General features: G+C 41.3%; 7 protein-coding genes across 11 annotated transcripts; 4 read left to right on the top strand and 3 right to left on the bottom strand.

Annotated features, from left to right (window-relative positions):
* The first annotated feature begins 2,618 nt into the window (after positions 1–2,618).
* atp5mc1 (ATP synthase membrane subunit c locus 1) lies at positions 2,619–7,560 on the top strand. Its single transcript, XM_053444186.1, has 5 exons — positions 2,619–2,731; positions 4,154–4,201; positions 5,601–5,681; positions 5,872–6,050; positions 7,173–7,560. Exons 2-5 carry the CDS (start codon positions 4,163–4,165, stop codon positions 7,285–7,287), a joined length of 414 nt encoding a protein of 137 aa, XP_053300161.1. The 5' UTR covers positions 2,619–2,731; positions 4,154–4,162; the 3' UTR covers positions 7,288–7,560.
* A 3,626-nt stretch (positions 7,561–11,186) lies between these two features.
* On the top strand, positions 11,187–21,905 carry ube2z (ubiquitin-conjugating enzyme E2Z). The gene is made up of 7 exons (XM_053442558.1): positions 11,187–12,087; positions 12,676–12,748; positions 16,086–16,273; positions 16,418–16,529; positions 16,809–16,921; positions 17,993–18,083; positions 18,561–21,905. The coding sequence occupies exons 1-7, from the start codon at positions 11,630–11,632 to the stop codon at positions 18,741–18,743; spliced, it is 1,218 nt and encodes a 405-aa protein (XP_053298533.1). The 5' UTR covers positions 11,187–11,629; the 3' UTR covers positions 18,744–21,905.
* A 971-nt stretch (positions 21,906–22,876) lies between these two features.
* On the bottom strand, positions 22,877–32,530 carry LOC128457982 (NACHT, LRR and PYD domains-containing protein 12). 3 transcript variants are annotated; one of them, XM_053442556.1, is made up of 10 exons: positions 32,191–32,530; positions 30,431–30,716; positions 30,243–30,350; positions 27,285–29,154; positions 26,932–27,105; positions 25,929–26,102; positions 25,335–25,508; positions 24,333–24,506; positions 24,185–24,231; positions 22,877–23,853 (listed from the first exon to the last, which is right to left on the bottom strand). In XM_053442556.1, exons 2-10 carry the CDS (start codon positions 30,708–30,710, stop codon positions 23,219–23,221), a joined length of 3,636 nt encoding a protein of 1,211 aa, XP_053298531.1. In that variant the 5' UTR covers positions 30,711–30,716; positions 32,191–32,530; the 3' UTR covers positions 22,877–23,218. The 3 variants fall into 3 exon arrangements, with proteins under 3 accessions (XP_053298531.1, XP_053298529.1, XP_053298532.1); XM_053442554.1 differs by having other exon boundaries at positions 30,431–30,742; positions 32,191–32,383; XM_053442557.1 differs by lacking the exon at positions 30,243–30,350 and having other exon boundaries at positions 30,431–30,742; positions 32,191–32,529.
* A 9,463-nt stretch (positions 32,531–41,993) lies between these two features.
* Positions 41,994–65,461, top strand: LOC128458871 (oxysterol-binding protein-related protein 7). Its single transcript, XM_053443912.1, has 23 exons — positions 41,994–42,246; positions 44,453–44,669; positions 47,965–48,108; positions 48,212–48,265; positions 48,412–48,525; positions 49,458–49,625; positions 50,726–50,867; positions 50,998–51,116; positions 51,416–51,505; positions 51,615–51,771; positions 52,371–52,504; positions 53,388–53,480; positions 53,920–54,100; positions 59,654–59,728; positions 60,287–60,501; positions 60,614–60,751; positions 60,842–60,905; positions 61,006–61,084; positions 61,181–61,325; positions 61,435–61,585; positions 63,381–63,507; positions 63,776–63,898; positions 64,476–65,461. The coding sequence occupies exons 2-23, from the start codon at positions 44,505–44,507 to the stop codon at positions 64,582–64,584; spliced, it is 2,787 nt and encodes a 928-aa protein (XP_053299887.1). The 5' UTR covers positions 41,994–42,246; positions 44,453–44,504; the 3' UTR covers positions 64,585–65,461.
* A 4,882-nt stretch (positions 65,462–70,343) lies between these two features.
* On the bottom strand, positions 70,344–90,872 carry LOC128459220 (TANK-binding kinase 1-binding protein 1). Of its 2 annotated transcripts, none has more exons than XM_053444333.1 (13): positions 90,436–90,872; positions 80,017–80,251; positions 79,739–79,870; positions 77,751–77,855; positions 77,464–77,614; positions 76,233–76,426; positions 75,712–75,779; positions 75,501–75,607; positions 74,209–74,399; positions 73,840–74,118; positions 72,189–72,269; positions 71,893–72,111; positions 70,344–70,481 (listed from the first exon to the last, which is right to left on the bottom strand). In XM_053444333.1, exons 2-13 carry the CDS (start codon positions 80,242–80,244, stop codon positions 70,353–70,355), a joined length of 1,884 nt encoding a protein of 627 aa, XP_053300308.1. In that variant the 5' UTR covers positions 80,245–80,251; positions 90,436–90,872; the 3' UTR covers positions 70,344–70,352. The 2 variants fall into 2 exon arrangements, with proteins under 2 accessions (XP_053300308.1, XP_053300307.1); XM_053444332.1 differs by lacking the exon at positions 90,436–90,872 and adding an exon at positions 88,234–88,370.
* A 101-nt stretch (positions 90,873–90,973) lies between these two features.
* On the bottom strand, positions 90,974–97,947 carry LOC128459221 (ly-6/neurotoxin-like protein 1). Of its 2 annotated transcripts, XM_053444334.1 has the most exons (5): positions 97,789–97,947; positions 96,914–97,015; positions 96,345–96,521; positions 94,485–94,610; positions 91,001–93,760 (listed from the first exon to the last, which is right to left on the bottom strand). In XM_053444334.1, the coding sequence occupies exons 1-5, from the start codon at positions 97,883–97,885 to the stop codon at positions 93,585–93,587; spliced, it is 678 nt and encodes a 225-aa protein (XP_053300309.1). In that variant the 5' UTR covers positions 97,886–97,947; the 3' UTR covers positions 91,001–93,584. The 2 variants fall into 2 exon arrangements, with proteins under 2 accessions (XP_053300310.1, XP_053300309.1); XM_053444335.1 differs by lacking the exon at positions 94,485–94,610 and having other exon boundaries at positions 90,974–93,760.
* A 5,889-nt stretch (positions 97,948–103,836) lies between these two features.
* Positions 103,837–113,234, top strand: LOC128458183 (pyruvate dehydrogenase (acetyl-transferring) kinase isozyme 2, mitochondrial). Its single transcript, XM_053442898.1, has 11 exons — positions 103,837–104,102; positions 104,858–104,999; positions 106,839–106,910; positions 107,055–107,242; positions 107,380–107,469; positions 108,255–108,332; positions 108,460–108,536; positions 108,909–109,007; positions 110,008–110,118; positions 110,212–110,325; positions 111,244–113,234. Exons 1-11 carry the CDS (start codon positions 103,973–103,975, stop codon positions 111,385–111,387), a joined length of 1,245 nt encoding a protein of 414 aa, XP_053298873.1. The 5' UTR covers positions 103,837–103,972; the 3' UTR covers positions 111,388–113,234.
* Positions 113,235–130,748: the final 17,514 nt, after the last annotated feature.

Below are 130,748 nucleotides of genomic sequence, written 5' to 3' on the forward strand. Positions count from 1 at the left end.
TGATAGGCATGTAATGAAATATGCCATCATCGATGATCAGCAGTTAATCAATCAACCAATCAAATTTTATTTGTATAGCCCATATTCACAAAGCACAATTTGTCTCTTTGGGCCTTCACATGGTGTAACATCCTCTGACCTTAACCCTTAACAAGTACTACTAAAAACCCTTTTAACAGGGTAAAAAGAACGTGGAAACCTCAGAGAGAGCCACGTGTGAGGGATCCCTCTCCCCAGGACGGACAGAACTGCAGTAGATGTCACTTGTAAAGCAGAGCATCATCAACATAAAGGTTTTAGCAGCATTGATAAGGGTAAACATTTTGAAGCATAACTGAAGGTCAATGAATTGATGGATTATTGTCAGTAATGGTTGAGTATCTGAGGAGAAATACTATGTATCAAGCAGTCCAGCTGCAATCTTAGTCTATGATCAGCAACCAGCAAGATCATGATCCACTATCAAGATCGGATGCCACTATAGTCCACAGTCATTGTCCACTGCCGCTAATAAGGATCCATCATCAGCTGCCACCTCCATCGTGGTCCACCACCATTAGCAGAGGCCAACACGATAAAGGATCCGTCATTATTATCCCGATCAGCCAGCACGATAAATAATCCGCCATACTGGATCCACCATTACGATCTCTGATACATAGATCGCAATCCACGATGTGGCCGCAGCTGTGGCCCTGGATCTGCGGACGATAAGGCAAAGGGACTCCGGGGAAGGGGTCAAGTCAGTAACATGTATTGATGAGATATGAATTACGATTGAGAAGAGGAAGGAGAAGCTGGAAAGAGAAGCTCCGTGTGTCATTGTCCCCCAACCTTCTAGACCTATAGCAGCATACTAGGAGCAGGTCTAAGACAAACCTGGACCGTCTCTAACTATATGCTTTATCAAAAAGGAAGGTTTTAAGCCTACTCTTAAACGTACAGATGGTGTGTGCTTCCCGAACTGAAAGTGAGAGATTATTCCACAGGAAAGGGGCTTGATGGCTAAAAGCTCTGGCTCCTACTCTACTTTTAGAGACTTTAGGGACAACAAGTAGGCCTGATTCTGGGAGCGCAGTTCTCTAGTGGGTTGATAAGGTACTAACAGCTCTTTAAGTTAAAATGGCGCCATATTATTAAGGGCCTTGAAGGTGAGGAGGAGAATTTTGAATTCTATTTTAGAATGAACCGGTAGCCAGTGTAGCAATGCTAATACTGGAGAAATGTGCTCTCTTCTCTTGGTTCTCGTCAGGACACGTGCTGCGGCATTTTGGACAAGCTGTAGAGTCTTTAACAACTTACTGCTGAAGCCTGCTAATAATGAATTACAATAATCCAGTCTGGATGTAACAAAGGCGTTGAATAGTTTTTCGCATCTTTTTGCGAAAGGACATGTCTGATTATTGAGATATTACGCAAGTGGAAAAAGGCGGTCCTAGAAATTTGTTTTAGGTGTGAGTTAAAGGACAAATTGCGGGTCATCCAGGTTTTTATGTCCTTGAGACATGCTTGAAGTTAAGTTAATTGATTACTTTGTTCAGGATTTATTGACAAGTATAACTGGATGTCATCCGCATAGCAGTGGAAATTTACTGAGTGTGTCCTGATAATGTTTCCTAGTGGAAGCATATATAATGAGAATAAAATTGGGCCGAGCACAGAGCCCTCTGGAACACCATGGTTAACTTTGTTGCGCACAGATAATTCATCATTAATTTGCACCTATTGGAAGCGATCAGAAAAATAAGATTTAAACCAGTTTAGGGCGGTTCCTTTAATGCTAATTAACTGTTCTAGTCTGTAATAAAATGTGATGGTCAATTGTGTCGAATGCTGCACTCAGATCTAACAGGACAAGGAGAGACAAAAATCCCTGATCTGAAGCTGTTAGAAGGTCATTAGTGACTTTTGCCAAGGCTGTCTCTGTACTGTGATTAGCTTTAAACCCCGACTGAAGTCTTCATATATATTATTTTTCTGGAGAAACTCATACAGCTGATTGACTACAACTTTTTCTAAGATTTTAGACAGGAAGGGGAGGTTATATATATATATATATATTTTAAAGGACTGTGGTACATATCCTGATGATAATGACAGATTGATTGTATTCGCTGCTGGCCGCTAACACCTGCTAACATCAACTGGCAGCTGGCAACTTAAATTGTGCAGAAGACCTTCAAACGTACACAGGGTACTCACCATTTAGTCCTATATTCTTAAAAAAGAAGATCTACAATCTACAATTGAATTAACAATTATCAAAAAGGATGATTTGTTTATTATACAATATATAGATGTATAATGTGCATAAGGAATACTGACATTAATCGGTATATTCTTGTATAGGCGGGACTTCCCGTAGACTAACCAATAGCTGTATAGGACACTGGATGTGCTTTGAAAGGTCGCCTCTAGTAAACTCGTCCTTCGCGGCAATACTGTCCAATAAAATTAATGAAAGTTCCATTGGTCCCGCCTTCACAAACCTTTTGGCCAGTCAAAAGCCTGGTGCCTTAGTAAAGCTCCATTCTATTGGCTGGAAGGATGAATGTGACGTGGCGATGGGCCAATTATGAACGAAGGAGGGTTCTCTCGGACCAATGGACGTTTAGGACGCAGAGGCTGAGCTTATAAAGTACAAGGTGACAGCTCGTCTCAGCCTACATTCATTGACTGTCGCTGTGCGAGAGCAGATTATCCCGGACCCTCCGAAAGTCCGAACTAACCGGTAATGTCTGCTTCCCTCAGCGGCTGCTCCTCTCTGTAACCTCCGTGGACCGCTTCATTAATGCATGTGTGTGTGTGACGGTTAACCAGCTGCGTGTGAAGTGTCAGTACATGTTGGGAAGCTAGCTGTCTTTGCTAACGGTAGCTAGTAAGCTAGGTCGGCCATTCAATGACTTGGGTTCTTGGGAATGACTTATTGATCTGAGCAGTGTGTGTGTTCCCGGTTTATCATCGAGGCAGCAAGGGGAGCATCGCTAACATGGGGAGTGAGCGTCGGGACAGTCCAGGGTATATCTTGTGCGAGCGGCGGGTCGCACCGGGCTCAGCGCGGCCAGGCTCCGCTGACAGGCGGCTGAACGTAAAATGTCTGACACGACGGGCCTACCGTGCTCCGTGGGCGACTCGCTGCAAGGACACTCCTGTCGGATACACGCGGGGGCGTCTCACTCCATGTCATTGCACTCCCAACCGGCGAGGGGTCATTCTAGCAGGGGGTCCACTGACCCTGCTTTCTAGGCCCCATTTGACCGTCTGCGGCTCTTTTTTTGACCTTCACCGCTGCTAGCTGGTTAGCTTAGCAACTTAGCTCTCCTCTACGCTGACAGTCTGCCAAACAGTTGACAGATCGACGCGAGCTACCCCCCTTTCTGTCTTTGATATAGTTAAAATCGTGTCTGTCCTTCCTCTACATGATGTTAATGGTCAAACTGCACATCTTGGAACAGCTGAACGTTGCAAACGGACATGTCTTCCAGGTCGCAGCTAATGGCGTCTGAGAGTGGGAGTGCTGAAGCCATTCATTCTGCAGCATGTGTGGACGTTTAGCGGTTTAGTCTGGAGCTGATCCTCGCAGTAGTCGATGAAATTGGATTAGCTTCCTGGCTGAACTGGTCAGGAGCCATTGACCAGACATCCACTTCTCCTCTGTGAACTTGTTGCTAGACATTTGCATACTTACGATTACTGTCACCCGGGTGGTATATAATTCAAGTTTTTGGAGTCATGACTTTATACACCTGAAATCTATTTCCACGAGCAGATGTGTCACTTTGACCCTGAGCTGAATACAAGTTAACCTTGCAGCCATGTACTGAAGCTGCAGCTCTCACTCTTTAAATCATCTGTTCAGACTTCAAGGCTGCACACGGATTTGAAAATAATCTGAAGTCATAACCTTGGGACATGGATTGATGTAGTGTACACATTCTGTTGATATAGGACTTTTATGAAGATTGGTAGACTTTTGTGTAAGTGTATGTTATACAAGCAAGTCTGTATGACAACAATATGTCGATCTTTCTTTCATTTTGAAACGTTCCAGGTTTACGTAATGTTAACATGACTGACGTTAATCAGGTCACTGAATCAACTGCTTGATCCGCTGTGTTTGAAGACACTAATGTTGTGTTTCTTCTTTCCCCAGGTTCCAGCCATGTACGCCTGCGCCAAGTTTGTCACCTCACCTGCTGTGGTACGTAAGCTGTCTTACTTTGAACATCTAATGACATGCACAGCTGAGGAAACGTTGAAGATTGTAGCTTTGAAACTTGGTTCTAATATTCCTTTGACCAAGAGTAAGCACTAAACACCCATGTTCAACAACACATTGAAACAATAATCATAAAATATCAATGTCATTACTCCAAAGGATGACACATAGATGCTTTGGGAGTCATACACTTTTTGCCATCATTGACTTCAAGGACACACACTTCTAACTTCAGTGAGTTGTCAGTGGGGGGTGGCCACACTGGGTTGATGCTTGGAGACTATTGCATAGGCTGTGGCATTTCCATGTCAGCTGACACTGCAGCCAGAAGGCCATCCCAGTCAGGGACAAGAGGTGGAGGACACAGTTCCAAATTTAAATCTGACTTGCTGAACACCAGAGTACATATTTGCCATAATGTAGCGCCAGGGTTGGGTTGAGTGGATACACTGATTGTAGAAATAGTTTTATCTTGCTAATTTTGATTTTATCAAATGCAATTTGCCAACATGGATTTAAAAGACAAGGTTATAGAGCTGAGACAATAAGCTTTTCAATCAATAAACAAACAGCTAATCTGCAACTGTATTGGTAAATCATTATTAATTTAAATTTTGTTTGGTTAATTTCATCTTCTCAAATGTAAGGACTTTGCAGTTTACGTGATTAAAACTATGTAAATCTATTTACATGACATTTACACACATGCATTAGCAAATTAACTCTCTGTATCACTATTTTTACTTAAATTAATCTTTGCAAGGATTTCAATACTAGTGTGGCTAATAATTCTGCTGTCCTGCAGTAGTCATACAAGTGTTTACCGCCAGTTTGAGCGCTTCCTGCACTCATTAAACTCTGTATAGCTGCTTTAGACATGCATATAACTACACAGTACCTCCATATTTTCTCTGAAGGAGGTGCATGTGTGAATGTCAGATTGCGACACCCTGCAGTCTTTGCGAACTTTCTCCGCCTGGCCTCCTAGTTTAAAGTCGCACAATCTCACGTTGAAAAAGTGGCGTCATACATGGAGAGGACCGAACAGATATGTCAGGAGAGATTGTGGTGATAAGAGCCGACAAGGGTGTCTGTGTGTTAAGTAGTTAATACATTGCTTCCTCCTTCTGACTGCTCCACCTGTTGTGACCGTGTTGGTGTAGAGAGCCTCCCGCTGTGTGAAAGGTAGACTGCGGGTAAACTCGAGCCAATTCTCAGGATTTTACCTGCAGGTCATGTTTGAAAACGTCCTGTGATTCACATTACTGCTACACTGGTTAAGGCCTCTTCCATTTTGATCTTAGTTGTAGAAAATCAATTGGAGGATGCACAATTTCTCAGTGAGTTTTAATGTGTTCTTCTTTTTCTGTGTTGTCTGTAGCTGCGTGGAGGGTCCAGAATCCTCGCCCGGCCAGTCTCAGTCTCCCTTTTCAACAGACCTGAAGCCTCAGTAGAGCAGCAGGTTGGTTTTTTTTCACATTCTCCACTCAGATATACCACTAGTATCTTGTTTAGAAAAAATCTGAATAAATCAAAGGCATGAGTCTTTAATTTAACAATTTTTATGTTTCTCAACATCAGTCTGACTCATTGGCTCTTTGCTGATGCGTAGCAGAGGCAATTAATAACTACTTTCTGCTCTCCTCTCCCAGGCCTTGTTGCCACTGAGTCAATCTGTAGTCGCAACTCGCTCCTTCCAGACCAGCGCTGTGTCCCGAGACATCGACACCGCCGCCAAGTTCATTGGTGCTGGTGCTGCCACAGTGGGTGTGGCCGGCTCAGGAGCTGGAATCGGAACAGTGTTCGGCAGCCTCATCATTGGCTATGCCAGGTAACATTTTTACACATCAGAAATTTGGATGATTTGGTCCACAGCACTTTGAGGTGTTTCTCGTGCTTTTTAAACTCTTAATCAAACTAGTTTGGATAATTACAGCCGTGACTTCATCTGCATCATCAGCCTACTTGTTAAAGTAATGGCAAATTAAGCACAATATTAAATGAAAGTTGTCTGAATGTAGGCCAGCAAGTACTGGAAAGAACCCAATTTTTTCAGATTAATAACTAGTGAATATAATGATAAAGGATATTAACACTTAAAGTGCTGTTAAACATGCAGACTGAAGTTAAACCAGTATTTGTCCAAAACAAACTGCATCAAATCCAATCTTTTCATTTAAACTACATTGCCTGAAAGCTGCATGCTACTGTCATATCAAAACCTTCCTAGTGGCAGCATTTGCTGACAGTACAGCTACAACAAGATCATGTTTAGTGCTACATCCATGTTCAGCTGTTCTGAGGGGATAGGAGCATATAGAAAGAACGCAATTACCTTTTGTAGCTGACAATGTACCAATATCTGTGAAAGGAACGGCCACAACAAACTGTTACCTAAACTTGAGTTGTGTGTAACATGATACCAACGTAAGGGCTCAATAGAATGGCCCCTGAGTTATGGATTGTAAGGCTTAAAGAGTGGAGGCGCTGTGGTAGATGTTACTGCCAGTGAGTGTAAACACAGCGAGGCAAGTGAGGCCTTATGATAATCATTTGAGCACAATACATGCGCAAAACACAAGCCTTTCATCGACTGAGTTCCATGTTTGATTTTTCAACTGGTCTTGTTGAAAGCTGCAGTACTGTTGAACTGCACTGCATCATGTCTAATATGTTCAAATGAATGAAAGGCCAAACAGCAGACACTGTGCAAAACCAACTGCACATGTTTACCGATTGTAAAATGAGGAACTTTACTACACAACTGCTGTTTGCAAAGACATAATGTGATGGGAGCCTGACAAATCAGTGGAGGCTATATAGTAGTAGTAGTAGTATGGATGAGTTTCAACAGAAACTGAATCTTCTCAGTGCATCTACAGTGAATTAGTTGTGGCCCTATGTTCCTTATAGCCTGACTATATGTTTGACTCCTCTGTGCTTTCCTCCACAGGAACCCCTCCCTGAAGCAGCAGCTCTTCTCCTATGCCATCCTGGGCTTTGCTCTGTCTGAGGCTATGGGTCTCTTCTGTCTGATGGTGGCGTTCCTCATCCTGTTCGCCATGTAAATGTGGAAGCACACCCACACCTCTCTTCCCTTCACTTGTACCTCCTTGCCCTCCTTCTGCCTCCTTTCCTGGTTTCCAGAACGGGAAATCTGAACGAGCTGATGGGCCATTCCAATCAACAGGGGGGAAAACAATATTAAAGATCTGAGGTTAACAAACCTCCAATCCTACATTTTTATGTTCCTACACTTATTTTTGTTTTTTCTGAAGTTGTATGTAAGACCTCACTTCGGTTGAAAAAATCTGTCCAGAATAAATGGTTGGAATAACTGACATCTGTCGTGTTCTTTCTCTTTTTTTAACAAAGAATACTTGAAATTCATTTGTAGCTCTTGGACTCTTCCATGTGGTCATTTACCAATGCCGTCTGTCTCTACTTCAAAGTTCTAGTGTGTAAGATTTGGGGGATCTATTGACAGAAATTTTATATAAAATAATCCTAGTGTTATCACGAGTGTTTCATCTAAATTATACAAATTGTTTTCTTTACCATAGATTGGGCCCTTTTATAGTTACATACTTTATATTCTCATTTGGAGTGGATCCTCTCTGCGGACATGCAATGTTTTTTACAGTAGACAAAACTGGACAAATTAAATGCGCTTTGAGTTTTTATGACTTGCATATTTGGAAGGGGAGGATGAGGTGAGGGGTATTCAGCTGCAACACCCGACTTCACCACTAGATATCACTAGTTCCTACAATGCAAATTTAAGCCTCTTTATAACAATTCACATTTGAGGGGGAAAAAACGTCCTCCTGTGAGAGTAAGTGGTCATGTTCCATAGTGTGCTGTAAGAAAAACAGCTTGTAGAGATTGTAAACTTGATTGGCATTTTGTTAAGATTGTTTTGGTTCAAATGGTTGGGTTTTTTCTACCAAACCTAAATGTCTAAATTAGGAAAAGAATATTTTTAGTGTCTCATTAAATGGATGGGTGGCAAATCGTACTTACAGTTGATCAAACATTTGTTTCCCTGTTGGCTAATGGTATCCCTTCAGTTGAAGAATTAATCACTTATCAGAGCTGACATGTAATGTAGTCAAACTAATGGAGGAAACTTTTTAAACTTAAAATACTACAGGAAAGCACATGACTATGTATGTAAATCTTGAAAAGTGTTATGTGGTATGTTAATGGTAAGCATTGACAAAGCAAAACCTCAGTTTTTGTTCATAATATGGATGTATGATTGTCATATTCAATGATAAATAAAGGCAACATCAGCATTATTGATTTTCCTAAGTTATGACTATTAAACATGGATGTGAAATAGTGTTGTAGCTGTGGAGACCTGGTTTTTACTTAAGACGTCATAAATTGAATTACAATAAATGGTGTTTGTTAGATAATGGTCATCGGGCATTGTTGCCTCACAGTAAAAAGTACGGTGGCCCTGAAAGCTCAACGAACGGCAACTTAAGAAAACACATGCAGGTTGACAAAACACCAGCAAAATAAAAAAACATCTTCATCAATTTCACAACACAACACATTACAGCAACGCTCTGCAAAAAAAGAAAAGCGCTACAAATAGAGAAACGCGCAGCAAATACCGGAACGCGTTGCAAATACCGGAACGTGCTGCAAAAAGCCAAACGCGCAGCAAGAAGCCAAACGCGCAGCAAGAGGCCACAACACAACGGAAGTGTTTCCAGGGGACAGCTAAAAGTGATGGACACTGCTGCCACAAAAACGTCCAATACACCATAGAAATTCGGTTCCACACAGGGTTCGGCCACCCGCGGCTCTTCGGCCCCTCTGCAGTGGCTGTACAGTACAATGTTGTGCATATGTTTCGCGAACGCTGAACTTAACGAATCAGTTTTCATATTATTAACGTGAACGTAACGATGTGACATGAACGTGAGTGAACGTCACGTACATCACCGTATCAGGCCATCATGAAATACCAGGAACGGGCGAGTGTGTGTGTGTGGGGGTGTGTGTGTGTGTGTGTGTGTGTGTGTGTGTGTGTGTGTGTGTGTGTGTGTGTGTGTGTGTGTGTGTGTAGCGAGTGCTCCGGTCCCGGGCATAAACTGTATATAGGTCCCGGGTCCCGGGGCTCCGACCCCGCCCACCTGCTCTTTTGATAGTAAAGGTTTCGTACCCCTGCACACTATGGACAATATATTGCCTCACAAACAGGGGCTTGCTTGTTAGCGCTGTTTATTCAGTTTAACAGGAGAAGACGACTTGTCTCTAGATCGGATCATCTTCCCTGATCAGATGAGTCTCTCCGAGTGAGTGGGCGGGGTCGGAGCGCCGGGGGACACACGCACACACACACACACACACACACACACACACACACACACACACACACTCGTCCGCTCCTGGTATTTCATGATGGCCTGATACGGTGATGATTTAAAAAATGTACGACGTTCACTCACGTTCATCGTTACGTTCACGTTAATAATATGAAAACTGATTCGTTAAGTTCAGCGTTCGCGAAACATATGCACAACATTGTACTGTACAGCCACTGCAGAGGGGCCGAAGAGCCGCGGGTGGCCGAACCCTGTGTGGAACCGAATTTCTATGGTGTATTGGACGTTTTTGTGGCAGCAGTGTCCATCACTTTTAGCTGTCCCCTGGAAACACTTCCGTTGTGTTGTGGCCTCTTCTTGCTGCACGTTTGGCTTCTTGCTGCGCGTTTGGCTTTTTGCAGCACGTTCCGGTATTTGCAACGCGTTCCGGTATTTGCTGCGCGTTTCTCTTTTTGCAGCGCGTTGCTGTAATGTGTTGTGTTTTGTTGTGAAATTGATGAAGATGTTTTTTTACTTTGCTGGTGTTTTGTCAACTTGCATGTGTTTTCTTAAGTTGCCGTTCGTTGAGCTTTCAGGGCAACCGTAAAAAAGGTTTCTGGTTCGAATCCTGATTTGGCTGGGGTCTTTCTGCGTGGAGTTTGCGTGTTCTCCCTGTCTGCATGGTCTTTCTCCAGGTACTCTGGCTTCCTCCCACAGCTCAAAGACATGCAGACTGGCGTTATGTGAAATGTAGACTCTAAATTAAGTAGGATGGAAAGCGAGAGTGAGAAGTTGACTCTGTGTGTAGGCCCTGTGATTGACTGGTGACCTCTCCAGGATGTATCCGTCCTCTCTCGCCCACTGGGATTGGTTCCAGCTCCCATCGTGACCCTCAAAAGTATGAGCGGTAGCCGATGGATGGATTGGTAGGATCTATGTGCATGGTGGGAATCAAAACAAGCTCTTTTCTCCTAAGGTGATTTTAATTCACCATGTGATCTGAACTGATGAAACAAGGCCCTGCTTAGCCCGGCTGCACTGAGGAGAATTTGAATGTGTCGGTGCGGTCTCAAAACTGAGCGGACCAGTAACGTCCTCTAGATTGGCAGTTATAGAAACAGATACTTTATTTGTTTATTTTTCTTCTTTTGTCATTTACCCCTCAGTATTATTACTTGATTTGTTCAATATCATTTTGACTTGCCTCAGGAGCTTTTCCTAAATCTCAGATTCACCACTGTAGGGCAAAGATGTCACCCACAATATTGTCTTATCTGCAGGTGTGAAATTGACTTCACAATATTGCTGAGCTCATGCGGGGCTTGTACAGGAACTTTCATCCAACACTTTCCATACATCCCATACACTGCATGACAGCAGTGTATGGGACTTCTGACATGAGCAGTGGATGGACACCACCACAGACCCTCCATCCCATTGTCCCACTATCAGTCAAAACACATTGAATCACCAAAACACATCACAGTCCCATGTTGTCCAGTCAGGGCATCCGGATAATCGATCGCAACAATATGAAAGGATTTCAGTCGATCTATATAACAATTTGTCACTAATATTTTACTTTGATAGCACTTTCAACAGTCGACACAGCCAGAGGGAACCTTTAACTTGAAAGTTCACACCGGATGTCGTGTGTGTGTTATCGTTGAGAGTAGCTTGGTGAGAATCGGATCCTGAAGTTACCTTGTGTTTACGGACTTCAGAGGATGCGGTCGGTTTTAAACCCTTTATTCTGACACCACATCCCGGTAAACCGACAACCCCCGAGCCCTGGAGTGGCTGACGAGGCGGAGCGAGGTAGACTGAGTCATTTCTCTGACAGCCTCTTACTTTTTGGAGGCCTGGGGACAAGTGCAGTTCAGCTAGCCACAAGTAGCCACCATGTCGTGGGAAGAAATGCAGTGTTTTGTGGCGTCACCCCTGCCCCGGCAGACGGCTCTCTGATCCCATCGGACCGGAAAACTACCAGACGTAACTCAGCTGTCATCTAAGCTAACGTTAGCCAACCATTAGCACTGTCTGGCTCTCAACACGGTAGCTTGTGCTTTAGCCTGCTAGCTTCAGAGCTATGGCGGACAGCTTCGGAGAGAAGTCCAGTGGCGGTGCCCTTGGCTCAGGCGTCACCGGACATGGCAGCGGAGCCCCGCTGCTGCCGACTCTGGCCAACTCTCTTCCCGGGGGGGGCTCGGTAGCCACCGGTGATCACCCGAGCTCCAGCCCGGCCTTCCCCCCTCCCGCTGCGGTCGTCCACAGTGGCCTAACCACGGTAATGGCACCCTTGTCCGCTGTCACTGCTACCGCTGCCGGGTTTGGGACCACATTCAGCTCCGGTAACCTGCCACCGATCGTGGCCGTGTCGCCATCCTTACACACCGTCTCACCTCTCCCCGGTATCGCGCTGGGTGTCGGCGGGGTGGCAGGAGCGGGCCTCCTATCCCAAATCCACACCACTCCCTGGGACCCGACCCTCAGTACGGACTGGGACAACGAGAAGGCTTCCCAGCAGTGCATCCTGAGGATAAAGAGGTAATAACCACAAGTGCAATGGTTGTTCGAAAACACGCATTTAGCAATTTCCAGGTTCGTATAGACGCCCGAAAACTCAACGATGCGAGTAAAAGCGAAAGTGAAAGCGTTCTATAAAGTTTCTACGATCACGTACTTGAATCAATTAGCCTAGTACAGTAATACACATGCCACATTAGCATCATATCAGGACAACCTGTTGCTTAACTTTGTTTTGATCTACACTTACATTCAATTCATGTGTTGTGTCAGATCTTAATTGAACAAGACTACAAAGTTATTAAAGGGTCAGTTCACCCAAATTACAAAGAGACGTGTTTCACTTCCTCTTTGTAGTGTCAACCCAGGTATCACAAGTTGTGTGGAAGTTAATCAGGAGAGTCGTTTGGAAAGTTTGAACTAAGTGCGACTTCTTCGACTAAAGAGCTAGTACCTATGAAAAACGTTGACAGCAAGTTGTTTGTGGAAAAGCATTTCATATTACCAAAAGCTTCAGTGATGTATATATCTATAGACTCCTCTCTCTGATCACCCTGCCATAGTGGGAACTTCATCCGTGTCCCTCGCATTCTCTCTTTGTATCTGCAGGGATATCATGTCAATCTACAAGGAACCTCCCCCAGGGATGTTTGTCGTTCCTGATCCTCAAGACATGACCAAGGTAACATGTCCTGTCTGAGAGAGCATTCACACTATGGCCCTGTTCAGACCTGGTGTTAACATCCGTTCTCAGATATCCGATCACATCTGAGTTTGGTGTAGCAATGTCACTCTTGTCGAACATCAACAACCTACTGTACCATGACTTAAATTTTAAATAGCGGATCTAAACAAAACAAAAATTGTTTGTACTACTACTACTACTACTACTACTAATAATAATAATAATAAACTTAATTAAGGGCTGCAGCTATTGATCATCTTAGGTCTTGAGTATTGTATAGATTATTACATATGGTAACCCCTTAACCCTGAGGGGTGTCTGTATCTCCGTTATCAAAAGAGCATGTTAAATATGAAGCATCATAGTCATGCGTAATGGTCAGAAGCGCTGCTAAATGCCCGTAACAACATTTTCACCCAAATCAGGGAGTCACCATTTAGGTTTAGCCACTAATTCAATGTCATCAAATTGTGTTGTGCTGTCCGACACAACCAGAGTCACAGACGGTGCATGTGTGATGCAGATGTAACCGTAACAAGCAGGTAGTGCTGTGCAAACAATTTTCCTCTAAACCAAACGCAACTCAACCCTAAACTAACTAGAGAGGCGGTGGACTACTGGCAGAAACTTGGACCCTGGGCAGAAAAGGTCTCTGGTTCGTCTCTGGTTCGACTCCACGGAGAAACAACAAAAAGACGAACCTGGATTGATCTGTCCAAAAATCCAAGAGGATTCTCCCTACCCTGTCTAGTGCCCCTGAGCAAGGCACCTTACTCCCCCAACATCTGCTCCCCGGGCGCCGTACATGGCTGCTCACTGCTCTGTGTGTCCTGCACCAGATGGGTTAAAAGCAGAGGTTAAATTTCCCTACCTGCATGAGTGTGCCTGTGCATGTCTGTGCATGTGTTTGGGACAAATAAATGCATCTTAATCTTAATCAGCATGTCAACGAATCACAAAAACTATACATATCCACAAAGCCAGTACTGAAGATCATGCTAGTAACTCAATTATTTCAAATCACAGCCTACTCCACAGATTCCAAAGATATCATTATTATCTTTCCAGAACCAAAACTCACTGAACCAGCAGCTGAAAAAGAGCAAGAAACTATAAAGACATCCATAAATTTTGTCTTACCATTGTTTTTGAAAGGACAAGCTTTGTTTTAGACCATAACTGAATGAAACTGAAAGCGTCTGCTCCGTGCAGAGAGTATTATAACCTGAGGACAGTTGACCAACACCATACAATGAATTTGGTGCCAAAAGACTTTGTGAGTTTCTGGAAACTGGTCAGCATAGACTCAACACAGACGCTCAGATCTGTAAGAGAGAACAATAATAGAGAGAGAGAGAGAGACTGGTGCAGCGGCTCGCATGAAGCACTGGTAAAAAGGGGATTAATGAGTATTTGAAGGCAAAAAATAGGAGACAATTTAAAGGAAACGTAAAGCTGGGCCAGTTTTCAAAAAGATTTTTCCAGCAATTATCATCACGCATATTTACATTTCTAAAAACAAATCTCAGTTTTCTTTAACAGTGCACTCTGACATTAGCAAGAAGAAAAGTTAACCCGATTTGCTCACAGTGACCACACAATGCACAATACAAAATAATAAAAAAGACTGTGAATGTGAATGACAGGAATGTAAGAGAACGATCTGTGAGCTAGATGCTGAGAAGTAATTTCTCTCAATGTGAATTTGTTTCCTCAGTGGTGGCAGAACATGTTGTTGCAGCATTCACAGACTTGACTAACTGAACACTTTATAGGCTCATATACTGTGCAACACTCACTACAGATTGACTTGACACTTGTTAAGTCAAAGCCACACCACTGAATAATAAGCATACAATTCAGTGGTGTGGCATCATGTGAAGCAAGTCAAAGAGTGCTTGACTCTCGGCTGAGGGTGAACATAGTGTTGAAGAATTAACCACCTCACTCCAGTCTCAGATTTGATTGGTATTCTGCAGCACTGTGTACACGTGAAATATAAGACAACCCTCAATTCATTTTCCTCATACAGTGATCAGTAGCCCATGTATGTACGTTTTGGTTCAAGAGCTGAACTCAAAAAAACCTTATCTAGTTTCTTTCATAAACTTCACAGTTATGTTCATCGGGTAGTGAAGTGGTCCTTTTTTAAATTTGGGGTCTCTTTTTTACTGTATTTCCATGGTAACAGCTTTAATTTGGCCAAATTAAGGCCCAATCCCATGTCACCCCTTCTCCCTACCCCTTGTGTTCGAGTTTGTTTTGCTCAAAAAGGAATCAGGCCACCCTACCTCTACGCGCCAACACACACAACGGAGGAGTAGAGCTAAGGGGTAAGGAGAAGGGGAGAAAGGGTGAAATAAGATGGAGCCAAACAGTGGGCTTTCGACACAGAACATTTCACTAATAATTAATTGAAAGCTACCACACAGCATTCTGTTTACAGAGTCTGGAGCTATAGGGATTACCTTGTTATCACAAGCACTAAATGACCACTCAGTACTTGACACTTGAGTGGGTCCTGGGGGGATTGGTCATCTTCTGTTAAATTTAAGTTTCAGGAAAAAAATCCTTTAAAGTTCTATAAATGGCCAACAGTGTCCTTGTCTCTTCATTTGCAGCCTGAATCAAAACCCTGCAGCAATAATAACCTTTTCTTCTGTATAAAAAAAAAATACAAAGATGAATTTCACAGAATTACTACATCTCCCTGAATTTGTTTCAAGATGGGCTTTGCCCATGACAATAGAACAAACTCCAATCTTATGCCAACAAAGACCAAGAATGTCATGTGAAAGCTCCATGAAAAAGGTTGTAAGTGAAGTGAACCGTTGATTGATAATGAAATCCCACCCAAGTTTCACGTGTCCAGGTACTTGAGGCCTATATTTCATCGACTTTGAATTCCTCATAGATTGCCTTATGTTTGTTTGTTGAGCAGTGAAAGGGTGCTTTCCAGCATGTGTCACACTTTTACTGGCACAATGGGCTTTTCCAGTTCAACTTGTGTTGAATCCAGACCGGAAATCCTCGTTGAATAATCTGGTAGAAGTGATATTTTTAGGTCTGGAGATCACTGACTCTTGTCAATGTCCTTATTTGTACCCTTGCTTCTCTCAGAGTTGTATGAAGTGGATATTGTCAGTTTTTTTTCTAGGTCAAATTTTCTGCCCCATGATCTCTTTGTCCCCAGCATCCCTCTCTGCCTATGTACATTTCTCATGGTCTATTATTCAACCCACCAATCTCTTCTCCTAACATTCTTCCTATGTTCTGTCCATTAAACCAACTTCTCGACTTAACTAACCTTTACATTTTCTTTTATTCCCTACAGATCCACGCACTTATCACAGGGCCATTTGACACTCCATATGAGGGCGGCTTTTTTCTCTTCCTGTTCCGCTGCCCACCTGACTACCCCATCCACCCACCCCGGGTCAAGCTCATCACCACGGGACACAACACAGTCCGCTTCAACCCCAACTTCTACCGCAATGGCAAGGTTTGCCTTAGCATCTTGGGGTAAGTCGTGGTCATTCCTTTCAAAGTCTGGATTATTTTTCTCACCAGGATCCATCAAGGATGGTCCATCATGATGAGAAATAAGGTACTTCACTGTAAGCTTTTATATAGTGCTGTAAGGTGTGTATTTGTGTTTGTGTGTAGGACATGGACTGGCCCAGCATGGAGTCCAGCTCAGAGCATCTCATCTGTCCTCATCTCTATCCAGTCTCTGATGACAGAGAACCCCTATCACAACGAACCTGGCTTTGAACAGGTAGTGTGTGGCTGACCTAAGATGGAGTTGATGCACATTGTTTTTAAAATGGGCGAGGGTTTAATTGATGAGTGGGTAATGCCTTATATATTAATTTTTTTGTTTATTTGTTATTGACGTGTGTGTGTGTGTGTGTGTGTGTGTGTGTGTGTGTGTGTGTGTGTGTGTGTGTGTGTGTGTGTGTGTGTGTGTGTGTGTGTGTGTGTGTGTGTGTGTGTGTGTGTGTGTGTGTGTGTGTGTGTGTGTGTGTGTGTGTCTCTCTCTCTCTCTCTCTCTCAGGAGCATCACCCAGGAGACAGTAAGAACTACAACGAGTGTATCCGCCATGAAACCATGAGGGTGGCAGTGTGTGACATGCTGGAAGGCAAAGTCTCCTGTCCAAAAGCTCTGTGGTGAGACTTACACCCCTGAACAGACTTCATATAAATATCCATCCTGAGTGATCCGATCCCAAGTGAGCCGCTCTACAATGCACCCATGTGTCCTGGGCCACACTGATGGACCACCTAAATACATTGATTGTTTTTTGGCCACTGACACATTATTACTTTGACATCCTGGCTCCTCTCTCTCCCTCCTACCACGACACAAAGACACCTACTTTCAAACTGGCTCAAAAGAGCAAGTGCTCACTGGAGACTTGTTAAGAAACATTTGAATGCAAAGTGTGAACAAACAAACTTCAATTTGTGATCTGATCACTCAAGATATGATGTTAATATCAAGTCTGAACAGGCCCTTACATAAATGTCTGATTCATCCTTTTTTCCTTCTGCCTGTAATATATTTTTATTTGTGTAATGTAAAATTTCTTCTATATTTCATTGTCACTCCTCTCTTCATAATCAGAATTAGAATTATTTTGTTTGCCAAGTATTGCACATACAGGATATTGCCTTGGTGTGGTTGGTGCACTGTACATAAAACAACAATATAGAACAACATAGAACAACTTCTTTGTGCTTATTAACTAAAGCTGCTTTTAGACATGCAACGAACTCCAGATATTCCCTTGAAATTATCTGGAGGGGCTGTTTGTGACAACGCAACAATGTCCAAGTTAGTTGCTCTGGACAATACTCGGAGTTTCTCCTTTGAGCCTTCAAATAATAACTGATAACCCCCCAGAAAGTTTACTTGTATCTCAGGATGAAAAGAGGTGCCATATACAGTATGCAGTTCATGAAGATTTCAGCTTGCAAAAACCCTGAGATTCAAGCGCTTTTGCTGATAAAGGCGAACGTTGGTGTCAAAGTGCCGGAAATAAAAAACATGATTTCCACTTTGGAATTTACAGTCATGTCCTGCCATCTGAATGCTCTACCTACACGCCACATGCTCCAGACATTTTCCTGTTATAAGCCAGTCTGACCGGAGAAGCTCTTGTATTTTTATTTGAAACACATTTTCTAGAGTTCATGCCAGGAAAAAAACTGAAATGGTGCATGCATGTGTGTTTTTAGGAGTGTGATGGAGAAGTCCTTCCTTGAATACTACGATTTCTACGAGGGAGTCTGCAAAGAGAGACTGCATCTACAGGGACAGAACATGCAGGTGACTACATTTGTTTCTTATCCGCTTTCTTCTTATCGGCCTTTTCTCATTATACACTTTTTAAATCAATGACAACTTATATCTCAAAAATGCAAATAGTTTGGGAATTTATTTGTTGCTATCAGCCATTAAATCCAAGCAGAAATGTTGGATGGATGTATATCACTGCTTTTACTGTGTTTAACCATTCTGAGTCAGCACAGTTTGGTATTCACCTCAGTTTTTCCTCACAGGCCAGTTAGTTTTAAGAATGAAAATGCAGACGGACAAAAAAGTATAATAGATCATTCATTGTCTTTTATTTTGAAATATTTTACCAGTAGATAACACACAATTTGTGTTTTAAATTATGTAACGGTAGCATGTTTGATTATACCTGTGGCCAGATGTAAGCAGCTATGGTTCAACATCTGAACCTGGTGTTTCTGTCTGTTCCACCTCTCTCTGTTGGCTTACTTCTCTGTCTCCTCTACCCAGGACCCATTTGGTGAGAAGCGTGGTCGTTTCAACTACCAGGGCCTGCAGGCTCGCCTCAGCACCACCCACAGGCAAATACGGGAGAAAAACCTGGCAGAGGGCGACCCCAACAATGATGACTCGGACTCAGACACCAGCTCCTCAGGGACAGACCCTGACAGCCAGGGCAGCACTCTGCCCTGACTCTCAGGACGGTTCTGGACTCAATGCCAGGCCGATAACTGGCCCTTTTAAAGGGACCTTTTTTTTTTTTATTTACAGTGGAGGAACAAAATCACAGAGATCGCAACACCAAATGTTTAAGGCAGCCTAGACAAAAGCATACTTCTTATATGCAATTCTCCAGCCTTGCTGCCGTGGTGGGCCTGTCGCCCTCCACCCTGGTGTCACTGCTGGTCTTGGCTCTGCGCCCGCCCTCCAGTGGCTAGCCTCGATGCACACCGGCACTGAACTAGCTTCCCACCCATTATGGTCAGAGGTCCTACATTTTGTTGGGGGGAGAGCCTCCCTCCATTTGCTCCACTCCACCTTTAGTTCTCTCTCACCGCTTCATGTCACTAATAAGGCTCTGGTCCATCCCGGTGATGCCACTGCCATCCCACTTCCACTTGATTGAGCAGACTCCACTCAAGCTATAGCATCTCATTTCACCTCTGCGTTTCAACCACCCGTTTCCACAGTATATCAGACTGCATGCTACTCCTTGACTGGAACCAAGCAGCGTAGTATGCTTCAAGAAGCTGTCAAAAGATGCTAAAGAGGTTTTCCTCAGCGAAGCCTTCTTGCCGCCCCCTACACAGACCCTCCAGCCTCAACCACCGTCCTCATCATAGTCGGTGTGCCTGTTACTCAGTCCGGGCAGCTTGCACACATCTCCTCCCTGCCCTAACACCATCACACTCGTCCCTTGGACAAACGTACTTATGACCTCCATCACAAGAATAGCGCTGCATGTTGGGCTGAACACATATCTCATCAGGAGTCTGAGCCCATCAAAAACTAAATGAATCGTTATGGTGTTAAATGATTGTGGAAAATTTGTTTTCATGTCTCTAGCCCCATTCCTACCCTTGGTCAAGGAGTGCAAACCTGCCTCCACTCCACAGGGATTTTATAGACTGTTGCTGTGTGATCGGGCTTTGCTCTTCAGAAGAGATGGGATTCATCCCAACAGGCAGGCTAGCTGAATGGCGTCGGCTAATATTCAGCATGCGGTCCAGTCCTCTCAATGTGCATGACTGTTTGAGATCACCAGCCCACGTCATTCATTCTTAACAGCACATAGTTCTCTATTCTACGCTGCCATCTAAAATCATTAGCTCCCCCTGCCTGAATTGATTTCAGAAGAGCAAAAATTAGCAGTCGTTGGTGATCGAATTACTTGGGTGGTGAGGTGTCTGCATGGGTTTTATTTTATGTTCCAGCTTCCTCCCACAGTCTGAAGACATGCAGATTGGGCTTAGATTAATTATAGACTCTAAATGACCATAGGTGATATCGTGAATGCTTGTTTGTTTTGGGTCTGTAATACGCCTGCGACCTGTTCAGGGTGTATCCCGCCTCTCGCCCAATGTCGGCTAGGATCGGCTCCAGCTCCCCATGCAAACATCAATGAATGAATCGCAGTATATATGATGATTTCAATACTTCCTATCATGTTATGTTTTGTCCGACAAAATGCATCAGCCAATTTTATTCCTCATGGTCTACCCACCCTCCATAACCCAACGGCACTTTCATCTGGGAATTCTCAGACTAGCTGATGCTTTTTGAGCCATGTGCCTTGTCTCCTCTGGCCAGGGTGAAACCACACCTCACCTCTTCAGACTGGACTTCAGCTGCCCTCACGGCAGACCGCATTTAATCAGCAGCTCTGGACTATTCGTAACAATGATTCCTGTGTATTATGCAGTTCTGCTTAGCTTTCAGTTAATGACTCTGTTTAGCAGAAAAAGAAGCTGTTAAAGAAAAAAAAAAAACAGACTTCATAGTCTGTTTGCTGTTGTTTTCTCAGTGTCATGCTGAAACAGATGATAACTTTCTATGTGTCGGTTTTATCTGTGTCCATCGCTGCTGCTTGTGAGATAAAAAACAGACCACGCTGTTCTTCAGCAGGTATATTGGAACTAATGAAGGCCGAGAAGAGGGGACCTTTCTGTTGTTTATTACACTGCGGGTAACTCAAGATGCTCTGTCTGAATAAGGCCTTGTTGCATCTGTGCAAAGGTACACAGGATTATTATGCAAATGATTTTGCTGAAGATAAACTCCCAACAAACCACAGCAGTGATTTCAGAAGCATCCTTTTCAACATTAGATGTCAGATTCGACTTCGATCACGTCTAGTGTTACAGAATCTCGTATAAAGGGCAAATAATGCTGTCAGCCTTTGAATATCCACTTTTCACAGCTGACTTATTATTTGGTCCATGCAACAACACTACAGGAAATTAAATGTTCCTGACAGGCAGCATTGCTTGCATTCTTAACACAGTGGAGATGTGTCCTCTCGGAAAAAAGTAAGAATCAGATCTGGCAGAGTTTGTATGGCCTCCGGTGATGCTCATTTTTTACAGTCTCTCTTAATTGAGTACTCACAGGTCCATTTGTACGTAATCATTCCAACTTATCGTTTCTGGTTACAAACAGATCTCCCTCTTTTTTAACTCGACTTTTAAAGGTACAAGAAAATCTAACGGCCACATTCCAGCTGTGCCGAAGCTAATGATGCTTCAGCCATCTCAGTCCCCCTAAAGCAATCGAGTCTCTTCATCCTGCTAATCAGCGGTACGTTTGTTTATCAGACTCTAAACTGACTCTGCGTTCCTCTTCAGCCTTTCTCAAACTCTTTTAAAGAAGCTCTTCAGCGTGAGACATATGGGTCAGATGCATGAATACCTGTTGTGCTTGTTGTAGCTCCTCCTCGTATTTTGTTGCCCCTCCAGTGTGGCACTCTACATGCTTCATGTTGGTGAAGAGAAGCAGTCTGCCTTTGCTGTCAGTGTGTTTGTCAAGCACGTGCATCTGACAGAGGTTGGTGAACATTCAAATTGGATTACTAATATAGGGCATTTCTGTTTCTTTCTCTTATAGTTTTCTAGAAAAATAATATGAGAAGCAGCTCCTAGCAGAATGATCTGACTGTCAAAGTGTGGATTGCATCAGACTTTCTGAAGAGAAGAGTCCATATTCCTGTTTGTTTGTGTTGTGTTGTGCTCGAAGCAGGGTTCTTCTGTGGCTCCAAAACAGCTGGATTACTTAGAAAAGTGATCATTTCCGGGTCTTGATTGTGTTGGTTATTGTACAGAAGTTCCGAAAAAGTACCGAATAAAATGTTAAGTCCTACTTTTAATGAAAGTCAATCCTTTTGTCTGCCCACTGTCAATTTAAATGTTTTTCATGAGTAAATCCACATTCCATAGAGTTTATTTCATGACACAGGATAGTCAGTATCTAACTATAAACAAGATACAAATATCATAGAAGCTGCAGCTGCTAACAAAAAAAACAATTTTTTGTTCTCTACCAACTCCTTAAGAAAACATTCAGCTCTCTTTATTCAACAGTTAGCTACTAACTTTCTTTACTGCAAGGCGGGGAGCAAACACTACCAGGGCTTTGTCACTGGAAAGAGCTACCCATCCACTACTGCTAAGAAAACTAAACCAGTGAAATCCCAGGCACAGAAATGGCCTGGGAACCAAATTCGATCACATTTTTTCTTTTAAAATACATCTGTGCATGGGTCAGAGGTTTTATACTTCTTTGTCTTAATTAATCCTGGCTGTGTGGACATGCATCAATTAGACTGCTGTCCCTTCAAGCGAGCTAGCACTTAAGCAGAATGCTATAATAATGATGGACTTGCCATGTAGTAAAAGGGAACAATTCTCTGCAGAGGAAATAGTTCCCTTTGTGCACAAGGAGATAATTTGTGTAGCAAGCCTAAGTGTCAATGTGGTGTGTACTTCCTTATATAGGTGCATGTCACTATCTTGATAATGTTCCCAAAAAATACCAGACCGCTGACTTCAGACCAGGTTGTTGTTGATCACAGTTGTTGATCACAGTTGTTTTCTAGAATGGCCGAGAGCATGTACCTCGAACAAAGTCTTATTTGGATCTGCTTCAAATTGCAAAATTCTGTGCTTATCTGTCCAGTAGTTTAGTTTAGAATAATCCTAAACAAACCAACACAGTCAAACACATAACCTCTTCCAGTGGTAAAAGGACATTGACCAGTGTTATGAAAGTACCGGCTTTACTGTATTTATGAGGTGTAAAAAAATTGTTATTGACACATGGGAAACGGGAAGCAATGTTAAATATTTTTTTTATTAAGTTGTAGAGGATAAAAAACATTACACAAACAGATAAATAAGGTCAACAATGTCAGCCTTATCTTTTAAAGGTCCAGTGATTTATCGGCAGAAATGAAGCAGGATTTTTATAATGGTGATTTCATTTGTGTACAATTACCTGACATTGTTGTGTTTTTGTTGCATTAGAATAAATGTTAATCTACATCAGGAGTGGAGTCCGCCATGTTACAAGTTTTGGTTCCCCTACATACAGTACTTGGGTTAGGTGAGGTGGTTGGTTGCAAGATACAATGTCACCGCTAGGAATCTTAAACAATTGAGTGAGAAACATGACTTCTATTTAATAACATATTTTAAACTCCCTGTTCTTGTCAAGGATTTGCTTTCCATGGGATCTTGTCTGTCCGCAGGAGGTGACTCTCCCTCCTGACACAGAGACACTGTGGAGTCGAGCCTGATCAGATGCTCAAACCCGAACGCAGGGTAGAGAGGTTCAGTGAATGTGCAGTAGAAGGTGTGGAGGTGGAGCAGTCTGTCAGAGGAGACTCTGTAGAAGGACACAGAGCCAGCAGACCAGTCCAAGTACACCGCCACTTTCTCCGAAACAGTTCCAGGATCACATATGCATATATTCGCGTGGATTTTGTTGTTGGTGAAGACAGAGAAGCGGCCTCGAGAGCAGCACACGCTCCACGACTTGTCATTGAGACCGAGGCAGCATTCGGAACCTTTTCCTTTTCGTCTGATGCCTCTGTAGGTCACTCCCACGGACACCCAACCTTTCCTCTCCACCTCCCAGTAACAGCGGCCAGTCAGAGCATTGGTGCACAGCAGCTGCTTCCAGTGGAGGAATCTCTCTGGGTGATCAGGATACGGCTGCCTCTCCTTCACCAGTGTCACTGTCCTGTTGTCCTCAGCCAGAGAGAGGTATGCGTTTGCCGTGTTAGGGTCCAGGGTGATTGCACATGTGTCTGAGAGAAAAAGCGAGACACTGTTCAGATGCAGGCAATGAGGCAGGAGGAACAAATCAGAACCCACATGTATTTAGCACGTTGCATCCTGTCCTGCAAACTGATGAAATTTAACTCTGTGCAGTAGGTGTTTCTGATATTTTGTCTGCAGAACAGGAGACATGACTACAATAACAACTATAAGATGACACAGTGATGCTCCTCCACCCTGTTAGAGATCAAAGTGACAGACTCGAGCTCTGTTTTCCCAGAGATTTTATGTAGTGAATTATTATCGAATAGACTTAATTCGAAAAATATCTTTACATTCGTGAGTCAAATACACACTTACACTTCTCTAGTCCAAATTTCAACCAGTGCTCGCCAGTATGATCCACACTAGGTAAACAAACAAACACAATGAGCAGACTTATCGTATTTTCTTTTTACAAGCAATATCAGTTTCTTCCAGCCTTCGTGCAGCCTTCAGTTCCACAAACCTGAGAGTGTCCAGTCTCCACTGTGGGTCCTTCACTCCAGCAAAGAGCTGCGTCAGCCCTGAGTCTCCAGGGTGATTGTATCTCAGGTCCAGCTCTCTCAGATAAGACGGGTTCGAGCTCAGAGCAGAGGCCAGAGAAGCACAACCTTCCTGTGTGACCAGGCAGCCCGACAACCTACACACAAACATTGTGTGCTTAGAATTAAATCGCACCTAAAGATTGAACTTGCATGTAAATAAATGAAAACGTGAAGATCAGGATGAAGAGGCTTCAACAATCATCCCATCTGTTGTAGCTTCATGTCATACATTAATTCCAACAGATGCACACATACACAAGAGAGTCATGGTCTTACCAGATATATGTCAGGGAGGACCACTAATAAATGAACACAGAAAATTATTCCAACACTATGTGCAATATTACATCCATTTTACTTATTCCTTTTATCATTGTTATAAAGACTGCCACCTAGTATTAGTTTTAATATGTCATGTAAATTATTTTCTATTGTTATTTCTACCAGGAACTGTGTCTGCATTTACTCTGAATACACTTTTTGATTAATAATTGGATTAATTAAGTCTATTTTATCTTATTTATCCCTTCAGGGTCGCAGTGTGGTGGAACCAATCCCAGTTTACACTGGGTGAGAGAGGTGTGGTCGCCAGTCCATCAAGGTGCTGACATACAGCGACTAATAATCCCCAGTTAATCTATGCAGCATGTCTTTGGACTGTGGGAAGGAGCTGAGCCCAAACAGACATAAGGAGAACATGCGAACCTGCCCAGGTCGACTGGCAGATTCAAACTCAGAACCTCCTTGCCTTGAGTCAGCCATGCTAAGAATGGCACAAACAACCTCAATGGTCCAAACCTTGGCCCACAAATATTTATAAATTGTAAAATGCAATTTAGATGAGATAAATTTGTGAGGAAAATCGTAATTTATGTGGAATAAAGCATTATACAGCCTTACAAGTCAAAGATGGGATTCCTGACCTGAGAGTTTCCAGTCTACAGTGAGGACTCTCCAGTCCACCAGAGAGCAGCTTCACTCCTGAATCCTGCAGGTCATTGTTACTCAGGTCCAGCTCTCTCAGACTGGAGGAGTGGGAGCCGAGGACTGGGGACAGAGCTGCACAGCTTCTCTCTGACAGGTTACATACATCCAACCTGAATCATTCATCATAAAAAAAAATGTAAATGCTATATATTTATCCAGAAAGGCAGTTTAACGTAAAACAAAGATAAAGTTATGAAATGTAGTGTCACTCATATTATGTATTCCCTGATGAAATTCATCACTTAATCCAAATCTGTCTGCTTCTGGTAGTTCGGGTTCAGCAAAGCCACCTTCCAGAATCAGATTTGTTGTCATGCTATAATTTTACCACACACTGCCTCTGATTGTCATGACAGCCAAATGAGCAGGGATGTGCTCACTGGAGTCATCCAACATTTGTATTACTTAGGTTAATGTGCTGATCATTAGGTTAATTGGACATGTAATTAGTCAAGCTGTTGGTCAATTTGAATAATGTTCTGTGCTGGACCACATGGAAAATGTTAACTCGCTGTTACAAGAATCTCAACCTGATCATTTCTATTTTACAGCAGCAGCTTATCAGTCCACCAGAGAGCAGCTTCACTCCAAAATCCTGCAGGTTGTTGTTACTCAGGTCCAGCTCTCTCAGCCTGGAGGAGTGGGAGCTGAGGACCGAGGACAGAGCTGCACAGCTTCTCTCCGACAGGTCACAGCCACTCATCCTGCAGACAAGTCACAAACAAGATTAGCTCACAAACATTTAACTTGACATCCCTGTGAGCTGACAAAGAACACACCTTGTGTATCATTTTCTATGTTAAGATGAAAAGCATCAGAGGGGCGACAAATTCTGTGTGTGCACACTGTTTATTGGCCCCAATAAAGACAATACAGACAAGGCTATGTTTTTTTTGGGAATAATGCTACTTTAAACCATATAATAATGAATTATTGGTTAATCTATATAATTATTGGCTGTAAAAGTTAATGCAATACTGAATTATATGTATATTATATGTAATTTTCTGATTTCACGCTGACATCATGATGATGTCCTTCCTATAATATCATAAATCATTTTGTGATCTATATAAGCTTTAGTTTTTTTCTATAGACTTACAGTTACCTTGAAAAATATATCTAATTTTGTATTATCTTAATTATCAGTCTTTATGGTGACTTATTCATGTTGCTTATTATTTGACACCATATGACGATGAATCATTTTCTGATCTTTATAATCTATTGTTTCGCTATTATTTGCAATAATGTCTTGGAGAATCTGTTTTTTTCAGACCGTATTTTTAGGAGCTGGACCTACAGTCAGTCCCACCACGTGTGGGGAAAATTCATCCATTTGTTGTTGAGTTATTTTGTTCAGACACACACACACACACACACACACACACACACACACACACAGACAAACAGACAGTTATCCTATGCTGGCATGGGGTAACTAACTGTTTAGCTAATGCTGCAAAAGAGACTGAAGTTGTAAAAGTATGTAAAAGTGACATTCAAGTTGTTGTTAAATTGAAGTGAGCTGACCTGAGAGTTTCCAGTCTACAGTGTGGACCCTTCAGTCCACCAGAGAGCAGCTTCACTCCTGAATCCTGCAGGTTGTTGTTACTCAGGTCCAGCTCTCTCAGTCTGGAGGAGTGGGAGTTGAGGACTAGGGACAGAGCTGCACAGCTACTCTTTGACAGGTTACAGCCACTCAGCCTGAAGAATAGTTTGTGAAAACATAACATAACCTCAACTGATAGAAGTAAGATGACCAATATTGACCAAGAATGATTGTGTATAGAAATTACAGGTAAAAAAACAAATACAATTTATTTTTTAAATCACTATATATAATCAGAAATTGATTTAATTAAAATGAATATCGTTACACCTACAAGAACACAACAGATGTCTTGACCACTGGAAGCAGCCTCAGGAGTCCTTCCTCTGAAGCAGAGTACTTCCTGAGGTCAAACTCATCTCTATCTTCTCCTGAGGACTGAAGGATGAAGACCAGAGCTGACCACTGAGCAGGAGACAGATTTTTACTGGAGAGCCTTCCCGAGCTCAGGTACTGTTGGATCTCCTCCACTAAAGAACGGTCATGTAGTTCATTCAGACAGTGGAACAGGTTGATGCACCTCTCTGGAGATGGATTCTCTCCGATCTTTTGCTTAATGTACTGCACTGTTTCCTGATTGGCCTCTGAAGTACTTATTGAGTGTTTCAGCAGCTCTTGTAGGTTATTCTGATTGGCCTCCATGAAGAGACCCAGAAGGAAGCGGAGGAACAAGTCCAGGTGTCCATCTGGGCTCTCTAAAGCTTTGTCAACTGCCATTTTTTGGATTGAGGCAATGGACGGTTTGCTAAAAAGCATCTGCACGTTTTGGAACTTAAGCTGTTGCGGCGCCATTACATTTTTCTTCCTGTTAATGAGTGACTGCACGACATAAACTGCCGCCAAAAACTCCTGAATACTCAGATGCACAAAGCTGAACATCTTATCCCCATCCTTGTCCCTCCTCCACCGCCGCTCTTTTTTAAAGATCTCTGTGAACACCCCAGAGTAAACTGATGCTTTTTCAAAATCGATTCCGCTCTCTTTAAGATCTTTTTCATAAAAGATGAGGTTCCCCTTCTCCAGCTGGTGAAAAGCTAGTTTTGCCAGTGAATGTATGTGTGCAATGCTCTGCTCTGTGCCATACTTCTGCTTTGTCTGTCTGATCTGAAACATCAAGAACTCTGTGTACAACTCCGTCAGGGTCTTGGGCAGCTCTCCTCCCCCACTGGTTTTCAACAAGTCCTCCAGAACTGTAGCAGTGATCCAGCAGAAGACTGGAATGTGACACATGATGTGGAGGCTGCGGGATGCTTTGACGTGGGAGATGATTCTGCCACACAGCTCCTCGTCCCTGAACCTTTTCCTAAAGTACTCCTCTTTCTGTGGGTCCGTGAATCCTCTCACCTCTGTCATGATGTCCACAAAGTCCGGAGGGATCTGATTGGCTGCTGCTGGGCGTGTGGTTATCCAAAGGCGAGCTGAAGGAAGCAGTTCCCCCTTGATGAGGCTTGTCAGCAGGACTTCTACTTCCACTGAATGTGTCACATCAATGCAGGGGGTTTTGTCAGCAGTGAAGTCGAGCTCAAGTCGACTTTCGTCCAGACCATCGAGTACAAAGAGAAGTTTCAAGTTACTCTTGTCGTAGTTGGTGTTTCCTGAGGCCTGTAGGGTTGTGAAGATCTCACTAAGCTCCTCCTTCTTCATATCTTTGGTTTCCCTGATACACTTGTGAATAAGCTCAGCAAAAGAAATGATCCTCCCCTTTAGCAAATTCAGCTGGCGGAATGTGAGGGGGAACATGAGGTGCACATCTTGATTTGCTCTTCTTTCCGCCCAGTCTAGAATGAACTTGTGTACAAGGAATGTTTTGCCAATTCCTGCAATCCCATTGGTCAGCACTGTTCTTACAGGTGTGGATTTTCCAGAGGGGTGTTTGAAGATATTGTTGAGTTTGACCGCTTCCTCTATTTGCCCTGGTTCTCTTAATGCCATCTCAATTTTCCTGACTTCATGCTGCGTGTTGATGTTCACCACCCTCCCATATGTGATGTAGAGCTCGATGTAGATGTCATCTAACTGTTTCTTATCCATTCTTTGAGTCCATCCTTCTTGTGCACACATAAATCTGTTCTGGAGGTGTGATTGGAGTGAGTGCTGGTGCGATGCCATGGGTTGTGGAGGTTTAGGTTGTGGCTGCAGGAAATCTATTACACATACAGAGAAAATAAATATCAAAACAAATATCAAGCTTAGTATATAAAAAAAAGATCATATTCCATTATATATGGTATATATACCGTATATAATGGAATATGGTCGAATATGACTATAAATATATTTAGCATATAAACTGGAAGCAAAAAAGATCCAAGACCAAATTTTAGAGTAGCAGCTATGGTCTAGGAGGGAAAGTGGGTTGACCATTAATTGCAGTGTTTAATCTTATCCAATTGTTAATGTATCCCTGAGCAAGAACTTGCTTTATTGTTGTAAGTAGAGTCAATTTAGCACACCCTGGTACTTGTGAGTAGCATCTCTTGCAACAAAGTGGGATGCCCCATACCGGTTTCACCACTTTCTGACATGACTTTGTTATTTCCTGTTTAATATTTGAATTTGTTTGTTATTCTACTTCCAGTTTTTGTGTGTTTTTCCTACGAATTGTCTGTACCATCTGTAGTAAGTTTGTTATTTAAAACCATGACTTCCTAGCTTTCAGGGTACATCTCTTCTTTACCACCACTGTATTAACTCTGCCCCAGCACCTATATTTGGGTCCCATCTCTTGTTGCTGCCCATGCTTTCACAAGGCCTTTGTCAGGGTACAGGCCAAAAATAGTAAAACGCTGGTGTCGCAATGAAGCTTTTCTTTACATGTGAGTGTTGCTGGACATTTGGACTCTTTAACTTTACTGTGACAGACTCCTGGAAGTTGCTGAGCCCGGCTGATGTTCACTTTAAGAGATACCGCATTGAACTAGTTTCTCTACCTTTTTATGTGTATATGGATTTTTTTCAAAGAAGTCATGTGTCAATTATACCCCTCACACGAAAATGTTATTAAAGTTTTTTTAAAGATTGGTAAACCTTCTATAAAGGTGTTTGAATCCTTTGCCCTTTTCAGTAGAGAAGTTTGCCTCTCTGTAAGAACCACAGCTTAGCCTGGCATCTCCAGACCATTTCACATTTGCAAATGGCTGTGGGATGTCTTGATTCCTTTTGAATGTTATCAATGTTTCATTGTTAGTTCCTCTTTCAAATGTTTAAGAGCTAAAGAAGAGAGTAGCTTTACCTCCAGTCTGACTGCTGTTGGTGGGAGGGTGAGGAAGACATGCAGCCTGTGCTCCAAATGAAGACACTTTGCTGCTTTCTGAAATCTCTCCAACATCATGCACATGTACTGAGAGATAAAGAGACAAATAAATGCCCTAAGACCTTCATGTAAATAAAAAAAATCCCCATGATATATTTTATACTTACATTTGGATCCTGAGCTGATGCAGGACAACCTCTGCACAAGATCGTTCCTGCTGATCTTTGTCAACACTTTCATGGTCACCTCCATAGAGTCCTCGTGATACGTGTGCACTATGAGGTCGAGTGTGTCCAGCCTGTCTGCCTTCTCTAAATGGCTCTTTGGAATGGCTGGGAAGCCTTCCAGGATTTCAGCCTGCTGCAGGAACCATTTGAAGGTTTTGAGTTCTTCATCTGTCAGATCCTCCAGTGTTTCTAGGAGCAGCTCTGTAACTGCCGCCATCATTGGTTCCTAATAAATCAGAGGATGTTTTACCTCTAAAAAGGACATGATGAAAAAATCATTAGATGATTATGGTTCCCTGTACAGTGGGCTCTGTCTATTGTTTGATCATTTCTAATAATCATGGTAATAATAGCCTTGAGAAAGAGACAGAGAGAGAGGGAGAGCTTTTCAAATCTCTGATTACAAAGTGATTGACAAGGAAAAAAAAGTAATCAGTATTGAAGAATAATTGTTGTTAAAGTTTGAAGATGGTAGAGAACAAGTATAAATTGTAATCTATATTCCAGAAATTTCAGTCTATATGTGGATCCATATCTTGAGAACCCCTTATCTTTTCAGCTTCACACTTGGCATGTGCATTGTTATGGTGCTGTGGAAGTGCAGTGTTGAAATTGGTATGATTCGGCCTCAAGATAAGTTCAATAATAATAAACTTTGAGGCGACAAGTGCTCTGTATTAATTATGGCTGGGACTCATCAACCTAAGTGATATTGTGGACTATGACACCAGTGCTTTCATGACAAGGGCCTTGTCCTCTATGAGAATGGATTCTCCAGTTCAAAGTGGTGGGCACAAGGTGTGGCAAGGTTTCTGGGACTGCTTTACTTAACTTTTAACAGTTTCAGAGAGAACTGCAACCAGCTTCACCACAGGCCAAGCAAAAAGCCTGTTCCAAACTCTGAGTTCAGTACAAGCAGGAAAGCCTCCCTGATAACAGTATAACTGACTGTAAAAGCTCATGCTCTTTAGTTTTCAGACTAGTTTTCAGACTTGGTTTATTTATAATTATCCAGACAGCACTATGTTCCCTAAAACTGTCAGGTCTTGGAGAGTAGTTCACACAGTGATTTGCAAGTGTTTTACATAACCTGTTTGTAACAGTCCAGTTTTACTATATGTCAGTAGAAGTTACTTAAAAGGGAAGTAAATTAACAGGAACCAAAGCCTTTGGCGTCACTCCAAGTAGATTTCACAAGCAACACAAGCTTAGACAAGGTTTTCAATCATTTAATAAAATATTCTTCTGCAACACTTAAACTATAAGGAGAATAGATAAGAGATAAATAAAATAGTCTTTCAAATATTTGACTGTTAGCTCTGATCTTAAGCATTTGCTGTTGTATGTACTTTTCTGCTATGTCGCTGTGGAAGTTTGTCATAATTAGATTAACTCTTAACCTTGCATAGGAGAACTGATCTGAACCATGAATGAAATATCAGTAATGATATCAAAATATCCTTCAGTCAAAAGAACCTGACCTGGCAGACTAGCTCTGCCATTTTGTCAAATACCACACGTTACAACTTAAGTGTAACAAAAAGGACATGTCAAATGTTGCTAAAGAAGCTCCATTTTTGTCCCAGAGTCACTGCATTTACCTAAAGTGGACACTCAGATAGAAGCTACCCTGGCTCACATCCTCTACGTAACTGTTGAATAAAGGTCAATGACATATTTGTCAAACAACGATAACTTACATCCAAATGAAGAGATTGTCATTGTTCCTCTGTGTAAGAAGCACACAGTAAGTTTTGACGTTTGTGCCTCAGTCCTCTGTGCCTCATTGCTCTTGATGTTTGCTTTCCCATCTGAGAAGCCTCTCCCGTGACAGTGTGGAGCAACTGGTGTGAGCTGCGCAAGTCTGAGGTGGAGGGATTGTCTTAAAGGTTTTACTTCCCCCCGAAATCAGTCTCCCACGCAAAATGCCTTTACATCCAGGTCTCTCTACGTTCCGTGTGAAAGGCAAGTATTCTAACACGGTCGTTATCCAAACCTTAGTTTGCAACGAACAATCTTATCGAGTCATTATTAAGTGTTTATATTTTCAATCACTATCTTGCTGACTGCAGAACACGGAATGGAGTGCCTGTCACAAGACTGATGTAGCTTTACATTTTGTCCACCAGGTGGTGAACTATCATCTACTGAAAAACAGCTGCTTGAATAACACGCAGCATCCTGCCCTTCCCTAGATTCCTGCTCCAGGAATTTAGAACCCTGACTATAGACTCACAGGCAGAACTTCCTTTTTGTTGCAACTCAATTTCTACTTCATGAGACAGCCGTCAATAATTTCCAGATCCCAAAGGAAATACATTAACGACATTTAAGAAAGTAAATAACAACCAGATGCCCCGTTCCATTATACCTCGGAATTATTGACCCCCATAGTAAAAGAAAAGCGGTCATTAAATTAGTTGCACAGATAGTACTGTTTATTAACTCTCTGCGGACGTGTTACTACGGTGTTAGTGGCATCAAATGCCGCATATTGAATTATTATGAGCTGGCTTTGCTAATAATGGCTAGCTGGCTAACGTAAAACATTTTCCTGTGCAATTGGAATGCCATCAACTCGGAAACCATCATTGAGAACTCTGATTTTCTGAGTACTATGTCCCCTCCACCAACTTGAAGGGGACATGGTTAATGACCTGTACTGCTGCCAGCCACTAGGGGGTGATTGTAACACTTAAGTTAAAGTCAGCAGCAGAAGCTATGAAATATGAACTCACAAAGAACTCACCTTTGGCTTTACCTTCGATACCAGCACCTCTTTGTCTTCATTTTTAGTGCTGACTTGGTTCTGCTCATTAATGTCCACTGGTTGAGAAAGTTGAACTGTGTATGTTCAGCTACAGATGCATATTGTTGAAGAGTTTTTACACAATAACAGTGAAGATGAAACATTGACATTTTGACATTATTGTAAAACTACATTTTAGTTCCACGAACACATTTCAGCAAAGTGGGGGTTTTCATGTTTAAATAAAAGAGGACAGTGTTTCACGCAGTCTTTATTTACAGCATTTTTGATTAATCTAAGGATATGTTTTATTACTCTATTAATATAATAATGAATTTATAAACAAAATAATATGACAAAAAAACAGGTATGCATTGTAAGTCATTATTCCACAGCAAAATATAGCCCAGTCTGAACTGCTAATCTGCCTTTACAGTCCCATTCCAAATCTCTCCTAAATAAAATTAGTGCAAGAGGTTCTTCCATTCAATTAAAAGGAATATATCAGATTTCTACATTAAGCTACAACAACAAAATATATGAAAACCAAAATGAATTTAAAGTAACTTTCTGGAGTTACTTTAATTTCCGGCCCCCTAATTTTAGCTCCTTCTCCCTCATCCCTTTCTCCTTCTCTCCTCCTCTCTCTCCCTCCCATAACTTGCCCGTGCATAGCGGTTGTGCTGCTGTGTTAAGACATTCCTAATTTGCAGAGCTTACAGAGCACCATGTTGTTCGCTCTCTGACTAAAAACTCCCACACTTTAGATCAGGGGTAGTCAGAGAGAGAATTTCCTCAAGCAAGGGCCTGAGACATCATAAAGTAATACAGTTTGCATTTAAAAATAAAAATAAAGAGCGTAGGAAAAAGGCATCTTCAAATAAAGGGCTTAATTTCAGAAAACATAAATTAAAATGATGTAGAGTTTTCCCTTTTCTTCTTTTTTCTATATGTATATCTTAATTTCACCTATAAACAATTTCAACAAATATCAACAACTATACAGCTTAAACACTTCTTTTCTATTTGTTCCCCACTTTCTCTAAAAGTAAACTCGACCTTGTGCTGACAGGATTTACTACCGAAAAGACGAAAAAGCTGCGCAGGTTAATATAAACGCTCCTTCAAAATCTAATAATAGGTCCTGGTACGTATAGAACGGCATCTGTGTCCGGTCCGGACCGCGGTCCATCTATTGGGGACCTATTCTTTGGAGGATCATGGGCGATTTCTTTGGCTTCACCTCACTCTTCAGGTGAATCTATTCTTTGACTGTGCGCAACCACTTTCCATACGAAGCGTCGACACACGTTGCGCAAATCAAGGTATTTTACGTTATCTATGACGTCTATTACCTCGACGTGTCGTCCCAGCCCTCTTTTGCATCTAGATTATTTTCTATTTGTTGTTATGCGCAGAGTTATAAAAGTTTGTTTGATCAAAACAACTCGTTTTAATCTTTGCAATGTCCAATTTTATGAATACTTAAATTTGAAAAAGTCTTCGAACTAACGATGTTCCCATGATGCACCTGGTGCACCCGCTGAACTGCCATGTGTGGCACGCGCACGTAGAGTTAGAAGTTAGCAGGTAGCAGTTAGCACAGGCTGCTGGAGTCTCCGCGCTTCGCTCCTTCAGGTGTTTGCTCCTGTCGGCCTCACGCTGCTTCACCTCAGGAGCCTCTCAGGTCAGTTCTCCGGCCCTTCACTCCACCACTGTTTGGAAATGTGAGACACTGTTGGGAAATGTTTGTTGTGTCAGAGGCCCGTGACTTCACAGGTTGTTTGGATTGGGAAAATAAGTTGTTCAATGTGCGCTTTTTATTTCTCAAAGTGAACATCTTCCAAATTACGTCTTTAATTTGCCTCGTGAATTAAGCCTTTGCCGACTATTTAATTCAGTGTCGGTTATTAAAAACCCGACACATCTTTATTTTCTGTTATATTGTGTATTAGCTCTAATTGAATGATGCTACGCGGTGAATACAATGTAAAACACGCACTTGTTTGTTCTTCTCGAACCGTCCTGAGACTGAAGTCACGTGATCCAGCGTTTGTGAAAACCGAGTGGTCTGAAGAAACGGATGCTTGCCGCAGAAACAAATATTCTTTAATAAAATCCTTATAAGGTAACTAATATATTTAAGCTCTGTCTTATTCATGGTGACCCCACGGTCAGTATGTGGAGTTTCAGAAGATTCGAATGCAGAATTCCTAAGAAAGTGACAGGGAAAGTTTGCTACTTCATTATATTACTCATAACTTTATCGTATTGGATTTTTTTTTTTTTTTAAATCCTTATGAGGTGACAGAATTGTTCAGGATGACTCCCACTCTCTGTGTGTGGGGTTTCAGAGGATGTTACTAAAGAAATCATGAGAAAATTAATATTAATATTTAATTTATTCAGTCCATCCCAACTCTGCTTACTCACTTTTCTCTCTCACACGATGTAACTTAAATTTACCATGAGAAGTGGCTGAGTTAATTATCAGGTTGAACTACACAATACAACCTGATTTGCCAGTCGCTGACGAGTTTTGGAAGTCGCCAAGAAAAGCTACAGATTCGGGCTTGATCAACAGGCGCCAATCGCTATGTGCAAACTCAGTTTCAGAGGCTCGCTGCCCCATCGTAGATTCTGACCAGATCTCCAACTTGCTGGAAATCTAGTCAGAGTAGGTGACAACTCCAGCCACCAGGAGAAAGAGGTTTTATCCACTGCATTGAGGTCATGTTTGGATCGAAAAATGTGGCCCAAGCCGCACTATGTTCTATGTAACTGCGATGTCGTCTTAAGCGTTTCCCCGCTCCTCCACCCTGTTGTGTCATTCTGAGCAGGATGACACAGCGGATCAGGAGGATCACTGTATTCCCCTTGTCTCTTCTCTCGTGTTTATGTGATTAAAAATAGTTTGATGACAAGTCGGGAGTTTCTCCTGATGAAAGATCACATAGTCTAAGTGACCCTCCTGTGGTTACAACTACAAGACTTCAGATCACAAGACAGCAAGTCTTATTGTGTGAAATGCAAAGTGATACAAGTCTTTTGTAGCTTAACAGCTGTAATCAGAGCCAGCAAGTTCAAAACAAATGAGGTCTACATAAGTTAAAGACTGAGTTCTAAAAGTAAATTTCTCTTCAAGCTTAAGGACTTTTGAAAAATATGGACAATCCTAAACTGAGTTTTTTTTTATGGAACTTCCAGATGAAGCTCTAGAATTCCCCCTCCTATCTTGTAAGACAAAACTGCAACCAGAGCTCTACTGTTTTGTTGTGAACCTTGTTGAGAGAATTTCTATCAGTCACCTGTGGACATGTTGCTCTGGCACATTCCTGGAAGAAGGGAGGCAGAGAGGCGAGAGAACCAGTCTGTTCAGGTCTCAGGCTTGTCTTTGACATCACAAAGGCATGTACATGATGGCACATATTGTTCTAGACAGTAATTCTCTTTAATAACAAATCCTTGATACAGTGTTTGCATCTGACATTCAGTTACCATAGCTACCATTGCGGTTTTCATACCGAAACATTTAAATGGGATAGAAGTATCCCTGTTTTAGATATTATCTTGTTTTATCTTGGCCGGTCTGAGTTCGGTTTCATGTTCATTTATAACACCATGAAATGAACAATTGTTAGATGATAGTGAGTCGTCGTTTGACATTTGTTTGTGACAGTAACACTATGCAGAGTTTTCACTTTGCTACCCTTCATCTACTAGGTGGTATGTAGGTCGTCCAGACATGACGGTGCACTTCAAAGAGGAATGGTGCATTTATGAAATAAAAAATGTATTAAAATAATTATTATATTGCTGTCCCATTGGACTTGGAGACAGCAATAAGGTGACCTCTCAAAGTGTTAAGTCAGGAAACTTTAATATTTATGGTGACTTCTGAAGCCCATACTACGAATACATTGACATTAGGAGGACTGGATTAACAGATTTTTAAGATAACCGTGGTTTCTTAACGTCACGGTTTCATAACCGTGAGAATTGTAAAAACTATTATTTAGCTATGGTGTCCTGCCTCTCGTGAGTCATGTTCTCTGTGTGCGCTTGTTTGTGTGAGCAACTTTACTGAAACGTTAGTTGACAAGAGGGAACTGAAGTAACAGCCTCATATCCACCACCGCTGGAGTTGCTCACAAGCTCGGAAGGGGCAGCTGATGGGCTGAGGCACGCACGCACGCACACACACACACATCTCTCCCTCATCTCTTCCATTATAAATGGAGCCGGAGTGTAGTTCACCTATACCAAGAGGTAATGATAAAATATGGAAACAGATAATGTGAGCTTGAACCAGGACAGTATGACCGTATACTTTTTCACAATTAGAAAAAACTTTGTTCCCAAAACAGAACAACTTCCATTGCTGACCCTTCACAATAAATGTCCCATACATATACACTGCTTATGATGAGAGGAAACACAAATTCACTGACCAACCTTCCACACTAAGGCAACTAAATAATATAGCTTGAATAAATGGATTTTAAATAGCCAAACGTTGCATTAGATTAAGACATATGTATAGGACACTGCCATATAAGCATTTTCTGATTACCGTAACCCAGAAAAAGTAACCCAGAAAAAGTATTTTACCTTAAGTCAGCAGTAATCAAATTAAGATGTGGAGTTTTCTGTCCTTGGTGGCATTATGTACCTATGTATAAGTCTTAATCACAGTATAACATCCTCTAGGAGTATTCACAGCATTTTGTGACATTGACATATGTCAGTTGCCTACTGCGCATTTCCTGGGTGTAAAAAAGGACAATATGGTGAATATCCCTTTAACGTTTAAAGGTCTTCAGCACATATTTAGTTAGGCGGTATTTCAAATAGGTTTATCCAGGAAGAAAATATTGATTCATGATGATAAATATTGTGATACTTTAATATCCAAAGAACCAATGATACCTGTTAAATAGTCAAACTTCACAATTCAGTACCACATACAGTGCCTTGCATAAGTATTCACCCCCCTTGGACTTTTTCCCATTATGTACTGTTACTAACTGGAATTCAAATAGACTTAAATAAACTTTTTCCCGTTTGATCAACAAAACATGCATAGTACTTTGGAGGTGCAAAATAAATTTTATTGTGACACAAACAATAATGAGAACAAAAAAGTTGACATCTGTTGGGTGCATAAGTATTCACCCCCCTGTGTCAATACTTGGTAGAACCCCCTTTCGCTGCAATTACAGCTGCAAGTCTTTTGGGGTATGTCTCTACCAGCTTTGCACATCTAGAGATGGAAAGGTTTGTCCATTCTTCTTGGCAAAAAAGATGAAGCTCAGTCAGATTGGATGGAGACCGTCTGTGAACCGCAATCTTCAAGTCTTGCCATAGATTCTCTATTGGATTGAGGTCTGGGCTTTGACTGGGCCATTTTAAGACATTAACATTCTTTAATCCAAACCATTCCTTTGTAGCTCTGGCTGTATGTTTAGGGTCATTGTCCTGCTGGAAGATGAACCTCCGCCCCAGTCTCAAGTCTTTTGCAGACTGCATCAGATTTTCTTCAAGGATTTCCCTGTATTTGGCTCCATCCATCTTTCCCTCTATTCTGACCAGTTTCCCTGTACCTGCTGAAGAGAAGCATCCCCACAGCATGATGCTACCACCACCATGTTTCACTGTTGGGATGGTGTGCTCAGGGTGATGGGCAGTGTTGGGTTTTCGCCACACATAGCGTTTTGCATTGAGGCCAAAAAGTTCAATTTTGGTCTCATCTGACCAGAGCACCTTCTTCCACATGTTTGCTGTGTCTCCCACATGGCTTCTGGCAAACTCCAAACGGGATTTTTTATGGATCCCTTTCAACAATGGCTTTCTTCTTGCCACTCTTCCATAAAGGCCAGATTTGTGGAGTAGACGACTAATAGTTGTCCTGTGGACAGATTCTCCCACCTCAGCTGTGGATCTCTCCAACTCCTCCAGAGTAACCATGGGCCTCCTGGTTGCTTCTCTGATTAATTTTCTCCTTGTCCGACTCTTCAGTTTGGGTGGACGGCCTCCTCTTGGTAGGTTTGCGGTTGTGCCATATTCTTTCCATTTTCTTATGATGGATTTTATGGTGCTCAGAGAGATGTTCAAAGCTCTGGATATTTTTTTATAACCTAACCCTGCTTCATATTTCTCCACAACTTTATCCCTGACCTGTTTGGTGAGCTCCTTGGTCTTCATGATGCTGTTTGTTCAGTAATGATCTCCAACAAACTCTGAGTCCGTCACAGAACAGGTGTATTTATACTGAGATTAAATTGCAGACAGGTGGACCCTATTTACTAATTATGTGACTTGCAAATGTGACTTGTGAATGCAATTGGTCGCACCAGATCTTTGTTAGGGGTTTCACAGTAAAGGGGGTGAATACATATGCACTCAACACTTTTCAGATTTTTATTTGTAAATAATTGTGAAATCCATGTAATATTTCCCCCCACTTCCAAATGATGCACTACTTTGTGTTGGTCCATTACATAAACTCACGATGAAATAAATTTTAATCTGTGGTTATACCATGACAAAATGTAGAAAAGTCCAAAGGGGGTGAATACTTATGCAAGGCACTGTAGTTCCGCTGGTATAGGGGTGTAACGGTACATGTATCCCAACTGAATATTTGCAGTACAGGCCTTTCGGTTCGGTATGGATGTGTACCGAACAAATGCAGCGGGTATGCATGTTGAACTTATTTGTGTGTTTTAAAGGTCCCAAATTACAAATGCGTGTCATAAACTCTAGTGTGACTCAAACAAACCCAAAGTAAACTTCATTACAGTTCAGGTCCTAATAACTTCTCATTAGTTATGGTGTTAACTGTAAACGTGGGAGGTGAGCACAGGCAAGCGGGGGAGGGAGGAGTGAGGACATGCGGCAAGATAATTTAATATGGTACAAGGTTCGCGGCCGCCGCTGCAAAATATTCGTAGGAGAAACCTGACAGTTTGTGAATGCACGCATTGGGGAAATTAACCTACATGAGCAAGATTAAGTCTGCTAGAGGTTATATTTGGTACAGATACATTTTTAGTTTATTGCCCAGCCACTGTGTTGCATCCATTTGATTTAAAAAGCAAGGATGTTACATATGATGGCACATTTAAACCAACAGTGAGCAACGAGATGCCTCCAAGACTTCATAGAATTCTTGACTGAACTGTCACAAGACCTTATGGAATGTTAAGGTTGTGTAAATTATTCTGTCAGGGATGAATCTCACCCCTGCTTATTATCTGCTTCTCTGGTGAAACCACATACCTCATGTTCTCTGTCATACCTGGGTGACAACAACGGCTGTAAGGTATTTTTAACCAAATTGTTCAATTAGTGGGCAATGTTAATTAGTTACAGCTTAAGGGGATCTGGGATCGCTGAGAGGTGATTTCTGAAATACCTGCCAAATAGCAGATAAGATGATCACTTGTGAGATTTGAGTTGTAGATAGCAGCCTTGTAGTTGTCTTCTATATACTGTAGGTGTATCACAATAAATTCCTACAGTCTCCCCCTGCAATTGAAATTCCTTAAAGTGACGCATCATGTTTATGCTTTAGCATCGTAGACTCCTGAGTTCAACAGTGCTTTCAGTAAGTATTCTGACCCTTCACGTCTCAAAACAGACCCTTTGGACACACCATTGGGGTGCTAATGGTTGTAGTGTAAGTGTAAATAAGGTTGTATCGAGTCGAAAATGAGCGCCTAAGTGTCCGCGGCTTGCAGACACTTGGGTGACACCCCAAGGGCAGTATTCTGTTTACTTAAATTTGTACTGGATTTGGCTTGCGTGCTGTTTACCTCTGAGACTCAGTGTTTTCTGTACTCTAACCCTTCGTCTACCCCTCCATCTGCATAGTAAACAACATGCTTTCATATCATGTTTTCTGGACGTCCATGTCATGTTTCTCATCGGGTTATGCAGCACACTGCCCTAAAAGGTATTTTTCAGTCAGAGCGTGCAACAATACTTCATTCTATGTTACGAAAGTTTTACATATTGACTCTAACAAAGCATGCAGGGAATGTTGTTGTCTTCAGCTCACAGCATCCCCAGGTCATAATGCACAATAATACTGATGGAATGTCAATTTTGGTACAATCTATACACAGTTGGCCTTGTCAATCAATTCAATATTAAAGCAAACAGGATTGTCCTTAGCATAACAAAGGATGTGAAGATAATTATAGGTAGATGTACAAATATCATCAATAGAGCAACTGTAGATTAAGATGTTTTATTTTTTCTGAATGCCTTGTATTTTGAAAAGAAGCCTGTAAGGCAGCTTGTACACCTTATTTTCCCCTCCACCTGCAGCATTACAATACCTGAATACATGGCGTTATTGGGATTGTACATGCAGAACCATAAACCTCATTACCTTACTTGGGTTCCTAGTACTGAGGAGAAATTTATTTTTATTTTAAATGCCTGAAAAAGTAACCTTCATTTGTAAACTGTAGTATTGAACAAACTTGACCGTATTAAGAGTTAATAGTGAAACTTTTTTGAACTATTTTGTGTTGGATTTTATTTTTTTAAGTGAACGCAGCAATATGCAAGTAGTATTAAGAACAAAGTACAAATTTAAGCTAAAGTTTCTAATGTACATCCAGTGTGACAACAGATCTGCTGTAAACCTCGTGGTGACAGAGCGGGCCGGCCTGTCTGGTTAGGTAGAGTGCTGCTCTACTTTCAGCCCCGCCCAGATACCTACCGGTTTTGAAATGCTGTTGTCTGACGAGACAGGCTCATTCAGGTGTGGCAGTGCTCTGTCTAACACGGAGAAGAGCTGAGCGGAGTTTTACAAAGGACACTGAGATACTGAAGGAGACGTACAAGGAGAAAACAATCCCACTGTGGAATATTATCTCTTACTAGGAACTTTGAGAGGAATCTTGCAGCTTTACAATTATTCTTGAGCGAAAGCTGAAGTGATCTCATGAGAACCATTGGGGAAGTGGCGTGTTGAGACATCAGGCCATCAGAGGTGTGTTTCTTTTGTTACTGTGCTACAAAGACTTCTGATTTCAACTGCTGATGCTTTATTGCTTGGTTTCATGTGCTAGTGGTTGATACGTTGTCTTCACTATTACTACTTGCTCTTGTGCACTTTTTAATTCATACTAAGAGTAAGGCTGGGTTATATGGCACATGATAAATGAAATGTTAAAATGTCAGTATATTTATTTAAGTTTTAACCGAAGTTGACCAGAATGACAATTTACTTGGATACTAAATTATTTATGATATAGTAAAATTTCTGAAGGTGGACAAATGTTTGCAACAGTATTTGTATACATTTGTAATGTACACATTTGTTCAATTGTAGGTCAGGGCTGCAATTCAGTTTTTGCACTCTTGAAGACATTTGATAATGCAGTTATAAGTTAACCAATAATCATCAAGTAGGAAATGAAGAACCCAGTTGATGTTTGGTTCAGGAGTAGCAGCTAAACGGAAGTGGACCGTCGCAGTTTTCTGTGAACACAACCTGTGATTGTGTGATAACTGCCTCCTGCCATTAATATCAAACTGCTTCCACAATCTGGTCAGGCTGCTCAAAACTTTAACTGGATTGTCAACTGCAAACTCTTCCTCTTACAGGCCATCATCACCTGCTGAATGAGACACGTGAATACCAGCAGTTGGGGGGGTGGTGGTGTGTTGCTTATTTATTTTTCCAGTGGAGCAGGATGAGCCACTAGATTTGCAATGAGCAATGCTTATCCTATTTCATCATTGTGTTTGTTTGGTGACTTCCTACATAACCATGAAGATTTTAGGTAGTTTTTTACTTTACTTTTACAAATGTGTCTTACATTTGAAGTTACAAGCCTCATCTTGTATACTCAATTATCCTTTCAGTTTAACGGACTTTGTTTAAATCATGAAACCCAATACAAGCTGAATAAGGTATACAAGTAAAAGGGTCTCCGTTGTCTGACAAATGGAATGGTTTAATACCTTCACATTTGCATCGATTGAAATATATATTTATTTAACAGCGTTGAGCTGGGTAGGACAATATGCAAAACAACAATTCGATTAAAACAGAGATAAGAAGGAATATATTATAGGTGACATTTATGGCAGAGTGCAAGATGTACAGAGAAATTACAAGAAACATATTCCAAAAATATTTTGACTGTTACTGTCTCTCCCAGCTGTCATTGCATTCACGTGTAGTACACTGTGTACTGATCAGCACACTGCCTGAATTCCGATGGTGTAGTGCTGTTCAAAAACACTTGAGCACTCAACGGAAATGACTATCGCAACATGTGACCGCCATTGTTGGCTGCCAAAATATCTGCCGGCTGCTTGGCTAACTTGGCCCTGAAATTTCAAGACTTATGAATTGACGTTTTACTTTCACGTCTGAAAGTAAAACATCATGCCATTCGACATAGAAATTGACATATTTTCCGTTCTCTCTCACCATTTTCACAGATTTTAAAGTGTTTGTAAGTCCCATGCTGCTGCATAGCTATGATGTCGATTGTTGAGACTCAAGTGCGCCATCGAGGTGCTATTAGTCCAACGTGTTGCCATATCTGTCAGGATGAAGGCCCTCATGCGCTGAAAATGGCCTGTGAACATGGAAGTACAAAAAACAAAACGCGTGACTGTACCAACAAATTGGAGCACACCAAAAAGTATTCACAGGCTTACTCTTTTTATTTTTTTTATTCATTATTTAGTTTAAAGAGAATTGTCCTAACGATTTATTTTATTATCTATAACTCTAACGATAATTTTTTCCGATTTCAGAAACTCCTTGCGGTAGCACGGTTGTTCTTGTTAAATGTTGTGTAACGCTGATAATCCAGACATGAGGCTTTTGGATATTGTTCTTCTCTTTGACTAATACAACACCTTTTTGTTAGAGCACAGTTGATATCGTACGACTTGTGGCTTCTACAGCACTATATAAAATTGTTTTACACAATTATGCAGCTTGTACTAGATGGGGTGGTCACAATATTATAGCTAATAATTAAAATCTCTATTCAGAAAATGGACTACATTTTAACTTCTGGAACCGTTGAGCTCAGTCGTATCTTCATTTATTTATATGTACTGTTACACAATATGGCTAATAACATTATCAGCATAGTCTCAACCGTTACAGATCATTATGGATTGTTTTACTTCGTGATTGATTCATCATTGTAACTTGTTGTTCTGTGCAGACCCATGCACTTTGCCATGAGACGCGTCCTGCCCTGAAGATCCTTCGATTCAATGCAACGACTTCCTTTTCACGTTACATCAATGGACCCTCAGGTGTGCCCCCTCCGACTGGACAGTAGCCAGTCTGTGATCAGCCTCGACAAGTCCCCTGCCAGCACGTTTAAACCTGCCCATTCACGGAGCAGCAGCACTGGCTCCTCCAAACATTCAAAGCAGGTAACCACTCTAAAGAAGGATATTTTACACTATTTTGGCACCTTCACATTCATTGTTTCCTGTATTTGAGTTGTCTTTTTGTTCCTAAAATGTAAAAGATTATAAGAGACTGGCTCACATCTAATTATACTTCAATATTGTTTCACCATGGATAGGGCTGCACCTATCGATTCATCTAGCTATTAATTCTTTGATTAATCTATGTATTTTTTTTCCACTCATAATGAATTTATCAAATAACATGTAAAAAACGAACTGACTCAGAACTTTTTTCACAGGAATACTTAATTTCTCTAATATCATTTTCTCTTTTCAAGTAAAATAAGTATCTTATAATAAAGTGCTTAAATTAAGAAAGGAAAAAAAATATGTGTTTGCGTTATCCCTTTTCTTTTTCTAAATATATATATAACATTACACAAATAAACAATCAACAAATAATAATTAAAGAGCTTTATCACTTTTCTTTGTTCACCACTTGCTATTATTCAGTGAAAGAAGTAAACTGTACAAGCTGCCAGGATTTACTACCGTAAAGACAAATGCTGCGCCGTTAAGTAAAACTACCGTAAATGCAAGAAAAGTTTTGCGGGTTACAATAGAAAAGCTCTTAATATTTTATTACAGGTCTGGGTCCATATAGAAAGGAGTCTGGGTCTGGACCTCGGTCTGCCTATTGGCGCCCTTTGCAATAGACCAGAGGTCACTAACAGGCGGACTGCGACCCGGACCCAGAAGCCGTCCCGTACGGACCTGGACCTACAGCCAAAACAGAACGTTCTGATTTAAATCCTGACGGGCGCTTCTATTTGTAACCGGCGCAGCCTTTGTAGACTTTACAGTAGTGGTTTAGCAGAGGAAACGCTAAGACCAATTGCATGTGACTTAAGCCATCCCACGTGATACTACTCAGCCAATCAAGTCTTTGCATTCCAGGCAGTTAACATTGTGACTCTACAGTGCAGACAGATGAGAGTTAGAGGCAAGTTAAACATGAAAAGGCGGTAGAAAGAAAAAAGATAGCGATACAGGTAGAGAAAACAAAGGGAGAGAGACAGACGACTGATTATTAAATTGTTCTGAAATTAAGCCCTTTTTTCTGAACATGCAGCCCTACTTTTATTTAGTTAATGAGAGAATATTATACATATCTGCAATCATACATGACATTAAATATTGTCAGTTTTTCGAATCGTACTGAATTCATTTGATTCAACAGTCAGGTATTTAGTACATGCAGATGTTGATACAACTACTAGGCTATCTAAATGTATATCACACTGAATAGTTAGACATTATGATCTCCCGGACCTTTGCTTCAAGAATTTCTCTAACTAGAGCTCTTTAAATTTTAGTTGAATACCCCTGCTATAGATGATTTTGGCTTCAGCTTGCTCTACAGGTGAATTCATGCTTTGACTGTGCAAAACCACCTTCCTTACGATGCCTTGACACACAATTGATATATTATGTTATTGATGATGTTGATATGTAATCCCAGCCCTATCTGTAGATTTTTCCCGACATTGGAAAAGCATTGGAGGAAATTGAAAATAGTAAACTGTGGCTATGAACATTTTCTGATAGTGTTAGGGCTTTAGTAATCACTTTGCTTGGCATTAATGTTCGTCCATACAGGTTGTCCGCCGGCCGGCTCTGATTAGTTAAATGTCTCATCTCTCATCGTCATCCGCTTATCCGGGGTCGGGTCGCGGGGGGAGCAGCTCAAGCAGGGGGCCCCAGACTTCCCTTTCCCGGGCCACATTGACCAGCTCTGACGGGGGGATCCCGAGGCGTTCCCAGGCCAGTGTTGAGATATAATCTCTCCACCTAGTCCTGGGTCTTCCCCGAGGTCTCCTCCCCACTGGACGTGCCTAAAAAACCTCCCAAGGGAGGCGCCCAGTGGGCATCCTTACCAGATGCCCGAACCACCTCAGCTGACTCCTTTCTAAGGAAAGGAGCAGCGGCTCTAATCCGAGTTCCTCACGGATGACTGAGCTTCTCACCCTATCCCAAAGGGAGACGCCAGCCACCCTTCTGAGAAAACTCATCTCGGCCGCTTGTACCCGCGATCTCGTCCTTTCGGTCATCACCCAGCCCTCATGACCATAGGTGAGGATAGGAACGAAGATCGACCGGTAGATCGAGATCTTTGCCTTGCGGCTCAGCTCTCTTTTCGTTACAACGGTGCGGTAAAGCGAACGCGATACCGCCCCCGCTGCTCCGATTCTCCGGCCAATCTCACGCTCCATAGTACCCTCACTCGCGAACAAGACCCCGAGGTACTTGAACTCCTTCACTTGGGCTAAGGACTCATTTCCTACCCGGAGTAAGCAATCCATCGGTTTCCTGCTAAGAGTCATGGCCTCAGATTTAGCGGTGCTGATCCTCATCCCAGCCGCTTCACACTCGGCCGCCAGCCGATCCAGTGAGTGCTGAAGGTCACAAGCCGATGATCCAATGAGGACCACATCATCCGCAAAAAGCAGTGACGAGATCCTCAGACCACCGAACTGCAACCCCTCCCCACCACGACTACGCCTCGATATCCTGTCCATGTATATCACAAACAGGATTGGTGACAAGGCGCAGCCCTGGCGGAGACCAGCACCCACTGAGAACGAAACTGACTGGCTGCCGAGGACCCGAACACAGCTCTCGCTTTGGGAGTACAGAGATTGGATGGCCCTGAGGAGAGACCCCCTTACCCCATACTCCCGCAGCACCTCCCACAGTTTCTCCCGGGGGACCCGGTCATACGCCTTCTCCAGATCCACAAAACACAAGTGGACCGGATGGGCATACTCCCAGGCCCCCTCCAGGATCCTTGCGAGAGTGAAGAGCTGGTCCGTAGTTCCACGTCCGGGGCGAAAACCGCATTGTTCCTCTTCAATCTGAGGTTCGACGATCGGCCGAACCCTCCTTTCCAGCACCTTGGAGTAGACTTTACCAGGGAGGCTGAGAAGTGTGATACCCCGATAATTGGTACACACTCTCTGGTCCCCCTTTTTGAACAGGGGAACCACCACCCCGGTTTGCCACTCCTTTGGCACTGTACCCGACTCCCACGCGATGTTGAATAGGCGTGTCAACCATGACAGCCCCTCAACACCCAGAGCCTTTAGCATTTCTGGCTGGATCTCATCAATCCCTGGGGCTTTGCCACTGTTAGTTAAATGTGATTCATCGAATTCCTTTGTCTCAGAATATATTCACACGCTCTTATACTTTTTTTTTTTTTAATTCTTGTGTATTTCCTGAATGTGGTTTATTTTGCGATTTCTGTCTGTGTTAGGCCCGTAACTGGGAGGTGATGGAAGATATGCAGCCCCTGGATCTGGGTCTAGTTTCCGGCTCCTCTCTGGAACCTGCTATCCCTGGGATTTGTGAGGGCTACTTGATGAAGAGGAGGAAGTACCCACTAAAAGGCTGGCACAAGGTGAGCATAGCATGTGCATGTTTCTGTTCTGTTAAGTCAATATTGCATTGAATCATGCCTGTCCTTTAATTTTCTAACATCTCACTGTGATCGCCCTTTTCAGAGATACTTCCTTTTAGAGAAAGGAATTCTCAAGTACTCAAAAGCACAGCAAGATGTAAGTAAACAGAGCTGCACCTTCCTGGCCAACAAACTTGAGCTCTTGTGTTAATACATTGATTCTGGTGTGGCCTCAGATTAATGTAAATTAGTTTGATGGGTAAAAAGTGAATGTATAAAAAAAGCGTTATTATTGTGTTTTAGATTCAAAGAGGGAAGCTCCATGGCTCCCTTGACGTCAGTCTGGCTGTTATGTCCATTAACAAGAAGTCCAAACGCATAGACCTGGATGCTGGAGACAACCTTTACCATGTCAAGGTAACCTACACACTGCAGACATGGTTACACTATGTTTAGGGACACAGTCTAATGCAATTAGTTTAATGCAATTTCCAAAACATTGTTTGAGGATCACATGAGCCTCATAAGTTAAACAATTAAGACCTAAGCCGCCAAATATAAACGCACTCTGTTATCTAAGCAAGAATACGAGCACCTTGAACAGCGGACAGAATTGAAGCGTTAAAATATATATATATATTTTTTATATTCCTCTGAGGCAGTCATGAAGAATAACATTTGATAGCTTAAACATTTAGTTTAATTGTAAATCATTGCCTTTGCCCAGAACTTAATGAAAGCCGGCCAACTCAGAGTATGTATAGTTAACCTAACCCTCTTAAGCTAGGCTTACACTGTACAATTTAGGCCAGTTTTTGCCCCAATCTCTGTGTACAAGGTGGAGCGAGCAGCGGTAACTTCATCCTCTCGCAAAGTTGAAGCAGAAACACAATGTTTTTTTCCATTTTCTGCAACATAGCAAACGCAGTGAAAGCCAACTGAAGAAGCCTGAAGTATTAAACAATGTGTAGTTATCTCAATGCTAAAACACCAGGCACACCTGGTCACTTCAGTGTCATTTGAAACCCCACTTAAAAAACTTTTTGGGAGGCTCAGAGCACTTAAAAATAACAAACCATATATCGCCGTTCCAGCAAATATTTCAGCCAATGACAATGTCTAATCTGGCTCTAAAGGGAAAGGCATGCAAATGCTGCAGCTGGTCTTGATGTTATATATCTGCATATGTTGTATCCCTTCTATATATATTAAAGATCCAAATGAAGAAATTAAATGTTCAGTACCTGTTTCATCTGATGTAAACAAACGTGTATTACTTTCTGCTTGTTCCCCCTCTTTTTAGTTCATGTATAACCTCCTTTATTCTTTCTCCCTCTCCTTTCTGTTAGGCAAAGACCCACGATATCTTCTATATCTGGTTGACCAAGCTGTGCGCCCATCGTGTATTTAGGAAAAACGAGGCGATGAATGTCCATCATGGCGTTCTTCATGCTCTCTCCATGGGCCAGAGTACCCTCCCAGGCATGGCCACCTTTGCCCAGAAAAGCAGAGCAACAGTAAGTAGAGATTCCTGCTGCAGTTAATGCAAAATTTAACAAAACACATTCCTGATGATTATTCCTCTTATGGTAAGATTTTAGATTTTTAAGTTAAGCCACAACAGACAAACGGGAGTGTGAAGACCCTCCCTCATTTATGTCCGCTGTGTGGGAACACTTCAGTTTACGGTCGAGGTTATGACTACAGACAAACACAAGTGGATCGTACGAAAGACATTTGCCGACATTGCATTCAGATATGTTGTTGGTAGCACAAAGTCGTTTTATTTTTTTTAATTACTTGGGTAAGAAAGATGCAGCCAAAGTTAACCATGGTTTAATAACGAGAAATAAAAATTTACACATTTTATAATCTCATGCATTCAACCTTAATAGTTGTACTTGAAGGTAGGGTTGTTAATCCCAGAAAAGCTATCTAAAGCAGGCTACATTTAGAAATAATACAACCAATACATCCAACCCCCTCCCATCAGCCCTTTCGTCAAAGTTACTCCCCCAAAATAAATGAACATGTTCCGTCTGACAACAGCTAGAGGCAGACTTTTCTGTGACTCAATCACTAGCTTCTGGGTATTATCTCTGCTTCATTGGTGTATGTGTCTCTGGCTTGTGAAGACCTGTGTGAGGTGAAAACACAAACGCGGTGAAGGCAGGTTGGTTAGTGACAAATGGGTACACTAACCAATCATTTCATTTGGACTGACTATTTATTACAGGTCTGTGATGGCTGAAGATACTTTGTTTTCAGATGACTATTTATTGATGGCAATCAGGACGTGAAGAGGAATTCAACTAAAGTGTTTCAAAAACAACATACAACTTAACAACCCTACTTTTAAGGGACTGTATTTTAATGTTCAAACTTTATCTTCCTTATTTCAATTCAAAACGCGATTTTTTTATTTTTTATTATCAATTATAAGATAGTACAAATTTTATTATACCTTGCACACATGTGCCAGTGTCGCAGTTCATTAGGTGAAGAGATTTGCATTCTTAATACACCAAGTAACTCAGATTCATATCAAATTGAAGAATCTAGACAGCAGTCATTGGTTTTTATCGCAGCTGAAATTGTGATGGGTTTAATTTTCCAGCCTCCTCACTATGCCAGCTCAGCCTCCGTGTACCAAACAGAGATGGGAAGCCCCTCACCTGCTATGGCCTCCCACCCAGCATTGACAAACAAGGTGTCAGCATGGCTGGAGCAGACCCACAACATTGATTCAACCACTAATGGTGAGAGCCACTAGAAATCCTGATCCTCATATGGAGGCTGTACTTAGTGACGGATGAACGTAACAGAAGCAAATCTTTGTATACGCTTCGCTTGATCTCTAATCTGACATTCTGACCTTCTCTCTGTTAGACCTGGCTCGCTGTCAGACAGAGATGACCGAACTGGCTCAGCTAATCCAGCGACTCCATTGGCTGGAAGGAGGCCTGCCAGTCACTAACTCAGACCTGGAGATGCGAATCAGCATGCAGGTGAGTGTTGTGGTTCCTTAGACTACTTCACTGGAAAAGTAACTACGGGGTCAGATTATTTGACGCATGTCTCACCCAAGATTGTTTATGAAACGGCTGACAACAATGCCCTGTATAGGATAAAGCATCACTGATCTTCAAGGGGGATATTTAGCTAAGTGAACCAACTGATTGAATTCAAGATACCGTAGATGGTCTGTAATGCGTCAGCATACGAATACATGTTCAGCAACAGAATAACTGGGGTTTATTTAATTTTCTTTGAAAGAGGCTTTAACAGTCTTGGCCTTTCGTTATAGAATCTTTCCCTTGAAAAACCCAAGAAGAAGACGGTTAAGGGCTTTGGTCACTCCAGGACTTTATCCCGTGTTGAAGCCATGGGGGGAATGGTAAGACTGACTTCACTACTTTAACCTTATGTGCTCTTGTTATGATTGAGTCATGTCAATGTTTTTGTTAATACGTTGAGTCCACCTCTTCTTCTTCTTGTGCTCTCAGTTCACTTCCAGCCACCTGAGCACCAATCCCAGCTCTGGTTTGGGAGCATCGGTTCAGTCTATCCCAAACCATGTCTACTCTCAGCTGTCCAACCCTCAGGTCACTTCACCCGAGGCCAAGAAACTCCACCAGGACATCTGCACTGTCTCCCAGAGAGGTACAGACTTCTGACTTCGAACATCTCTAATTCTCTGACTAAGTTTGAGTTAGTGTTTGATGGTCAATGCATTTACTACTTGATTGTTCTGAAATCCAATAAAAAAAAAAAATTGGATTAAGAGAAACATCAGTCAACTTTAGACACTGATCAGGTACGGCTCTGTCAATACCTTATTGAATCTCTATATGTATTTGCAAGTAGTTTAAGTTTTAATTTAAGTTCCATTAAAAAATTTCGTCTAGATCTGTCATCACTTTTTGGCCAAGAAAGTAGAAATGCTAGTTTTTAGTTGGAGCTACGAAATGCATACCCATGAACATTCAGTAAGTTAACTTATTTAATTTACACAACCTGTCAAAGACCAGTGTTTCCCACCGAATTGCATTAAGTGGCTGACAAAATCTGTTATTGGTGAAAGAATGAGCTAAATGGGCTCCACATTTCTATTTGATCTTAATAGTAATTGTTTTAAATTGTTTTAACGCACCACAAGCTTAAGGGAAGAGTAAAATTACAATGCAAGACAAAATCTGAGATTGAGAGTAAAGTTGTAATATTCTGAAGGTTTTTTCTAAAGTGTTTTATCTTTGTTGCAGTTCATTCTTCTCTCAGAACCATTCATGATGTTTTATCCTTGGAAAGAGAGAGACTGAGGCAGGCTTGGACCAGCCCTGACCTGAGGCAGAACACCTCCCACCAGCTTGCCACACTGTGCAGCACACTGTCAGAGGTAACACAAACACGGACAAGATTGGCATACCTACAAACAAAACTCAAACCGTCAGATGACGCCAACAGAATGACATGAATTAATTAGTTTTTGTGTCTGATTTACCCTGCTGGAATCCCTGAGTGGAAACACAGATTACCTGTGCAAAAAATATTAGTATCTACCTGCAAAACACAGCTAGGGCCAGGCCCTCATGGTGTGTAGGAGAGGTGCTGTGTGAAACTGTTTAGCAGGTTTGGGCTGTATCTAGACAGGATAGACACAAGTTGTCACAGGTGTGACCTGACAGAACACACCTCAAGTCTTTCTCTCCCTCTTTCCACACACAAAGACTTCAATAGAAGAATCGCTTTCACATACTGAAATTGAGCAGTTTCATCAGTCGATGGGCGTGTTAATACCTGCTGTCAAACTGTCGCTGCTCGGTAACAGTTGTAGTTTGCTGTTACGTGAGGTTTCATCTCCACTGCCTGTCTCCTTTCTTACTGTGCTGCATAGCTCTGTGTGTTTTAACGTGTTGTTGTGACTTTGAGCTTTGCTTCGTTGTTTGTTGCTTGGTAGCAGCCTGTCGACCTGCATTCTCACTTTGAGCAACGCACGCAACATTTAACAAGTCACTTAAATTCCTGTTCTCTTCTCTGCACTGAGCTTGTAGATAAAGTAATTAGTGTTTATTAGAAGGGGATGATTAGATGGAATAATATAATTGAATTACATAAAAGGATGTAGTTTCATCCTCCGGCCGCATAAACATGTAGAAAATAGTGACACGTTGCTCTACACTACGTGATGTGCAGTCTGCATGTTTCTAAATTTCTCTGCTTCCTCTTCTTGTGTCCTGCATGGCTGCTCTATATGTGTGCATGTCCATGCTCGTCTGTAGCTTGACATACAGTCACATCTGACCAAAGTCCATTCGCTTTCCCTGTCCTCTGACTCTACTGAAGAATCCTTCTGCACAGTCCGTCCAGACCAGGTGTGTACTGCGTTGTGCTTTTGTATGTGAAAGTCAGTTTGTCCCTTTGTGTATGGCAATTTGGCCATCTGCATTCATCCTTACCTTGCATGTCTGATGTTTGTTTAAAAATTATGGGCAAAGTGTTGACATGATCCCAGAGGATATCACAACAGAGCACAATCTGCTACAAGCCAATTCAAATGAATGAGTTGTCATGTGGTTCGTATGATTGCGTAGCGATTTACACACTTGCACTAAAGTGTGTTGACGTTTGGTGGGTTGTACCGTTATTATCAAATTGTGTGTGGGAGTTGATTATGTCTGATGACGGGTCTCCTCACATGCCTGTTGGCTAGTGATCTGTCTCCTCTTTGTACTTTGCACACTGCAGAAAAATAAGTGTGTTGATCCTCTTCCACTCATTGCTCTCGCCCTCCTCCTCTGCTCCCCCCAACAGAGGACACCATCTATGGGTCGTCACGTTCAACGTGCGCCCTCAGTGGCCGAATCTATGGCAGAGTATTTTGACGCCAGTGAAGTGATCGTGTGCGAGAGCTCGTCAGAGGCCGAGGCTTCGGATGAGTCTGGCCTAAGTGACATCACCACCACCAGCAACTCTGAGCCGGAAGAGGGACACAGTGAGTGTTAAAGTGGAAATGAATCACTTAATGTATTTAGCATAATTTTAAGGGGATTCCTGCTCTAAAAATCCTTTGAGATTTTGACAGTAAAGCTGAAGCGACAAGAATATCTGTATATTCTGCTAGCCCTGGATGAGTACTTAAAGTACCGGAAATGTACTTATTCTACAGAAAAAACCTTTCCAGAATCATGTATATATAATTACTAATGCATTTTATGTTGCCGGATACAATATCAATTACTTTATGTACTAATGTGTAGCTTAACCTGCAATATATACATTTATTAAACATATATTTGGTCACATGAATATTTTTTTTTGAAAGTTATTAATAGGGGCGGCTGAGGGATAGCGTGGTTGTCCTCCAGAAGGTTTGGTGTTTCAATCCTCAGTCTTCCCCATCTGCATGCCGAAATGTCCTTGGGCAAGATACTGAACCCCTAAATGACCCCATGTTGAATGCACTCATTTTAAGTCATTTGGAAAAAAGCATCTACCAAGTGACATGTAATATAATAACTACCCAATATCAAATAATGTTATGTAGTATAAGTATTGCATACATCACAAAGGAATACATAACCACAACTCTTAATTTTTTTATTTGTATTCATCTAAGCAGAAGTCTAGGTACATGACCTGACGGCCTTAGCTGCCTAATGTGACTACTGCTAGCTAAGTTTGGCGAACTGTCTGTCGCTAGCCTGCTAATTAAAGAGTCTACTAATGTCAGCTTCCAAACTGAGACTGCAAAGAGGGATATTAAAGTTAATTTAAAATGGTGACTTGGAGAAGCACGTTGTTTCAACATTTCAAACAATATCTCTTCCATTTTACATGCTAGCTAAGCTAGCAATGTTTTGAGCTAGTTAGGTTACCTGCTGTTAATGGGCCGCTCCAGGGTCTCTGCACAGACTTTAACATAGGGAGAGCATAGACACCTCCAATAAGTCCCTCTCACAACAGGGCATCAGATGGTGTATATCTGCCTTCTTGCAACAAATCGACTTGCTTGCGGTCTGCATTGCATTGCAGTGCAGCGACCACACATGCGCCATGTTGTGCTGCCCACCCTCAGGGCTCCTGTGGACACTGATTGCTGCTCGTTCCAAGTAAAATGAAGTTGGGCGTCTGCACTCTCTCCCTCCTCCTCACAGGCTCTAATGAATACTCCATCGGGTTTCTACTTATCTCCTCAAAATCCCTCTGTCTAGTCTTCTGACATATTTTCCACAAATTACCGGTCAAAACACGCCCTCTCTTCTGTTGTCGTTATGCAGGCCCGGTTCCAGAACAGAATGCCTTGGGGTGCATCTGAGATTACAGGGGGTGCACCAGTACTATACAAACCAGCTACCCAGCTTCAGTTCAGACTTCGCTTTTTTACACACAGGCCTTTCTACCATAGACAAGCACTTCTGTGTAGTTCTACTGACATGTTGAGACAACAAACAATTACTGTGCTTAAAAGATGGTATCATATCATGTCTTGTGATGTGGAGAACATTTCAGCTGCAACATTTGCTTATTGATATCTTAGATAGCTTTGAATATGAGATAGGTTTTTGATATGTGTGATGTGTGAGTTGTAAAAAAGAACAGAATTCTACACAAAAAAAAAAACATGTGACTGCAATTCAAAAATAACGTTTATTTTTTATAAATTGGGGCAGGATATTTGACATAACAAATAATTTTACATTGCCACTTAAAAATAAAACAGATTTTAGCTGAACAAGGAAAGAACACTTTCAGATTTTGAACTTTGTCCAAAAAGTAATCAGTATAATTCTTAAAGTTAACATAACAGTAAATAAATACAATAAAAAGAAATATGGGTTCTTATGAACATAATACATTTAATACATTAATAAAAGAAGCTGTTGTTGACATATATGAACAAATAATTTTACAATGTCATTCAAATTGTAACAACTACCAGTATGTAGACATCAGGCTGTCAGCAGCCATTTTCTCAAACTGTCCCAGGTTCCAAGACAGGGGCACACTTGATCCACCAGGGGGCACAGGATCCTTGTTGGACAGTCAAAAGTCAAAGGTTAAACTATGTACATAACAAATTGTACATTATTATATTTAATACAAACGAGGTATTCCCCCCTCAGTAGAATAAAATGACTAACATTACCCAACAACTATAGCAGTGTAGGATACATAATCATGTTAAAATAAACATAATACTTGATACAATAAAATCTGAAATGTGATTACAAAAAATATTTCTTACCCTCAGAAGAGCTGCAGCCTCCTTGAAGCTGTGCTGAATCTTCTTAGCAGCGTCTCTTTCCACTCTCCAGTTAACTTCTTGGTGAGGTCCTTCTCCACAGCAATCTGGATGAGACAGGCTTTTCTTTTGTGGAGCATGCTCCTTCTGTGTTCACTGAACACATTTTTGAGAGTTGAAAATGAATTTTCACATGTTGCAGTTGATGCACCGAAGGTAAGGCTCAGCTTGAGTGTTTTTAGCACAGTAGGCATGGCTGCTAGAGGCTCACAGTATCGTATCAAAATGTCCTGTGTAGTCCAGTTTTCATTTGATTTGGCCATTTCGTCCTGCAGAAACTGCTGTGCTACAGCAAACTCAGCTTCCTTCATCTCTGTGCCTGTTAGGTCAAGCAGTGGTCTCACTTTGTTTGTGTTCAGGAAATCTTCACTCCCTGGGTGTAAGGTGCAGAGGGCCTGCACCAGTTGGCTGTTTCTTATGCTGAATCTTGCTTTAATCTCTCCCACTACAGCATCCAATGTACTGAAATACAGTCTTTTACACCCAGTCCTCTCTTCCGCTTCCTTTTGACGGTGACCAACTGTGGTGTCCACCACATAGTCACTCAAGTGGCTCAAATTTCTTGGTCGTTTCTGTGGGGGTGCTGCTGCAGGAGGTTCTGAGGTCTGTCTGTCTTGAGAGAATTTCTCCCAAAATGTGTCAAACTGAGTATCACATCTCAGCTTCTCAACACACGCCAAGGCACTTTGGACCAGTCTGACACCAGTGTAGAGGTCTGTGGATTTGGCTTGGAGTGCAGTGTTGGGAGGATCAAGCAAACTCAATATTTGATGCGTCATGCAGGCAATGAACAGGAAGCTGGGCTGGGTAATGGCCTTCAAAAGCCCTGTGGCCTCCATTCGCACCTCTGCTGCACTGGTTTGGGAGCCTTCGATCCCACGAAGCAAGTGGACAATGTTATCAATTGATTTCAGGATCACCGTCACTGTGGCCAGGTGGCCTGTCCACCTTTGCTCAAGCAACCTCTTCAACTTCTCGCCCGTGTACACTGCAGCCACTGTAGGTTTCTTGAAGTACTTGTAGAGTGAGGTGCATACACTGAAAAAGTTTTCCAGTGCGAAATCAGAAGACATGGCGTGCACCACAACCAAATGCAACTGATGATTAAAGCAGTGTACGTATGGCACCTCTCTCTGCAATTCTTCCTGCACGATTTTCTGCATCCCTCCGTGTACTCCAGACATGACACTTGCCCCATCGTAACACTGACTGAGCACCTTCGCTGTATTTAGCCCAATGTCTCTCAACTGTGCCAAAACCAGCTGAGTCAGAGACTTGGCATCACATTGTTTGGTAGTGGCCATTGAGACAAGTCGCTCCCTTACAGTGTTGCTTGTGTCCACGTAGCGAAGCACTATGGATATATTTTCGCAGCCAGTGGGATCTTTGGTGCCATCAACCTTTAATGTGTACCAAGCCTCTCCTATATCTTTCACTATTTCCTCTGTGATGATTGTTCTCATGATTTCAATAATTTCATTTTGGATGTGATGTGATGTGTATGTGGCATTCGCAGGGATGGTGCTAAAAATCCTAGCAAGGTCCTTGTCCTTTTTAAGGGTGTAGTCCATCAATGCAAGAAAAATGCCACTGCCCACCTCACCTCTTGCATCCAAAGCATCATCTGAGCCACGAAAAGGCAGCTGGTTTAAAGCTATAAATTGAATGATGTCAACAATAGCTGCTACATAGGTGCTGTTCCTCTCCAGTTGTGCTGTATTTACAAGTGTGGAGATCTCTGTACCAGTCACACTCCTTGTACGCCTCTCCTTCCACAATGCCACTGACTTCATGTGCTCTTTGCTGGACTCGTGCCTTCCCAGCCCCTTTCCACGTACAAGAGCATGGCGCCAGTTGTTGTAGCCAGTCATGGTGAAAGCATCGGTGCTGTTTTTATTTGACCCAAAGTTTCTGCAGGCATAGCAGAAAATTGAATCTTTCTCACACGAATACTCTAGCCATTCTCTAGCAGCAAACCACGAGCTGCAAAAGGACCGCTTTACCCCACTGTACAGGCGAGTCGGATATGTTTTAAGAAATACCTGGGTAGGCTGTGTTGATCCGAGATCCCCTGGCACTTGCGGGCCGCCAACGGGTGGCAGTGTCGAAGCCGAAGGCTGCTTGTCCGGGAGTGAGGGCGGCGCAGGCAAAGGCAGCGAGTCGGGCAGGATTGAGCTGGCGTTGCTAGTGCTAGCCTCCACAACGGTTATAGAGCTGACGTTGACAGAAGCCAAAGTAACGTCAACTGTTCCGGCTGCCGCGTGACCCACATTGTCTCCATCCTCCTCCCTGCTCCGGTTAATGTCTTCTGCTGTGTTCTTTTTTAACCATTTTCGGATATCCATTCCTAAATGGATATCCAACGGATATATAACTGTTGCTGCCGAAGAAGTTCAACGTCACTACCGTGCGCGCTATAGATATACTATGGGTGAGTGCATTTTGCAAACGACGCCGGCATGACACACGATGCCGGCCGGCGGCCAATCATATAGAGCGACAACATTGCGCCCTCGAGTGTGATATTGCTTTATACAACAGTATAAAGCAAAATATATACTAGTAAAATGTACTGTTAATAATAATAATTGACAATAGATTGTGATTTGTTTGTTTATTTAATCATATAAACGAATGAAATTGCTTCCGGCAACAAAAATAAATTCCCACTGAGCGGACTGTTGCCAAGCAACATATAAACAAAACACCATACATAAATGCGGAGTGATTTTGTCAGTTTGTTGAACAGTCAGAGTGATGTCGGATGCTCATATCTCAACGGTATTTAATGGAAATAGTCACAAGTTTCATTACAATTTGTTTTGTGAGCAAGTATTTTATTATTTTTATCATATTTATAAAAAAAAAAAATCTTTATTTTTTTTCAATTGAGGGTGCAAACAATTTTTTTGGGGGTGCAATGCATGCTTATGCACCCCCGTAGAACCGGACCTGTCGTTATGCCTCCTCTCCAACCAACCAACCATATGATGTGGTCAGTGACGTAATATCAAATTGGCGCAGATCACACGCACATGACAGTAACCGCAATAATTTTTTTTATAAATTACTACACACTTAAATCTGTATAGAACTAAAATAGACTGTTCCACATTCTCTTTAACACATGCATCCTTTAACCAGGAGCAGTCAAATAATCCTGCACAACCACAACTTTTTCTTACCAACAAGACATAAGATGGACATTGAATGGAAAGAATGACTCTCCTCCTCCTTTTCCAGCCACTGCCACCCTCAACTACAGAGACAGTCTGAACAACGCTTCTAACGGATCCAGCCAAGCGCCCACCGATACTGGTAAAGCCACCTACTCACACCATACTTGGACCATATCATTTACAGTTTTAGTGATTTCAAGTCTCATGTCTTAGTTAATGTAATAAAAGACTACTATGTTTGGTGAAGTTTGCAGATTCAAGTTGAAAACATTAATTGGAGGAAGACAAAATGCTATTACTTTCTTAATCTGCAAGCATGACTCACTTACTTTAACTGTGTTGGTCATGAGTGAAACTGCTTCCTGATTACATTAAAGCATACATCAAACTTTTCCCTACGTTCAATTATGTATTTAACATTCAACTGTGTAGCCTCAGAAACAAATGTATTTAGACATGTACTGTTTGCTGTTAGTGATAAATAATATATATATATATAATATATATACACACACACACACACACACACACACACATTTCAGTGTAATAGTTTTAATATATTGGTATTTATTCTTTCTCAACCTTGAATTTTTTTTTAATATGTATTATAAAAAAACAAATTGTCTTTGCATTTTTGACTCATGAAGCATTTTAAGATGTTAAATTCCCTTGAATTGTACTTGTTTGTGTTGTCCAGGTCGTCGCAGCACCCTCCCTGCCCCAGGAGCAGATAACAGCCAAATTGGAATCATGACCATCCTGTACAACAACATTGGCAAGGACCTGTCCAGAGTCTCCATGCCGGTCGCTCTAAATGAGCCACTGTCTCTGTTGCAGAGAGTCAGTGAAGAGCTCGAGTACTCAGAGCTGCTAGACATCGCCAACAGCATTGACGATCCTTATGTGCGAATGGTGGGTTGGTTTGCTAAGATCACTAATCAGCTGGATCTGTGAAGGAGTTAAACTCAATGCTAACTTTATTAATTTTTTTTTTTTTTTTTTTTTTTTGTAACTATGTTAACAGGTTTACGTGGCAACATTCTCCATCTCTGGCTACGCCTGGGCGTCCTGGAGGAATCATTACAAACCCTTCAATCCTGTTCTAGGAGAAACGTATGAGAGTCACAGAGAAGAACGAGGCTTCCATTACATCAGCGAGCAGGTAACCACCAGGAAGGGAGGAACAAATATATTGACAAAATCTTTACAATTTGGGTTTGGAACCAGATGTATGCATGTGTGTTGTTTACAGGTCTCCCATCACCCACCCATCTCTGCCTGCCACGCTGATTCAGAAAACTTCACTTTCTGGCAAGGTAGGATCAGTATGTGTGTAATAAGTGCTTGATCCACCTGTTCTGTATGACCACCGTTAAACCTAACACAATTAGTTTCTGTTGGTCTGTCTGCTCTTAGATCAGAGATGGAAGAACAAGTTTTGGGGGAAATCAATGGAAGTCATCTCTAGCGCACTAGTCAACGTTGCCCTGCCCAAGTGAGCCACTGCTTCCTTTAACAAAACCAGTCACAAAATACAGTAGAGAAATGAAAATAGACATTTTTGATTGATTGACCCGTTTTGTGTGTGAAGGTATGGTGATCACTATGAATGGAACAAGGTAGTGACATGTATCCACAATGTGCTGAGTCAGCAGCGCTGGTTGGAACACTATGGTGAGGTGGTCATCAAAAACACAAAGAGCGACGTCTGCACCTGCAAGATCACCTTCGTCAAGGTCAGGATACCCGCTGTCTCTCGCTGCTTAATCAGTGAAAAGTCAAAATCCTGCACATGGACTCTTCCTGTTCTACTGTTTAACCACTCTGACCCTTTTTATATTCTAGTCTCGATACTGGAGCTCAGAAAACAGTAAGAACGAGGTGCAGGGTGTGGTTCTGGACAAGGCTGGAGAGGTGGTCCATCGCTTTGGAGGCCTCTGGCATGAAGGCATCTTCTGCGACACACTTCCTACACCAGCGTGCATCTGGAAGCCCAGTGAGTAGAGTCCTGTGTGAACATGTAAATGTCCTGACAAATTCAGCTTTTGACTTTGTGATGTATTTAAAGAGTCTTAGTAAGGTGTTGGGTAGGGTTGTCAGGATAAACGGTTTTTCAGTGTTCACGCACACACTGATTACAAAATTCGCCCACTGGCCACACCATCTACTTAATTTTCTTAGTAGGCATCAAACCCATTTGATTTTCACGTGGTAACACCCACGTTCATCAAAAAACTTTTTAAAATAACAGACGCAGTCACACGATGTGTCCAACCCATGCAGCACCAGTCACATTGGTGCAGTGGATTCTGATCATGTGTTGAGAGGAAGGTTGACGGACAATGGATTTAGTGAAAAAAAACAAACCAGGCATGTATTAAGCCTAGTTCTGCCTGCTTGAAAAATACTTTTAACAGGGAAAGGATTTCTCATTGGTTATGTCATGGGAAGTGTAAAAAATTGTTATGAAAGTTTTCATGATAAATTAGATACTTTAATACATAATTAAAGAACACCTCCAAGTGCAAGCAATCTAGCCAAATCAAATGACAGATCAAGAGCTCTACAGACACTAAGCTGACACATCCTTTCCTCCCTAGACCGTTCATTTTTAGAACATCTTGTCTTACAAAGTAGGGCTGAACGATTAATTGCATTTGCGATAAAATCGCGATATGATAAAACGCGATTTTCTAATCGCAACGTGCGCGATTAAAACGTGCGAAAGAGAGTAGGGCTCTGGGATGCTCTCCTCACCCGCAGCAAGAATGCCGGCATCACCTACAGGGTCCCAAAGTCTTCGGCCGACGTGTCTGCCACACAGTGCGAGCTCATCTCGCCAGTGACCACGGTGCGGGCGGCGGACCTGAAAATCGCTCCCCGGAAAAGCAAGCCGAGCTCCGGGGCGGCGGGGCTCCAGAGCCCCCCGGTCACCTACATGTACATCTGCGAGACGGAGGTGTTCAGCATGGGGGTGTTCCTGCTGAGGCCCGGCGCCTCTATACTGCTGCACGACCACCCGGACATGAACGGGAATCTACGGAGCTACTGATCCGCAAGCTGCCCTTCCAGCGCATCCAGCTGGCCCGCCGCATCCGCGGACACAGAGCTTAAACTGCTGCTGCTCCATTTACTATAACAACGCCGCATTCCTACACTTATAAAATGCAATTCAATGTGGAAGTAATCCAAGAATTCAGAATGTTACTCAGATTAGTTAATGTAACGGAATACGTTACAGATTACATTTTAGGCATGTATTCTATATTCTGTAACGGAATACGTTTTGAAAGTATCCTTCCCAACACTGGCAATGTTACTGACTTGGGAGCAGTAACACACCTATAATTAAAAAAATGTTTTTCTCAAGATTTTGTCAATTTTGCACACAGGTTTTAAAAAGTGCATGGCTTGTGTTTATACTTACAATGACTTTGATTAAATTACTTAAATGCACACCGATTTGTTGTTGTTTCTGTAATGAGAAGTTAAATAAAAATGTGGGAAAGAATATTGTACAGTAAATGTATCTAATATTGTGTTGGTCATATTTAAATCATTCATTACGGTTTTTTTGGTGGGGGGGAAAAGAGGACAAAATAAAAAATCGCATATTAAATCGCAATCGCAATATTTTGGGGAAAAAATCGCAATTAGATTATTTTCCCAAATCGTTCAGCCCTATTACAAAGATAAAGAAAGAATTGACCTATACTAGTTGAAATGGTAGGTTTTCTCCACATTGTCCAGCGGTTGAGTTCTTGATATTGACAAAGTTCTTTCCTGTTTAGATGTGCAGCCTGATGATCATGCCCAGTTTTATGGATTCTCACATTACGCCAGAGAGCTAAACGAACTAACACCTGAGCTGAAGGCTGTTCTTCCACCCACTGACACACGCTTCAGACCAGACCAGAGGTACAATATTTTGTATTTGTTTAAAAAGATAAATGTTTTGCTGTCCTATTTTCCATGTTGCAGAGTTTAATTATGTGGAGGCTTTTGCTCAAGAGGTAGAGCGGGTAATACACTAAATTGGATTCTCCTACAGTTTGCAGTGTTAGTGTTAGTGTTAGTTACTTTGTGCATGAACATGTGTGTGACTGGATGTGTAACACTGAGTAAATGTTAAGAATATAAATATAGTCGGTCCATTCACCATTTAACTCCCGTTTCTCTTCTTCAGGCTTCTGGAGAATGGGGAAACGGCAAAGGCAGATAAAAAGAAGGATGAGGTGGAGGAGAAGCAGCGGGAGAGGAGGAAGGAAATGGAGAAGATGGGGCAAGAGCACATCCCCAAGTTTTTCAGGTGAGCCGCAATGCTTTTTAACACTAGATGGAAAATTCAAATAAAATAGGTGTACATTAGACACAACTAAAAGTTGCCTCATCGTCATTATCCTGGTAAAGAAAAGTGTGGGCTTCAAAGATTTTCATTTGTTAAGATGTTTTTAAATGTTAGAAAATTGGTTGAGACTTTTAATTGAAAATTCAACAAAAATAAGAAAGGGAAACTTAAATTACACCTTTACTTATTAATCTTATCCATTTTATTTTTAACAAGAGAAAATAACTTATTTCTTATAACTCCAATTAGGTAAGAAAACTGACCATAAATAATGTCAAAATATTATTTCAAGTTGTTGACACCTAAGTTGATACATCTAATATTTTTATATATTGCACTGATTCATCACGCCAGTTGGACTTTATCATGTTCTGGACGTTACCTTCAGGGAAAGTTCAATCTGGACCTCTCTGCTTTTAACTGAACCCCCCTGCTGTACAGATATATGACTCAAACTACTCCTTTTGGAAGGTTTCAGGTTACTTTTTTTTACCAGCTGAGTAAGAAATGGTAGTGATTTCCTTTTTTTGTTTTCCAGGAAAACTCTTGATGAGGCCGGCAGAGAAGCGTGGGTGTACAACGGTACATACTGGAAGCTCCGCAAAGACCCAGGTTTCTCCAACATGGAGAACCTGGACCTTTGGTAGGATACTGCACCCGTTATGTGAGGCTCAGTCAAACCAGCCAGGAGATAAAATGAGAAGATGAATTTGGGAAAGCAGCCCTCTATTGATAAAAACGACCATTTGTGTTCATGTAAATCCAGTAATAAATGCCTGAATATACTGTAAAGTGAATGGTGTGGAGGAGAGGGATGTTAGAACGCATCTGTCAACCTCTCATTGAGGTGAGGTGCCGCAGTGGAACAAATGAAGACTGATTCCGATTTTGCCGGATGTCTTTGCAGCCTTTCGCCTACCTATAGCAATAACGGTAACTATGATCATTCACAATTGAAACACAAATCAATCCTCTGTAAAATGTAATCACTGCCCTCCAGAAAAATGTTGGTAAATTGTTGAGTTTCCCTCTCAGGACTGATGAGGCCTATCATCATGTAAAGTTCATGTATCATATTTGTGGGGAAAATATCATAGTTTGTTATCCTATTTTATTCGTTTTTTAACATTTCTATAAAAATAGTAGTCGGGCTCTTTTTGTATGACAGAGTTCAGAAATGAATTCAGATGCATATTTTCCTGCTGAGGACTTCAGCATACGTGGAGGACTAATCGGGTGCTTGTGGTGTATGTTATAGGTGAACTGGTGCTGTCCTGCTTCTTTTTTCAGTGAGTCTTAATGTGTAAACTCCTATTGATTTGTAAAAATGGTGCGTATTTTATTCTCTGATTTGTTCTGGCACACCGGTTACAAAAATTTGACGGCTAACTATTCTTAGTTGATGCAATGAAATATTTTTTTTATTGATGTTTCAACAATGGATTTTAATAAGGAAAAGAGACTACTGTTTAATCAAATATTTTTTTCTTTGGTTTTGTTTCAAATAAAAAATTCCACAATCAACATTGTTTCTTGTTCAAATAATCTTCACCTTCTGTAAATAATATTAAGTAGAATCTGGATGAATTCAATATAGTTGTAAAAAGGTTATTGTAGTGATTAACATTTAGAATTGCAATCTGATTATTATTATCTACTCGCGAATAGTGTCTAAATTCCACAGATTCTGCCTTCTCTCTAAACAGTACCCACATGGTATTGTCTACGCTTGGGGACTTTCATATCTAACTGAGACAGAGGTACCAACTTAAAGTCTTTTGCTATTTCACCGGTGGCAAGACGTAATGAGATCTAGTTATGCATACTTTAGACTTAGCTAACCAATAGGAGGCAAACACCTACATGTAACAGAGTGACAGCAATTCTAGCCATTCTTGGATGTGCTGGTAGATGGGTGATGCAAGATACAGTGCCTTGCATAAGTATTCACCCCCTTTGGACTTTTCTACATTTTGTCATGGTATAACCACAGATTAAAATGTATTTCATCGTGAGTTTATGTAATGGACCAACACAAAGTAGTGCATCATTTGGAAGTGGGGGGAAATATTACATGGATTTCACAATTATTTACAAATAAAAATCTGAAAAGTGTTGAGTGCATATGTATTCACCCCCTTTACTGTGAAACCCCTAACAAAGATCTGGTGCGACCAATTGCATTCACAAGTCACATTTGCAAGTCACATAATTAGTAAATAGGGTCCACCTGTCTGCAATTTAATCTCAGTATAAATACACCTGTTCTGTGACGGACTCAGAGTTTGTTGGAGATCATTACTGAACAAACAGCATCATGAAGACCAAGGAGCTCACCAAACAGGTCAGGGATAAAGTTGTGGAGAAATATGAAGCAGGGTTAGGTTATACAAAAATATCCAGAGCTTTGAACATCTCTCTGAGCACCATAAAATCCATCATAAGAAAATGGAAAGAATATGGCACAACCGCAAACCTACCAAGAGGAGGCCGTCCACCCAAACTGAAGAGTCGGACAAGGAGAAAATTAATCAGAGAAGCAACCAGGAGGCCCATGGTTACTCTGGAGGAGTTGCAGAGATCCACAGCTGAGGTGGGAGAATCTGTCCACAGGACAACTATTAGTCTTCTACTCCACAAATCTGGCCTTTATGGAAGAGTGGCAAGAAGAAAGCCATTGTTGAAAGGGATCCATAAAAAATCCCGTTTGGAGTTTGCCAGAAGCCATGTGGGAGAGACAGCAAACATGTGGAAGAAGGTGCTCTGGTCAGATGAGACCAAAATTGAACTTTTTGGCCTCAATGCAAAACGCTATGTGTGGCGAAAACCCAACACTGCCCATCACCCTGAGCACACCATCCCAACAGTGAAACATGGTGGTGGTAGCATCATGCTGTGGGGATGCTTCTCTTCAGCAGGTACAGGGAAACTGGTCAGAATAGAGGGAAAGATGGATGGAGCCAAATACAGGGAAATCCTTGAAGAAAATCTGATGCAGTCTGCAAAAGACTTGAGACTGGGGCGGAGGTTCATCTTCCAGCAGGACAATGACCCTAAACATACAGCCAGAGCTACAAAGGAATGGTTTGGATTAAAGAATGTTAATGTCTTAAAATGGCCCAGTCAAAGCCCAGACCTCAATCCAATAGAGAATCTATGGCAAGACTTGAAGATTGCGGTTCACAGACGGTCTCCATCCAATCTGACTGAGCTTCATCTTTTTTGCCAAGAAGAATGGACAAACCTTTCCATCTCTAGATGTGCAAAGCTGGTAGAGACATACCCCAAAAGACTTGCAGCTGTAATTGCAGCGAAAGGGGGTTCTACCAAGTATTGACACAGGGGGGTGAATACTTATGCACCCAACAGATGTCAACTTTTTTGCTCTCATTATTGTTTGTGTCACAATAAAATTTATTTTGCACCTCCAAAGTACTATGCATGTTTTGTTGATCAAACGGGAAAAAGTTTATTTAAGTCTATTTGAATTCCAGTTAGTAACAGTACATAATGGGAAAAAGTCCAAGGGGGGTGAATACTTGTGCAAGGCACTGTATATGGAGACTCTAGGGGAGACATCTTCAGACTTGGAGCTGACAATTGTTCATGATGCTGTGTTAACATTTGTATATTTTTTCACCTTCTGGTCCCCTTGATGCATCAAGTCTACATTAAAATCTCGGTAAGACATCAGCTGTTGCCTGAGTTCTGCTTTCACCAGCTTCAAGAAAACTTCAATAACAGTCTTTTATTCCTTTAGCATTACTGAAAGTTTAAGAAATCAAAGTGTACCCAGGAGCCTAGGTAGCCAAACCTAGATCGTCTGTACAATAAATGTGAGCAGTCACACAATAGGAAAAGTTGAAAACCGACCACAGTCTAGTCAAACTTAAACGGAAGTGAAAATGAAATAAAATGGAGATTGACCATACTTCCTAGTAGCAGGCTGTAGGGGTGGGTCTGATGTTAAGGACACCACTTTGTTGACAAAAACCTTAACACCAATTAAATTCAGTACAATAATACCATGGCTAAGGATCCACTGGGACAGTAGAAGCAAACTAACACAAAAGTAATGAAGAGGCTAAAGTGACATCTCTCTGTAAAACATATTTTAGCCTTACCTAGTATGCCTGTATATATAATTCAATTAATGTACAATTGCACATTATTTTACTATATACACCAGTGCATCTGCAGTTAAAATCAAAGGTGCCAAGTCCATATTTTCAGAATAACTCGTAAGGCTGGCTGCATCCAGAAGGTTGTAGATCAGCACACTGACGCTAATGGCAGCATTCAAACGGAGCAGAGAATCTGAGATCATGCAAATTTACACAGCTACAGTTTCTCACCAACCTCTAGTAGCATCTAGTCCCATTTATAATGGAGCAGAGGAAAATATGACAGATAAGTCAAAACAGGTTAAACCAACGTGAAAGTTTATTCTCGATCTTCAGTAGACATCTGACAAAATCCATCCTTGCAGAAGTCCACCTACCAGCGGTTTCTGGGGCTTTCAGCTGTATCACATTGTTTTCATTAGCACAATTAGCCAGAATTAGCTAGAGCCATTGACTTAATGCTATGTGATGCAGTTACAAGTTCAGGTACAAGCTGGAAAACAAACCTTCAAGTTGGACCATTTAACTATATAAACCAAAACTACTGTATCTTCATGGCTTAATACCACCGGGGGTTTATTTATTCTTTGGATGAACCAAACCTGAAAGTCTCAGGTCGAGCATCTTGAAGGATTGATCCCTTGTTTGAAAATGGCAGAGTGAGCAGCAGTTCGAGCTTTGCATGTGACAGTGTCGAATAACGCAAAGTTTGATATTATCAGAGCTACACAGGTTGTGAAAGTGTATTATATGTACGCTAACAACACCACACACACACACAGATCAACATGGCAGCCTGATGTTGATGATTTCCGAGCGACGGTTAGGATAAAATGAGGAGGTTGTATTCCCTCAGAGGCTGATCTGGAGCCAGCTCTGTTCTCCCATAGCTCTCTGTTAGCTTTGAGCTTTGAGAACTCAGAATCCCTCCAGCTTGATTTCCCAGCAGCCAGTGGACGTCCACCCACGGATTAGAGCTCTGGTGAAGTGCCCTGAAGCAAGGCAGTGAACCCTTGCTTGATGACAATGCAAATCCACCAAGAGCCAGATGTATAATCTCTGCTGTCCCTGGATTGACTCACGGTCAAAATGAGAGATTTTTTTGTTGTTGTATTAGTTAGATTTATTCAGATTTGATAAATATTTTTTGCAGTGGAAATGTCTTTCCAACGCAGCAGCCCGCATGTGATGATACGTGATGACATGTTCAGTGACTCATCGTTGCTCTGCTCTGTAGCTTCAGTACATCAGGAACCCTGTGGGTAAAGTCGCATATGTGGAATATCTCTAGTGTAAAAATGTGATTAAAAACAGGACACCACGCCTATTTTTTTCCCTTTGCTATTATAGAAATGTAAAACAAGAATTATTCTTACTTGTACTATGTTATAATAAAAAGGAATTCTGGACAGTTAGTAATAATCATGAGAAACTTTAAAGGCCTTGTCTCATCCACCACTCAACACATGATTGTGAGTTAGAATTGATCTTTGAGCAAGGCACTTTCATCACCACATCAGACCAGAAGATGGCAGTACATGATGTTTTTTTTTATGAATCACATTTTTACCTTTGGAGCATTTCACACAGATTACTTTACACACTCACTTTGAAACTCCAGCCAATAGCCCCATGAACTGTCATCAGCGTCCAGACTTATATAGCTGTTTAAACTGCCCTTAAACTTATGTCTTTTCCAGATCACGTGGTGCTTATATTCTGTTATCCCATCTTTAACAAACTCAAATAACTTTCTAGTATCTAACTCTTCACCTCATGAAATAGTTCACTCTGGGTCCAGAAACCTTCACTAAATCTTCATTTGAATCCTCCGAGACAACGTGAGAGGGGACATCCAGGTGCTCTGATGCATTCTGGGACATGAAAGCAACAGGTGACCTTACATGTGTCCACAGCTGCTCTCAGACCACCATACAGTTTTTCTTTCACACCATCAGCAGCTTTGGTCTGCTTCGCTGAATCTGAGATATAAAGTACTGTCTTTTCTATATCCTCTATTTCCTCAGCACTCAGTTATGTACAAATGCAGAGTTTGGTTATGAAAGGAGAAACAAAACACCATTTGATACAGAATTGTTGATGTGGTGCTTTGTGAGAGATTAGGCAATACAGGTATGTCCGGTGAACAAAGATGAAGAGTCTGGAGTGTAGAAAAACAGACTTGCTCCGTCTCTATGTAGAAGTTTGACTGGGAGCCCTGAAAGAAGCATGCAGGCTCGCTAAATCTTTACCGTGTTCAAATCAGTCAAGATTGACAAAAAAAAAACAAGTCAGATCTTGCTGTTCTCCAAGTGTGAGTCGATGTGTTTTATGAGGGCGTCATCAGGGTAGCCAGTCGGGAAGGTCAGCTGACACAAAGGGCAGCTGCGAACCGCGCTCTCCTCCGACTCCATCCAGAGCTGCAGACAGAGGAAGACACAGGTGTGAAACCACTGATCCTGAAGAGAGAGGGAAATCCCCAAATCGAATCAACAAATATGGAGAATGTGACTCGGCTTAGTTTGATCTGTCTTTTAACTCCCTGTAGACGGATGTCGCAAATTTGCCTCAAACCCCATTCTGGTCTTAATGCCGCCGAGGTGACTATTGTGCATGATGGTGCAAATACTACACATACCTAGGAAGGTATTGGAAGCACTCTGCCGCCATCTAGTGGTCGAAGTGGAAAATACATACTAGCCCCTTGGGACTGTGCAGCAAAGTTATTTTGAGGTATTAAGCTGTATTTTAAATACTATGATGATGGAACAGCAATGATTGTACAGAAACTTATGTTGTTATTCAATTTCAATCAAAAGCAGCATCAATCTACATACAGGAGACTGGAAAATTTGCCTCATACCTTAATTTTATATCTACTGTAAATGTTATATTGAAATTAACAATCTCCACTTAATTTAGCATCTTTATTTATTGGAAATTAATTCAGGCAGTAAGGGGTTAAAGCGACGGCTCAACGTGACCTTCACATTAACTTGTGCAGTGCTCGTTGTAAACCTGCCTGTTTTCTTGGTTTGTGGTAAAGCTCCGGAGCTACTAAAGAAATATTCCTTGTCATTAGTGAGTTCGTCTCCAACTGTTCTTTACCATCACTTCTTATTGTTTGTGTGCTAAGGTGCCTAGAGAAGACGGTCTAAGGTGCAGAGAAAAGTCGTAAAACTTTGTGTAAATGCTTTCCTGTTCATTCGCTTTATAACTGGACACCCGTGTTTCATATATATAAGTTTGAATGATTTACTGAACTGCTTTTATTTTTTAATACATTGCATGTGGGACATCTCAGAGTTCGACACAATCATCAGACCCGAGTTTACAACTTTTCAAAATAAAAGCTATGTAATTCAGCTTTTGACCCAGTCGCCAATCTCTGCTGCAGTTTATCGGAAGACTAGAGAAGAGGACAGGTTACACTAGATCTAGGATTTTTTGTATTAATATTAAATCTACCCCATGTCTAAATTTCTCTGGATCACTATGAACACACATTGGGGAGACACATTGGAGACAATGTGGACATAACTCTTCTTACTCCCCACATTTTGTATCAGTGGAGCAATCACTGAGCACGCACACGTGGGTGCTGCTCAAATGCTTAAGCTTTGTTGACACCTGACTGGCCTCTCGAAGCATTGTAACATTATGGGAGCGAATGCTACAGGGTGGTGGTCTTAGATAATGATAATGAAGTTCTAATGATTTGTGTTGTGTAGAAGTTGTGTATCCTTTTTTTTTATTGATCCTCTTTTGGCTGCGGCAATGACCCGTTTTCCCCACTAGGTGCTGCTAAATGTAATCCTTGCTGCTACTCACGTTAATAGAAGGCCATGACTGAGCATGATCTGTGTTCATGTAGGGAGGCAGATGGCAGGAGAGGGTGGCAGGGCCCTCGGGGGCAGAGAAGGAGGGATGGTGGGGCTGTTTCCTTGGAGACGGGAACGAGGGGTGTAGGGGCTGTTCTCTTGGTGATGATGAGAGAATCCCAAGAGTCCGAGGTGGGCTGGAAGCCGGCGACAGATATGCACAAACATCCTGTGATGGTACACAACACAAACAGTTTTAACAATAAATAAACCAGCTTAAAAGTCACAAACATCCTTGGTTGTCACCTCTTCATCATCAGACGACTGTGGAGGTGTCACCAGTGGGGTGGGTTCAGGTGGGTCATCAAGGCGACAGAAGTGATGACCCTGAATGAAAGAAGAAGTGAAGGAGAGCACCATGATTACTCCGATTTTTTTACTGTATTACAGAAATTTGTGTGATGCTTTCAACAGCCCCGAAAAGGAATCACATATTGTATTGTACATTAGTTAACAGAAAATAGGACATGTTGAAGGTGAACTTCAGCTTCTGTACTGGTACTTTGCTTTTCTTACTCTATGAGATTCAAATCTATACACCACATTTAGGTCTGAGGAGAATCAAACTGTATCTACATAAGAGGTGATATCAAATTTGATATTTTATTTGCCATCCTCAGTGTATTTGTATGCTCCGGATTTATTTTCCTCTGTATTACAATCGTCAATCTAATAACTTTGTATTGGGCTATGGACACCTTGTAAATGTGGATAACCTTCATTCAGTAGTGTGCCCAAGCCCATCCTACACACGGTGTAGTGGGTGGATCCCTGACTCCAGACCAACAAGACCCGACAGGGCATGATGGAAACCAATGGGTCGTACCAGGTTCAGACAAATCATTCAAAAATCCACAGGCGTTAAACGTTCTTGGTATTTGGTTGATAGGCCATCTACCCAGCACCTTTCTAAAACAATGGCCACATGGTAACTGCGTGACAAGGTAACTGGACATGCTTCAGCTTACATCAACTGTGTCAGACTTAAGTCAGGTTCAAACATAATTAAGAAAATAAATAAAAACTTCTGTATAAACATACTGTTTATACCATACCATTTTCACCATCTTAATATGGCATGTTAGCATGCTGACATTCAACTCTAACCCAAATCACAACATACATTATCTTAAACCACTTAAATCAGGTCAAGAGCTTAGAATATTACAAAAGAAACGCACTAGTTCCCACAAAGAGCAAGGAATTACTTACAGGGTATTTTGTTATAGACCAAATTCATCCACCTATCCATTATCTATACTGCTAATCATTTAAGGGTTGTGGTAGTCCTTGGGCCAATCCCAGCTGACACTGGGTGAGAGGTGTGTGTGTGTGTGTGTGTGTGTGTGTGTGGATGGGGGGGGGGGGTACACCCTGGACAGGCCACAGGGCCAACATACAGAGACAAACTACCATTCACATTCATACTCAAGTTAGTGTCTGCAGTCAACCTAACCTCAATCTGCATGTTTTTGGAGTGTGGGAGGACCGAATATCCAGAGACAACACACACACGGACACATGGAGAACATGCAAACACCACATGGAACTACCCGACCGAACCAGGATTCGAACCAAGATCATTTTTGAAGACATTACTATTTCACCATGTTGCCCCAGTAGATTAAAATATTGGACAGATTGAATATTTGAGCAGAGGGTAGTGCTCGAGGAATTATTGAGGAGCACCAAATTTAGTTGAATTCATCCTGACAGGAACCTCAACGTCTGTAGCACATTTCCTGGCGATCAATCTTCATTTTTCACTCTGAACTCTGTCAACTTCGTGGAAGTCTTTCCTTCTTGTAGTAAGTCATTCACTAAAAGTAATGATGGAGGCCGTATAAGGTTTGTCACAATACGGGTGTCATTCACTCAATCAAGCCAAATGTCTCACCTCAGCAGCCCTTGGAAATCCCAGGTCCAGTGCACAGTGATGAGGACTGCTGGTCAAACTGCTGCCCCCACCTCTCTCTCCTCCTCCCCCTCCTCCCCCCCTCTCCCCTCCATGAGCTGAGGCTGGTCTGACGAGGCCCAACAAGGCGGTGCGGAGTTGATGTTTGTTTTGGCTGTAGCCTCGTGTCTCGCCCAGCAGTGGCCTGGGCTTGGGGAGAGTGGACACCGGGTCCCTCATCAAGCGTGCTGAGGGCCTGTGGATGGCTGACGGGTCGGACACCTGGGAACAGGAATTTGTCAAATATTCAAGTGACTCCACGATGCAATAATCTAATTCATTGCAAAGTTATTATAAACCCAAATGACTCACCTCCGAGTAACTGCGGCGACCTTGGAACTTTGCTCGTAGGCGGCTGCTGGTTGGCTGCTGAAAGTGAGAGGCAGGGCTGTCGCATAGGGAGAGTGGAGGAGAGGGGGTGGGCAGACGCCTTTCAGGGGAGAGTGAGGGGCGCTGGGGGGAGGTGGGGGAGAGACGCTGCGGAGTTGCAGGAGGACGAGAGCCTGAAGGTATCAGAGAGAAAGAGAGAATGGGAAACACATTAAGCTTTCATCTCATTACCACACCCCTGGCCCCCAACTCCCTGTGTCAGATGCCTTCAGTTTTAAGAGATCTCTCCAAAGCAAAGCTGGGAGGGAAAGACTCAATGAGAGATCCCTTGTAACATGAACACTTTGTTAGAAGTGGAAAGATGCCACGCTTCATTTCCACAATATCTCACAACACATGGCACCGAGTGACTAATGTAAGTCTGCATAACTCTAATCTTGTCAGTGATGTGTGTACAGGTGCCTCAGTTGATTGTGTGTTAGTGACGTTGAACAAGACTGACCAGGGAACAAACTGAGAGGACAACTGACTCCACTGGCAAAGGAGTCAATCGCAAAGTTTCACTGCATTTCATAACCCACATGGACCTGCTTGGTGTAAAAGAGGTTTAACAGCCATCACATTGGTTGATCACTGTATCTACCTTCCTCTTGTATGAAATGGCTGTAGTCTCAATTGACTTTATTACTGTCAGCTATGATCAACTGGTCATGGGCTACATCTCCATCGTCCCCGTCCGTTGTCTCCTTCCATCCATTCAGTTTTCATATTTGACTTCAGTGTTGTTGCCTGTGCAGCAGCTGCTGTCCTTTCTCTGTTTGGACTGAAATCTTCTCTGTTTTAGTTTAAAATGTGGTTGATATCTATTAGATCATCATAAATCATCATGACCATTTCAATGCACTTCCAAAATTATGAAGTTTGTGTAGTAGCAGCACTTAGTATGTAAATATTTCCTGTCAGTAGGCTACCCCTCTGACTGACATCCAGCATCCTAGAGACGATGTGACACTTGACTTTGACGTGGCTTCGCTGGCTACATGCTGTGTTGAAGCAAATCCAAACTGAAATACACACTTATTCCAAACTCCCTACATGTGTTTATCATTTGACAGAGCCAGTGTTGACATTAGTTTGTTTTAACCAGCAACACCAACAGTTGAATATGTGACATTTCTGGTTCGATTTTGGTCCAAAAATGTTTTGACCCACTTGAACTGTATGCAAAATGCACAGTGACGTTCCTGAACCTGTATCCTAGTCAGGTGACCTACCAGGCTCCTGGGAGACGTGTCGTAGCAGGTCACTCTGTTTTGCAGCCAGACTGCGAACCCGACCCAACTCCTCTGTTAGCTCAGTGTAGGCTAACGCCAGGTTCACCCTGCAACACACAGAGAGAGGGACTGAATGAATACAGTAAATGCATGTAAATGACAAACTGACAAGCACTTCCAGAAATACGTTTTTGTCAGAAACAAGACTCACTGTTCATCTCCAGCTTTCTTTATCCATTCTACGTCACAGTGCTCACAGTGTGGGGCCAACTCCTGTGACTGAGAGGGACAGACCCAGAGCGGTGGTTAAGGAGGCAGCACTGAACAATACATGAAAGATATTCTTATTTGTCTCCTACATGTGGGCCAGCTTTAAATTCTCCATAGAGCTATTACATGAATTGTTATATCTGTATCTCGGAGCCCAAACGAGACAATTAGCATGCTTAAGCACACTGATGGCCAACCAGCTCATCCACCTCTATGACAACTGTGCAACCATCTGCTGAAAGCAGCTCTTTCTTCTTGTAAAATGTATCTAAAATGTTGTTAATAAACTAAAATATACCCAACATTAAACCCTGAGCGTTAAATCAAAGAACGACAGTACTTCCAGGATCAAGAACCTATACGCTCGACAAATTGGATATCAGTCAAACTATGCAGACAATGAAATTCCATTTGCAGAGATATGGAAGACGGTGACTCTTGTATCACGCCTATCAGCTGTACCTGTCTTTGTGCTTCCTGCAGCTGAGATGCCTCCTGCTGCAGCCTCTGAAGCTCAACCCTCAGCCCCTTCTCCCTCTGACAGGCTCCCTCGGCATGGTGCCGTGCTCCATCCAGCTCTGCCTCCAGTCGCTGCAGTTTCAGGTCGGAGAGGGCGTCCAGACTGCGGGAGCTCTGCAGCGTCGGCCCGCGGCCCTCTGATAAAAAAGCAAAACAGCTTCAGTCTGTTTCCTTGTTTTTCTCTCAAGTTCAATGGCACCAGTGAGCTAGAGACTTCAATGCCTAAATCATGAGTACAGTAATTTTTATATATGAGGCGTTTGCAATCATTAATGAGCAGTTATGACTGAACTGTAGCTAATGATACATTTTACCACATTTAGGGTCATATCTTATTTTATTGACTTAATGTCAGGGTAACTGTAAACTTGGAAAATGTATAAACCAAAAGAATTTGAACCACCTCATTGCGATTTTAGCTAAATTTGCAAGCTGGTTGTAATTGATCTGCCAGTGACAGGAGACCAATCAGTGAGAGCCTGAAGACTTTATAGGGGGCCGGGCGAAGAAAGTCTGGAGGAGCTGATGTTAGAACACAGCAGGAGATCCTCCACAGGATTCACCGGGAGCAGGTGGGAGGGTTGATGACGCTTCTAACACGCAACAAATGCAAAAATGAAGAAAACAAATATGTCTGCATGACAAAGCGAAGCCATACATGTAGAAGACGAAAATACAAAGGAAGCTTTAGGTGATAAGAGCCAATGTTTGTGCGGATGTGCTGTAAACACAAACAAGTGATCGCCACAGCAGAATTTATATGTTACACCCTGTCTCTGCCTGCTGCACCACCCCTCACCTGAATGCTCCAGAGAGTTCTGTGTTGTTGTGAACGCGGCTGGGAGGAGAATCTCCTGCTGCGTTATTCATGTGTGAAAGGAAACCTCTGGAGAAAGTCTGGACACAATTCTCCGGAGTTGTCTCAAAACAGCTTCAGTGGTGAAATCAAGGCAGCAGTTGAATCAAGTCTTGTGCTAGAAAGAGGTTAGTTTCATCCTGCTTTTTTAACTAGTTATATGAGCACCTAATAATTGTCTGGTAATCGCCAACTATTATGACTGGCTCTCTAATACTTATACTTACTTATATGAGTAGTACTACTTAATTGCATTATTCCTCCTACTATTCCATATCTGATTGGGTGTAGTGTTCTCTCTGTCCAGATAGAACTCACCTCTGGGTACACCCAGGCTGGCGTGGAGTTGAGACTGACGTGCCTCTTTGCTGCGGATTTGAGTGCCGAGTTTCTGAAGGGACGTCTGTCTCTGTCTAAGAGCCGACTCCAAGCTGCAGATCCGCTCTACATGCTGCTCCGCTAGAGTCGTCTGAGGGACACACACACAAACACACACTTATGCTCATGTGGCACCACAACTGCTATACAATGGCATAAAATGCTCTATCTAACAAATAACATGACTGTATGTGTGTGTGTGTGTGTGTGTGTGTGTGTGTGTATACCATTTTGTCTAGGTCTCTCTGGACATTGCTCTTCTCCAAGTGAATCTTCTCATATGCCTGGATGACTTCCTCCAGCCTCTCCTCTCTGTCCTTACTCTTCTGAAGCTTAGAGAGGTAAACAGTCACCATAGACACATTATTTCAGACTCAAATCATAACCCCACCAATGAAAACATCAGCGTCAAACATCAGAAAGGACAAGAAAGTCAGATGAGGAAATGCTGCAGTTTCTAAACCAACCTCAACTTTGGTTGACCCTGTTATAAAGGAAATGTAGATACACAAAAAAATTACCACTATCTTTTGAAAAATCCACCCTTTAGTAAAAGAACTACAGAAATTGTGGAATTGAGTTCTCACAACGATCAGCTGGCTGCTTGTGTTTCTTCTGGTACTATTGCGATTCACGTTTATCCTTTTCTTTGCATTGACCCTGTATGTAAAGTCATCGCTCTGCTTTTGGTCTGAACACAGCGACATTTAAGGGAACTTTTTTCACAACTGGCATGTAATTTCTTGAGTTAGAGCCAAAAATGGGGTTTGTGAGTGCACAGTGACTTGAACCTTTATGCCTCAACCTCCAAGATTTAATCAGTTTGTCTTTGAGTCCAAGATAACATTTGTGCCAGATGTAATGACATTTCCTGGAGCCGCCCCTGATACATCATATTCACAAGAATGGCATGGATGTTAGGTCACAGTAGCGCTGCACAATTAATCGAATTTTAATCGCGATCACGATTTTGGCTGCCAAAATTAAATGAGCACTATCGTCAGCGATATTGACGTTTAAAATGCGTGCTCTGCTACATATCAAATCAGGCGCTTCTTCAACTAAGAGTCAGCCAACCACCAGAGGGAGAACGAGATGGGAGGTGTCATGCAAGCAGCCTGCAGCGGCAGCCTCAAATAAAGTTCTGTCTGCAGTCGACTCCGGTATTGGTAGAAGAGGAGAGAGACAGAACAGAGAGCAGACGGGTGTCGTGTGAAAGGTAAATCAAATGTCAGGAGTAGAAGGTGAGCAGCTAGTCCCTCGAAAAAGAATCATCATCCGTTGTCTGGAAGTTTTTTGGGATTTAACAAACAAAGCATATCCACCGAGTGCGTTAGAGTAGTGTCTGCGCCGCATAGCAATACAACTAACTTGTTCAACAACCTGAAAAATCAGCACAAACCACAGTACGACGAATGCATTAAGGCCAAAGCTAACGTTACCTCACTGAATCTCCGTCCATGTCCCACGTCTACCCAGAAAACCACAACAGCGACCATGCATAGCGCGACAGTGTATCCATCCACCTCCCAAAGACACACTGAAATAACGGACGCAATCGCATTTCATTTGGCCAAAGACATGTGTCCAATAAATAATTTGCCAAGTAACAATAACTGTAGCTTTCTTTTAAAATGAAGCCTTGAGGTGAGATTATGATGCTTCAGTTTAAGGGGTGATAAATTATACTGTAACAGTTACAGTATAATTTATCAATAACACCTTGTTATTGCCTTGTCTGCATAGGCCTGAATTGTTTTCATCTGGTTGCATTCTGTGATGACATATTTATTTTTAGTTAGCCCTTTATTTTGGGGAAGATATTTATTTATATTTCGCTTCAGGTGAATAAGAACGGTGTAAGTTCTATTTTGATGCAAAGACGTGTACATTAGCTGGAATGTAGCACAACAATGGAAGTGGAAGCAGTGTTCTTGTTCATTTAAAAGTGCAATAAAAAGATGTTGTCCCTAAAATTAATGAATAATCGTGATAAATAATCGTGATCTCAATATTGATCAAACTAATCGTGATTATGATTTTGGCCATAATCATGCAGCCCTGGGTCACAGTGACCTTTGACCTTTAACCTCCTACATATCTCTATTGAGCAACTGTCACTGAACTAAGAGTATTAATATAACTTGTGCAATTTATGAGAGAAACAATAAGATCCACTATAACTAGTGGTTGCAAAAATATTATTAATTCGTACCTCCTGAGTGAGAGAGTTGATCCTCTGTTGTAGGTTAGTGGTCTCTGATTGAATGTCACTGGCATCCTTGATGATGGGCTCACGAGAATAACACACTATCCTCTCCTCTCCAAATTCACTGATCATGGGAAACTGGAAGAGATAAGAGGAGAAGAAGAGTTTTCAGGAAAGAATTCATTCAAACTGTAAAAAAGTCATAATTTGTATTCTTTGTTGTACATTTAAATCTGTGTGCAAGCTCTGTGTGTGTGTTCTCTGCGGCCGCTCTCCACCGTCACCTCATAGTGTTTGAGCTTCCTCTTGATGCTGCTGTTCTCCCTCTCCAGACTGGCCAGCCGGGTCTTAATGTCATGATAGGCTGCGGCCAAGGCCAATCCTGATGATGGGTACATGTCCTCTGACAGTCGATTAGCCGACCAGCTGATCCCAGATCCGCCCATGTCATCTCTCAGGCTCTCCCCTCCACCCAGCAGCCCCAGCTCTCCTCTGCCGTATAGATCCATCATCAGTTAGCTTTAAGGGAGGAAAAGAAGGAGGTGTGGTTGGAAAATCCAGTGAGATATTGGAATGGACTTTGGACGGACTCATCACAAGCTCACTCTGTCAATCCGCATGTCCTGACCAGAGCTGACAGCCAGAAAGTGTGTATGTACGTGTGTGTGTGTGTGTTTGTTGTGACGATTAAAAGGTTAATAAGTTCTTCTCAGTCCATTTGAGTTACTATTGTGCACTAACAATAATAATCCTAATGAGCAGCGACGAGTGATGTGTTTTTGTCCAGAGTTGATTGTAGGGGATGTTTGCATGACATTGCTCTGGGTTGAAACAATACCTGGTTATATGTCAGGATGGTCTCTCTGTGCTCAGTGGTTAGACTGGTCTGGGAAATGATATCGTGCAGATTAGGTGGCAGATTCTACCAAAATATTAACCACAGCCTAGTTGGCGATTCGTTAATTTTGACTAAGGGAGGTGGTCACCAGGTACGGCCGCATATGTCTAAATTTCACATCTCTCTTAATGGGAGAGACGATCGAGTAAAGGACTATGACCGTTTCTTCTCTGTTCAAATACAAAAAATGTGTCTTGTGAGTTTGGTGGATTTGGAGCTGTTTAAATGGACCTTTGTAGATAGTTAAAAAAAAAGAAAAGCAACAAGCAATGGAATCCTAATTTTTCTCATTTGGGTGATTAATAATTGAACAGTTTTGTGACACTTTACTTAACACTCCACTTGTGACACTTTACCTAACACTTCACTTTTAATAGTGTTGGCGTTTTGACTGGCTTTCAGCAACATTTCTGAATACTGAGAATGTGCACAATAAGCTGTCTTAACAAAGAGGCAATGTGATAGTTACAACGTGTGCACATTGTGGTGTGTTCGTCAACAGGAAACTGGCCACAATGCCACAAAAATAGGAAAAAACCTTTGAAATGATCTGAAACATCCTGACAGACACCCAAGGTTCTAGTTAAGAACACAGCATGGTACAACATAAACGAATAGAAAAGATGATGTGATTCAGCAGCAGCAACTCTCCCTTTATAGTGTCCTTGTGTGTGTGAGTGTGTGTGTGCATGTGTGCAGAGCCTAAAGACATGTGCAGTGGCAGAGAGGAAGAGAGGTCTCACATCTCTCCACAGTTACTTAACTCCCCCTCTTACAGCCCACACACTGTCTCCCACACATGCAAGCCCACACAAAGACACACACACAGATACAAGCACACACACACACACACACACACACACACACACACACATTCAGCCCACATTCTACTATTGTCTATGTGTCCACCTCATAGCCTACATCTCCCTCGTACTTTTCGACTGGGTTCACTCAAACTCGCTCGATTGCCTTTTCCTTGCACACACTGTGTGTCAGCCAAGGGCAGATCAGAGAGGGGCCATATGTCTTTATCATATGGTTGTTTCATTTATTAATGGACTGACGGTTCGCATTACCCACAATCCCTGGCAGTCAAACACAAAACCCAGTGATTTGCCTCATCATCAGCATGTGAAGTGATGACATCTTTGTTGATGCACAATGCAAAATTTAGCACTTGCTTTAATTTACTGTGTTCGTCATCTAAGATTGTGCTTCCATACTTAGTTAGATAGTTTACCACTTTTAACAAACAGTTTCTAGTTGATCATGATTCATTATTATGTCCAACAGCAGAAATTCTCAAAATCCATCAAAGGGATTCCGGTAAAAAAAAGAAATGGAGAAAGATTCTACTCAGGGGAAAAACAACAATTTGTTCCTGAATTAAAGGGGCACTCCACCAATTTTACTCATTAATTGAAAGCAAACTCATCACAAGGAGTAATACTCAGCTGGTTTGATAAAATATTTTCTTTACAGCTCAGGGGGGATTTGATACCTAAAATATTAGAAATAAAAACAAAGCCTTGATAACAGACCACGGTGATGTTTGGAGTTAGAGATGGTCTGATGAAAGACAAAATCCAAATGCATTGTGGGACATGTATAATCCAACAATTTACAGCGTTAACTATATGCAGAACTACTGTGTTTGTCTGCACCTCAAGCTGCTAGTACAGCATCTGCTGTCAGCTTGGGTTTCTTAAGCCACATTAAATTAAACATTAATTTGCTGCTTGTGCACAAATTATGGAAATCAAGACCACACATGTGCTCAGCAAAATTCATCTTAGAGCATGAATGAAACATGCAATTGCCCAGAATATGCCAACTCACATTACTTTACAATGAGTATATGTTTTTAGACCATGTGACACAGTCAGTACAACAGCAGTCAGTGTGGACTAAACTATGCATCTAGAAAACAGGAAAAAACTGAAAAGGACAAACACAGCAGATTCCCAGTTAAGCTGATTTTAATTCCATCCGTATCGGAAATAGTTTTTCTATTTGAACATGGTTATGCACAGAGAAATGACTGGAAGTGGAAGGAGAGTGACCAGTAAAAGGACGGGTATATGTCTAAGAGGAGCAAGACTCAAGAGTGGTATAGTCCCTGATGAGAGAGGAAATATAACTGATCATGTTGTACATCATATGGTTTATCAGTGAGAGAGGCTGGTCTGTAGCCAAATCCAACATTCTACAGGATTATCAGTTGCCAAAAATGTCTAGATAATCAATAGTTATACTACATATTTTAGTAGTAGCTTATTATACATGGATCATTTGTGTGCGATTTGGTGTTTGTGCTTCTGGAGGTAGCACTTCCCTCCCCAGAAATGGAAGGACTTCAACTGCTGAACAGGAAACTGATATGGACATAATCAACAATAGAATAAAACTCCGAAATGTAGTGTTTGCAGATGAATCTGGATATGTTCAGAGGACAACCACTGAACAAACATTGAATCAGGGTTATATCCTGATAGCCTGTCCTCTCTGAAACGAACTCTGAGAGTGTTGAGGAGCTCAGTACCAGTTTGTCCAGGTAAGAGGACCTGCCTCACCAAACCATGCTCAGGAACTACATGTTTATTTATCATGTTTGGAGCTTGGTGCCAGGATAACAGCTCACATAATCCTTTATGTGTATGAGGCTGATTTCAACCTGCCCGAAACATGAGAAACAAACCTCACTGGAAACAACAGCAGCGAGGTTCAGAGTGGTGTCACATCCTCTGATGGTCTGCTGTTACATAAACTGTCAGCTGGACCATACCATACTGAGAGACTCATTTTATTCCTTCATGACCTTCATTGATGATTTGTGTCAGGTGAGGGAAAGAGTGGAGTGAGGCTGAATCCAGACCTGTTCGTTATTGTGGGATAATCTGATGATTCACCACTGTCTCCCAGTCACAGAGTGACAATAGAGCGTCTACCTACACCAAGGCCCAATTAAGTTAAAGAAAGAAAAAGCTGCTTGGTTATGATAAAAGCAAAGTGAGAAGAGATGACAAAACAGACAGTTCTTAAGGACATGGCACCATATCTGTGAGCAAAGCCAAGGGCTAATTCAGTGTGTGTGGGGGACACACACATACACAAACACAAACAAACACAGTAGAGTAAATACATTAAATCAAACTCTCCTGATGGGTTCAAATCTGCATGACAATTTAAAATGTTACATGGTTAAAGCATTAAAGTCATTGATTATATAGCAATATCATCAATTATGTTGCTCTGTATGTCCCTACGGCTTTGATATGATATGACGTGCAACATGAGGTCAATTAGAATGAGTCTTTTAGATTGATGCAATTATACAAACGTCTTCATCAAGGGATTATACTGCTCCTCAACATCCGGACATCAGTAACCGCAGCACATGAACTTCAACCAAGCAGAAGCACAGGGCAATCCCTCTGCTTCCTAGTGTGCTCATGGACTGTACACTGACCCCGTCACACCTCTGGTGTCCACATAATGCAGCAGGACCAACCCTCCACTTCTTTTCATTTTTACTATTCCTATCTATTTCCATTCTTTTTAACTTTTAGGTTGTTTTAATTCCCCTATTCACAATTTCAGATTGTCATTTTACAATAGTCATTACAATATCTTAAGGCTAAGTTTTTACATTTATCTATGGGCTCATTATCCTGAGGAATAAATACAGGGGTAAACGTACCCTCCACAAAGAGAGAGACAAAGAGGACAACATAAAATAAGAGGCTCAGACACAGAGAGATATGAGAGAGGGCATTAGGCTGATGACATAATATGACATGAAAGACTGAGAGAGAAAGAGAGAGAGAGAGAGCGGTGGAGAGGGATAGAGAGAAAAGAGTGGGAGAGTCAATGGAAATGAGGTCGCTAGGAGAACTTTCTGTCCTACTACTCTGAGCACGTGACGTTTCCTACATGTACAAAATGTGCACAGATATTTATCCTGAGAACACTGACTGTATTAATTTCCCCTTGCGATTCAAGTCCATGTCAAACATCTGACATGTGTTGGGTGATGGTAAACCTTCTAAATATTATCCTTTTTGAACAGACTAATGTGTATTTTGTCTTAGAACCATCTCATGCAGGAACCATGAGCCATTGGTTGTACTAGTGCAGAGCCCGTTGTAAACCTGTCAGTTTCCCTGTCCTGTGTTAATGCTCTGCAGCTACATCAGAATTATTCCATTGTCATAAAACAGTTGTACAATATACTGTAACTTTTTTTGTTCGTGTGCTGGATGTTGTGTGCAGAGCTTTTTATAAACAGTCTATAGTTCAGAGTGAAGTTAGAAAACTCTGAGCTCATCCTACCTGGTTTATCTGCAATAAATATTTATAGTCATTGTTTTTCATAAAATGAAACTGAATGAATTTATAACTGTTAATGTGTGTGGCTTATATTTAAGTTTGAGTGACTGACTGAACTGCTGTTATTGCTTATCATACATTGCTTGCAAGGATCAGCACCTCTGCTGTGTGTCTGTGTCTCAGTCTGTTCAGGTAAAATACAAATAATCAAATTACGAAAATGACCTGGCAGTGATTATTCAAATATGAATACGATTATTCGTCTGTTTATTCAAAATTTTAAATATTGAATGTGTTGTGTCTAAATCGCACCAAGTTTGACACTGCACCTGGGGCAGTTAACAATACACATGCCAAGTGTGAAGCTGATAAGTTGAACGGTTTCTGAGATATATGTTCCACATGGACAGAGATACACAGACATTTGTGGAATTAGGAGGAAGTTATTGTGGCTTATGTGAGCAAACTTCAAACACATATATAGGCTAAGTGACATGAAACAGAAGCCGTTGTTGGATTTCAGTTGGAATGTTTCCACTCAAGTTTTAGTTTGTACAAACATTAAGAAAGTTGACAGAAGTTGATTAAATGCTTTCTGCAAGAATGAGCCAAACTATATCACGGCTAACAAACATATTTTTGTCCCTTACTGTACTTTCTGTATTTGTAGTCAGGTACTGGATACAAACGGTGTAGGGCATCCTCTGCCCTCTCCTCCCACACATGTACACACAAATACCAGCTTGAAGTATTTGCTCTTCAAGCCCCTTGATCTCCCTCTACCTTCTGAAACAAAAAGCACCGCTGTTACCGCCAACCACATGTGAAGCAAAGCTCTGTGATACTTGTGGCCCTGTTGGACCTTATCCAGCTGCTGTAGAGAATGACTGAGCGGACCACCCACCACCAGCTAGTTTTAGGTTTTCAGATGCAGTGTGCAGAGAAGAAACAGCAGGTAAGGCCAAATAAGTTTCAGTCACCCTCTTGAAAACCAACGGTATTGCTAATGCAATGGGGATAGGACTTCATCTAGTGAAAGGCAGAGTCGGAGGTGCTGAGAGAAAGTCTACAAAATTCCTATTAAATGCAACGTAGCACCAAAACAAGATTTTAGTTTGAGGTTAAATTGCATGAACAATATTAGCACTTGACTTTTGAGGAACTATAGATTTTTTTTTCTGAGACATACCTAACCAACTCTTCCGACTGCTAAAAGCTCTGTTCATTCCCTACACTATTTGTAGGCTACACAGAAAATACACTGGGTTCCAAGAAAAAAATCACATATTGCAAATAAATAAAATAAATAAATAAATGGGTGGCCTACTAACCCTAATACAACACTGGTGGATGAAAAGCCCTGGTGTTCAGAACAGAGGTATTTTCACACTGTGATGCACCAGTGCTTAGTATGAAGGGAATTTATTATACGTCGTGTTATGATCAAATTAATTATTGTTTGTTTCAAATTATCTAGCATGCAAGACTTTGTGTCAGACACCCAATATGCAATGCATTAGTTGATACTGTAAATCAATCACTAGATACATAGAGAGATAGATGGATTACTTTATTCATCCCCGAAGGGAAATTAAATCTTAAACTACATCTTAAATATGAATAAAACTTTGACCATTGCATTGTTTTTTTAAGGCTGGATGGTGGGTGGCTGTGGCCTTGGAGGTAAAGACCAACCTGAAGGTCTGTAGTTCCTTTCCCAGCAACTCAAGTCTACGTTCTAAAGTGTCTGGGCAAGATACGAATCCCCAAATTGCCACTGACAGTTTATGAATGGGGAAAATCCATTTATATACTTAAAACTGTGTATTAGGCTATTTAAGATTAAGATTAAGATGCATTTATTTGTCCCAAACACATGCACAGACATGCACAGGCACACTCATGCAGGTAGGGAAATTTAACCTCTTCTTTTAACCCATCGGGTGAAGGACACACAGAGCAGTGAGCGACCATGTACGGCGCCCGGGGAGCAGATGTTGGGGGAGTAAGGTGCCTTGCTCAGGGGCACTAGACAGGGTAGGGAGAACCCTCTTGGATTTTTGGACAGATCCATCCAGGTTCGTCTTTTTGTTGTTTCTCCGTGGAGTCGAACCACAGACGAACCAGAGACCTTTTACTGTATGAACTCTGAATATTCTACTTCATCGCTTGAATCACTACAACTGCAGGCGGAGCTAAACAATACAAAAGAGAGAGCTGTGTTATGCTGTTGTTAGGTCACGTCCCATACACAAGAGCAGTATAGGTTAAATTGTTTTTAATATTGATCTGAGCGCTTGGGTGTGTGACATATAAACAAATAAATAAATCTAATATTGTTGATATATTAATTATTGATTATGTTCTACATGTTACAGCCTGGGTGATAAGGTGTTAATAGATTAGTGGGTCAGCTGGAACACAAGTAAATAAGATTGATTGGGTTTACCACTAGAGGGCACTGTGACATACAGCCCTTTCTCTGTGCAAGTGTAATATGGATGTATCCCGTCACCTTTAAGCACAGTGCCCACACTAGACTGTACATGACTGTTTTATTTTATTTCCCTAGCAGCCCAGCATACAAACCAGTTTGCGAAGATCATTTAACATACCAGTTACTACAGTCTTCAAACATGCCTTTAACCCACAAAATGAAAATAATATTCTGCTGAACAACAAATGTTTTTTTTTTCGTCAGTGTGGAATAAACAAGGAGTTATAATGGCTCCAGAAAATCACTGTATTGCTCAGATGTGTTCAAAAAATCCTACAACACCTGAACTCAACACGTGCATCCATGCTTTCTGTCGATGCACTGAGGGAAAACAACATGTCCTCATTCTGCATGTTACAGTCAGGTCCCCAAACCGGAACACGCACACTGAAACCAGGCTGCGCATCCATCTCTCCCTGGCATGTCCCCACACAACGCGTCTGTGGGACTGACAGGTTTGGAGGAATTTGTCTTCAGTGCAGTGTCCCTGTCGGTTCTGTCTGTGGTCTCCTGCTCACAGGCCATGCATGACTGTAATGATTTAACAACTCATTACAGCGTCACTGCCGAGCCTCTCCCCCTGTCACCATCCATCCCTGCGCAAACAGTCCCATCCTGACCCGCTTAGAAACACTGACATCTGATTCTCACCGGTAAACCTGCCTATAATGTGGCACAGAGCATATAAACACACAGACACAAACATACACGCTCACACACACACAGTCCGAAGTTGAAGGAAGGGACACACACGACGGATGAAGCCGGTTTACTTACGTCTCAGTAGAAAAACCTTGGAGATGATGGTGCTGACGAGGGTCGACATGACTGGAGTCTGACATCAGCAGTGGATGCTGCCGTGAATGTGTGTGTGCGCGTGTGTGAGTCCGCCCCCTCCCCTCGTTTGACCATAGGGGGAGGGGGGAGGGGGGAGGAGATGATTTTCATCAGAAGGAAAGTAGCTCACATTGGTTCTGTTCTCCATTGAGCGCTATTATACAATCACTGAGGATATACCTTTTCACACATGCATTTTAAACTCGGGTCAATAGCATGCTGACACAATTATAAGGGCCCGAGCACCTACGATGGGAGGCTCTATTGTATTTAGAAGGATTTGTATTTACCTTTTGGGCTTTTTCAGGGCCTAGACATGCTCAAATTCTTACCAAAGTTTGCAGATAATTCAAAACCCAAAAAAGTAATTGTATTCTTGAGTAATTTGAAATGGGCGTGGCAAAATGGCTCAACAGCTAAGGAAAAAACCCTCAGTTAGCTTTCACCGATCTTCACAAAAATTGAAGCCCAGGTGTATTATGACACAAAAAAGTATTGCAGTGCAATGGGAAAAACGCAGCAGGAAGCCCGCCATTTTGGATTTAGTGGCCATTTTGGCCGTTTTCTAAATTTTTTCTTTGACGCACTTGTCCCAGGATTTTCGTCAGATCAACTTCATATGTACATGAGTGCCATCACAACAAGATGGAGATATTATCTACCTCGAATTTCGAGTTATCATCAAACGGTGTGATCGTGGCATGGCGTCAAAGTTTGATTACACGCCATCAAAACACGATGTTCAGTATTTCAGACATACATGGTGCAATCAACTCCAAACTAGACATGTAAGACAAGAGTCCCGACCTGATGACATCTACACAGAAATTATTAATAAAAATCACAGCGCCCCCTGGTGGCAACAGGAAATGTCTTGTTTTTGGAACATCTTACACTTACACTCATCACTGATTGCAACCATGTGAAATTGTGTCAAAAGTGTCAAGTTTGCTGAATAATGCGCGTGAGATAACTGTGCACTGATGTTGACATGTTTTATTTCGCTTCCCGCTTCCGTCTCTCTGCCCCGCACACCAACATAGGGCTTCCCCATTGGCCAAACCCACATGTCAATCAACTATTACAGGTAACATTGAACAACACCACAAAAAGGGCCTCAAAACATTGATAATGGTATAAGATTACTCTGTTTTTCGTCAAACGCCATATTAGTGGCGTGGCATCGAAGTTCATCAATTCACCGTTAAAAACAAAATTGCTGTGACATGTTTTAAACTTTGATGAACTGCTCTTGGCTGCTTTACAATATACAGCTCAAATGAGCTGTACATATAAAAGAACACTTCACAGGATTCCTGAAGCAAATTCTTAAGCAAGTACTGTGAATGTCATCTCAACATGATGGAAATATAAACTACTTGGGTGTATATGATTTCATCAAACGGTGTGACTGTGGCATGAATGTTGATGATTCGCCAAAAAAGAGTGATTTATTATAACTTTTTCATTTCTATTTTGATCAAAAAATCAAAAACTTAAACAATTAGGCCCATTTAACCCCTTGGCCCTACCCCTGATCCCTTCCCCTTCCTTTTGCGCATTCACGTGTGGGGGTAGTGTGTCCCAATACCTGTTGGGACTGAGGGGTAGGGCTCAGGGGTGGGGCTCTATGATCCTCCAAACGGACATTTCTCAAACCCTCACTACAAACCTAGAATGCCTTGCGATAACGGGCAAGGTGGGAGTATTTTCTCCATTAATACGGTTTTAAAAATTAAGATAATAACTGTAATATTTTAGTTTAATATCATTTCAATGTTTTATGGTCACTGTTACTATAATCGCGTATTTTTGCATCGACCACTGATGACGTGTCGCGTTCTCGCACCGACTACTGATGACGTAACAGCTTCTTGAAGGGCTGTCCCATTTCGTTGGGGGAGATTTCAACCACTCCCCCTTGTGACTCCGTTTCAAGGGGCTAGATAACCCTCGAAAACAAGGGGTATAGGGCCAAAGGGTGAAATGGGATTGGGCCTTAATTTGCTAAATAGTATGGTAGCCACACATTTGATTTGGTAAAAGTAGAGAATTACTGTATAAAGAGGTTCATTTTAAAGTATATGTACTAAGACTGTTTCTTTGTGATACAATTATTGAAAATAGATGTTTGTCATTTACCTTAATGTAAAATTCAATCTGGTTTGCGGTCTCTGTGGTTTTGAGAGAGTGTGGGAGACGATCATGCTGTTGACACCAGCACGTGGTGGTTTACAGTGACTGTGACCCAACCGGTTCTGTTACAAGATAGGCTTTTGTATGAACATGCAAGGTGGTAAACCTTGTACCTGGCGCCACCCTGAGGACAAATTGGCATTACATTCAATTTTACAGTTATATAACAGATCCACCATAGATTTTAACACTGTTCTGAGTGTGGAGGTAATTTCCTGCCAAAACATAAACAACACTTGATTACCTACTGTGTAGTATAACCTCTTACAAGCTCAGTCTTTTATGTCTTTTTCCCGATTTTTAATCCATGACAGCCCAAAGTAAACAAAGATTGCCCGGGCACACTATGTGAAGCAATTTGGTTGCTTGGTTTCTGCTTTGTACCTGCCCAATGCAAGTCTGCCCAAAGAATACTGAGTCAATCAATCAATCAATCAATCAATCAATCAAATTTTATTTGTATAGCCCATATAGAAACCTCAGAGAGAGCCACATGTGAGGGATCCCTCTCCCAGGACGGACAGAGGTGCAATAGATGCCACGTACAGGAAAACATCATCAAGATTAAAGTCTTCAAGATTAAAGATTAAAGTCTCTAGCAGCATTTGATGAGGGTAAGCATCCCGAAGGACAACCCCAACATGACATGCCAAGCAGTCCCGCTGCAATCACAGAGTCCAGACCAGGAGCTGTCCATGCAAGCTAATATTCGTTCTCTTACATGAGAACTTACCTTTCACTCTTCAGTCTGTGCACCTGTCACATGAATCTGTTGCGTTTGATTGACCTTCATGCGTGCACACCGCCAATGATTGAATGAATTCTGTGGGAAACAATTGGGGATGCACTTGACCTTACTCCGCTTGTCAGTTGTGCCTCCTCTGCGGCCTCACTTGGGTGGAAAGGAAACAGGTGAGCCCACAGATTAAATAGTCCAAACAGGACAAACAGGCATAACCTAAGCTCTGTACTTTACTGTCTAGAGTGTAGAAACCAAAATACCTCCAGACACGGCTTCTCAGATGCTTTTCTGTCGTAATTGTCTACTCAAGGCGTCTTTTCTTTCTAGCGTCCTCCACTTTCATATCAAAACAACGCAGCATTACTGGCTTACTTCACTGAGAGGCAAGAGGTCCAGCTGACAGCAACCGCCCGCTGTGGGGTCATGAGGCAAATTACTTCAGACAGTCTGATGCGCCTGTAGAGTGAATATTTTGAATTCGAGACGGCCATTACAGTTCGAATGTGAACTTGTCCTCCCAACGTTTGAATGAATGTTCCAATTTCAAATAAAGAGTGAGGGTGGGTGTGGAGGTGGCTCAGGAGAGCACCCCCAGCTGTGCCTAAGGAGTGATTTGTGCAGCAGTTAGTGAATCACTCAGTGTTTAAAGGTGGCGGCATGGCTGGACGTGGAGACTAGTGCCACAACACACAGAAAAGAGATCATAAACCATAGAGATCAAATACATGCATGAAGAGAAGCATGCGCCAAGGGAGCCAGACGGTAAGGGGCACGGTGGTGTGGAGTTTTTGTGTTGTATTATGTGTGCAGCAATCAAATCTGAGATCAAAGCTCTGTGTTGTGTGCTTACTGCTGAGTCAAACCACCACAGCAACCACCTGTGTTACACCATGTAAAATAAATAGTGAATAAATAACTGGAGAAATACAGTATGTTGTGAGTACGGTCATGTCGGGTTGTTTAGAGCCGAGCTTCTAAAAGCTGTGGATCGATATGGTTCCCACACAAGTCAAGAAATTATTAATCGGCTAGATTGAAGAAAAAGCTCTAGTGGTTTATGGTTTGTATTTATTCATAGCACTTTTCTAGTCCTAATGACCTCTCAAAGCGCTTGCCATTCACCCATTCACACACACATACATACAGTGCATCTATAAGCAGCACTTTTTTTCCTTTGGTTCAGCATCTTGCCCAAGGACACTTCAGCATGCAAATGGAGAAGACTGAGATTGAAGGACGGCCACGCTACCCCTCAGCCACCACGACCCGGTTCATGTGTAATGCTACTAACTAACAAACGCAGATTAACACATTGCCTCTTCTGGTGCAGGTAATAATGCACAGTTTTAGTTTTGTAGTAGTTCTGAGAGTACCCTGTATGGTCATTTTCACACGAGTGGTTGCACAGGGGATGTCTGAGACAATATCTAAGAAGTTACTCTGCTCAGCTGCACATTGAAATGATCCGTACAGTATGTAGTAAAGTATACAAGTGTTATTAGTTCGAGGTTTAAACTCCAGAACAATCATGAGCCATGTTAGATACAGAAACTCTGCTCGACACTTACCTCAAGTTGTGTTTTAATCTCTATCTCTGATGTGAAGATTTGAGAGAGTGTATATAGTTAGATCTTAATGTGTGTGGTCTATATCACTTATGTTGTGGGAACTTACAGTCACATTATGGGGACTAGTCTTACGATCATTACGGTAAATTAAATCATTACATTTTAAGATGATTATAATATTATATTATTGCCCTATAGTGGTAGGTTTGGTTCATTCTAAGGTTAGGCGAATGGATTGTGTTTGGCAAGTACACATTATGGTTAAGTCTCCAGGAAATTAATGAAACTCAATGCAATGTCCTCAGAAGTCACGCAGACGTGTGTGTGTGTGTGTATTTGTGGCTTGCAGCACATGCTTTTACTGTTCTTCAGCATAATTGTGTGCCTCCATACCTGTCGGTTTATTACATTAGATTACATGTCATTTGACACATGCTTTTATCCAAAGCGACTTGCATTTAGTGCATTCAACATCTACAATCTATTTATCTCTAGGATTATATCTGTTTGTGGTGCATGTGCTTGGTTTTGCCTGTGTCTATGTGGGTGTTGTTTTGTGTTATCAGTTCTCTATTGTGACATTCCATGAATGCATAAGTCCTGTGATAAATATCTTTGTCATCCATTGTGTTCAGTGCAGAGACAAATATTTTCAGAAGAAAAACAATGTTTTTTATTTCTGCATTCCAGTGAGCGACTGCCTACTGTATATGTGTGTGTGTGTGTGTGTGTGTGTGTGTGTGTGTGTGTGTGTGTGTGTGTGTGTGTGTGAGCACATGTATTAATTAAACAAGGATTTTATGCAATGCAAGAGCAAGGGTCACCAGCATAGCGCTGATGCTGACACTCCATGGTGCTTCACATGTGATACTGGGGTAATTAGCAAGCATGGCCAAGATAGCAGCCCCTGGGCTGCAGAGGTATCTGGTCACACAGCCGAGCAGCAGCATGTTCGATGTAGCTGCAGAGAAAGGACATGAATTATCAAAAAAATAACATTTAGATATCACTGAAATTACAGCAGGGCAAAATTCTGCATTGAAAACTATGTGTCTGGATTTGTTTAGAATTTTCCTCTCTTCAATTTGCACATGGTCATTTCGAGGTGTGTGATTTCCGAAACATGCTTTTAGGATGCTCACTTCCGATGCTAGCCAGGAAGCGATTAAACATTTGTTTCATGTGGGCGAGGCAAATTGCAGCATGGCTTCGCCCCATGAGACATGTTGTAAATTAAATTAGTAAATTATCATTATTATTATTATTTATTTTATTTTACACTCAGTATTAACCCTTTTCAGTAAAAAGTTATAGTTTGAATAACTATGACCTCGGCCTCCTTTCAGTGAAGTGGTATTTAAATATCATTATCGAGTATGGGATTTTCAGTAGTTATTATGGATTTCCTTGCTTTCTTTGTGAAAAACAGACAGACAGAAATAGAGGAAGTTATTGTCCTGTCTTTGTATAACTGAGTGACCAATTAGAATGTGTGTATTTCCCATACACTGTTATCTGAAATCCTGGTCAATCATAGAATCTAATATTCAAATTGGTAGCTATTTTAGTTGCTTGTGTATTACATGTTTTATCGCGGTAGGCTCAAGTTTGCTGTTCTAGCTTGGACATCAGTGGCCACTTTATCAACTGCATCACTGTACCATAATTTCACTGCAGGAACTCACTGTTGCCATTGAAGCAGCTGTCTTCAGCTCCCACACAGTTCAATGTTGTGTTGCAGGTCCCCGACGAGCTGTCAGCTGAGCTCGCACAGGCCGGACACACCTTCCCATTCATGAAAGAACTGGGAGCTGGAAATATGTAAGATGAGGAAAAAAAAGTGGAGACATGTTTAAAGTGCGCGTCTTTAGTACATGTAAGAAAACCAGACCCCAAGCTGAACTGACTTTACTGAATCGTCACTGTGGCTGCACTAGACATCCCCTCACTGGTGATAAGAACCTCTGTTGTCATCTCTGCAGTTTAACTGTATGGGACACCTGTCTCTGTCCAAAGCCAACAGAGCACAACAGGGACCTTCCACTTTTAGAATGGCTCCAGTTCTGATTAAATTCTCCTTGATTTTCTCCCTTGATATTTTAGCTAATCTGGAACCAGGCTGACCAGATGAATCCTGACCATAAAACATTTTATTAAAACATATCAGAAAACGGAAATAAATTATTTGAAGGAACTACGCATCCCATAAACCGTCGCTAATGATCCCTTTCCAGTAACTTCCAGCACTTCTTCTTGAATTTGTTGCAATATAGTGTTGTTTGTATCTTGTACATATACAACGTTTAATACAATGTATAGTATAGCAACGGAGCGTAGTTACGAGCCAATCATACCTGATTGTAACCAATCGTAGCCAACATTTCGCAGTTGTGGTAAACATTTCCATGGCAACAGTGATTTCCACCAATCAGCGATGTCAATATCACACCTAAAGATTTAGGGTAATGTACTCCTTCTTCTTGACATCTTGAAAGAAACTCTTCAAACGCAGTTGATAATTGTACAGACTTGTGGCTTTTACAGGAGCATATAACGTTGTTTGTCCATGTGGTCGCTTGTGGTAAGTCTACCTTGGATACTTACATTATTATGGCTAATAATCAAAACCTGTATTCAGAAAAATTGCGTTTCTTTTTACATCCTTAACCACATTGTTGAGCTTTATAAAATCCAGACTCCGGTGCCTGTAAAGCTCCAGGAAGTAGTAACTTCCTGTAGTACTCACCAATAAAAAACATAAGAAGACACTGTTCCAGCACACAATGAGTTTTGTACAGATTAAACAAATGCAATATAAATTGTTAGTTACTGATCTTTAGAGGAGTTGATATGTAGATTTTGTCATCTTTGGAAAGAGGCAGGCAACTGTTCCACTTTATTTTTAATGAAGAAAGATGATTGGTTTGGATTAGTGAAGATTAGACTAAACCAATACGAGGCAGGGTAGGGGAAGGTCTCTGCCCAGCTCAGGTCCAAATAATGAAACGTTACTTTTACCCTGTTTACAGTCTTTGTGCTAAACTACACCAAATAGCTATAAATAATAGTTTCATAACCTTCACATCTAACTCTTGTGAAAGTCTTTTCCTAAAAATGATGAACTGTTCCTTAGAAGCTCACTGAAAGAATGATTGTGATATCCATGTCAAGTCTGTGTGTTAGACACAACTGAGTTTCTAAGCCTAGCTTGGCATAATAATAGGGAGCAGGTGGAGGCAGACTCAAAACGAACCCCAACAACAAGTTAGACAAAACAAGGGTGTGAGTTGTGTGCGAAACATTTTTCAGCTTATGAGACACATGATAGCTTTTTCCCTTCCTTAAAGTCTTTGTGCTAAGCTAAGCTAACCACACCCTGTCACCTGCTCCATGGGCAACAAGACTGGTATCAGTATTCTCTCAATCTCAGACAGATAGCAAATAAGTGCATTCGAGACAAACTTGCCCTGGGCTTGGAAATGCAATTGATAAAGGTTTTACAGAATTTCTTTATGACCTTTGATAAGAGTTGGATTAAATCTTACTGGGCAGCGTCCGGGAGTTGCAGTTGTCGGTCAAGCAGCAAATCTGAGCGTGGGCCTCCCGTGAGTAGCCGAGGTTCACTGACCATTCAGTCTCAACGCCGAGCGGAGTGAAGCAGGACAGCAGGGAAGAACACTGTTTATTCACTGTCACAGTAGCGGATGAACCGGTCCCCCTCACTGGAGGGAAGGAAATACAAAATATGGGAATGGTAAATAAGCAAAATGTTAATGGTTAACTGATTCAGTCACTCCTGTAACAATAACCTACTTTATCTCATCACAAGAAGATTGAATTATTGATTCGGTTTGACTGATACTTCATTAAAAGCTTGCTGTGTAGGATTTAGTGGCAGATGCAGCCAACTCATTACCCCTCCACTCACCTCTCACCTAGGTTGGGTCTCGGGTCACAGAAAAACCTGCAAGGCCCTTTCCCTTCGATAGGAATTGGTGTTTTCTGTTGTAGGCTATTGGAGAAACATGGTGGTGCCACATGGCAGACTATACACCTTTAACTATGCTCATGTAAAAGCACTTGACTCAGAGTACTATAGATTAATGGCACCTACCTGAAGTGATAGTTTGGCACATTAACCTTGTGGCAGGACACTGGACAGAGGTTGTGTTGGAACACATTTCGTTTTTACACACATGGCAGTGCAGTGACTCAGCTGGAATGCAAAGAAAACATAATTTGTGTTTCATTTCATGTGTTCCATGGCATGTTCATCTTCACTTTTATAGCACACATCTTTGTATTGCATGTATCAAGTACTTTTTTTTCATGTAAAACTCAGGAAATATTGATTGACCCTTCTGATGAGATACTTTCCAAACATGCAACATACAAACAGGGAAACACAACAACCCTTTGTAAAAGGCCTGCATCAAAAAAATCTTAACTTATCATCAAAAATTTAAGCTGGTCATGAAAAGTCATATGTATCTAAACCTGATTCAAATTGTCACATGCAAACAATTGTAATAGGGCTGCTAACAATTATCAATAACAAATAATACATCCCCCAAAACCCTACACTGTGTTCAAATGACAGAAAATATATATAAACATCATAAAATAGAACTAAACCTCAACATTTGAGTTTGAATTTGAATTTGAAGATGCTGATTGTATCGTTTTGTGAGTCAAATCATAAAGGAGGTACATGAGGTGATAGAGGTACAGTACAGTAGTGTTACTGTAGCAAAGTAGTACTGTGTTTATCATATTTTCACAGATGTTTAATCTATTGCCTTTTGGAGTAGACGGTAGTGAAATTCCTTTGTAGTTGATGTGATGCAGGTGGAAAAAAGATGCCCGATTGAAAACATTGAATGGCTGCTTCTAACAAATGACCAATCCTATGACACTTCAAAAGTATAATTCTGTGTGGATACAGATAACAGCGTAAGACAAATCAGATGCCCAGAGAAAGTCACTTGCCTGTATAGAGCAGAGCCCAGGTCAGACAGACAGTGAGCAGCAGCTTCATGTTTGGTGGAGGTTGGTAAGTGTTTGGAAGCGGAAAACACTGCAGCATATATAAAAGTCCCCGAACATAACTTGCTAACTAATCATTCAGCTGTGGAACCAGTTCATCTGCTGTTTATCTGATCATTTACTTTGATATTCTCTCTATCTAGCTCCAGCTACTCTACTTTGTAGTGCAGGGGCAGCTCCAGTATTCAACTAGATGCTGAATGTAAAAAGGTAAATAGACAGACATGGTGTTTCTGGATATATTCATTTCTTAAGTTATTCTTGATATTCTAACTGAAGCACCTTGAGAGTATCTATTAAATAGATGGACCTTTCTGAGGGAGAACTTTCGGCAGGGATGTCGCACGTGCGCTCTGCGCATACCCATCATGCCGTAGACTGTGTGTTCCCGTATCATAGGCTTATTATCTCACAATGAATCTGAGTTTCAGTCAGGAGTCCTTGATAAACCATCTTTTACTCGTGCCTCATTGCACATAGAGAGCATCTGACCCCTGTTCTTATTAAAAATCATGGAAAAAAGCAAATGACCGTTGGTCTGAACTTGTCAGCACACAGTTGAATTAGGTAAAACATATAGCCCACAAGTTGCTCTCCAAGCCACATCCTCCCGGTCTTGTTGGGCGGTCCAATGGGGGTTCTGGGGCCAAATGATATGTAAAAAAAAAAGTATAATCACTTGAGCTTGTTCTGGCCTCCTCAAATTGAGACATGGACTGGAAAAACAGCCACCACAATCAAATGCCTGAATAAACTGGGTCCTTCTAATAGAAAGAGAGCAGTAGCTTTACTCCAAGTTCCTCACCTCCAGTCCAGCCAATCTGTAAAAGTCATACATAACATGTGTTGTGATGGTGACTCATTGGAGTGTTCTTCGCTACTCTTCACAGACCACAGAGAGAGAGAGAGAGAGAGAGAGAGAGAGAGAGAGAGAGAGAGAGAGAGAGAGAATGTGAGGGGAAAAAACACAAAGTTAGTGACATGTAGTAAAATATGTCAATAAAAGTCAGGAAAGCACATGATTTAGAAATTATTAGAATTATCAAAATTATAAACTTTTTATTATCTGTGTGGATTCCCTCAATTTCTGTCTTTGTAAGAAATGGGGATGAAACAATTTTGCCCCAATATTATACCAGCCACCTGAAGATAAAATACATATGGTGCTGGAGTCAAAATCAACAATTGTTGCTGATCTATAATAATCTATACTGAGTTGGTGAGCAGCAGCAGGTTAGGAAGTTACTGTGTAAAACACAACGCTGCCATCTATCGGAGAAACAGAGCAATGATCACACTAAAGCGGCTCCCGGGACGTTTACACAGGGGATATTTATTTATCTTGTACACACAAGATATCAACTTGTTCACACAATAAAATCCCCTTGTTGGAACATGTTAAGGCATGTGCAGCAAATTATTTCTGCTGATTACAATCGCATGTGTTTCCTTACATTCCAAGATGAAAAAAACTTTGTTCTCTCCATCTGAAGTTATAACAGGTTCATGTGAATTTTTACTAAATCATCTTTTGAGCACAATATATTTATTCATGTTAACTTGTTGTGTGCTAAAGTTATCTTGTGCGAACAGGATTGAAAAATATCATCTGTAGGGACTTTAAGGGCTCCATGAATTCAAATGTTCAAGTTAGCCTTTTTATTATTTCAGCAGAACAGTAGGAAGCAAAGGAGATGTGGCTTGTTGTGAGCGCTCTATGTCCCAAGAAAGTCTCAAAACATCTTCAGACACATGAGTAGTTTAATCTTCGTCATTGTGTCGTATCTCGTACTAACTCACACATTTTTCAGCATTGCTGTATTTCCAAAAGTTGACGTTCCATGATCTCAGAAAAAGCCCCAAAGGAGCAGTCACACCTGCTGCTGTCCACCGATGCAGAGAAGGGACCTTAGTAAAGAGGATAGTACATTCAAAGCCAATTATTCCTGAAAATATTCAGGTTGAGAGGTTTAGATCTCTGAAGTGAAAGTACACACTTGTGCACAGTATATTCAGACACAGGCATGGAATCTGTCATCTTTGCTCTGTATTTCACTACATTGAATCTAAATAAAAACAATTGTTACTTATTTTCAGATGTATCAAGTGAAACATGTAATCACAGTCATTTGACAGACTGCCAATTTGAGAGGAGAAAAATGTGTGACCCAAGTGCCATCCATCCATCCAGTATCTATACTGTACTATTTAATCTGCACATCTTTGAATTGAGGGATTGGGACTAAGGACCATCTTACCATGAGGCAACAGGTCTAATCACTGCATCACCATGCTGTCCACTTCAAAATAAGCTAAAGTTGAATGTCTGCACCTAAAGCTCGAAACATAACTTCATATCCAATGAGCTGAGGGGCAGAACCAAAATAGGCAAAACTTGCACCAGTGTGTATGAATTCCAAATCAAACTTGCAACTGTGGGCGAGACAAACAATGTAACTCGATCCTCGGATGAGGGTTGGGACAGCCCTATTGTCCTGTAGTCGTTCTTCTGTACGCAAACTTATTTGTAGTTAATGTAGTGTTAAGGAACATTAGTATAAATAAGTACCTCTGCCAAGGAACATGTGTTTTCATCAGAATTTCAAAAAAACGACTGAAGTGATCCAGATGAATGATCATATCAAGGATTTTTGCAGGCATAAAAAAACAAATAGATTTTTTAAGTGTATTTAGCTGAGGGCAGTAAACAGTAAATATACCACATTATCCTTCTAAACCGTGGTTTGATGCCAACTGTTAATAACATCTGAAGCTATTCTGTCTGTCTCCACTGCAGCAGTCACCTGAACTGACCTCGCCGCCTGAGAGGAAAATCAACTATCTGGGCGTGGAAACACTCCTGCCGTGACTTCTGCTTTTCCTGGAGTGGAGTGTCTGCCGTCTGTGCCTGGAAACAGTCCTGCTGTGACTGATGGCCTGTTGTTGCTCTCTGCCACAAGTGTTTACTGCATGCGTCGTTCTAATTGCAGCTCTGAGTGTAAAATATCATAATGATAACATCAGCGTCATACAATTAATATCAGTTTATGTGGATCACCATTAGATACATATTTGCTGTCTTTCTGAAAGCAGGTTGACTCATCATCATGATTATTATTTGGGAAACACATCAGACAAATAAGTAAAGTTCTGTTATATTTGATGAAGATACCAGGTTACAAGAAGAAGTGAATTTCAGTGATTTGTGGTTTTATATGATTTGGAACTTTTCACCTTTGAGTAAAACCATACCTCCACAGCTGTAGCTACTGTTGAAGGTATTCATCTGCCTGTTTGTGAAACCTTCCCCTGTCCCTTCAGCATCCCCAAATATAGCTTGTTTACAGTGTGGAAGCCTAAGAAGGTCACAGGGGGGAGGAATGCATTAAAGTTTGAATCACTGCCAGGGACTCCACACAAACACACACAGACACTTTCCACTGGGTGAGGTCAAGTTCCATGAAGTGACTCAACTGTTGATCTAAAGAGATCAGTTGCAATTTTGAAAATATGTCCATCTCTAACAATAATATATGTGTCCGTATGTTATGTCCTCAGCACCCTGTTGTGCACATCACTACACATTTCTGAAAATATAAAAAAACAAAACATGAAACACTTCTCTTCAACCTGTGAGATCAAACATGTGTAACATAAATGGTACTAACACAAGCAAAGATTATATTTCAGGTTGTGGTGAATGTACTTTTGGTTCCTGCGACATCCACTTAATGTTATTCACAGATGTATAATAACAGTTGTGAAAATAGTTGTAGCTTGTTATGGGGTGACACATGTCATGTTTTTTTTAAAACATACCTGAGATTTTGAGGAAATGTGGTTTAATTGATTCAGGGTCACATAATAATGTAAAAAAAGAAGAAGACCAAAGCTGATGGTGCGTCCTTGCTATGACCTTATAAGATTAATTAGATAAACTAATGAGACTGTGATAAATGTGATTAAATAACCTCATGTTTCATTTTGTGGATATGTTTGTCTCATCAAATCTTAGAATAAGAGCAATCTTTTAATAATTTTAGTTCAGACTAAGTATGAACATTTTCCTGAAACTTCAGCTAACCACATTTTGTGATTTCATCGAACTGATTTTATCAATTAAGTCCGGAAAGATGCAATACCACAAGCAAATCCAATCCAATCTAACTCCTACAATAAGATCAGAATGTAAGAAAAAACCCTTACAATCAGAAAGAAGGCTTCCCAGCCGCTCCTCCCTGTATAATTTTCTGATTTGTAAGAACTGTGACGGAAAGATGATGATTTTGTTCTGTTGTTTCATTTGCTACTGGGAGATTGTGTTGTACAATCACTCTCTGCTGCCTCAGGAAAGTTCATTCATCAACATTTTCATTGGATGGGGAAATTACTTCATGTGGGTATAGCGAAGACACTGTCGGACTTCTGCCCCTAGGATGCACAATTTCAGCATCTTTGGTCCGGGCTCTGAACCCCAAGTTTCCCCTGATGGCTCTGTGTGAATGATGTAGGATAGAAAAGTGCAGCAGAAGAGCTAAATATGTGTGTAAATGGATGAATGCAATTTAAATGCTGTGAGTAGTCTTTAAGACTAGAAACATTGCTACATAAATCCAGGTCATTTGTGATTACCAGTTAGCCTGATACACTGTATATTGGTAATGTTCCCTAATATGCATATTTTCTAGGGTTGTAAAATAAATATTGATAATGAAACATTAAACTGTTGAATCCGTACCTTTCTGTTACATCTTATACTGTAAACTAAAGCTGCACTATAAAATCATGATGGTAGATTTAGCAGGTCAGAGGAAATAACTCAACCCAAGTATGGCTGCTGACCTTGTGTCAAACCCAGTTTGCATGATGCCCAACAATCAGCCTAGGTACACAGATCCGTGAGAACAGACATCGACAGCATAAGTCCACAATCAGCAAGAATGATAGATTTAAGATATACCAGTTAGAGTATTGTTGCCAAACCCTAACTGCCACTGCCACCATTTTGCAGCAATCAGCCCAGAACAAAATAGCCCATAAAATCTAGGGTGACATCTAGTGGTGGAGCTGCATGCTGCAGCTGAATACCCCTCACCAAGCCCTCCCATTCCAAACATGAAAGAGAACATGTGGTTGCCTTCAGTTGTCATAAAAACTCAAAATGTGCTTAGATTGTCCAGTTTGGGTTACCGTATAATATAGATATAGTAAAAGGGGCCCATTCTAGGTTAAATAAAACAAAATTTCGTACAATTTAGATTATTACTAGTCAAAATATGACTCAAACTATTTCATGTTAATTTTCAAACCAATAGATCCCTTTCCCCTAAATCTTACACACTGAAACTTTGTGTACAAGCCTTAATATATGTAACAGATCAACACTGTTTGTAGTTTTCAATTATTATATTATATGTATATTATTAAATATACTGAACATATCAAAAACTGTATATTGACATACAAAGTCATGTTGTTTTAACGTAGGGAACTTAAATATATTCAACATTAAAACATTAAAGCAAATCTTAAAATGATCATAAATGATCCACATCTGTTTAACAAATGTGTGTATAACATAAGTCAAATATTTTAAATTTTTGCAACATTGGGTTTACACCATGGACTTCTTTCAGTGTATTTTTGATCACAGCTGGAAGCCAGAGCGAACAGCTATGTTGTGTAGTACTTTCAGCCACCGGACACAGTGTTGTTGTGTGAATCGTGTACGTGTAAGTAATTAGCAACAGAGTCACTTCCAGTGTTTGTGCTTCTACGCTTATCATGTGTCGATGTGATGACAGCACACACGGTGACATGTCATTGACTGAGCTGTTTATCTTTCAGAATGGACGTTATGTAAAAATCTGTGTGACGGGGTCACGTCTTGTTGACTATCTTTCTACAGTGAGCGCGGACCGGGAGTGCTCGAATCCCATTGGCCGGCCGCCGCCTACCCCGCCCCGCCATAGGCTGACGTCGTGTGATAAATAAGAGTCTCGTGCGGAACAGCAGCAGCTCGTAAGGGATCGTCTCAGTGACTGTCAACGAAGTCGTCTCACTCCAGAGGATTTCACATCCTGTTTTCTTTTGTTCCTGTTGTTTCTGATAATCCATCTTTTTGAGGATGGCCAGCAGGATGAAGCTGCTGCGCTCTGTGGTGAAGGCTGCAGCTCTGGCCAACGTGCCCAAACACATAGACCACTTCTCCAAGTTCTCCCCATCTCCTCTGTCAATGAAGCAGTTCTTGGACTTTGGTGAGTGTGACCCATCTTTCACCCACCTACCTTCATTGGATTGATTATACTCAAGTTGAAATGCTGATATAATAGTGCGTTTAATATAAAAGAGATACATTCAAGTGCAGGATTGAAGCCTAATAGAGATATTCAGAGTCCTTGTTACAATTTAAAACAAAATGATAATATGATTGAGGAAAGATTTGTTGAGAAACTCTGAAGTTCAGTTGCATCTTTATGCTACAATCTCAGTGGTGCAGTAGGGGCCACAGATGTCCACAGGTTATCAGCAGGAAGAGCCGTCCTGTTATATGATTCTTAATGTGTCTCATTGGCTTGATTTCATTATCATTGTCAGTTAAGCTGAAGGTGTCAGATCAGTTGTGAACTCCCTGATGTCCAATGATGATGTTTGCAGTTAGAAACAATGAACGTTGCTCGTGTTAATGCACTTGACAGTGAAAACAATGATGATGCATGTGAAGATATGTGAGGCGAAGCCATGATGTTTTTTTTGTAGCTTATAACAGTTTTGCCACCCATATTTGCAAGTTTGTAACTATTAATAGCTACATAACTGGCTACATAAAAAAAAAAACTTTCATGGAGCATGGACTCAGCTCTTTGTTTAGCAGCCTGTCCCTTGAATGCACAGTTTCATTCTCGCAACTCTTGCAAACCTCACGAGTCTAGATGAATGTGAATCAAATCGTTATGTAAACCAGTCATAACTTTTACACTTGTTTGTTATCCCGCTCGTCTCTGCCCTTCAGGTTCAACCAATGCCTGTGAGCGCACGTCGTTTGTTTTCCTTCGCCAGGAGCTACCTGTGCGTTTGTGCAACATCATGAAGGAGATCAACCTGCTGCCCAACCGGCTGCTGGCCACACCCTCCGTCCGGCTGGTCCAGACCTGGTGAGAAACAGCAGCTAACTACTGAGCGCTCACCCAAATGTTTAGGAGAACACTTGATTGAACAGCAAAGGTTTTACTGACTTGTTTACTGACAGACCTGATGTGTCCCTGCTGTCCTGGAAAGAACTCCCGGTTCATATTTCTGAAAATACTGTTACTTGATGCCTCCTTTTGTTTTTCCAAAATGAGATCAGTAAAAAACATTGAAAACACATTTGAATTATTGGTTTTAATACTTTAATGTAACTTTGCACACTTTGATATTGTCATGTTTGAGCAAAAAAGGCATGTTGGATGATTCACATCTTTCAAACCTTCATTATGAAGTATTGTCAGGTTTTTAATCCAATTGCTATTAATAGCAGGCCAACAGTGTAAGCCCCAACAAAATCCATAATTACACTAGAGAGCAAGGCAGGAGAGAGGGAGGGTGAGAGGGTGCCTGAACTTTGTCCCAGTTCCTCCTCCAGCCCCCGCCTTTCTTCTTACGTTTTCGTCTTCCTTGTTGTTGCAGCTGAGGGGAACATGATGTTCAGAACAGTGATCTCTCTGCTGAGCATCAAAGTAGTAGTGAAATGAAACTTCCACGTCATCCATGAGAAGGTGTTAAACACCAACATTTCAAGATCCTTCAAGATTTTAAAAAACAAGTCAAGAGTATTTTGAAAACTGATGTTTGACTGGATCCTAAAAAAGTTCTGCTATTACTTATTGTTAGTGTTTTAAGGCTAATTCAAGCTTAATTTCATCTTTTGTCATAAACATTTGACTTTTTTCTCAGATCTCAATATTGGAAGCTTGAAATGCTCCCGATCTGGGAAAATTTGCGAAGTTGCTTATGTAGAATATTGCAGAGAAACTTATTTAAAAATGACCCTGAGCTCAAATCACTGTTACTTAGTTCAGAACAAGCAAAAAAACAATCGTGCAGTGGACCGGTTTAGGCCAGTTTAACAACAGCATCTGTGTTTTTTCAAAATCCTGACATCCTGCTGTGGTGTGCTTTCAAGGAACTGCTCCCTGGAAGTAGTTTCTCAACACACTCACACAATAGCAGTATATCCACATACAGACAGACATAGAGACGGAGAGACAGACAGACACGTTTGTAAAATTACTAGGTAGATTAGTTGTTTTTGTGGTTTGGGAATTATCTGAAATGAGATTTGGTCTGTGACCTTGTTAATGCATTGATATCCCGAGACCTTGTAATGTGATTGATCAACAAAAACCTGGTCTGAAACCAGAGGGTCAGGAGGGTTTTAATCAATACATTAACATGCCCCTGAACTTCATAGGAACGTGTACAACACACTTACACAGATGATCTGATAGTGTGCAAAGTGAAACAGATTTTTTTCTGCAGAGTAGCAAGTTCAGAGTCTGTAGCACAGACACTGAGCATAGTTATGAAACCAAAAAAAACATTAACTACAAAGTTCTTGGTGGTTTCAGAAGTTGTTTTTCTTTAATGAGTAATCCCATGATCCACAGAGCAAATTGTGTTTACATGCCATAACAGGAAAAGCATGCTACTTGCTGTCCATGCGTCTCTAATGACAGACAGCAGGCAGGACTAAGGACTACAGGGTTACGTAAGCATCCGTATTACATGTCAGTACTGGTGATGGATGGCAGTGTTTACATTTTTCTCTCCACAGCCCAAGCCACTCCTCTCTGTTTTTTTGCCTTGCTATCCCACTAGACTGTCCCGATGATTCAAACTGTAGCGAGGATAATCTGTATACCAGTGTGTTTACCATGCTGTAGCTACCACTATCCCCGATGGCTGGAATTGGCCAGATACTCAGGAACTCTTCTGTGTTTGTGTTCTCTCAGGTACAACGACAGCCTCATGGAGATCCTTGAGTTTCTGGACAAGAACCCTGATGACCACAGTGTCCTCGAGACGTGAGTACAAGACAGGGCAGGACAGAGCAGAACATGATAGCACTTCTTTCACTTTCTTCTACTTTAACCTGACCCCTGCCTCCTTCCTCTCCTTCTGTCACGTCCCCTCCCGTCGTCTCTCTCCTCTGTCTCCTCCACCCTCAGGTTTGTGGAGGTCTTGGAGTCCATCAGGAACCGGCATAATGATGTCGTCCCCACCATGGCTCAGGGAGTTATCGAGTACAAAGACGCCTTTGGCCAGCACGACGCCGTCACCGACCACAACATCCAGTACTTCCTGGATCGCTTCTACACCAGCCGCATCTCCATCCGCATGCTCATCAACCAGCACAGTGAGTCCCCCCCACCATACACAAACAAAACAAAGCAACGATTGGTTATAATATGTCAATATAGAGCTTTTCAACCTCTGCGGCTAGTGGTATTGCAGTAAGAAGAACTGATGTCCTTTGTCTCTGCTCTCTTGCAGCTCTAGTCTTCAACGGGAAAACAAACCCCACCCACCCCAGCACCATAGGCTGCATCGACTCCATATGTGATGTGACAGAGGTTGTGCGAGGTATGGAGAAATTACAGGTTTTAAAATAGATTTTCTTTTTTCAAATGCACGTTATTTAGAAGGTCCGAAGTTGACATTAAGTTTTCTACTCGAGAAAGAGTAAGTAAGTACTTGCTTTTAAATATATACGTAAATTATTAAAAACAAAAGTGCTCTTGGAGTGTAGCCGAAGTACAGATATTTGGGGAGGACTAAAAGTAAATATTAGCCAAATATAAATCTACTCAAGTTACATGAAAGATGTACCGTAACAAACTAAATATTATATACTATGTGTCATCCCACCACTGGCCAGGTCTTAAACATAGCAGATACAACACCTAATTTCCCCTCCAGGAAGCTCTAGTGTGTTTATCCAGCCCTGATCGGATGTCAGTCCTTATACAACAGCAGTACAGTGTACTCAGGTTTTGTCCAATACATTGCAGAGGAGGAGCATTTCAAAACTGCTAGCTCCAACTGTAAGGGTCTTGCTCTGTTCAAGCAAGCCAGGACGTTGTGTCCCCACGGCCATTATAAACATCCCATAGTGATTTACTTTCATATAGTAAAGTGTCTGGGTCACTTTGGGGGATTCATAGAGGAACAAAGCTCCCCACCCCCTGAAATGAAGTCTGGCAGGCTGCTAGTACAGGCTTGTTTCAGAGTCAGAGCTGCTGATTGAGGTCAATGATAATACTGATGATAAATGTATGATGTACATATGATGTACAGATGTATTTATCACATAGGTTTATCATTAAGTTTATTTTATGATGTTGTTTTTCCTCTCCCTCGCTCTCTAGATGCCTATGAGAGTGCAAAGTTGCTGTGTGAGCAGTATTACCTGGGATCACCAGAGCTGGAGCTGAGGCAGATGAATGGTGAGATAAACACACACACGCACACACACACACACACACACACACACACACACACACACACACACAAACACACACTTGCTGATGGGTGCGCCTACAGAGCATTTGACCGATTTTCTCTCTCCCCCAGCCAACAGCCTCAGAGAGCCTATCCAGATTTCATACATCCCTTCTCACCTGTACCACATGGTCTTTGAACTCTTCAAGGTAATTAACGATATTAGATCTGCACAGAAAAAAAAACCCTCACTAGTGTCTTATTATTGATCGATCTGCCACAGGCCAAGGTCACATCTTCATTTATTTATCAATTAGGCAAGACTTATCTTAGCAGCTTTTTTCTATAAACATCTATATGCAGTGGTTGCTTGTGTCAGGAATGATGTTTGAAATGTCTACTCTGTGGAATCTACTGTTATAACAAGGTGCACCCACAACAATAGCGATGAGGCACATTCAGTATAGTTTTTATAGTACATCACACTTCATGCAGCATCTATAACTTGCTTTTTAATATCATGTCAATATAATCTACTGGCTATCAAACAGCTTGTAACTCTCTCTGTGTCCTCTCTGTAGAATGCAATGAGAGCCACCATTGAGAACCATGAGGCCAGCAGGACCCTCCCACCTATCAAAGTCATGGTCGCCCTTGGTGGAGAGGACCTGTCCATCAAGGTGAGTAAATCTTCTGTAAAATGCAGAGACTCTTTAATCGTCAAGTTAGTAACATAAATGCATTTTTTACTCAGATGAAAATATCTATGTCAATGTTTGCTTATAGGAAGAGTTCATACATATCAGTCAATGCAATACTATGCTAAGTTTTCTTTGGTGGGTGGGGTTTAATTTAATGAATTGACATTTTATTTAAAATCTCAATTCAAAAGATAATTACTCAACTGTTGAATTGGTGTGATCCTAAACATTTAAAAGTTTAAAAGTTAAAATGAAATGAAACAATATTTTCCAGTGAAATTTGAAGTAAACATACTTCTAGTTATTGGGGGAAAGGTTTGTTGAGTTCACTGCTGAAAAAATATGCAACAGTACTTTGCACAACTTGAAAGAAGGATAAACAAACCAAGAATAGAACCAGAAATGGCACAACTAAAACTTGTCCACTTAAAAAAATCACACTAATCCATCCTGTAAAACAGCCCTACGGAAGTATGTTACACACACATCATGTGTCCTCTAAGAAGATTATGTAAGTGAGGATTGTTAAGAAAAATCTATGAAAAGAAAGAGAGAATGTTTTCCTCTAGTCCTCGTTCTGAAGTGACATGTTTTCACAATTGCCCCTTTGATCTTCTGTCCCTGTCCCACCTCTGTACAGCGGTGATTAGGTTATATAAACCTCATAAACCTACATTATCTGCCCAGATACCAAGCACATTCATGGTAGACCACGCACACATATTTAGACAGGATCAACTCTGCACATAGCTGTTTTCTGCAACCTTTGCTCCTCAGACAGAGACACACACACACACACACACACATAAATAAACAAACACACTGTTACCTGTTGTGAGTGCATGTCTCTGTCAGTGTCCTCAGAAAGAAAGATGATCAATCCTGTGTTTATGTTTAATAAACAGTGTACCAAAACTGTAGGTTTTCTCTTCGCCCTCTCTTAATGAGCCGACTCTATAATATGCGTCTCTCTCTCCAGATGAGTGACAGAGGAGGTGGCGTTCCTTTCAGGAAGACAGAGCGCTTGTTCAGCTACCTGTACTCCACAGCGCCCAGGCCTTCCATAGGAGACAAACACAGAGCCCCACTGGTAAACAAATCACACACGAGTCACACCGTTCAAACCCAATGTTAATATGTGAGAAGAGCTAATGTGTGTTTTTGTGTGTGTGTGTGTGGGTAGGCTGGTTTTGGCTATGGTTTGCCCATCTCTCGGCTCTACGCTCGCTACTTCCAGGGAGACTTACAGCTCTACTCTATGGAGGGTCATGGCACTAACACTATCATTCACTTGAAGGTAATATATGCAGCTACACACACGTTTGCACCAACATATTGCCTGATATATGAAAGATGGACTGATTTGCTCTGGGCCCCATTCTCTGCATATGGCTCAACTAATCCTAATATGTCAGATAAAGACACTTATTGTCTTAGCCAGCTAACTTCAAATGTAACTGGAGGATTAATATATTACTTATCAGTCAAGTCACCTAAATTCAAATGTAAAATTTGAAATTGGATCGATTGACTATTTCCCTTTTTGTGTAAAGAGATATGAGAGTAATAATTCACTCAATTCAAACTGGAGCTTGTTACCTTAACTTCAAGGCCTCTGCTGGTTTCCTGGCAACAATCTGGCAGTGATGTTAAGAGTTCCGAAAGTCCTTGATACCGACAATAAATGTTGCCTTTATACTAATATTAGTTTAGTTAACAGACTCAAACTGTTTCCCTCCTTTATGCTTAGCTGAGCTAACCAGCTCCAGAATACACATTTATTGTGGTATCAATCTTCTCTTATTCTTGACAAGAAAATTGGGACTATACAATTAAGAAATCCTTTGTATTTCGATGAAGTTGTACTTGTCATTTTTATTAAATTAAATGGCAAAATTCTCCATTGGAGTTAGGTACAATGGAAAAAAGATATTATTATTTCAAATTACCCCTGTTGCTAAAAGCACCACAAACTAAATTTAATTTTTTTATTTTGTCTTGTTGTATAGTTCTATTAAGAACTTCCTCTGAGATCTAGATTTATTAGCTGGGCCTTTAAATCTCGAATGTCTAAGCTTTTCTGTCATATAGTCAACCTCACCATGGTTTGCAGCATATAGAGCAATGGTCCAAGGTCTAGTTCAGACAAAGGCATAGTAAAAACTAATGGCAAATGAACACTGCACTGAAGTCTTTTCCCTGTGTCTGTGTGCAGGCACTTTCTACAGACTCTGTGGAGAGACTGCCAGTTTATAACAAGACTGCGCTGCGTCACTACAAGCTGACTTTGGAGGCGGACGATTGGTGCAGTCCCTCAAAGGAGCCGTTGGACATGGCTGTCTACCGCGCCACCAAGTGATCCAGACGTGATGCCATGTGACTTTTGGCACAAACATTTACAAGGCGACCATTAAATGTCCTTCAAAGGCAGGGCATTGTGGGACCAGAACTATAAGCCCGGCAGTGGACGGGGGCAGAAGTGATCAAGTGTGGCCAGGCAGAGAGAGAGAGAAAAGGCCGAGCATTGCATGTCCAGATCATCCAGGAATTTTCTTGATTAGAGCGAGCACCTTCTTCCCATATCTTCCCCTCTTTTCTTTGCATGTGTGCTGTAGATAAAAGAAGAGACAGGGCTGATACTGTGACTCAAGATAGTGGACTGAGAGAGAGAGAAAGAGAGAGAGATGTTGAGCTAAGATATACAGTGGTCATTTTCTGGCAATTAATAGGATTGTGATTTAAAGGTTCAGAGTGTAGGATTGAGGGACATCTAGTGGTGAAGTTGCATGTCAAAGCATGAAGGAGAACCTAATGTAGCCATCAGTCTAGGCTACTGTGAAAAACATCCATAGAGAGGACCTGTTCCTGATATAAATTTAGAGTATTTAAATATGAAGGGCCCATTCTAAGGTAAAGGAAGTTAGTTAGTTAGATAGTTTCCATTTTATCTGAAGTCAGGGGTGTGCCGGGAGAAAGTTGACCCCACGTTAGCCAAATTTGGCCACACCTGACTAAATTCACCATGCGCCGTTGTCTTAATGACGAGGAGAGTCAGTGGTTACTGACTATAACAACGCTAAACCTTTTTTACTTTTTGGAAGCTGAATTTTTTTCATTCTTTCAAATCTTGTTTACGAACAGGTTTAAAATGATTCATCGATCAGGCCTAAATATTGGAGATAAATGGTTTCATTTTAAAAACCATTTTAAACATTGGTAAGCATTCCAACTCTTTGCAATGTCTGAAGCCGTTGCATCAGTTCTAGCATACAAACTGTTAATATACTTTCAGGATCAGTTTTCTTTGAGCCCACATGATAACAAATCTGATGGAATGGGTCCGACGAGGGCTTCTCAGAAGAAGTTTGAAGAACCTTGCTAAATCTAGGACAGATAACAGTACACATGTATTTCAGCTTTAAATCAATGCACCACTTACCTCAGAAGAAAAAAGGCATTTCACATAAATGTTATTGTGTCTTGCTGTTCTTTTTAAATAAAGATGTTTTCAGTCTTTCAGTTTAAAGACGCCCTAGGATGTTTCCCTCCGCTTGTGCACTTTAACTAAAAAGTCGTTTTTGCTATGAGAAAACAAAATACCTTCTTACGTTGTGTGACTGGTTAGTTTTCCAGGGAATCAGTCAGACAGGACACTTGGCTGATTTTAAATAAGTTTATCTTGAACAAATCATCTATGTAAACCCTCTCTGGAATTCCTGCATTGTTGTTGTTGTTGTTGTTGTTGTTGTTGTTGTTGTTGTTGTTGTCGTCGTCGTTGTTGTTCAATTGTCCAGATACTGATAGTACACGAGAATCAAAGATCATTTAGTTCGAGATAAGCAAGTACGTGTATCACTGTCAGAGAGTTGTATAAGCATGTCTTCTATTGACAGTTGTGGTTATCCATTAAGTATCAGAACTGTGTGGAAAGTGTTCGCCTCAATCACTGAGTTGCAGATGACCTGTAACAAATCCAAACTGAAATGTGTTTTTCAACTCTGTGCTGTATATTGTGTCACAGATACAGATTGTGTGTGTCTCAGACACTATTATTGTGTCTTTTTTCAAGTGCCTGTATTCTCTTGTAAATTTGAAGTTAACTGTTCATATTGGACTTCTATTTTTCTAAAGAAAATATAAATAATTCTGAAATGAATCAAACTTTTGTCTTGTATTTCAATAAATATTGGGGGAGGACTGTGTGTATTCCAGGGTTTGAAGCTGTGTGTCTCACAGAACAGGAATTTTAAAGCAAGTTGCACTAAACCAGAACAAACAATGAACTACAAAACAAAGAGTGGGAAGATGTGTGTGTATGTCTGTGTTTGTGCGTGTGCGTGTGTGCGTGTGCGCGTGTGCGTGCGTGCGTGTGTGCGTGAGTGTGTATAGATGACCTGGAATAACTCTGAACAGTATCAGGGCCAGCACAGGGACTTTGGCCACCATGCAGGGTGTGTTTACTGGCACCTCAGTTACCACGCAGCGATATGTGTGTGCGTATTACAACTATTGACGTCCTATTCATAAAGTATTGATTGGACTGATGATGTGACGGTTTGTAGATATGGTCCAGCATCAAAGCAAAAAAGATTGCAGGGTTGGATTAAATTACAGCAGGTCAACATCTACAATAATAATAAATTGAGGGTACTATTCTCCATTTGAATGGAGAATAGTACCTCAGGTGTCACTGGGTTCTGATATAAAAAAGTATGACATCTTTCAGTTTTGATAATTTGTAATCAATGGTAACAAGTGCTTTGAACTGATTCCTCTCTGGGTGGCACTTCTCACATGGCCAGAGCGGCTGCCGTTGCCATACCAGATGAGGATTGTGAATCTTGCCCATTATGTCCCCTATGCCAAACTTAAAGACAAAGCATGATTTCTAACCAAAACTCAATTGAAATGAAATTAATCGGAGGGGTGACGCACACCCTGCATGTACACTGTTCCCCTTACAAGGCGATTCCGACTTTTTAATATTATATTAATACTGTTTCTTATTGATGTCAAATATCGTTATGAAATGCCAGTGGGTTTAATTGATCATGGATTATTTTTCCAAGCTTTAATTAATCTCTGTTGCCCTCATTTGCAGAGAAACCTTGAAAAATGTTTTTTTTGATGTATTCATTACATTGTGACTCTTCATGATGCCACTTATCATACGATATCTCATAGAAATATTCTGATCAATACAAACACCAGAGTGTCCCCAGCCCAGTTATTTACAGACACATCTTGCAGACATATTTATGTTGACCTTGACCTTTGACAGGGGTGAAAACACTACTCCTAACATTTAAAATGGCAGACTTAAGATAAACACATATCATACATTCTCTGGGTGAACTTCATGTTTATGTTATGCAGTGTTTATGATTGCAGAGCAAAATAATGGTTTTATTCAATTTCCCTAAGGTGCTCTACCCACATACAAATTATTAGGCAATAACACAATTATTATGAATCCAGTTTATGATGTGTCCAACAAAAAGGTTAAAAAGTTTGGCCTGGATCTCGACCGTGAATCAAATTCAACCCTCATGACCTCAGTCTGACATTAAGTATTGACTGTACACAAACACACAAATGTACCCAGTATATTTGACCAAGCCAGGTTCATGGCAGAAGGCCGGAGGACTAGCTTGAACCAGTTATGTTGTGGGATGAGCCAGAACCTGTCCCTGTTGCAGTGGAAAGCTAGGCTCTTCTGTCTGTACGTGATATCTGACACGTCCATGATGTCTTACACAAACAAAACAAAGCAAACCCCTTTTACAATTGAGTTCAACACTATCATGCTTTTGGAGGTTCTGGAGGCCATGCATTCCCTTTGGCGTACATTGTTTATATTATTACTTACAAATGTTATTAGAATTACTCAAAATCACGAGTTAGAAGTCAGATGATGAAGGATTACACTGAAAACCCAGAATGGCAGTAGGAGAGCAGATACCTCTGTTCAGGCCAATCAGTCTCTTTTTTTAAATCACATTTAAATTCACTAGATTGATTTAGTTTTGTTTTGGCACCAAATTTAACACACTGATAAATACCAGCCCCCTAAAAGTGCCTGCTTTTTATTAAGTTCCATGAATTTTTCTCTGAGAAAGCAACAAAAATGTTGTAAAACTTCTTTCTAGATTTTTAAAATCCTAATTGTGTCGTTGATCTGTAAACTTAATTATGGCTCCTCTTTGAAATACATCAAGGCTCGTTTTACAATCACATTTATTACCAACTTTACAAACAAATTCTACATGTATGGGTCTGAGTGTCCCAGCTTTGCATTCTCAAGCCGTTTTTTGTCCTGACAGAGACACTCCAGCCAAAATTTAGGGGGTGAACTAACAAATGAAGTTCTTGCGTGCAGTTACAACCTCTGGCCAGTAAGAAGCGCTGCAGCCCCCTCAGCACACCCACTTTCAGCATCCTTGGATTTTATGGTTAGAGTAGTGGTGCTGTAGAAATGTAAAATAATATTTTTAATTGCCCTCCTGCTTCCTTTGGTGCTATATCTACGTTTGAATTTCTAGGTTTGTGTTATATTGTGAACTACCTGTACTGACCATCAAGTCAGATAAAAAGCCCTTCTAAAATAATTTTCCCGAGCGTCTCACGTCTCACGAGAGGCTAAAGTGATTTTAATATTCATGTTTTCTGCTCCAGTGCATTTCTTGACCTGCCCACCACATGCAAAACCTATTTAACTATGTTCCAGTCAGGGAGAATAAACTCTGTTTATTTTTTTGATTTTTATTCTGTTTCAAACTATTCCTGTTCTCATTGGGAAATCATTTCTATGACTCTTGATTAAAACTACTTCAACTTTTATGGAACAGATTATTTAATGCTGTCCCAAACATGAAAGGAAGAATATGACTATACCATGGTCTGAATCCGTCTTGGTTTGATCTGGTGACTGTGCACATGATCCAATCTGAGTACAGATGGTCCAGACATCTGAATACATACTAGACAAGACAAGACTCTATTGTAAGACACATTTTTTTTTAAAGATGTAGTCAATCCTTTTGGCTCGATAGTTAGGCTACTCCTCTGTTTCTGTGCTGCAACAAGATTGAAAACACTAGGTTTCCACAAATTTGAGCACTTCCATATTAAATTCAGTTTACTGCTATGTGAAATATAAGCTTTCCTCCAAACAGAAACCGATTTTAGATTTGATTGGAAACAAGTCAATGTCAGGTGTTCATTCGGCCTCAATGGCCTTAAACAGTGCTGCACTCAGTTATACTTGCTGGGATTTATTCTAACGCTTTACAGGATTGGTGTAAAGCATATTCTCCCACCAAATGTTTAAGCTTCTTTTTAAACTTCCTAGACTTTTCAGGCAGTAGACAGAGTCAGATTCCTGGACTTCTGTATTTGGTATTTCTAACAACAATATACCTGGAGCCATAAACATGACTATAGCTTTCCAACACAACTTGCACATACTGTGGCTAACTTAACAGAACTAGAGAAGCCCACAGTCGCCCTCTGCATGAGGTCAGTGTGCATCATGGTTCTTAAGGCACAAATGTATCTATTATGCAAAGGTTGGAACTCTGTGAATCTGTACTAAAGGTAACATAACACATTTGCATCATTTGTGAACAGGATTGGCAATTCATTCTAAATAAAAGTCCAAAAAGCAAGACAAATGAAAATGAGTCTCATTAACTCCTGATGATAAAACTGAAGAAAAAAAACACACAGATGGTAGAAAGGGGAGAAACATGCAGTTATGTAATGATTTCCAGGTTGGTCTGTTGTCAGTGGTGTAATTATAGATTGAGCAGTGACCCCATGTGGTGGGATTTACAAATTAAAGCATGTTTGCATGGTTGCATGTTTATTGTTCTCTGTGGGGCAATCGGTCAGCGCGTTCAGCTGTTAACTGAAAGGATGGTGGTTCGAGTCTATCCAGGGACGCATGTGCTTTAATTAAATAGGTAGTTTGATCTTTGGGGGCTGTGGCTAAGGTGTAGAGGGGTTACCAGAGGGTCAGCGGTTCGACTCTCAGTCTTCCCCATCTGCATGCTGAAGTGTTCTCTGGCAAGTTACTGAACCCCTAAACAGCCCTTCATAGATGATGAATGCACTAATTGTCAGTCACTTTGCATAAAAGTGTCTGACATGTCATTGTTTCTTTTTAGAACTAATCTATCTTGGTCACCTGAAGATAACAGCAAGATTTATCAAAGCTATTCTGGAGCTAATCAAAGGCCAGTATGCTGCTCACATAGTGTGGTTACACACATTTAGAGTGGACTAGTTGGTCCTTTGGTATTCAGCTGTTAAACTAAACACATTTTCCAAATCAACAGAATCTGGATTCTTTTATTAATGTCCTAAAACATGTCGGGATGTTTGTTCTAATGACAAAAACGGATGGCTTGCAGTCATCTTGGAGAACCAGGGTCCCTCAGGGTCTGCGGCCCTGGAGCAGTTTCCTAATTTACCATCTCAGTACCGTGGCCGTGTGTGACGCCCCCCTCCACTCGTTTAAGTGAGCGAGCTCTGGGTTGGAAAGACCTGGCCATTAACTGCTTTTCTAACTCTCTCTTCAGCTGACATCCATCCTGCGTCAACCACTCGTACATTTTGCACCATGTCCACCACTCTACAACACGTAGCCCACACTTACATGTCCTGCTTTCTCTGCTGCTGGTGTTTTCTGATCCACTCAGTTAATAACACTAAGTACATGATGCTCATGAGGTGTCACCTTCCTGGAGTCAGTTTTTGACAGTTGAAATATTCTAATGGTGTTTGTGTCCATCAGAGGGGGTTCTAGCAGGGATCTCTGATAAGAATGTGTGTATGAAAAGGAAATTTACAGGCAGCTCAAAAAAAAGGAAAAAAAAAGAAACATAAAAACAAGCACAGGACACAAATGTAAAATTTTGGCATAAGCTTTTAATGTTTTTATTACGTTTTTGAGGTTTTCTCATTAAATTTTATTTTAGCTTTTCCCAGTAGTTTTGTTTGTTTGTATGTGTTTTTTTATTTTTATTTTTTTTAATTATAACTCATCTGGTTTTATTTATTCTATTAGTAAAGGAGGAGAGTTGCTCAGGTAAATCAGCATTCACAGTCAAACCTTCATACATTTTAACAACAGATCAGATTTTTTAATAAGTCTCTATTTCACAAATGCTGTTGAATTATTACAGTTTCACCTTTTTTCTTCTTTTACATTTTTCAAAAATAGAAAAGGTAAATAATAAACATTCCATTGAAATATATTTTATACAGGTCTTTATACTCTTCATTTTTTTTTATTTTTCTCTCTCCAGTGTAGTGACAGTAAAATTATCCAGCATCAGTTTGTATAGCATAATCCCCATTTATTAATGGAGGGAAGCCTCTTGTCCATCTGCCTGTCATCCTTCTGGTGTTCTCTGCCTCTTTCCATTGGACATACACCAACAGGTTAATCCTGTTGTGGGACCATCCACAGATCAACCAACGAATATGTCAATAGTGATATGAACCCCAGAGTGTCAAAATTCAACTTAGTAAATAGCTGCATCTGGACTTTTGGCATGGTGTGTTTTTGGAATACATGAAAATCCGCAGCATTGGGTACATGAGGAAGAGAAGACACAGCAAAACGAACAGGCCTGAACAGACAGGCAGAGAGGCAGGCAATGAGTCGGCAGCTTGCCAAACAGTGAAGCAGAGTTCTCCTTGGTGTCAGCATCCATGTTTCAGTGAAGTTGTGACAGCAGTGCCAAAAGCAGAGATACCCTAGAATATATCTGTTGGAAATGTAAGGAGACTGTTACATGGGAAGAATCACTCTGCTTGAAGAATCACTCTGCTTGAAATTCCAAACAGGCATCGAAGCCTCAACTTTTGTGTTGGTGAGCTTCTGGAGAGCCAGGGATTGGACTCATGAAACTGAGCCTGTTTTGCCGTCAGAGAGTGATCACGTCTGTAGCCAACCAGGGAAAAATGAACATGCCTATGCTACAGCATGAAAATAATTCCAATAAATAAAAAAAATTGAATTAAAGGGGCGAAACGTGTGTGTCCCACAATGTGTCTTCTAACCTGTCAGAGAAAAGAAGGAGGGAAGGCAAGCACCTTTGTATTTTTTTGTTCTTCCATTGAGGAGAGGAGAGGCTTCCCTCCACATGGCCATTCGCAATTGAAGTTAAAGTCATTTTAAAGTTTCCCACACATGCATTCAGAGTTCATCTTGAAAAAATAGGATAGAAAAACACAAGAACAAGGGATGCAAAAAAAGCTTCTTCCTCAAAGTAAGTGGAGGAGGAGATGGAAAAGAGAGAGAGAGAGAGAGAGAGAGAGAGAGAGAGAAAGAGAGAGAGAGAGGATGGGATGGAGGGGGAATGCAGACTGGAGTTTTAGAGCCCAATTTTCAAACCAATAAAAAACATTACCGAGACGGCGCATGACAGAAGTCACCTTGACAAAGAGAACTGCTGCTCTCCATAGGTTGAGACTTTTGACCACACCCAAATCGGTGATGTCACACCTCGTATTTAACTGTTTTGGGAAAAGCAGCAACTGTGACATCACTGAGTGGTGTGAGTGTGACTTAACCCAGTGAGAACTGCCCGGCAACCATGTCTGACCACGTGCCGTTTGTGTAGACCTTACAAACTCCACTCAGCGATACAGAATGGCGGGGGTCGTTGATAATTGAGGGTTGGGGTGGTGGGGTTGACGTGATAGTGGGCGGAGCCGTTCATCTGCATATTTTCCTGATATGTTTGCTCGTCAGTTGGGTTTCAAGTAAAGTTGCACTATTGGTTAGTTCAGGTCTCCTTTTTATTCACAAGGGGGCGGGGGGGGGGGGGCTTAGCTTGGACTGTACAACATGCTTCCTCGCTTACAGTGTAATTTATACAGACAAACACACACACACAGTCCCTTACACACCCTTACACACGTGTAACCAAAACCAGAGACCCTAAAAAAGATCTTATTTCATTATTGCTCTATCCCAGCTACGCTGCAGTGGAATAATCAAGATTTCTATGTTTTTCTACAACTGTGCAACAATAACTTCTTCTTCTCCTACTGTCCGACATGTCTCTATTACATCTTAATCAAGCTGGTTTATGGAGCAACTTAACTTATGAAATTCATGGGGAGCTGTTGTGGAGGTTGGATTCCACCATGATGAATGACTGTAGCCACTGGCCATGAACTCGACCTTTGCTCTGACATCTTAGTGTTCCCAAACTGAGGATGTTACTAAATGCATTCCACAGGACACGAGGGGATTGAAGCCGTTCGATGTCAATAATCAGGTTCAGTAATTTTTTTTACCTGGGTGCTTTTATGTTTTGAAGCAATACGAATAACAAACACCATCAAGTTGACGTATGGTTATTGCAGGATCAGGCATTTTTGTAACTTGGCATGTGCTAGCAGCTATGAGACAGGTTATCTGAATATGCTACTACAATTCAAATCACTTTGAAATAAAAAAAGAATAAACAGTTTCACACAAGTCTCCCAACATTATGAATGACCAATTATCTACTACTGTAATTCAGCGGAGCTTTGTAACCATTTTGGTAATATTGATGATATGACCCGTTAGATCATATTGTCCCTGCTATAATAAATAAATAGACTTTTGTTGGTACCCCTCTGTATGCACTGACTCTGCAGTGACCGATGTATATCCAGGTTAAGTTTAACATAAAGCCCAACTGACACAGAACAAAGTTTTTTCAACAGTGACATTAAGCCTGTAGCTCAACTGGTGCATGCTCTTTATGTTAACTGCATGCTTGTATACAAAAGCATTTACAGATGCAATTTTAGAGTATTCATGATCATAATTCATCACACTTGCTTGAGTTAAGAAATATAAACTTCATATGCAAAATAAAAGTTATGTTCACCTTGACATTAGTACAGTTCATTACTATTTTTGACATTTGAAAAGAAAAATGACAAAAACTAAAATAAATAGAATACCTGATGCAGTATGGAAGGGCATCTGGACACAGTTTTGGCCAAAAGGTAAAAAAAGATCTACTTCCAGGTTAAAAGCAGCATTTTCACAAAAATGCTGCTTTTTGAAACACTGATTTGAAGCTGACATTTTTTTTCTAATTACACACTGCAGCATCTTAACACTCTTGATGCTCTACCTCTCAGATTTTTGATTCAGTGTATTCCTGAGATGGGCCCTGTTTTCTGTTTGAGCTTTTGGCTCTTTATGATTCCCCCAGCACGATACAGAATATTTGAAACAAATCACAGTAAAAAATAAATAAAGGGAAAACAAAGAAGACATAAGATTTCTTTTTTGTGACAATACAGTAATTTAGAACAGAATACCATTAGCAAATAGAAACCGTGTTTGTCCCTGCAATGTGCAAAGTGAATTGAACATGTGCTGAGGGAGGATCTATTCTTTCTTTTAGCCATTGTTATCTTAAGTTTCATTAAGTGTACTACATGGCCATATACACAATAAATGAATGAATGAATACTTAAGGGACTGAGACTTGGAAGCACGAAGAAAAAGTGAGCTTGTCTCGCTCTCTATTTACAGAGGTGCTTTCTGGTGAGCTACCACACTTAAGCTAAATCCAAATTTGCAAAAGTGCATCAAGCCATTGTCTATTACCTCCGTTGCTACACTTGCAAACCAAACGGGATTGCACTCAAAAAGTCTGTCAGTGCCTCACACTGTCCAAACCTGCAATTCATCAAGTGCACAGCTGACCTCAAGGGTATTTTCTGAATTTGTAGAGTGCTCAATAATTATGCAAAGACAAATCAAAGTGAAAGTTTGAAGCAGCATGATGTGACGGGTTCAAGAATTTGTATCAATAGAAAGGATTTAGGTCTTAAATTATATCTTCGTAGCTTAACGGTGTGACAAATTGTTGAAAATGTCAAAGCTCATAGGGCCACATTTTTGGGGTTGGAGTTCACCCATCTGGAGAGTCGACATTTGGACTTAGACATTTTGAGCAAGTAAGTCTGTCTATCTATCACTGTGGGAGAACAGATCTGGCTGCATGGTAACATTTTGCCAGTAGCAACTCCATTAGCTTTAATAGCCCTTTTTGGAAAAGTGTGCAATGCAGAAAAGCACAGCTGAGACACCCAGAATGAAACAGACATAACACGATTATGCAGATGTGGCTTTTTCTTTTCTCTGTGGTTATGCTTTGTTCCCTTCGTAGTTATTTTTTGTTTTAATTCTTGTTTTTGTCATTTTGAGCCTCTGTAATCGTTTAATTCTCCCACAAGAAGGGTTCACATCCATTTCAAGCACTGGCCTCACTCCCCCTGGTGCCTCTGCCCAGCAGGCCTGTACACTCATCCATCCATGCGTTCGCAGTTTCCAACTATTTTGCCAAGGTCATGGGCCCACATGGTCTCACAAACCAATTAACAATGAATAGAGAACAATTAAAATACGATTAAAATACACATGAGAAAACGTTTCAAACACAGTGAGGTGTATAAAGAAGACATGAGAGGATCAGAAATGAGAAGAACCAGCACATTCCAAATCCAGGTATTCAAACAGTTTTTGGTAATAACTCATCTGTCCAGTAATAGTCAGCTTTCACTGACAATTTTAAAGGCATTTCCACCTGTCTGCTTTTTTAACTCTAGTTTATTAAAATCTGTGCACAGATGTGAGTGAAAATGGTTTTCCCACAGCCAAGCAGAGCTTTCTTCCCTCTGCAGTTCCTATAACCGTAGGGGTACTTGGCCAACCCTGTTTAAAAACATAGAACCAAGATGGCTGCCTCTCACCGGGAGAACCACCACAAGGAGCTACTGTCCACCATTAATGCCGGTCTGACTGACACTGCACAACTGTCCTCTTCTGTTGTCTCACCATGGGAGATGCTACTCTGTTCCTGTGTTATATGAGCCAATGACTGACCCAACCTAATAGCTGCACAGTTACTTCATGTTTTAAGTAGTTATACCATTTTTTTGTGTGTTCACAAGTTAGGCTGCAAAAATATCAGTTTTCGTGCTACCATGACTATACATGTGCTGAGTTTGTTATGTAGAAAAAAGAAGGTTGATTAGTTTGGTGTTATGCTACTCGGCCAGGCCTTCAGTTACGGCAACCATTAGCAGCAGTTTGCAGGACACTAATACATCCAGTAACATCAGCCAACGAGCTTGTAAAAGCTGCTTTCAGACAAGCTCTATCCCAGAAAGTCTGGACCCAATTGTGCAGACATTCTCCAGAGTTCATGTCAACAAATGTTTTCATATTGTGATGCTCTGATTCGAAAGCCTTGCTCAGTAAATAAATACTCTTTCAATGAAGCTACACTTTTACGCAACAAAGGAAGATGGTGAAGAAAGCGACTGTTTTCCTGAGCCATTTAAAAAAGAAAAGCATGAAAACTAACCAACAGCTGCTGTGGCTACATTACAGCTAACTCAAATAGGGTTAATTAATTATCACTCCTCTTCACCACATAAATTACAAGATGAAATCTGACAGGGACTGTTAGTCATTATGGGATTCTTTGGCAAAGCTACACTGAAAAAGCTAGTTGACCAAACATTTGCAGATGACATCATACTGTTTCTGTCTGAGTCTCCTGAACCATATACAGAGTAATGTCAGGGACATACCTATATTGAGCTGTGGCTCAGGAGGCAAGCGAATAGAGAAGCGCTATACGAACGTATTACTTTACATTAAGCTATAATATAAGGAGTCTTCGTTCAGGGTTGTGGTTTTCAACATTGCTTGTGATATTTTCTGACTAAACTGGACTGTTTTTAAGCATAACAAACAACAAATTCGGGATTTTGTGTTAAATACACTTGAAACAAGAACATTATTTTTGGGGTATAACATTTAATGTTAACCGAAAAGGTAAATGAAGAAATAAAATCTCAGGATTATTCAGTAGGTGAGGTTGAGCTTGGTGAATTTTGACTTTGGTATTTGTGAAAATTTGGCTTTGGCCTTCCTTTATTTTTCAAGAGTACAAGCAGTATGAATTCAATTTAGTTCAAACTCCTCCCATACAACATGAAATAATGTTAGTCTGAACCTTGACTGTGACTCTTGAAAATGCTAATAAAATGCTTTTATTAAACATGTTGTATAGAGGTGTTGATTCAACTGTGCGATCGTTTTGGATGATGTAGTTTGTGATGCTGTAGAACTGTATTATACACAGAAGAGCCTCTGTCATTAAATCCATCTTCACTGATGAAAATGGGATGGTTAAAATAATTGAAACATATCAGTTCAGTTATCACTTCAACAGCATCACAAACTGCAGCCTCCAAAATGACTGTAAAGTTCAATCAACACGCTAAAAACACTTTATAACAATATAACCCTCATGAAGGAAGATTTATTACAGGACTGTTGTATTAGAATATTAACTTTAGATAGTGTACCTAATAAACTGACAGCTGAGTATTAATTTAAAATAGTGGCGTGACAACCCTGGATGATGAGACAGCCATCTTGTGTCTTTTCACCTGAGGAAGTAAAAAGGCCTGCCTGGATGTGGGGGTGCAAAAAATTGTTTAGTACCTTTTCCTGTCATATTCTGGACCCCAGACTTCCGAAGACCTGTTTAACCTTGAAGATGTGGCGATGCCTTGGATGTCAGGGTCAAGCAACAAGTTCCAGGGGAAAGGGACAAGGGACATTTTCAGTTCAAATTCACGTGATCAGTGACACCTCGGAGGGCACAGCAAAGTTCAGTTCAACATCAGTGTGATAGTCCTGGGTCCAGATGGTGGCACAGAAACACGCATGCAGCTGCCATTTGAGAGAGTCACATATAGCAGTTCTGGTAAAAGGCTACAAGAAGAAGAGGAAGAAAGAGAAGAGGAAGAGGAGGAGGAAGAAGAGGCTGGGTCACAGTCAAGTGAGAGGTTGAAGAAATAGCAGTAGTAGACGAACTTGTAGTAGCATAATAAACACTTGCAGAAGTTGGGAGGAGTCTTCTTGGATTTTTGGGAGCTGGGTTGGGAGTCCCCTAATATTTCTCAAGGAAATCAGAACAGGGGTGATGTTGCAACTTCCTCTTTCCCCCTTAATTGTACATGTTTTATCATTAAAAAATAAGGGAACATCTTTTTTAAACATTATCCTAGAATTCTTTTTACTCTTTTGCATATAACATAACTCTGTTAAATTTTCACATTTAAATGATCAATTTCTAGCCCTGTTAATCTTCGGGGGGAGGGGGAGGGGGGGCGGAATGGCTTGCAGAGGTCATGCAGAATATTCATGCTGGTAAACAATGACATAAAAATGCATTTCTAATTTGCAATCGTCACCATATTTTTTTTTTTTTTTTTGGTCCATAGAATAGTTTCTCAAAGATGTTCTCCCGCTGCTGCTGAATATCTGCTTTTCTTTAAAAGCCTGTATCTCCTCGCCCCATTCCCAGAGGTATTGAGTGTATGGTCTGCAGAATCTCCTCCCCCACTCCCTGTTTCTCTCAGAGGAGGAGGCAGCTCCTCCTCATCCATCATGCCGTCAGAGAGAGCGGTTTGCTGCAGGAGATGCTGTTTTGCCCACATTTTAGCATCCAGTTTTGGGGTTTAATAGTAATTCATGGTGATGATAACGATAATGACGTTGCATTGGCATTGCTAGGTGGGGGGGAAAAAAGAAATCGACAGTCTCTCTCCCATTTTTTCTCATGGACTCCTGCTCCACTTATATAATCCATCCATTGTGTCTTTGACTGTCTTTCTTCTGGTTTTAATTGGTTTCATTCATGCCATGCAGATTTGCTAAAGAAGGGCAGCAGCAGCAGCGATGCAGCGATGCAGGAGGAGGAGGTCAAGATACCTTAAAGTCTTGAGAGGGAAAGAGAGAGTGAGAAAGAGGCTCAATCATATCACATCTTCATTTCCATTGACACCTGCTTCTCTAAAAGTAGATGTTATGGCCAGTTTCATGTCTTTGAGGGCTTCTGTTCACCCCAATAGTTTGTCCATCCACGTGTCTGTCTTTGGGTTAAATTCCATCTCAAGGTGGACTAAAAGTGATTCCTCGAGGGTCTACGGAGATCCCAGTGTTCGTGTTTGAGTCCGAAGCTGCCAACAGTCTCTCAGATGATTCAGATGCTGTCAAATAGATAGGATTCACGTCAAATATACATATGATATGGCTGATGTTTTCTGATATGTATGAGCAGATTCCCACCGGCTGGTTGAGGTCCTGTGGTTCAGCAGAGATTAGCAGGGCAGCCCGACCTCTGCAGCCGAGCGGCAACACTGGATCAGACTCTGCTGGAGCCGTTCGACATCATGATGGACCGCCCCTCACCTTGCATAGTGCTTTGAGCGCCAAAATTAAGGAGCATTCGCTGGAAATCAATAGCTGTGCATGCAGCTTCTGGAAATAAAGGGGAGTCATTCAAAGGAATAACACAACTGGGAAATGGAGGGTGTCCTTGTCACATGGTTTCCAAATCCTCTTGCTGCTGAGCTGGGAGCATCCAGACCGTGGTGCGCCATGATTACCAGTCACTTCCATGTTAAAATGTCTCCAGGTTTGCATATGAATGTGTCACACAGATGAAAAAAAATTCAGTCAGCGACTAGGATGATTTCAACCTCTCGTGTTCTTTTTTTTTTTTTCTCTTTCTCTCTGTCTCTCTCCCATTTTCAACAGTGAGTTCCATCAGGGAAGATGGAGGAGCAGTGGCATAAAACTCAATGTTTTCCTCTTCTCATGTGGAGGGGAGGAGGGAGTGTTAGAAACTCAGCACTGAAAGGAAAAAGAAAAAGAGAATTTTATTGAGGATTTAAAGTGGACAAGCCACGATCAGGACTTGTTCACTTCAGATTGATCGTGCCCTGATGAAGGGCGATCGAGAAGTTTTCAAGTCATGAACAGTTCATCACTTCCTTCAGGTGCTCACACTACGTATGAGCTGATAAAGACTGTAGGTATTTCAGATGCAGCATTAGGTTACAGTTTGTTTTAACTACAAGCCAATGTGTTATTTTCTTTCAGACTTGATGTGAACTCAAGCAGCAGAACTGCTGTACATTCATACTGTCTTTTAGCGCAGCGATGCTGGTGGATAAAATAATTTCATCTTTGCTTTCAAAAGAATGTCAGCACAAAGCAGGGTTTACTCAGTGGAAGTTGACTCATGAATAAAATAAAACAGGTAGCATTTTACAAACTAGTTCATACTCATACATCATTAGTAAGCAATTTCACTCAGTAGCCTAATTGTGGTGTAGCAACTGAAACAACTGACACAAATAAAGTCAGGGTTAAGAGTTAAAAAGGGAAGATGGTGGACACTACAATAATAATAATAATAAGAAATAATAATAATAATAATAATAATTATAATAAGCGTCTACGTTATCATTTCCAAACGTCTCACTGTCTGCCCGTCTAAAACTATACGAGTAGTGTGGACACCAGGCCTACCAGTAGCAGAGTTGACCTGTTTTCAAATGAAAATAGTGTGGGTGTAGCCAAAGCTTTTACCCTAATAGTTAGTACTAATGATGACTAATGCTGCAACCAGATTTTAAGTTAGCAAATACTTATCGAGGAAGAAATGACTCAATTCTGGAGTTGGATTAACTGAACCAAAAAAAACCATAATGCCCCCAATTATGTTTTTTGACACAATAAGCTGAAAATAAAGTGTGACAATTATTTTACCCACCAGCATAAGAATTTACTTTTATTTCCTCTGCTGAAATAGCATTGGTCTCTTTCTGAGGTGGATCACGGGGCCACATTAAACACAGGGGCCTGTTTCCCAAAAGCATCAAGATGGGGTCAGATTATGTTTGTTTTGTATCTTGGATTATGGTTTTTTTATGCAGTAGAAGGTTACTTTTTGTGAAGTTTGACAGAACAACATAAACTTCTTCACTTTGTTTTTTGTGACCCAAACTTTTCCGGATCCTTTATGCGCTGGTTTGTCTATTACTATGACAATGGCCCATTTAAACCCAAAGATGCTGTTGGCAAACAGGCTGTGAGATTCCTTGGATATACGGTAAATGAGATGTGTCGCATTAGCCATTATAGAAAGCCTTCTTTCTTTAATAATTCAAAGTCATATGAGGCTGGAGATATTAAAAGACTTTCACAATGGCAGACTGAGTGTTACAGATCTGATTGGTAGTTTCCAGTGTAGTGGAAACTGCAGCAACAACATACTGTACACCAAGGCAAGGGAATGGTAAACCAACTACACCACTAAAAAAAAGAAAAAGACATCACTAAAAGGCTCGCCCAGCTCAATCGACATGCAAACACACCAAGAAGACACAGAGCCTGAATGTGACACACACTAACTAATTTCTCTCTGTCGACACAATCACACACTCACAGACAGCAGAAGTCCTCGGGGGGCTGCTCAGTCCTCTGATATGATGAATGGTTTTGAATGGTTTTGGATGGTAATTGAAAAGCTGATGAGACCAAGAGACATCGAGGTCAACGGCAGGGAAATCAAAGAGATGTCGGAGGTCAAAGTTCAAACCAGAGGACTGCAGCCAACCAGAACTGGGCTCAAATCCAGACCAAGAGCTGAGACCTAAACATCTCAGTTGGTGTGTCCTGCTAATGTACAGACCAGACCTTGGCCAAATAACAACCATTTTTAGCTCTTTGTTTCATCCCACTTTGACCGTCAGACAGGCAAGGTTTGCTGCGTAAGGCCCGCTGATTTTCTACTTAATTTCATTCTGGTGCAGTGTGACAAATTTCAGTTGCCCTGCACCTGTGTGGGATAAAACAAGCCCGAGAAAGTGTTTGTGGAGGCTGTTTGACCCAGGTGTGGTATACACAAAGGCTACATGAAAGAAAAAGAAAAAAGGTAAGGAAATAGAGTGCAGCACACGACACGAAAAACAAAGAACATAAAACAAAATGTCACGAGAACACAGGAACCACACACAGGTGAGGGAAGACGGCACAAGAAGCAAACACAGGTGCACAGGAACAACAGTGAGGTACACATTCTTACATGGAGAAGTGATTTTTGCTTCTTTCTTTCTTCCTCCTCATCATCATCACCATCACCAAACTTTTCTGTCTTCCCCAAACTTTTCCTCCTCCATCTCCTCCCTCTGACGCTGCTTGGCTGACAGTCCACTCAGAGCACATCACGTTTATAGCACATTCTTTTTTCCCCTCCTCCAAATATACAACAATCTTTTAAAGTCCATTCCTATCACTCTTCCTGGTGAAATCCAGTTATGCCAGTGTATTCATATTTATTTTTACCAGGGGCAAAGGTGTTTCAATTCCTCTCTGCGTGTCGGAGGGATACAGTTTCACAGAAATAGGGACGCAGATATTGAGAAAGGGTGAAAAGACGACTGGACAACACAAGGGGGAGACAGGAAGCACATTTGGACAAGGAAAGCAATATAGTACAGTTGAAGGGGAATGGGCACAAAGCATAGCACATGGTAGGCACAGACAAGAGAGGGAAGATCTACGTACAGTATATCTCTGAGGAAACGTGGCTGAACATGAACTCTGGGGCACAAAGGGAGAGATTGAGAAAGAGATACCTGAGTTGTGAATGGATGGAAGGGAGACAAACTTTGGCAACAAGGGGCAACATTTGAGAACTAGCAGTATTTTGAATTATAAAAGAAATTCCCCAGAATTGAACTTGTGTAGGGTACCTCTGCAGTGTGGAACTTTGGGAATTCAGTGCAACCTCGTCAAAGGCCTTGTGGGGGCAATCCATTTCGTGCATCTTATATTTTTGAAGCGTCTAACTGGTCAGAGACATTTTGGGAGGTGAGAGATTTAAATCCTGACCCTCTGCACATTGTACAAAGCTTGCTGTGGGATAGTGTACGTTCTCAACCTTTTTAAAGAGCGAAATCATCATAGCTAAATTGGAGTCATATTGATGCATACTGTATTCCCAGCATAGCTGGACCATGATCTTTCCTCATTAAGGTTGGATCACCAAACTCACAAAAATGGTGCACTCACCTAATTTTAATATCATCCAATACTAGTAGACATAGCCCAGAAAACCTGATCAATTAGGCCTTCAGAAAGCTTTATCTTGCCTTTTTTCACAACCAATCAAATAAATGTGTGTTTCAATATAGAATGTCCATTGGTATGCTCACTTTTAATTTTTACCTCATCTTTTTCCTTATAGGAAGACATTTAAAAAATGGAAACCATCGGGAGTCATTGTTAACTAGAACCACACGTTTACATCTGATGTTGTTTTGAATGGAGTGTGCTGGTGTAACATGTGTTCCCAGTGTTGCACTATAGGTGGTTGTAGTTTTAATGGGAGGGTCAGGTCAATCTTAATTTAAAGGTGTTTCTAAAAGCAGAATTGGCTGCTACCTAGGAAATAAGTTCATGAGGGTTAGGGTTAGCAATCACCAGCAATCACCACAGACACAGAGTGTGATTATGGGGCTGAGGCCTGAGAATACGTGACTGATAGAGAAGCATGAAGCCGAATATGGGACTTAATTACTGTTTTCATGGAGGGGTTCCATGCTTAGTACAGAAAAGTATTCAGCGGTCTCTCTCTTCCTGGGACTCACTTTAACATGGGGAGACGTTCCAAACAGGATTATAATGACAAAAAGTGTCAGGTATCTTCAAAAAGTTGTTTACAGGGAAGATACACAACCCAGTTTTCCGATATTCAAAGTAATAGGGTTTTGTGCTCACCGTGGGAGTACTACTAGGGTCAGGTTAAACTGGAA

Source organism: Pleuronectes platessa, chromosome 16 (genome assembly GCF_947347685.1).
Source record: "Pleuronectes platessa chromosome 16, fPlePla1.1, whole genome shotgun sequence".
Classification (NCBI taxonomy): domain Eukaryota; kingdom Metazoa; phylum Chordata; class Actinopteri; order Pleuronectiformes; family Pleuronectidae; genus Pleuronectes; species Pleuronectes platessa.

Coding starts and splice junctions, on each gene's coding strand:
- atp5mc1 (XM_053444186.1), top strand. CDS start 4,163: ATGTACGCCTGCGCCAAGTTTGTCACCTCACCTGCTGTG. Junction 5,682..5,871: donor AAGCCTCAGTAGAGCAGCAG/GTTGGTTTTTTT, acceptor CTCCTCTCCCAG/GCCTTGTTGCCACTGAGTCA. Junction 6,051..7,172: donor CTCATCATTGGCTATGCCAG/GTAACATTTTTA, acceptor TTTCCTCCACAG/GAACCCCTCCCTGAAGCAGC.
- ube2z (XM_053442558.1), top strand. CDS start 11,630: ATGGCGGACAGCTTCGGAGAGAAGTCCAGTGGCGGTGCCCTTGGCTCA. Junction 12,088..12,675: donor TGCATCCTGAGGATAAAGAG/GTAATAACCACA, acceptor TTGTATCTGCAG/GGATATCATGTCAATCTACA. Junction 16,530..16,808: donor ACGAACCTGGCTTTGAACAG/GTAGTGTGTGGC, acceptor TCTCTCTCTCAG/GAGCATCACCCAGGAGACAG.
- LOC128457982 (XM_053442556.1), bottom strand. CDS start 30,710: ATGATGGCGGCAGTTACAGAGCTGCTCCTAGAAACACTGGAGGATCTG. Junction 26,103..26,931: donor TGTAGACTGGAAACTCTCAG/GTCAGCTCACTT, acceptor ACTTGTCTGCAG/GATGAGTGGCTGTGACCTGT. Junction 25,509..25,928: donor TGTAAAATAGAAATGATCAG/GTTGAGATTCTT, acceptor TGAATGATTCAG/GTTGGATGTATGTAACCTGT.
- LOC128458871 (XM_053443912.1), top strand. CDS start 44,505: ATGCAACGACTTCCTTTTCACGTTACATCAATGGACCCTCAGGTGTGC. Junction 50,868..50,997: donor CATTGATTCAACCACTAATG/GTGAGAGCCACT, acceptor TCTCTCTGTTAG/ACCTGGCTCGCTGTCAGACA. Junction 60,906..61,005: donor AAACTTCACTTTCTGGCAAG/GTAGGATCAGTA, acceptor GTCTGCTCTTAG/ATCAGAGATGGAAGAACAAG.
- LOC128459220 (XM_053444333.1), bottom strand. CDS start 80,244: ATGATGGATCTATACGGCAGAGGAGAGCTGGGGCTGCTGGGTGGAGGG. Junction 79,871..80,016: donor GGAAGCTCAAACACTATGAG/GTGACGGTGGAG, acceptor TATCTCTTCCAG/TTTCCCATGATCAGTGAATT. Junction 75,608..75,711: donor AAGAAAGCTGGAGATGAACA/GTGAGTCTTGTT, acceptor TGTGTGTTGCAG/GGTGAACCTGGCGTTAGCCT.
- LOC128459221 (XM_053444334.1), bottom strand. CDS start 97,885: ATGCTGCAGTGTTTTCCGCTTCCAAACACTTACCAACCTCCACCAAAC. Junction 97,016..97,788: donor CTGGGCTCTGCTCTATACAG/GCAAGTGACTTT, acceptor TTTGCATTCCAG/CTGAGTCACTGCACTGCCAT. Junction 93,761..94,484: donor CAGCTGCTTCAATGGCAACA/GTGAGTTCCTGC, acceptor CTTTCTCTGCAG/CTACATCGAACATGCTGCTG.
- LOC128458183 (XM_053442898.1), top strand. CDS start 103,973: ATGGCCAGCAGGATGAAGCTGCTGCGCTCTGTGGTGAAGGCTGCAGCT. Junction 106,911..107,054: donor GACCACAGTGTCCTCGAGAC/GTGAGTACAAGA, acceptor CTCCACCCTCAG/GTTTGTGGAGGTCTTGGAGT. Junction 108,537..108,908: donor TGGTCTTTGAACTCTTCAAG/GTAATTAACGAT, acceptor TCCTCTCTGTAG/AATGCAATGAGAGCCACCAT.